This window comes from Corvus kubaryi, unplaced genomic scaffold (genome assembly GCF_017639235.1).
Source record: "Corvus kubaryi isolate FWS band 111438036 unplaced genomic scaffold, C.kubaryi_AGA036_p1.0 37385, whole genome shotgun sequence".
Taxonomy (NCBI): domain Eukaryota; kingdom Metazoa; phylum Chordata; class Aves; order Passeriformes; family Corvidae; genus Corvus; species Corvus kubaryi.
Genome location: NW_024581127.1, coordinates 14,214,517 through 14,358,695, shown reverse-complemented (window position 1 = coordinate 14,358,695; position 144,179 = coordinate 14,214,517). Strand labels below are relative to the sequence as shown.

The following is a 144,179-nucleotide window of genomic DNA, read 5'->3' as shown; positions in this document are numbered from 1 at the left end:
AGTGATGCCACCTTTGGACAACTAACAATGCAAGGAAATTTCAGTTCTACTGGGAAGAATCCAGCTGGGATCAAATTACTGAGAGATACACAAAACAAAGCTTAAAGTAATATTGAGCATCTTAATTTCCTCTAAAGTTGAAAATTCTGTTAAGTCATTTTATCGGATGACTGCAGGTTTCCTTCTACTCCTTTCTCAAAGCAAATTATGCTCAGCCTATTTTGGCTTTGACAAAGCTGGCTCTGTTTTGATTTTGCTCACCCACACAGGGTCTGTGTCCAAGAGTGTGTTTCTATCTTCTCGTCTTATTTTTCAGTAATGCTACATTCCCTTAATACAACTAAAGTAGCACTAGGGAGCTTTCTTGGGCATTGGAATTGACTCTTCTAGGCTGTTAAATCATTAGAACTGTTCCTGATACTCTTGTCTGAGGACAATTCACATTTTCTCAAGCAGTTCTCAGGCATGATATGGGAAGCAGCATGAGCCAGGGATCCATCCTATGTGGATGGAACTGGTCTGTGAGCTCAGGGTGTTCCCCAGCACAGAAGCAGGCCACGTTGTACCACTGGTCTCAGTGCCACAGAGCAGTCTAAGGTACCAGCTAAGCTCAGAGGCCAGCTGGCCTGCATCCACGGTGTTAAACTCACCTTTCTGCTCAGAGTGGCTGTATGCAAGAGGCCTCCTGGGAATAATCCCTGTAGGGATTATTGTCTGTACCTTCTGAACGACGCATGGAGATTGCTAGTCACTGTGGGCCAGAGACAGCTCCAGCCATTTAACAGCAACAGTAAGGGTGGAGTTCCAATGCCCAAGAATGTTCCCAGCACTGTTTCATTTCCTCAAACATTTCCATCTGCGGATATTCAAACTGAACACATTCAAAGGACACAAGTTTTAGATGATGATTTTTCAAAAGTTTTTGCAAGCTGGTTCTCTTGAAAAAACTGCTTGTTTAAAAATGACTTAGCTATTTTCTGGTTTTGTCCTACATCTTTATGACTCCTTAATACTTTCTTTTTTTTTTAATCTAGATATTACTTATTTGGTTATGTAGGTCCTTATCCTAATAGATGAGAATGGATAAATGTTAAAGAAGGTTAGCTCAATTTGGTAAACACTACAGCAAAGTTTAGACATTGAAAGAGTAATTTACAACAAGTAAATATTAGCTCCATGAAAAAGATGTTTGTTATAGAGTATAACAATTCAAGCAAAAAGGAAGGATTAAATCAGTTAAGAAAAAATGAGATCATAGAAAAATTATTGCCTGAGCAGGCTTTAATGGCAATTTTCATGTTTTGTGTTTCTTAGCTCACTCCCCAGTAATGCATACACAAAAATTACATGTTCTGTGACAGTGCCAGCAGCAACACCAGGTTTATTTTTAGATTTTATCTTTGAGTAACAGAACAAGTCTTCACTCAACATTAAATAAAAGGGGGAGAAAACTATTCTCCCAGTTATCATATTTTACTTCTTCCTAAATGTACCTTTTTTCTTTGACATTTTATTATTTCATTTTCCATCAAGCCCTCAATATTACTTGCCCGTCTTCTTTTTACAGCTTCTTGGCTTATAAATCTCTGCATAACTCCTACAAAATTTGTTAAAAGACGTATGAACTTGCTGAGTGTCAAATATTTTTTTCTTAAGGTCCAGAATTCTGGTTTTTCCTAGCTAAATATCCAGCCAGAAAGACTTTGTTTGACAGGTTCTCAGATAACTCCGAAGGATTTCTTAGGTCATCAAGAAGGTTTAATCTTCTTGCCACACAATTATGCAAGTGAAGAATAGCTAAATTTCCAATTCATTCATAAACATACCAAGTACAAAATGCTTTGGAAAACACATTTTGTGGTTATGATTGTTGCAAAGAATAAATGAAGAAGAGCCGTAATTCCAAGAACTTCTTGTCTCTAGTGAGACATTTTGAGCAAGTTAGCTTCCACTCCTTTTGGGTTTTTTCTCATTTTAAGTCAAAGATGGACAAAGTATGGTATGGTACATTTCAGACATAATATAGTTCCTGAAGGAAATGTTAGAAACTGCTCAATACCCCTTTCCTATCACACATACATGCTGCACGTGGTTCTGCAGGTGACGCCACCTCTTCCCAGCTCTGGGACAGGCCCTGGATCCAAGGCTTGCCCTGTACTCTCTGGCCCCATCCTTGCTCTGAATCTTTCCCCAAACACACAGGCCTATGGCCCTAACCCAAACATTCATTATGAGTTTGGCAGCTCACCCACCTTTCCTTACAAATTTCTTCATCTGGGAACAATCACTAAATGGAACACAGCCTCCAGACATTTCTTTATTGCCTCTGACAAAATCTTTTCTGAACTTCAAAAATTGCTGGGAGAACTGTACAGCAGGAGGCTCTTGTCCAGAGATTTACATTTCCTTCTACATGCAAATACTTCATTATTAGTCACTGCAGGGGGGTATATTACTTTGTTCTCATTTCACGTCACTATTCCTACTCCTTCCCTGTCATGCTTTTCCAAATAACAAGGTCATTATTAACACTGAATCTCTCTAAATCCAGAGTCCCAGAACTGACTCCTAGTATTTCTTCATTTCTTTACCAATACTGGTGCTGTCTCTGGTATGAAGCCAAAGCATGGTGTAGGGATAGCCTCAAGTTTCTTAGCTCTTTCTGGTTATTTCAGCTGTTCTGAGATAGAAACTTGCATTTCCTGACAGCAGTCAAACCTGCTTTCATGGTCAGGAGGACCAGGGAGCAGGTTGTTTTCCTTGCAGGCAGTGGAACACCTGGACAGAGGGATAAAGTATCCTGATATCCTCAGGCACATGGCAACATGAACATCTACCCACCACTTCCTGACAGAAACAAATGTTATGTGCTCTCGGCTAAGGATAGCTTACACCCATAAGAGATGAGGAATTAATTTTCTGAGCCATGATGGGGAAACTTGTGGTACACACACTAATCCTACTTCGCATCCTGTTCCCACAGGCAGCCTGGAAGCACTTACTCTAATTGTGACTGTCTTTTCCTGCACTCACCTGCAAAACATCAAATCACAACCAACATGAAAAAGGTGATTGTATGGGAGAAGGTGATCTTTTTATTTTTCTCCTTGAAGATCTGAGACTCCTATCTTGCCTAAGCTACTTGGGGTGCCGTTGGAAGGACACAGAAATTATTAGAGAAGGAACAGATACAGAAAGTAAACAATTGTTAGTAGCAGCAGAGAAAATTTAGGGGGAAAATGTGACTTTAGTGAGTTTGTGGTGTCTTGCTTTCACAACATTAGCTTAACATTTTAAAAACTCCTATCCATACTTTTTTTTAAAGTTGCCCATGTCTTTGTTTACAGGGAAAGCTGTTAGCAACCTCAACATTACTCATTGATCAGCTGACCTGAAACCACCTATTTCTATCTATTGGTAACGGTCTAAGTATTAGATTCTTTTCCAGAACAAATTCAGAAACAGCATGCTGGGATTGTGCTATATACCATTCCCCATGTCTCCCAAAACATGTGGGACATCATGTCCACTGGCGAACTAGTAGTTCTACCACTTCAGCAGTACTTAAATAAGATGGTGTCTTCAAGGTTCCAGAGCAATTTAAGGTGTGTTTTCTTCATCCACAATAATGTCTGATTACCTATTCATGCCTATAAAATGAGATGTTCCTTAAGTCATGCAAATGCTGTTTCCAAGATTTTCAAGTTAATTTTGCACATACATGCTTTTTAAATTAAGCTAAAGTGCTCAAAGTGAAGTCAAAACCAGCACACTGCTGAACATCAGGGTTCTTTCTTTTGGCCTGATTTTTCTTCAAGACATAATACACAGAGGAGGCTTTGAGCTCCTTGAGAATATACACATAACAACAGTTTTTTTACTCACAGTAATTTTCCTCACTGAATTATTGTCAAGACAAACTCTTTTTCAAACAGAAATGGCATTTCACAGTAATTCGTGGGGGTTGTAACAAACAAATTCAGAAATACAAAGATCACTTGATGTTTAGTTCATGACTCAGTTTTTTCTGTAACAGCAGATTTCTTTCATCCTGTGGAAAAATTACAAATTACCTTTAAAAAAAAGGGAAAAGAAGAAAAAAAGGGAGAGGGCAAATTAAAAGAATAAGAAAACAAAACAAAGAAAGAAGGAAGGAAGGAGGAAGGAGGAAAGAGGAAAAGACTTTGTTAGAGGGAATACACATTAAAGAAATACAAAACAATTCCTTGTGATGCTGGAAATTGAATTATATTCCATATAACTTAAATTACAGAAGTACCCTGTAGGTGGCTTAAAAGTGAATGTGATTTTGACACATGAAAATTAATAATGAATACTAAATACAAGAGTTGGCAAGCACAATGTTGTTCTGTGGTTAAAAACTGCTAGCACAAACCAAAATGCAAACTTTCTGATTTCCATGATAATTGCCTGCAGATGAGCATACTCAGATTAGGACATAAATCCCTGAGGTCTGTCATGGTCACAGCTAGTCCTCATGGCTCATTAGCTGGGGCTGTTTAAGGGATAACAGCTGCTGCAGGGAACAACTGGCTGGGCAGGGATATGACTGCTGATTAGATCCCTCTTTCTCAGACTCCAGGACCTCTGTTAGGGGCTGGGGAGGTACAGCCTCAGCACAAACCAAGCCACAGAGAGAGGGTGTTCTACTGTTCTACCTCAGAATCTGAAAAAGCGGCTCCTATGGAGGAGGGGCCAACAGCTCAGAGATTAAGATGAAAGTTGAAGTTTTGAGAGTCAGCATAAAGTTCATGGGTGACCTCTCAACTATTGAAACAAGCACTACTGGGAAGCAAAACACACCATTACTAATATTGCTTGAGGCACAAAGATTGCAGTATGTATCTACACACTTCAGAAGGAAGAAACAGGTGATTTTGCAGACTGTAAAATGCTTTGCTTGCTTTCTTTCAAAACATAATATGTTTCTATTTATATGGCAACTTCACGTTTTGAATAGAGAGTTGATAGGTAAATAAATGGATAGGTATTTGATTACCCCGTACCCTTACAAAAGTTTGGCTAGGATTGTGCTTATATTTTAACTAATTATGTGGTAATTGAAAAGATGTAATTTGCAACTACTTCCTACCTTCATCTGCTGCACAGAAGAGCTTTCATCTCCCCTAGTACTATACCAGTACAGTATGTCTAATACATAATATAGTTACTGTGACACAATTCTGATTTCAATTGCAGTTCAGTTACAATGATTCTACTTTCCGACAGGATTATGTCTGAGGACATAAAACTTGGCAGGGTTGCATTTATGTGAAGAAATAATACACATGCACATACATTGAGGCTGTGACTGAGTTTCTTACAGCAGAAAGCATCCCACATTGGCTTAACAGTCCACATCAGAAAAATTTAGAGATCTCTGGCCAGCTCTTACTGTATAAATATACAACGAATTAAACAAAACTAAACAGGAATCTTATCTGCGCTCCACAGAAGCATCATGGGTTGGGCTCACTTTTGTCACATACTTTCCCCTCTGATTTGCTGCTAAAATAACTCAGAATGTTTAACCTGATAATGTCTTAAGCCCTAAAGTTAACTCAAGTTTAAGAACTGGGTTGGATATAAGAATCTTTCAATTAATTTTAAGTGGCTGTAGCAAGTGATTCATAAATTTAGTGAGTGCTCCATGTAGTTCCTATTACTTCCCTTCATATTATTAGTGGAATCACACATATACAACCAAGAGACAAATAATTGTTTATTTTGTTGTAAAATGTAATTTAACACCGACAGGGGTATTCGTGTTTTGCAGCAGCTTCCACTGAACAGGAGCCAAGTACATTTCCTTCTTGGCCTCCTTTCCCCTCTGTTTTAATTTTGTGCAGTATCAGTTAATTTTTTGTAGTTTCTACTGGTATCATGTATTAGCTAAAGGAATGCCCCCTAAACTAGCTTTTCTCCTTACATAGTTATTTTCAAAATCATGTAGCTGCATGTTTTATATTCCTAAGGAACAGAAGGAATGCTATTGCTTTGAATAGTATTCTACAGCCTTCACTGTATTCACTACAGCTTTCATGCATTCACTTCATATCTTTCCAAAGAAGTATGCCCATGTGAAATGAAATACATGCCCAGTTTACAAGAACAGAGGTCATCAAGAAAAAAAGCAAACACAAAAACTTGTGGGTTTTTTTTAATAATGTAGGAATTTTGATTTGCTTTGTTTTATAATAAATGATTAAGATGCAGTAGGGCCTAAGTCCAAAATCCGCTTCAATAAAAACCCCACAACTTCAAACACCAAAAAAGCACCATATCTTGCAAGGACTGGTCACATGTTGCTTCTAGATATGGAACCTGAAGGGTGCTGTGGTACCCTGACTGCCCTTGCAAACATGGTATGGAAACCACCACTCTGGACAACTGACCCAGCTCTTCATCAGTCTGTTTAGGTACAGAAGTCCACTTCATTATATCTGAAGGGAATCAGCTAATCTAAGAGAAATAATTTTATCTTTATAACCATGTAGCAAGTATATTACTGCTTTTCCTTAGAAGAAAACAAAATACTATTTTCCTTTCACAAATCAGGATAAGGCAAATTTGATCCAAATTCTGGATCAAAGTACTGATGAGGGGAAAAAGAAGGCAAAATTTAGTTCATATGTCACATAAGGGGAGAGGCAACTGTTGTCTGCTACAGAAAAGAAAAACTGACCATCCTATTTCTTTCTGTTGTTTCACAAGATCTTGCACAACTATGGAAACAAGCCTTTAAAACATAAATACACCTGCATGAAAACAGTATCTTCTAGCAATATAATACAAATTCTTTTATTACTTGAAATACATGCATATCTAATATGCTGCAAGAAAGATTTAAAAAAATGTTAAAAGTTAATTAATTTGGCACAACTGACAAGTTTTTAATACTTGGAAGTCTGACTCAGTGTTTAATAAAAGAAAAACCTGCAAAGCAGTTTGGCTTTCAAGGGCCACATAGTGAGAGTTCCAAAAACTCTATTTTCAATAGATCCTTGAACAAAATATTTCAGCTCTTTAAGAGAAGTTATTAGCTATAGCAATAATGGTTCAAACAGCAATAAGCAATGCAAAGACCTGCCAAATTAAAACAGCGTACATTGAGATTCAGTTGAAAAATTGAGGAATAAGAAAAACATGTCTTTTCAGACATAGCTCATTCCTTCAGAAGACTTTGTTAAAATGTATAGGCAATTAGACCTAACAAGACTTTTAAGAAATCTATAAAGTATTAGTGCATGGCTGATGAAAAATTAAATCCTCCTAAACCTGGATCTCAAAGTACCTTTCTCTCTATATGGACAATCCCATAGAATTTTTCATCCATTTCATTTTACTTATTTAACTTGTCAGTTTCCTAGAGCAATGACTTTTACTTCTGTACATGGACACTACTGGTATTTTACCAGTAAAGAGTTATCACAGCAGTACAGTTTTGTTTTAAAAATGGTGAAATTAAGAAAAAAGGAATAAAATTATTTTCATACTACTATACTTACATAGCATAAATCTTCATTTCAGTCCTGAAAAGACTTCCATCCAAAAAAAACCCAACCCCCAACCTTAACTTTTATTACTTTTCCAGGTACCTGTTGGTTCTTCACAGCTATTTTGCTCCCTTTTGTCTGCCAAGCAAGTCTTTACACAACAGCAGCAATTATCATCACCACCACTACTTATAATACACATACTATATAGAATGTGACAACTTCTAATCCCTGTGAAATTGCTGGAATTCCCGAGGGATTTTATTAAGTCTATTGACTTGATGTCACTGAGATCATGTTTTGGCCCTGTTCTTTCTCATGCCATTTAAGGAACACTCAGCTTTCCAGCACAGTGGCATTTTACATTCTGTTCTTCACAGAGAGGGATGTTTTTACCATGCCGCTGTTTCTATCCATTGCTGAACCTGAAGCAAGTGGCCTAATTTCTTGAAACAGAATGCAAGGCCCAAGAGTCTGACTCCAAACTGCCACGTACTTTTACGGGCTGGATCACAGAATGTTCCAAGTTTTTTGCATCATTTAATGTCTTGAAAAGGTTCCTTTAGCCAGAACTGTTTGCATCCTGCACATGCCAAATTGAGTAGGGATCCAGAGGTTTCCAAATACAGGGACCAGAAATATCTTGGCTTTTGAAAGAAGAAATAAATAACTTAATCTACAAATTTTGATTTATACTGAGTGCTAATACCTTTCATATATTTTCCACTATTTAAATTTGAAAAAGAGGCTATAAAAGGAATTTTAAAAAATCACAGGTAAAATGGCAACTGAGAAATGTGACACTTTCAGTTTCTCCACATAACACCTTGCCTTTGCACTCATTTTCTAGAGGGACAGGCAGTTTCTTTCTTAAAATAATAAGCTCACTTAGGGTATTTGCTAGGAACCCTAAAATTTTTGGGAAGAGTTGCTATAAATCACATTTCAGAATTCAGGATTTTAGAAAGTTTGAGATTCATAAGTAAGGTGTGAATGTGGGCATTTCTCTTTGTTGTTCTATATCTGTGGTTTTTTTGTGAATTACATCTCCAGAGCTGTGGTTTTCGGCCTTCAGTGGCAGAACTCCAAGTGTTTCAAGACCGCATCTATTAGTTTTGGGGAAGATGAATAAGAAATGGAAATCTGTTGTCTTTTGTTTTAAATTTGTCCTATTGGAACTGAAAACTGGTGTTTTTCAGTTAACACATGTGAATGATACTTTATGGAATTTTACATTATTTAAAGGATTACATTTTGTTTAGAGAAATGTTTCACTGATAAAACTTGGTGCTCTCCTCTCTGTCACCCATTCTCCCATATTATTTCCTTCTTCTTCTTTCTTTCCAATATATCTTCTGCAGGACATTTCACATTCCTCATGTTCACTTAGGTTAGATGATCTTTATGGAGTCCACTTACCATCTCCCAGTGGCTGGAGAAAGGTATCTGATGAAATCTACAACTGATGTCAATCATTAATCCCTAGTGACAGGCTGTGTCCAAACCCCATCCACACTGTGTTTTCATAACCTGGCTATTACTTTAAACAATTAGCAAAAGACAGTTATTCTAAGTCAGAAACTGTTAGGAGATGAAAAAGTTGACTTCTAGGTGATGCATAGGTGATGACCCACAAGAGAGAGATGAACCTTATGTTTTAAAATATGACAGCCCACAAGATGAAACTTATACACCCTGTCCTAAGATTTTTGGCAAAAGAGAAAAAAATTAGCTCATTATAAAAAACCTACTCATTATAAAATAAGCTACTCATTATAAATAAATCTGAAAAAATGAAAGGATTAGCATCAAGTACTGTAATGAGAAGCCTCATTTCAATAGCCACAGATTTCCAGTCAATCATCTTTATGCACATTACATACATATCGACAGCTAAAACTTTCTGGCATGGTAAAAGGCACATTTGACAGAACCTCCATGGACCAGCAGGTATTTTCTCTAAACACTGAAAATGAAGTTGTTTCCTTTTTTCAGGCCAACAGTCCTGTAGCAAATATTTATTTCATACCACTTACATAAAGTAAATCTGGTACCCCAAAAGTAAACACCTTCTTTTAACAGCTGCTACCTGGTCAACAAACTTTATCACATACCTGCTGGCAAATAAAAATCTCCTTTTTATTATAAACGAATTCAGCCAAGGTTTGGCCAGCTTCTTATGCCTTTTATCATTTGTATTTGAGACAGCTTTTGGTAGTGGTGTTTGGGGTATTTTGTGTGTAACTCACCCAGTAGAGACTGTGTGTTAACATCCCTTTTTCGGGTGAAATGTCTTCCAGGGAGATCTTTTGCCATGACAGTGGAAAGCAGAGCATGTGCAAATAGCAGAAAGAAACATGCAACCATTTTCTTCATCTTCAAGAAACAGAAGGACACACAAGGATGTAAAACTGCAATACAAGAGAGAAGGAGATAAGTTCTCTGATTACATAAAAGGATGAACTCCAACCACATCAGCCACCCAGAGGCATTGCTTCCCTTCCACCACAAACATATAGACACACTGGCACGGAATAATGCGTATAACTTCAAGAAATAAGGTCTACATAATAATGTAGCAATTGGCAGTCCCTGTATAGAATCTGTAAGTATTGTTAGTTGAAGTCCATAGTTAACACTGACAACAATTCATAATAATCAAGTATTTTTAAAGCAAGAAAAGGAACTTTGTTTCACTCAGCCTGTCTGCATTAAAAGGTTTGAGGAGGACACAAATTTTTTTTGTTATTCCACTCAGTAGTTCTTTGCTTTTTTTTTCAGAAGTTTAATGGTTCCTGTAGTCTGAGGGATTTTTGCTTCAGAAAATCTTGGAGAATTAAAATAGAAAGAAGAAAATGTATTTCAGAAACAGCAACTCTAAATGTGAGCTGGTGAAAACTCATGCTTCCTTTTCAGAAGACAGTCCATAGTTGCTAACATGAAGATAACAGTGAAAGATTAATCTTTTTTTACAGGAATAGACTCCTGAGGACTGGCAAGGAGTCTGCCACAGGTTCTGGAGAAATTTTATCACACAGAAGAACAAACTGACAGGCAAAATTCTTACATTAAGAGATGATTCCTGACCAGGAACTGGTTAATGCATCATGAAAAGCCATGGCTGACTCTGAGTCTGCCACAAAACAGAAAACAAAGATTGACATGCTAGAGACTCATTTTCTGGCTGTGTTCCCCATTGGTGGCTTCCTCAGATGGAGACTCCTTCTAACCTCCCCCAAAACTTTATTGTTGTGGTTGAGAGCATCCCACAGGAGCTAGATTCAGTCTTGGAGTGGGTGATACGATGAAACTTAGGAAAGAGCTCCCCTAGGTGTGGAAGAGATGGATAAAACTTCCCACTTTCACAAGAAAGAACTGTTCTGAGTGGAACTTCTGGAGCAGTGCAAATTTTAACAGTAATTCTTGTGAAGTAACTAAGACATTGAAAACAATTTTAACAGGGCCCTAAACCTGATAAGCAGATATGTAACAGAAGGCAACTAAATGCTTCAGTTCTGAACGATAATTTATTTTCTTTCCCACCATGAGGTGTTCACTTGCAGAAAGGAAAATTCTGAATAAATATTTTCTCTCTAATAAAGATATGTTGTTCATTATTTTTCAGTCTGTCCCATACAAGCATTATACATAATGTATTTTTCTGACTATCAATCTATTTTCCCTTTTGTGTATCCTAGTCAGCAACCCCAAATGCAAACAGAATGTTCTGGTGCATATGCCAAAGTGAGTCTTTGCTCTCAAAATGCCCAGCCTTACTTCAATGTTCAGTATTATCCAGTAATGGGCAATACATGATTTAAGGACATTCAAACTTGGAAAGAGATGGAAATAGCTGGTGTTTATTAAACTGGCCACAAAACAAATTAAATTTCTGGGCATCTGGATGGTATTATTGCTAGAGTTTTTCTAGTCAGAAACAGATGAATGCTGGAAACAGCACACACCACTGGAAATGGGACTAAGTTTCGCTGGAGGCAACAGGCAGCAGTTGTTACAGTGGAGATTACCAAGCCCAGGTTGTCTCTTCACTCCTCAAAACATCAACACACACAGGGCTGTGCTGGGGGGTCTCCTCTCGCTCAGGCCTGTTCCTTCAGCACACAAGGCAAACAGACTTCAAGGATACATGCCAATTCTAGCACCAATGTTTTAGAAAAACAGTAGCCATGCTCTCAGGGCTAAGGAGAGTAGAGAAATATCCTCCTTGAAAGGCTGTTACAGGAACTAGGCATGAACAGAATGCTCAAGAGGGCTTCCTGGCTCTCACCTACTTATCAGAGGCCTAACTCATCCCTCCTTTCTATCCACCCTAAACAGCTGTGAAGATGTCACTAAACTCTAAGTAAAACCATTTTAGCAGTGCCTGATGGTGTTAAAGGAGAACCAAGGACAGTGCAGCAGAGCCTTCACAACACATTGCTAAATGACCCAGTAACAGCATGATGCCAAAGAAAATGGTGATAAAGCAGTGTCTTCAGGACAGTCCCACCCCAAACTAAACCCTCCCACATTCTGACACTTAAAATATTTTATACCTTTGTAGGAATTTTTGATATTTGGTCAGAGTTTCAAATCACTACACTCACAGCCGTCCATAAGCAACTCCAGAATTAAGAAAAAAAAAGTGTTTATTTGTTGTGATTGGAAGTCTTTGAATTCTGTTAGGAAAACATTTACATAGCATGCAAATATTATATGATTAACTAACCATATAAACTGAAATGTCTCCATAAACATTCATTAGCTGTCATTGAATTCTGAAATACATTAAAGCAGTACATTTTCAATTGAGTGCAATTTTTACCAGCCCCTTTGAAAAGTAAGGTTGGGGTACTAAAGAAACAGAACCACTGAATAACATATTGTTCAATAGTATTTATGTATGATTCAGAAACCTTAGTCCTCAGATCTCAATATCTCTACTAGTCTGATAATCAGAAAATAAATCTACTTAGAGATCCACCAAAAAGAATCCAACTCTTGCTAAAGAAAAATCTACTATGAACATACTCCCACCCACACAAAATACTGTTTTAAATTAAAGTGATACTTAACAGAGAAGAGCTTTAGTTGCCTCATCTTAAAAAAACGATACATATAATCTAAAATAAAAATATAAGTGAAATTACAACCATTTTCAGTGAGGAGAAAAAAACAAAAAAAACCCCAAACCCAAATTCCCAAAGCCAAAGGCTGTGTATGTGATAATGTATATGGATCCAAGCCTGCTGTCACTTTCATCCACACTGAAAGCTTCTGTGCTGCTTTCCTGAGGTGATGACATCCCAGATTTGTGTGCTTTGCTCTAGTTCCAGGTACATATTTGTGTCCACTGTCCATTTTTACATGACCAATCTGTATTGTGGTTGCATGGCTGCTCCACATACAGTCCTCCCATTGTTCTCTGTTTATCTTCTGGGTCTTCTGCAAGTTCTCCTGTCTTCACTCTAGAAGCTAGATGGTGTTTACTGCACCACATTTGGAATTTAACACCTCCTCTTCCCACCAGGCTAAGCCCTTCTGCCACAGACCTCTGTATCTTCCCACTGTTGGTTAACCCTTGCTCTACCAGCTGAGAACACATTCCCAAAGTACCAAACTTACAAAGTCTTATTTTTGTGGCTACCTGGAGATTACGTTTGGGCACTTTGATTCCAGCTGTCAGCACTCCCCTGGGCAGACCCAAGACCAAGTCCCTGCAACACAAACATCCTGAACAGCTCAAAAGAAAAAAACAGCAAGAGGAGGTGTGGCAACCCATGGGGCTCTACCAGGCTGAGCACCAGATTCACCAGCTTCCACTGCTCCACTCCTCTACCCATGGTGAGAGGAACAAGAGTAGGGCTTTCACAGCAGCCTTGGAGCACTCAGTGCAGCACAGTGCTGTGCTGTACATGTGAAGGAGTTGCTAACAGAGAAGAGACAACTGCTGCTCACAGAGGTACAATCTGATGAGGGCTGCTTGCTGTATCTGCAGCTGTCTAGAAGAAGTTTGGCATAAAAGGAGATTCCCCTAGAAGATGGCAAGTAAACAGACAGGCTCTCTGTTCTTTTAAGACTTCCCTCGCTCCCTAACTGGCTGCTAGTCAAGACCTGAATATTGCCACGGTGGGTTCTCATCAATTTTACCTGTGCTTGCTTAGCCATATACCAATCCATAAGAGTAATTTTTCTGATGCATTGTTATGGATTTTCATGAACTACAGTGTAGGAATACTGAAATATAAAATTGAGATTTCATCTTTAAAATACCTATTTCCTTTGCTGGACAGAAGTGAAACAATACAAGCCTGTTTCTATGCTTTCAAATATCTTCCCATGGAAGTCTCCTCATAAGGTATTGATGGCTATTTTGGACAGAGACACTACTGAATATTCAGTGTCAATGGTGATAAATCAGTGACCTTCTCCTGCATGGTGCAGGTTATTAATATTTGTCCTCTTCACTCTGATAACTCTTAAATAATAACAAGGGAAAAGAGATGCTCTGTGGCTTATGCTGAAGTCAGTGTCCTTTCATCTTTTACTCCTCTCCAGGAAAACTTCTTTTACAGAGAATCAGGAAACTCCTCCACTGGCCTGGAAGACCACCTTTTTTTCATTCAAGTACCTTAAAAATGTACCTGTCTTTGCTGAGCAGATCATGCTGAAAAAGAAATTAGAAAACTAGGGTAGTAATATGTTCCAGCTCATGCCTTCTGTTCCTCTGTATGGTCTCCCTCCTTGTCTTGCAGTATAAGTTTCCTTCCAAGGCTAGATCAGAAACATAAACTCCACAAATCCCTACCTCTCCACCTTCTCCAGCTACCACCAAAACTGGCACAATGCACAGAAGGGGAAATTCTCAGTAGTTACATGGAACATCAACACCTGCAAATCCCCTCTCTTAAACACTACATAATTTCTCATCACAGATGGGAGGGAAAGAGAAAACAAAAAAGCACCAGAGGCAGCAGTTACCACTAAAGAGGTTGCCTTCAGCTTTTCTTGTTTTGTAGTTAAAAGAGACAACCATTTACTTTCATTAAGCTGCCAGCAGACCTAACCTCAGCATTTTTAAGTTATAAAGAACATAAGTGCATAGAAGAGAACCATTCTGAAGTTCTTTCAGCATTCCTTATTATCCATCCATTTCTAAGATAACAGGAAACTGTGATCAAATCAAAAGCTTTTACTGAAGGTAAATGAACTGCAAGCAATCTATGTAAGTCAATAAAATCAGAGTCTGTGTCCCCAAATCAGCAAGCACAGTGAGTTACTTTGAAAAAGAAATGAGGTCTTATTGCATGAAAGCCACAAAATACCTCCTTCTCAACCCACCATCTCAGAAATTTAAAAAAAAAAATGGACTGCAGATACTGTAAAGCCCTTTTAACTATCAGTTACAATATGTTCCGAAGTACTTCACTATCCACAAGCCAACGCATGCATTACTAGTTCACTACTCATTAAAATCACTCTGTGTGGCATGGGCATCAGGACATAGAGTATTAGCAATTTCCTCTGTCTTTCTGGACCAGTTGCTGACACAGGCATTTTCCAGTTCTAAAAAACAACTACAGTGGCCCACAGAGTCCAACATCATAAAACATCTGTCCCTAGCCATGCAGGTGTTGTATGAGGGCAGGTAGCCACGACTGGAAGGGTGATATTTAGCATACCAGCAAGAAGCACCATCTTGCCTTCATCATTACAAAGGAGCACTCTACTGTCATCCTGTTCCACCAAGTGATGGACTGGATTTTCTGTGACTCCTTGCTGCATGAGGAGGGCTTCTCTAGACTTAGCAGCACAGGACAGGACCTTTTCTAAATCATGACTGTCAACTGCATTTCACCAATAGGGTTAAATCACCAAGAGGAAATGAGGTTGCAGGTGCTGTAAGTTTGTAAATTCCTCACATGCTGCTCAACCCTGATGGCAGGCACTAGGTGCACATGAACCTACCCACAATTGCACCATGTCCTGCAAAGCAGCAGAGCAGTACTCATTTGTTACTACATTCTTTAGCTCCTTTTAAGAGGCTAACTTTGACCATTCGTGCTGTCAGTAGTATGAGATAAATCAGGGAAACTCATTATCTGAAAGTCAATTAGTAATTCTGGTGTATTCTGAGACAGCCAGCCCAATTACAAACAGCTTTCACAGTAGCGCAGCAAGCCACCACAGTAACAAAAGTAACTGTTGACCTGGCAACATCAGTCTTCTATCAGTCTGAAATAATGAGCATCCAGACAGGGCAAGTAACCTGAATCTGCAATGGATTTAGGACCAGAAGTTGTGTACTCCAGCGCAAGAAGACTGGGACAAATTATTTGCATGGGTCCATGAAGCTTCATGGCTAGCAGCTGTTGTTTCATGTCTGCAGAAGGGCATGTGATAGCAACATGTCTGTTCCAGATGTGTCTGCATAGTGGTGGGGACAGGGTGACAACCAGAGACTCACAAAGTCTTTCACCTTTGTCTCCTATGCTTCCATACAGTCCTCCTCATCCAGCACATATCCCTACCCCGGCAACTAAAAGGATATTCCAATGCTTTCTGTACTGAGAGATTCCCCTCCCTTGGTTAAGAATTAGGCTGTGGCTGAATCTCCACCAGTACCTATTTATTCCAGCTGCTGCTACAAAATCCCACAATGGAGTTGTAACTTGGACTAATAAAATCAAATGTGACAGTAGAGTAAATTAACTTAGATTTTGAAACAGTACAGGGAAGACCCAAAATGCATTACAGAGCAGTTCCTAGAAGGGGAGGTGAACGACTTTTGGTAGTCAGCCAAATATTCCCACAAACCCAACACTGTACATGATACCCATGTGCAGAGCACAGCTGAAGGTGCTACGGGATACAGGAGGGCAACCATATTCTGAAAGCTGTCCAAAGAGTGCTGAGGATGGGGAAAGGAGTTGTCCTTTCCCTATCCAAGCACAGAGGACAGATAAGCACACACATGAATTGATGAGTACAGACACCAAAACATATCAGAAAGAGCAGAGATCAGTATTCAATTTTATTGTCAGGTGTAAATACCATGGTAGGACTTCTACACAACAGACTGTTATCTAAAGGGCTTAGAGTAAATGTACTACATATATAATTTAATTTTTTACAGTTCTAATGAAATGAAGAAGACTAAGGGATCTGTTACTTAATTTAAGTCGTCCATCTAAATGACATACAGACTTCCTGGTATCACTGCTGAAAAATGAATAACTATTAAATCACATAATCATAGAATGATTTAGGTGAGAAAGGACCCCTGCAAGCCATCAGGTCCAACCCCTGCTCAGAGATGAAGCTGACAACCATTTCAGTAACTTCAGAAACTCACCACATAAAAGTTAATAGTGGTGCTATAGAACAGTACACCCATAATATGGTTTATTCGGCATAGTTTCCAGTGGTCAGACAGCAAGCTCTAGCAGTGGGAATTCTTATTTTATGACAGCACCAATCTCCATGCTATGATTTTCTTCAGTTGCCACTTGGACAATAGACCTTTTCATTATCTTGTTCTTTTGAGGAAGACTCATTTGCACTTTCTGGTACTGAATCTCATCTAGACATCAGAGTTTCCACAATGTTTCCAGAAGACTAGCTTGGGAAAACTGAGAAAATTCACTTTTAGCATGCAGAGCAGGTATTTAAATGAAAGCATATATTATATGACATATGATATACATGTAGGCTGCTTAGTTTTGTCTCTGAAACAGTCACAAACCATAAAAGACTCTTAACTGCAAACAGAAAGGTTTGAGAAAAAACAGGATACAACAGTTCTGAAACTTACTTGCAAAGTCACACTGACCCCATTACCAGCACCACTGTAAACCAATAATTTGGGGATTAAACCCACTCCATGCCAAATACTCTATGCTCATAATGAAAGCACTAACAATGAGTACACTGTATAAAAAGAGCTTGTTAATGATACCCATATTATAATTAAATGGTACTTACTGTTTTACCCTCCTATCGAGATGGTTTATAAGTCACGAGAGAGTATTTAGATCTGATTAGCCTTTCCCTAGTTTGCCTGGACTGACTAAAACATCTTTTTCCATCACAGCTGGGTCCCCGAGTCCCAGCTCATAAGCAGTAGAATGTGCATTCCCCTGTTCATGAGAAATCCCAGTGAAGTCAATGGAGAGACTCACATAGAGTAATTAGGTGTGAATACTGAGTGCAGGATTAAGGATCTTAAGTGCAGCTTTGTGTAACTGAGTGCTGCATTTTCTGAAGATATAAAATAAATCTAATTTGATGAATATCACAGTGATATGCAGCACATGAGGAAAAGTATAGAAAATCTCATGCTTAAAGCTGAGCATCTACAGGAGAAGTGTAATACTCCAAAATTATTTTGTAGATTCTGTAGGATTTAATGGAAAAGCCATATGTGTATTTTATTAAGCTCTTGATTTAAGGAGAATTTTTGACGGGATACAGTTCAATAATTTCTTCTGAAGCAGTCAGCCGTCTGACAGAACTACAGATACAACATATAACCCAACATGCCACCTTTTCAGACCTCAGTCAGGATCATTCACCCTTTGAATGATGGTCCCACAAGCAAACCCAAGCATTTAGGAAGTATTACATAAATCAGCAGGTTACATTCTTCTCTCTCAGTCAACAATATTCTACAGCTTAGCAGTGATAGAGGCCAGTTTGACACAGAAAGAACTGTCTTCTGAAATAGGAATATGTAGTCATTAAAGATACCATGATAATTTTTGTCAGACTAATGAGCACCATTTCAGTTGGGTTTCCAGGGCAAACACATTCAGAAAACCGTCCCTCACTCCTTCCACCTCCAGCAAACGCAGGGCTCTCAGGAAGCTCGGGTAGCCCCTACCCATCAGGTCAGAGGTGATCCCTGCAGCGCAAAGCTACCTGGGGCTGTAGCTCTTCTACTCTGGCACGGGGAGAAGCCGCCGCCCGCCCTGCTGCAAGCTGCTAAAGACACCTGCAGGCTAGTCTCGAACACGTTTCTAAGCAAAGTTTGGTTCCGATTCTACACTGATCTTACAATACAGTGGGGGGTTTTCCTTACACTGCTAAATGAGTTACTGCGGCATGCACGGGGAAGAGGGTACATGAAGAGTTTGCTCAGACCCACCCAATCCAGAGGAAAGGGAAACCCTTCTCCTGCGGGCTGCACCACGAGCGGCAAACCGCTCCAGCGGGACCCAGCAAGCGAATACCCAACCGAGCCCCAGACGCCGCGGCGGCCCCTCGTCTCGGCCTCCCGCTCCCCGCCGGGCCCCGCCGCCCGCGCTGCAGCCCCCGCCGCCCGCGGGGCCTTCCCGGCCGCCCCCCACCCGAAGAAGCCCCCCGGGGCAGGGCCATCCCTCCGCCGAGCCGGGGCCCTGGGGCGGGGGTGGCCGCCGGCAGTGCCGTGACTCGGGGTGGCAGCGATGCCGAGCCCCGCCGGGCGGCGCGGGACGCGGCGGGGTGCGCTGTCCCCGGGCGGGGCGCCGCGGACCCGCCTGGCGGGCGGAAGAGGCGAGACGAGGCGGGGCAGGGCAGGCGGCAGAGCCGGGCTTACCTGAGGGGCTGGCGGGACCGTTCCGCTCGGCGCGAGCGGCGGCGGCGGCCGAGAGCGAGCGCGAGCCTCCTCCCCTCGGCGCGGCCCCGGACGGCGCTCCCCCGCCCGCCCCCTGGGAGCAGCCACCTCCCGCCAGCCCCGTCCCCGGCGGCAGGGGCCCGGCTCAACCATACCGAGGGGAGGGAAAGCGGGGAGTCCCGCTAGGGAGACACGGGCTGCCCTGCCCAGACCTCCAGAGCCAGCGCGGCCCCGGGAGGCCGCGGGAGGACCCGTGGAGGGCCGGGTTCCTCTCTCCTCAGCCGCTTCTGCCGTCAGGGACGCGGTCCTGGTCCTTCCCTCCTGCACACCGAAGGGGTACGACCTGTCGTCCCGCTCCTTCCCGCCCGCCACGTGTGAGGGACGCGGTCCCGCTGTTGTCCCGCTCCCTCCCGCTTGACCCGTCTATGAGACGGGGGTTGTTCTCCGGCTCCTTCCCGCCTGCCGTGAGGAAAGAGAGGGAATCGACGGCTCTCGCAGGACACGGGCCATCGGTCCCAGGCTCCCACCCGCTCCTTCCCGCCAGCCCCGTCAGGGACAGGGGCTGCCGGCCCCTCTGGGCTCCCGCCGCGGTGGCCCCGGCCCGGCCCCGCCGCCCCCCGCACCTCGGCCCCGCTGCCGGTTCCTCCCTGTCAGAGCTGTCCCTGCGCTGTGGCGGGCGGCGAGGAGAGCTCCCGCAGCCCCACGAGCAGCGCCTGCTCCGGCCGAGGGGGCTCTCCCGGAGGGGGCCGTGAGGTGTCTGCGAGAGAAAAGCGGTGCGGTTTCGGTCTGGCGGCTCAGCGCATCCTTCCCGGCCAGAGCCGTGCTGCCCGGGTAGGGCCCGCGCAGCCTTCCAGGGAAGTCGACCAAGGGAAACGTCGGGGAATGGAAATCCCATTCCCCGAGCGCAGGACCCGCGGGCCAAGGCAAACAGCCCCTGGTGATTCATGCGGTGTCTGCCACCGCGGCGAGCCGGTGGGAGTCTCCGTCGGGGAAAACGCTGAGGGAAGCGTGAAATAAGTTGGCCAAGTATCAGGGACCGTCGTTTCTTAGCTGACACAACAGCGGCGCAGTTAGTAATCCAGGTGGAAAAACTAAGTGTGGGGTTTATATCAACACTTACGGTATCATGTATGAAGAAGAAAAAGTAAAATTCCTGCTTTGTTCCCAAGCAATTGTGATTTCTGTTTCCTGGGAGAAAAACAACAGTGAAAGCCATTTAAATGGCAGAAGTGAGCCGGTCTCACTGTCACTGTCCAACAGGAAAGACATAAATCGCCAAGCCATGCTAATTGCAGTACATCAGGTGCCAGAGGAGTCTGACAGAGGAGACTCATACCCCTCAGGGTTGCTGGGATAGTGAGTAACTCTGGCAATCAGCAGAGCTACTTTATGCAAGTTTTGTAAGACACAGTTAATTGTCTGGGATGTGAGTGTACAAAATTTAATCTCTAAAAAGACGCGTATAGATAACAAGGAAATCTCAGACTGAAAGGGGTTGGATTCACCTTATCTTTAATTCTGAGCACTGGCTCCTGAACCTTTCTTGTAGCCAGAGAAAAGGGGAAAAATAAAAATGCAACTGAGCACTGATAGACGTTATAGCAAACCCAGCAGAGCCAAGTGCAGAACAATTCACCTATTCTGTTTCATGCTGGTAATGTAGCATAGGATGAGGCCCCAGTCACAGTCCTAATTAATGCTCTGCCATCTTGAAATACAGAAACCGTACTTTCGTTTCACTGTACTGTGACTTCAGGCCTCAGCTGAGTTGCCAGAGGAAGACAAAAGTCAGGAGGAGAAAATGTTGTAGTGCCAAGATCATGTGAGTGCCCAGAGTAACTGTGGTGGCTTTAGCTCCAGTTTATGCATAAGAGATCCCAACACTAGCACTCTTCCCAGAGGCCACACCGCCTGCTGCTGTTGGCAGGTTGAACACATGGAAGGTATCCCTGCGGGATACTGGAGGAAAGGGTATGATGCAGCGAGTCAGCACAAAGCATCTCTTTGTTTCATAAGGTGGGGGATTTTTATTTGACTTTATTTGACTTTGGTATTTATTTAATACCACACCAGAAGTACCGTGTAATCCCCACATTACAAAGTCTCAGTCTCTTTGCTGTTTGTTATTTCTCAAATGACGAGTTTCTGTCCTCCACTCCCATCGTGTGATTTCTTTTTAATTTGGGAGAGACATTGTTCAGTCTGTCAACATTGGAGACAATGGGTTGGAAGTTGTAAGAAAAAGCTGGAGGCTTCTATCAAGCCATGCTTCAATTTGCAAAGAATCAAAAATGTGGCCAAAAAAAAAAAAAATCAGGCAATTATTAAGCTTCTTGAAGATTGTTAACTAGATACCTGAGGCTTTGAGTCCTTTCATTCCTTCCCTGTCTTCTTAGTGCTTGGAAGGATTGTTCTCAGTCTGGAAGAAACTCCCAGTGATGCTTTTCAGTTATCACAGGCAACCACATAATGTAAAAACCACATTTCAAAAAGTAGGTTTCATATTATAAACAGGTGCTTTAAGTAAAACAGCAGTGAATTTATTTTCCTCCTGCAGTTAAAGGACTGTTTCAGACCTTCCTGGTAGTTAGACACTTCTTAATTTCCAGTCTAAATGTATTCATGGCCATTTTGTATTTGTTTCCTAGTATCAGCATTGTCTTTTAACCTAAACAACTCATTTTATTGTCCAAGGCTTGCCTAGCTAGGGCATTTAGTGACAGCAATCATTTTCTTTTTCACCTTTCACTCCTGTTTCGCTCAGCAAGTTCTTGCTCTGTATGTGGCTCCTGAGAGAGTGTGTGGCAGAACTAAACATGATACGCCACACAAGCCCTATCCACATAATTTCTATTTACTGAAAATATTTCTTATGTGGTCAAGGATTTCATTATCATTTTCAGTGGCCACAGTGCCACTGATGGCTGATGGTTACTTTTGTGTTCAGTTTATATATGCACCTGCACCTGTTTGCCAGTGGATAAATCCTCTCTAATACATATCTTGAGGGTTTCTTCCAACCCGGACAATTCAGTAATTCTGTGATTTTATACTATGGTATTTAATCTCTCTTTTAGTTCTTTAATTTTTTAGTTTCTAACTAGCATTCCTAGTTGTACTTATTGTAGATAACAAAGTAGATAATTGATTTTTCTATCTTCTGAAGCGAAAAGTTTGTTTATCTTACTGTGAGTGAAACTTTTCCTTTGTGTTGGGTTCAGTGTCAGTATTAGAAGCATCCTTTCACCACCTAACCAGGTTTAACTTAGCTACAAACCATACCAAGAATACTACAGATCTTCTTTGCTTCTACTGCAGTTTTGCTTTTATGCCTTTTTCTGTGAAATATCATCTTACATTTGGATGGATTTTCCAGATATTATGGGGCAGGGAGGGTTGAGGAGTTTTTTTTTTTTTCCCGACATTACTAGGTACATATTAAATTAAGGTGTTCTATACCTACAATATCATATCTATTACTTTCTAGTAGTATTTTCAAGAAGCCTTTCATCTTTTGCCCTTTTATTACAACTTCTTTTTCAAAGTTTTCTTCCTCTTCAGTCTTTTAAGACACAGTGATTGGTGCAGAGCCAAAATATTAGCAAATGCCACCACCACCACCAGTGATTGTACTAAAATAATCATGTTTTGGAGAGTTCCTAAGTTAAAGTTTTTTGGCTTCAGGTAAAACAGAAGATTCATCATATGAGGCTATAACTTAGACATGCTGAACACCATCCTTGGGGATTTTTTTTGGTCACTTCCTACCTAAATTTTTCCATAATACTGTCATTCAGTACATTACTCACAAAACTGATAATAGAACACAGGACTGCTTAAGGAAACAGATTTTGTCAAAATATCCTTTTTTTGTTTCTTTTTAACAGGCTATGAAATGGATCTATATGGGATTGAGTGTAAACATGATACACTTGGACATTTCCTAGGCACTCACATAACACAATATTTTGACCAGGGAACTATAATGCTTCAGCAACAGCTTTGCACATATGAAATAGATTCCAAAACAGATGATAAATCTCAGCTGTATGTGAGCAAAGGATACTCAGTAAGTGAGTGTGTTTCAAGAGAAACTGCAAGGATAGATTTTTGACTCCATAGTGCTTTAAATTCTTTATACACAACATTAAAGAAAGCATATTCTATTTTGGCTACAACTTAAAGGTCTGAATAATTCAAGCAGAATGTTTAAAAAACCTTGCAGTGGGATAGCAAAGAACTGAAAGAACCATTAGAGAACTGGTAAATATGCCATCAAGTGAAAAACTCTGGAAATGCAATGCCTTTAATAACCCAGATTTAGGAGGTGACTTAAGGACACCATATAAGTAAGTATACAAGGGACAAAACTTCAATGAAAGATGTCTTCAATGCAGCCAACAGAAATGTAATAGCACTTAATGATAGAAACTTGCAGATAGAAAAATCAGACTAGAAACAGGCTGGTTTATCTACATCTCCATCCTTCATATTTGATAACATTTTGTAAGGGATTTTTTTTCTCCTTTGTAATTTTCTGAGTAATAAAGGACTGCTGTTGTAAAGCAATTAATACATTAATGCAGAAATTAACCAGTTTGGGGTACTTCTTTATCTTCTTGTATATTGAATGCTCAAAAAAGGTCTTGTCTTTTTAATTCAAAAACTGATGCCTAGACAGCATGTCCAGTGGTTGCTCAACCTTCAACTTGCTCAGTTTCACTGCTCCCTTGGTGCCTGCAGTTCTGTGTTGCGGACCACGTTTTCTCCAACCTGTGGAGCTTGGCATTCACCTCCTGCCTTGGCCCCAGGGGGATCTGGTATGGAGAAAGACCCCAGTTTGCACAAGGCTGAGCAGGCTGGTGCCCAGCTCATGCACAAGCTCCCTGCAGCTGTTTGGCTGCCTGAGTTCCCCTGTGTGCTCTTATGTCACACCCAACACAAACCAGCAGAAATCTACTCCTCACAAAGCACAGAAGTGGCTCCTAGTGTCCTCTGCAGGACAGTCTGAGGTGCAGGTGTGGCTTGACTGCTGCTAACTGCTGTTTGCACAGAGGGTTGGAGCATCTGTCCTGGAAGTGTGCCTGAGAGTGAGCACAGGGTGAGCAGCACAAGGTCTCAAGGAGAGCTGGACAGACCTGCCAACCCTCCTTGGCTCCCGAGGTCCTCTGCACAGCCCTGGCAGCAAGAACCAGACTCCTTGTTTTCTGGATGTTATAACGGGATTGGCAACGAATGGAATAACATTTACATTTCCTTATGAACTTCATGAAGCACCAAGTTACTGCGGTGATTGCCACAAACCTAGGTGTTGCAGGGCCAAACTTTCAGGAGTCAAACATTTTTTAAGGTTATGGTTTTTTTGAGAAACCACCAAAACCTCTGAACATATATTTAATTTGAAGACCATGAGTAATCTCTCTTAAATCTAAATTCAGTGCAGGGTTTGGTGCCTCCTGTTAGCTCTTCAAGATGGTTCATGAGTCAGGCTTAATTGGGGCTCAGCGTAACAGCTATGCCATAGCCAAAAGAAAAGATGGTTCCAGTACACAACATTTATTCAACACCAAGGTTTTTGTATATATACATTTATATGTACATATATATTCTGTATAATAATGCATATAATGTATATAATGTATATTAATAAATTATCATAATAGCCTTTTAACAGAACATATTTCATCTGGGACATCCAGAGCCAGGCAACTTTAATTAATTATAATTTTTGTATTAACTTTTTCTTTTAAATACGTACTTATGAGTTTAAGTACCACACTCTTGTTGATGTGTGCTACAAGACAGTCTCTTTCCTCATCACTAAAGAGGAAATCAGAGTAAATCTCAAGCCAGGAGCCACCGCAATGACAGGTCAGGCAGATATTTCTGCTGCAAACGTTGACACAAAAGCCCCCACGGATCTGACTGGCCTGGCTACCCTTTGGTTGCTGGGCATCTGAAACACCAAATTCTAAATGTTGATGTAATTTTCTTTTTTTAGTCTTTAATCTATATAGTTCTGTACGAATACCATTAGGTCAAGAGCAGTACTGCCTAAATTCTGCCAAAGTTGTAGTTCAGATGATATTTGGGTGCTTATTTGAGCACAACAGAGACATTACATAAGATTCATGAATAACCTTGTTATTTCATTTAAGATCCAGATACGTGAAAATCCAAAGACGTTACTACGTTTAGGATATTTTTCATTGTGCAAGGACTGATTTAGAGTTAGCAATTTGCATGCTTTCTGAAACATGTTGTAAGATCTAAGCTGAGCTTCTTGTGTGTGTGATGTCAATTTTGTCCCAGAACTGAGTAAAACGTTGTCTTGGATTTTGAAGGAAAGGAGAGTTGAATTTAACATTGTCTTGGATTTTGAAGAAGAGTTGAATTTAAGCATGGCATGGCTTAAATTACCAAGGGAAATGCTGGAAATGCAATTTTACTGATCACATGCTCAAAGTTACAGCAGAAGTAAAGCCTGCGAATATACTTGGCAGAGTAGCAATCCCAGGACAATTTTTCAGCTAGCTAAAGTAGGTGAATGCTGTCTGCAGATGAATTCAGTATGTATGTATGTATTTTATTGACAGTATATAACTTCATTGAGTCCTGCCTCTGATGATATCATATATCGACTTTTTTTTCACAGTAAACATTATCCAGTCTGGATGGTAATCATAAGCTTGCCACACAGTTCTGAGGAAAATTAAGAAAAGATGTAACCTATGTGTAAGGCAAATGCTTACTTTTCAGTTACCATCTGCAAGAGTTCTGATTTTCTTCTTCCAAAACATTTTGAAGAGTCAAATGATGTTTCCAAGAGAATTTCAGTAAGAAGAACTTTATTAATTGCAGTATCTGGGCCTCAACAATCAAAATTTTGCCTTCTGTCCATTTCTCTGAGCCACTGTGGCTGACCTCAGCTGCTATCCATGGCAACCAGAAAGATGGAAGTCTGCAGTGGTACAGAGATAGCAAAGCAAAAGAGGCCTGAGCTTGTATGTCCAGCCAAGCACACCAGGGAGATACTTGCCTTTTTCTTTTGTCTTAAGAATGTGAAATTATTCTTAGAATTAGGTACAAAGCCAGTCAGGAGAAGATTCTAATCCTCAAACATCTGGAAATGAAACACAGCAAGATGACCACTGAAGTGTGGGAGAGAAGTGCAAGCTCTTTACATATTCATACTTCTTCAAATCCTTTGATCTGTTTCAGTTCCCCTGGTTTTATATGTATGTAATGAAGATCACAAACCTTGAACAGTGAACAGAACCATGCAATTCAAGTATCATTGGTCTATCAATAACACTCAGGATAGTCCTTTTTACCACAAGTGAGAAATAAACACTTTTCATTACAAGTGTTTGAGTCTTTACTGAATTTGTTTTTAACCAGCAGCATGTTCCTGGAATTATGGAAAATGTCAGCTGAATGCAAAAGATTCAAGTAAGAAAACAGTATGGGTTTTCAAAATATCTGTCTCTTAATTTCTTTTTAGAGGTGGTATAGTGTTCCGTGTACAAATTAGAATCATGTAAGCATCAAGCAGGTGGCTATCTATAGGAACAGATGCTCAAAACAGCAAAGAAAAAAGTGAAGTGCACATCTAAAGTAGAATTTGTGGATGTAGCAAAAGGATGATTTTTTTCTGGAGGGATGATGAAATAGAGAAAATTATTTACTTACTTCTTCAGGAAAACAGATTACATTTAGCCTTGAATCCTATATCCTATATTCTGATTTTTAAGTGATAAAAACGGAAAATCATAAGGTAATTGACAAACTGTGCCAGTACTGGTTTGTCAGAGCGTTACTGACCAACTGTGACATACCTGCTTTAAATGACAGTAGTTTGAACCACAGTAGATATCAAAACGAAACAAAACAAAACAAAACAAAAAAGTCTTGTCATTATTTAGGAAGAATAGTAGAGAAAGAAAAGATGGATGAAGTTTTACTTTCAAGATATTGTAGGAATTAAAAAAACCCCACTGTAACTAGTAGGAACTTGTGTTCTTTTTTTAAGATACCAAACACGTGCTCATGTGGGGCTTCAGAATTCAATGGAGACAGTTTCATTTCAGTAAGCACTGGACCCAGGAAAGGGTGTCTCTTCTAATTATACAATTAAGACTGGCGCTTCCATTGATAGACTCAAATTTGCATCTGCATTGCAAACTGCTTGATTAATTGCAGTACAGTGTGATTATAAACCCTATGACCTAGCATTACACATACATTTTACATTTCCAGTCATAAGTCTGTCAGATACAAACATTTTAAGTGATTTAGAAATTATGGTTTGATTTCTCTGTAGACTAATAAAGACACTTAATAGTACAACAACGTTATAATCTAGTTTATATAGCATTTTAAACCTTGCATGTCAATAAATAAGAAGCTGAATTTCTCCACTGGCAAAAGCCATGGACTTTTATTGCACTAACAATGATTTTAATTTATTTATTTCAAACTACTTTTTACTAAGATCTCAATTTTTCTTGTTTGCAACAGAAACTAAAACAAATTTTATCTAGGTACTTGGTTCTGTTTGTTTATCCAATGCTGAAGACTTTGCTGTCTCCAAATATTTTATTGCAGTCAACACAGACAAAGGCAGGATAATAAGTGAGAGCTGCAGCAACTACAGACAAGGGAGATGTGAACCTTAAAACACATTCACATCAAGGGCAGGAGACAGTTTCCATCCCAGCAGAGGTATACCAAATTGAAAAGCAATAAATAGCTTAGACCATCATGATTTTTACAAATGCCATCTCAGCTTCTATTCTGATCTAAATAATACTAAAGACTTCAGAACAAAATTTGAAGGGAAAAAAAAAAGAAAAAAAAATTACAGATATTTCAGAACATCAACTGGTGATAAATACAGAATTAGTTTTTCAACATTAGGTTATGCTCATCCAACCGGTTTTTCTTTTTTTAGACAAAGGAAATGTAATAGTTCTAATCAGTCTGCATTTCAGAAAAGCATTGCCACAGAGGGAATTTATAACTGAAAAATGAACTAGCAGAAGGAATGTGAGCTAAGTATGGACCTAGCTCATGGCGAGAAAAGACACTGTATGTTGGGTGCATGTAGATATTACAAATATGATCAGGGATCACATCTTGAAACTTTCCCAGCTTGTGACTCTATCCGTTCTCAGAACCCCTGAGACAAAGCTGTATTTCCTCAAACATCCACCTCCCTCCTTTTCTTAGACACCCCATTTTGTAGCTCATCCTCAAGCTGGTCATGTAAAATGGACTGGTCCCAGCTAAACTGGGACTGTGCTGCTGGTGCAGGCTTTTTCACAAGAGCCACAGATAAGGCAGCTCACATTTCAATTTTGCTGCTCTACACCTGCACAGTAGCAATTATGGAACCATGTATGTTCTGCTGCTTGGTGCTAATAGGAGTGCAACAGCTGACAGAGGAGTTCTTCTGAGGGTCCCTTTTTTACCACAGGCTACTTTTCTAGACCCCTGGCTGTTTACAGTGGCTGTTGAGTGTAATGATACACTACCTTTATTTGAACCTTATTTGTCCAAATTACAATGTAAGGACTTTTTATCCAGGCTGAAAAACTGAATTGCAGACAAGAAAAAGTAACCAAAAGGTAATGATGTATTATGTTGTACTTGGGGCTTTTTTTTTGCTGACAATTCACATGATAAAAAACCACAAAGAAAATAGACATTTGAAACAGAAACCAGTCAGTTCCAGATGAATATATGGCCACAGACACCTTGACTAAATATCTATGTATTTAAAAGGAAAACATTTGCAATAAAAAATAAGAAAAGTTCAATTTCTTTTAAGAAAAAACCCTGTGAAACTAGTAGATCAAATAGTCTGGTTTTTTAAGAGCATTTTGAACATTTTTAGCTGCTTTTTTTAATGAGAAGCAAAGCAACAGGATCACAGAATAGCAGGAAATTTAAGCTGTTCTGTCCAACTGATAAAGCTAATTTCATCCTCTGCTCTAATGCAATGAAAGAAAAAAACTCATCCCATTTTTCTAATGACTTGATCGGCAGAAGACTTTATAAATTCTCAAAAGATAAAATATTTTTAACTAATTGCCAGCTCTTGCCTTTGTTCCTTTATTTTCATTGCCCTTGCTGCTCCAGGTGAGTGCATCTGATACTGCCAAGAATGACCACATTCATATAAATAGTATCAATCTCCCAGAGTGTCCCACTAATTTATTTTTTTATCTGTTGATCTTAAATTGGTGTACTGGTGATACACAAAATAAAACCATGTAAGTAGTTGCATATCCAGACACCTTTTCTCCGTAAGGGACAGGATGCCTGTTTTGTGCTTGCCTCTGGCACAGAATGAAGGATGAAGTATCTGCCATCTATAAAGTAGAACATATCTCATCTTAGGATGGTATCTGTATTTTGAAGAACACTTTGCCCATCCTGGCATTGAATGGGATCAGAAGATTTGATGCTAAAAGTTTACCCAGGTTGGACCTGTAATTTCATGCTTGCCTCTGCTGTCATAGGAGGGTCCCGAAATGGGGAGCTTTGGAGGGGGAAACAGATTCAATATTACATGAAAAAAGGGGACTCTTAACAAAAAACTCAACCCTTCAAAAACCACAAGTATTTGCGTACTTAGGGCAAGTTTATATGAAACAGAAGCCTGTTAGAGTTATTAGCAGGATGCACACAGGTATTGTAATGGAGCCCGGGTTCAGGGCTAAAGAGCTGTATGTGGCTCATCCCTGCTATTGCTGGTCGTGTTGACCTCCAAGAGCAAACAGAAGTCCTCTGAAATGCCTGCAGACTCTGCAGTGCTGCAGCTCCCTCCCTCAGAGCAGCTTCACAGCTTTTTTGTCTCTGCTGGCTAGCAAAGCTTCTCATGTAAGCCAAGTAGCCAGCCCTGCTGCAGGCCTGATTCATCTCCTTGCTGCTTATTCAGCTTTCCAAGTGACCCTGTGTCCTCCACTCAGACTAATTAGTTAAGTCCAGCTCTGGCGACACACAAAACATTTCATTACTTCCTAAAAACTCTCCTGTCTGAAATGTTTAAATAATCTGTGTCCTGGTTTCAGCTAGGATAGAGTTAATTTCTCTGAAGAAAAAGAAAGCAATTTACTGCATTAAATTTCATTAAGGTTCTTCACTAAAATAAACTACTGTTGTAGCTCATTGTCTAGGGTATAGCTGTAGAACTGCCTTTTTGCTTTGAAATAACTTTGTATCTGCTGGCTGGATGACAATGAGGCTTTCACTCCCATTGCCAGAGTATCCTCTTCTGCTGGAGGTAGACACAGGCTGCAAGCAGAAGGTCACAGATCTGTATTCCACACCCTGCTGAGCTATTCAGCTGAAAAACTGGCCACATTGCAGAACCATTCTGGGTCAAACCCATGGGTGTGGAGACATCTTTTACAAATACCAGAGTCCTTCTCTGAAAGAACACTAATCCTGATTAATCCAAGCCTCCCTTTAGACAGATATAGCTGCTGTTTTGGATTTCTCAGAGCTGGGAACTGAGATCGGGTTGAAACATCTCCATAGTGAGTTTTGCAAGAAATGCTTTTTTGTGGTATCTGACTGCAGTTTCTACAGCTAAGAGACTAGTAAATGGGAAGGATACAACCTGGCTGCAGAAGAGCAGCATCTAAGGAGAGCAGCCTCTATGGAAAGAACATCTAAGAAGTCTCTAAGAATATAACTTAGCTCCAGAGGAGCAGTTTGGAGTCCTCTGTCTGACTAGATAGTTTGGCAGGCATTTACCCAATACTCCTTCATGCATTAGAACAAGTAAGACGAAGGTATATCCACTTGAGTGATAGAGTTCTGGAACAGAGCTTGTCTAACAGCTAAGATAACAGGATACATGACCAATTATATTTCCTCCTCATCATAGCAGAGGAGAAAGAAGGGCACATAAGCCAGGCAATACTGCAGCAGTGAACCTTGTCTCTGTGCGGTTTGAAAGATGTACATGAATATTGCCCTCCCATGTTCTGTTCCTGTTCCTGCTCCTCTTTCCATTCTGCCCTTAGCAGTAGCCAACTCTTCCATTTTGCACATTCCAAGCACCCGTGTGCACAGACTTGTTATTAGCAAAAAATTTTTAAACTGTTCATGGTATCCCTAGCCAACAGGATAGTAATGAGGAATGCCTTAATTTGAAAGCACAGAATTTGGAATTTGTTTGGAACTTGTTGACTAGTTATCATTTCCTCTGCTTCCTTGCCAAGATTTTATCTGGCTTTAAATCGATTTGATGTGGCCTTTGCTAACATATCAAGACTGGATTGTTTTTACAAACCAGAGGTTTTCCCAAAGTACAGATAGGATAACACCTAAACTGATGGTTGTTAGTAATTGTTTTAGAAAACTTCATGTACTTACAAGCACAAGTGCCACACTGTTGGGTCACCACTACAAATTCCTCACTGCTTTCTCCAGTACGATGCATGGGTGAGTGTACAATGAAGGAAAGCTGCATGGTTCAATCAGGAATAAAAGCATCAGGCACATATGCAAGAAGCTGGATTTGTGCCTTAGCATGTGAAGGATTCGTGAAGCCTGCAATGCCTTGTAACAGAAATTTTTAAAAAAACCAAAAGAGATTTCAGCAAAAGATCTACTTATATTTCTGGTACTATTGAAATTTAGATTCCTGTTTGCTGGTTTTGGCCTTATACTTACGATGTTTCATGCCAACATTTCCTGAAAGTATTTTCTTTCCACTCCTAAGTTACTAAAAATTATTAATAAAAAGCTGCTATATTAGAGTTTCAGATACAAAACCAGGAGAGCATTTGAGTAAGCAGATGCTCCTAATATCTGTGAGAAAGGGAAAAAAATGCAAAGAACATTGGAAAAAACTGTTAGGAGTAAGCAGTTCCCAAAACACAGAAACTTAAGAAGCCAGCTTTTTAATGGGCTTTCTGTGTCACAAATGACTATTAAAAACAAGTTATAGAATAGCTGTGGTGTAAATTCCCCAGGATTATACATGGAAATGGAGAACGAATTCAACATCTGAGGACAAAACTCCTTCAGCTGGAGTTCACGTCTCTTCATGTAACCCACAGAATCTCATTTTTGTTTGCAAGCAGTGGAACTCATCTCTCATAGGGATCCTCCAATACATCACCAGAACTGAACTTATATTACATTATCTGTTACCTCCTACCCAGCTATTTACTCTGCGTGCAAGAATGTCATGGTTTTGATACCGCAACCTTCCTGCCCTCTTTAACTCCAATGGGACCAAATCCAAGAGGAGTTCTGGCAGGACACACTGTACTCACATTTATGCACGCATGGGGTGTGTGAAGAAGTCTTCATTCTTTAGTAAGACAAGCTAAAGTCTAAAGAAATTTCATGTGAATTAGCCCATTATCCCTACTATGGTGTGGAGAAAAAGTAGCCCTAGCTTTCAGTGTAGCTCAGTTTAGCCCTGTTCTGTATTACACACTTCATCAGACCTGAAAAAATGCTTGCAATTTTGGACAATGAACTAAAACCTTGAAATATCTTTTGGTCTTATTTTGCAATAAATTATAGAATTTACTGTCCTCTTCTCTATTTATACAGTATGGTGGGAAAGCTGGTGAATTGACTGATGAGTGGACTAAATAACTCTCTTTTAGTCCTCTACAGAGAAAATTCTACCGTGACAGACTGATTGGACAGGAATTCGTATATGTTTGTGCTTGAAGACCATAAAAGATTATTTCCATAGTCTTGAGGAAACACCCTTTTATTGTAGAGAAGTTTGTATACACAGATGCAATGTATTTACAACCAGCTTTTCTCAAACAGATGACTGTTTAAAATCCTTCACAAATCTGTCAAGAATGAAAGAAAATGAAGCTCAGAAGCTCAGCCAGCCAACACAACCCCCAAATTCAGATTATTTCCCAAAGATATCTGTAATGAGAGTAGATGGTGTTATTCAGAAGGAGAAAACAGGACTGTGACAAAGATCACTGGATGGATTTCAGGATTGGTTCATTCAAATGCATTGCTTAGTTTGATCTCAGAGTAGATAAACTGTGAAGTAAAATTCCAACAAGCAGATGGGGACCTGCCTTTTGCCAGGGGTGTGAAAGAGACAGGCAGAAAGAGCCTGTCCTTTCCTTCCCTGGCCTCTGCAAGAACAGCTCACAGCTGCAATCTCTCCGAAAAGAATTTGTTGGTCCTGTGTTCCCCTGTAAAGCTCTTTTCCAGAAAAAGGCAGGAAAAGTTCCACATTTCTTCAGTCTACAGAACGGAGACAATGCACTAAGGGTGAGAACAGCTAAGGAATCCTCCTTAGGAAGGGTGTGGACTCACGTGCCAGCCCAGCCACAGGACAGATAGCACCTTGGTGTCTTCTGGTGCCCCTCCAAACTGTGACCCAGCTCTGCACTGCCCTTTACTTGGGGTGCTGTGCAATGGCACCAGTTTAGCTTCAGTCTGTTCAGTCACCTCAAATGCAAAGGAGACAACACAGGGGGAAACAGTGAGAGGTAGAGACGCACATTATATTCCCTTTTCATGTTCCTTTTCAATTAAAAGCAGAAACTTCATCAAAACAAAAAGTCACATGTGCAGGCACTTCTCTGGAGAAGCAATAAATACCTCACACAAGCATTCATGGATGGATGAGTCCCATAAGAAAGATTCTCAGTACAACCAGTTCAGTCATAAAAGGAATCTAACCCCCCAAACACCGATGTATATGAGAAACAGGCAAAACATATCTGCTGGTGCTCAAGGAAGTTACATGCTTAAGTTCCCCACAGGTTGGAAACATGTATCTTAGAATCTGCATAATTTAGTCTACACTCAGCAGAACATTGCGGTATTTACAGGCACATTCCAATGGGAAAACATTTGCATGTTGAGCATGCAAGACACAGCTCTGTCACCTAGTCATGAGACTTTAAAAGCAGGGATTTTGTGACCTCAAATACTATTTGTGAAGTTATTGGGGAGGAAAAAGGTGTGTAGGCAGGAAATGAAAGTTATCAGAATTTGCTAACTTTTTTTGAGCATTAGAATGGCTTCAGGCTGGGACAAAGTGATTCTGTGTAGACCACAGGTTCTGGCTTGTTACACATGGAGTGCTTTGTCTGTTCTCATTTCCCATATTTATCCTTCCCAATTCAATATGTTTCCCATTAGCCCGGTTGATGAGAACAGTGCATAAGACTAATTCTTCTTGCAATCATCATCATTCATAGCATAGTAACTTCAAAAATTCTTGCAGAACAGGAATGAATTGGAATGTGACTTTTTTGGACTTGGTCTGTATTCTGAATGTGGGCATCTGAGAAACATATTTGTAATGCTTTGGAAGTTTTACAAATAAAAAAAATAAAGTTACACTCTGAACCTGATTGAGAATGCTAAGTTCTACGTTCTCTAGCACTGCAGGTCAGACATGGTGGAAAAAGCTATTCAGTGACTACTGTAACCCTAGCGCTACCCCAAATTATTCTGAAACACTACTGTAGTTGCGGCAAATTATTAAAACTACCTACAGAATATTAATCATACAATTTAGGTTTCAATATGTCAGCAAAACAGCAAAGTGTAACCCACAGAGGTTATATCCTGGAAATGAAATTATCAAACTATTGCTTCAATGTCTGTAGAGTAAAGCTATCCTTCCCAGGGACACAGCACTCTCACTTATGCTGACACATAAGGTGGTGGTGGATCTTTAGCAGCTCCATTCACAGGATCATCATATGGTGGTAACAGAACCTGCAGGAAAGAAAAAAAAAGTGTGTATTTTTCAAAAAGAAGTCAGAGATAAAATTTACAGAAAAGAAAAACCCTAAGGCCTTGTCCAAAATCAAACAAACCAACCCCAAACCAACAACAAAAAACCCCAAACCAACAAAAAAACCCCTCAAACAAACCCCAAAACCAAAAAACAGTAAATTATTAAGCAGGAGCAGAATAGCTAGGAAAATAAATAATATTAGCTTGAAATTCCTCCTTTTCAATTTGTACACTGTTTTCATTATGAAAGAAAACATGATTTCTCTTCATTTCTTATTAACCCCAGTGACAACCTGATTTCAGCCGTTCACTGCTGGTACCTGAATTTGTTCAGTTTGGCAGTGATAGTGGCTGCTTCTTCTGCAGTTCTCCTCTGTCAAGAGCACTAAACCTTGTCTCCTGGAGGAGTGCTCAAACTGCCAGAGTGAGAAAAGTCCCAAAATTCTCTCCTTCTGAGCCCTCCCTGGAATAGCCAATAATTATTTTGGAGTGGGGAAAAAGAAAGTAAATGGAGAACAAATTACCCAATGCCTAAATAAATCTCCAGTTTTATGCTTCTAGAGTACTCAGCCATGAGAAGGAAGATCTATACCCTCAGAGGCATTTCAGTGAATACTTCAACATCTGATAGCAATTAGGAAATTAGGACAGGTTTAATCATGTATCATCATCCCCATTCACTAGAGTACAGGCAGCTTTCTAGGACATGGGAGATGCAAGTTCAGGCCACACAGGGCAGAGGAGAGATTTGAACCAAGATTCCTACTTGTTTAGGCAAGCATGCTAGCCATCATGCAATTTTTAATGGCATCAGCGCTGACATTAGTTAGCTTGCATGTGAAAAGGCGAAGGAGGAGCTGGTCTGTGAACCCCAGCAGTGAGTGAGGATAAAATAGATGTCTGAATGAAGAATGAGTGTACATTTCCTAAAATATCTCAATAATGTGTAAGAATATCACTGAAGTGCACTGTCTGAGATACTTTATGCAGCTGATGATAAATTATTTGTAATGGAATTTCCAGATTTCTCAGCATTGCTCTGTGGTCATTAAAGAGCTGATTGTTTAAATGTACATAGGGAAAATCCTGATGTCAATAAAGCCAGTGGGAATTTTGCTGTGAAAGGATTTCACCAGTTCTTAAAGAAGTTGATAACCTGCCTTCTGCAAAGAAACATCCATAATCATCCCTTTTGGACCTCAACCACAACATACAAAATCAGTAGGAATTGTTTTATAGATTTAAATAGACTTTGGATCAGACTTTTGTGGGATAGTTCCAAGTGTGATTCACATTATACTCATGTGAGTTTACAAACATGCATTGATGACCATGTGTTCAAGTACATCTGTGCACATTTGTTAAGATTACAGAATGGCTACCTTGGCATCTTCAGCTCTTAATAAAAAAAGTTTCATTACTTAGAAAAGGAAATAGTCAGAGCCATTGCTCTTCATTAATACCATATGTTTGAGCTTGTAAATGCGGTATTTTATGCACTACACAATCTAAAAACCCTTGTATTTGAAAAGCATTTCATAAATTATTAAATTTATTGCACCTTAAAGGATGCAAGCATCTTATGACTACTATTCTAGTGAAATTAGGACAACATATAGAACTTCAAATAAATATTATGATAAAAATCATAAATATATTTTGCAATGTAACCTCAGTAAATCACAATGCTAAAGCATGTTAACTGTGCAAAGCACTACAGATGAAATCCCCTCCCTAGCACTGCTCACTAGTTTAATAACAGGATTTCTAGTAAAATCCTCATGTTACTAAAAAAAAGCACTAGTTTCTCAAATATACTGAAACATATTCATTAGTTTATTATGATGCAATATGATTAGTAATTAAATCTGATCTACAGATGACTGAAAATGAATCAAGTTCCCTTTGTGAAGATTTAGATGTCTTACTGCACTTTTGTAATGCTATGCCCCAACCTGTGGTCCATTTCTTTCAGGTTCAGAGTCTGTTTCATCAGGTGTGATAAGAAGTGACAGCAGATGCAATCCAAAGAGCTGTCCATCTTCCAGCTAATAAAGATAAGCTGATGAATACTGGACAATACCTCTTCCTGTGTTCTGATCCTCTTTTAGATCCATGTGTCCTAAGACTAATGTGTTTACATCAATATTACTATTTCAGCATTGAGGTTGCTGTCATGTCCAGTAGGTCTCCTGGCCTGGAGAATTACTGACATGAGTGAACTTCTCCATTCCCTTCACTCCTGTATGAAACAAAATCTGTCGGGTAGGAGAAAAGCCTCCTGGTGAGGCTTTTACATCTTGGGAGGTAGGCACTCTTCTTCGTTCTGCAGACCCAAACCTCACATATGGGTCAATGGCCTCAAGGGCCCTCAGAAGACACTTTCTCACTTACCAACAGTTCAACAAGAAGTGAGAGGAGACAGAAATGCCTGTAGAAGTCCAGACAGCAAGGAGATAATACACTGCTATGCCTCAAACACTGAGGACCATTCAAGTGGGCAAGTTGGAACAGAACGTTCCTGGAAAGGTAGAGCTGTACAAAGGTAGGGCAGTCCCTTTCTGGGGGCAATTTTCCTGTTCTGTGGTGACCACACAACATACAGCACAAGTGCAGAAGCAGGGTCAAACAGCAGCCATATCCCTAGAGAGGACTATGAACCACCAAGGACTCCAAACACCCTCCAACTCTTTTTGGGAACTCTCCATTGGAAAACTATTTGTGCTCCATAGTGTTGCATCAGACTCAAAGAATCCCCTCCCTGGAAAGGATCTGGGTGCTCCTCTGCTAACTTGAAGATACATAACCTGATGAACTTTTTGTTTCGTGGGCCCCCACCCTCAATGAAGCAAAAGAGTGACCATTATTTTGACCACAGACATCAAAATTACAACCACCAAATCTTGTCACTGGATCCACGGGCAGTTATGTCTTTCCTCTCCGCTATCTACTCTTAACCTTTCCCTCTCTCTCTCTTTCTTTCTTTTCTTTATATATTTTCTTTGTGATATTTTTATAGAAAAGAACCAAAAAGGCCACATGCCTCCTTTCTGCTGCAATTAAATTGTTTTAAAATAAGTCTGTGTTATATTTACACTGGTCATTCAGTAATATTTCACTCTAATTCACCCCAAGGGGTTTATTAACAGGAGCCTCAGTTACCCCACCTCAGTGGCAGGTCATAACAATACCTCCAGGAGCCATTTTGGAGAAGTCACTGGCTAAATCCTAAGACATATGGATTTCTATAGGAATATTCGAAGTATGTGGGATATGAACTGGGGAGGCTGTTGAAAAGGTTCGGAAGTTTCACAAGAAAATATTTACACTAGAAGGCTAAAGCATATTTGCCAAATGTTTTTGAAGTTTAGTGTCACCTTATTACTGGCAATGGTTTTGTTTGAACAGTTCTATCAGTGAAGACTTTACAGGCTTACACACCCCACATTTTTTTGTTTCAATATTTAGATATCCTGATCTTTCATTCCCTAACATGAACAAAATAGTCATAAAAATAATCAGTGTAGAAGGAGCAGAATTCAAAATTACTACCTTCGCCCAGCAGTGTTTGAGTTAAATGAAGAAAATATGGAGAGAGTATTAGACAAAGGTTATGGTAAATAAATGTAATGGACAACAAATGGAAGAAAACACTCAGCTTGTTGAATACATGGCACCAGCTGGGACGCCAAGTGTCTCACATCATTCATACAGTAAAACCCCTTCAAATTAATTTAACTTTTACTTTCCATCAATGTGGTTTTGTTACTGTTACCTAATCATGCATCAATTTTAAGTCTAAATAATCATCCTTCAGCTTCCATGACAGTTTGAATAACTCTTCAGCCACCTCTAATTACAAATCCTCCAACTCTGCCTCTGTAAAAGATTATTTTTTACAAAAAACAGAGTTTCAGGCCCTTACTTTCCCTTAATATTTTTTTCAGCTTTCCTCAATTCAATCTATTTTGGCAAAAGGGAGAAATATCATAAAACCTGAATTATCTCAGCTTTTAACTGCTTACTTTTAAAATGACCAATATTTTACATGAAAAGATAATTTCATTAAAATTTTAATCATTGAATTTATACCAAAGTAGCTGAGATGAAAATCTGGGTAAGAGTAGTTTTCTGGAGTAATTTCTTGTGTTAAATTTCAGCATGGCTAATGGAAGCAGCTAAGTGCCTTGAACATAAGCCAGCATAGATATTCAGGCACTACATTATGCTCTCCAGAGACATAAAATGGAAGCCAGTCACCAAGCCAAAGGGTGAGTTCAGAAACTGGAAAAATAGAAACTCACTATTCAGTCTTATCTATGAATCTACTTAGAATGGATATAGTCTAAATTAATTCACAAAGTACAAAAAATATATGCATATTTTAGGTACATGGTACCCCAAGGCAGAACATCCACTCAGACAACCGACACATTTACTTCCCAGGCATTCCATTTTTGCATTTCCTTGTTTCTTTGTTGTGAGTTGAGAAAAATGTATGTTAGTTGGCTGAATGCTGTGGGATTAATGTTTGCGGAGTGTTTGCGATTGTCACTCACAAATTACTACAAAAATTATGAAGGACCCCCATTTTTTGGAACTCAGTGATCCCTATGTAAAGACATTCTGGCTTTTTATCAGTAGACCAGCAAGCGAGTTTGGAAATCAGTTAGTTGCAAAGTTCAGTCCTATAGGATGCCTAGAATCTAAAGGACAGAAGCTCCTAACTTCTTTCACAAGCCCTATAACTGCATTAATTGTTTTTAAGAACCATGTACCATTTTAACACCATCCTTTAAGATGCAGCCAGAGGTAACATTACTCACTGTACAGTGTAAAGGCATCACACAGAGACTCTCAGATCAGAGCTCTAGGGGGTCTCAAACCAAGAGGGTTCAAACCCACAGCTCCAATCTGCCATATAAGATTTTCAGTTAGGTTTGAAGGGCCATTTTTTACTGTCGGAAGGAAGGAAGGAAGGAAGGAAGGAAGGAAGGAAGGAAGGAAGGAAGGAAGGAAGGAAATAGAAGAAACTGCGGCTATGTAGCCCATGCTCAAGTGGGACAGGGAATGCTGAGTGCTGGGCTTTGCCCCCAATAGCATTTAAGCATTTTGTGATAAGCAGTTTTGTATAATATGCAGAAGTAATCCATAAATGACCCATAAGAAATCCTGTTCCTGACTTAGCTGGTGTCATCTGAGTGGTTTGGTTAATTGTACTACATAAGCATCTCTCTATTATAAAGCACATGATACAGGATGACCTTCTCTGAAAGAAATAATTACCAAACAAGTTTGCCAATGGCTATAACATATTCAGTTAATATAAGCATATGTCATTTCATATTTTTTACATCCTGGTTAATCTGGTTTTGGAGAATAAGTTTTTTAAGGCATTGCTTAGAAATATATCTAAGAAGAAACACAGGTAAATACTTGTATATTCAAACAGTTTGTAGTTAATCTTGTCCCAACAGTGTTTTGTTTCTTTGTTTGCCTGTTTTGGGGTGCATATTGCATAATTTCAATAATCACTCCATATCTTTGCAGCTGATTCCACATTTACTTGAACTTCCAGGAGAAAATTTTCTTTCTTCAGCACATGTACAAGTTTTCTCATATTGCTGGAGTGATTCCTGTTTGAACTCAAGCTCTTAGATCTCCCCTTTCTGAAGGAGAAAATGTGTTTGGTTCCATATAAGTAAACTAAAATATTTTATCAATTGATTATTTCTGCATTCTCACCCAAACCTCACTGAACTCAACAGAAATCTTTATGTGTCTCCAGAGAGCTTTGGATTGCTTTTTCCAACAGCCATTTGTATTCTCCACTGGATGGAATGGTACACAACAGCTTTGAGTTTGAACAGCATTCTGTTTGGCTGATGTATGAAACATTTGTGAGTTCTCATGACAAAAAACCTTGTTGATGTCTTGTTAGAAAAAACCACTGTAATATACTTTTACCCAACACCTTCTAGAACTTAAATTACAAAAAGAGCTATAGATTAAAGATATTTATGATAAGTACTGATGGTTATAGTGAACATTCAGGATGTTTTCTCAAACTTTAGCTTTTCAGTAAAAACACTGTCACTTCATGCTGAAGGAGTTCAGGTTGCATCACACAGGAGACAGGGACAGGTGACAATAAATAGTTGTGTGGAATTAGGGTCATTACTACTGCAATTTAATCCCGGTCCCATTGCTATCATTTGGAGCTCTGACAAATTGTTTGACTTTGCCTTAGAAGGATCTCACATTTGTAAAACAGGCATATTATTTGAAACTTCTTAAAAGATGTTGGAAGCATCAAGACAGAGTCAAAACTCTCTTGATGATGATGCCTTTTCCTGGTCTTAAAATCAAGAGGCATACATGGTTAGAAGGGGAAAAGGGATTTTACCTTGGTATTTATTTTAAGGACTCTTAGGTGCACATGTCCAGGTCATATGCATTGAGATGCACCCCGCAAAAAATGCCCCCCCCAAAAGATCTGGTATAACATTATAGGTTTTACTAATTAGCATATCTATCAAAGATTCCCCAATGAGAGGCTCAAGTGAGCCCCTCCTCCCCAAGGAACCTTCCCCTGGATGGTTCTATCTTAGTTTACAGAACGTGTTCTGGACAGAACCTTGGGGTCTGGGGCACACTGATCCCTAGCTACGAAGCTTCTAAAATGTTTCGTCTCTTAGCTTGACTAACAAGTCCAAGAATGTAGGGAAAAGCACTAAGAATATAGAAGTTGTAAAAAGGTATAACAAGGGTATAAAAGAAAAGGCAAAAAATCTTCATGGCATCAATGACACTTGCATATGACTGTATGAGATGTGCTAAATTGTGGAAATATTTACAAACTAAATATGTATTTGCAGAAATTTCAGCCTGTGCCTGCAAATGCTTATCCCAAGCTCTTCACCACAGCTCTGTATGTACTGCACATCATTCTTCCGCAGAAGTGACCTTGACATTTTACATACCCAAAGCCTTAGGGAAGGCCAATGTGAATAAGTGGGGAGGAAAAGAAGAGAGGGCAAAAGGAGCCTTTTCTTCCACACAGGTCAAATACAAAGTGTCAGTGGGCTCAGGCCATATTCTGTGTTTCTTAAAAAGAGCAGGGAGAGTAGCCACAAGATGAATAGTGTTAGACAGATGGGAAGCATATGCCAGAGCCAGTGCTGAATACAGTGCTGAAATACAGTCACCGCATGGTGATGCATCAGGTTCAGAGACAACTGAACTGAAAGAGGTTTTAAGCAGCACGTGCCTAATTGCACCAGTCCTCTACTCTGGGTTCATTTCATCTCAGTGATTCCAGCCATGAACAACTGACTTGCACCAATCTGACACCATTGTGTGGTTTGGAGAGGCTTTAATGGTATGCAATCACATTCACTAATTTCATGTTTACTTGCCTGCTGTCCTGTCATTCACCCAGCCAAGAGGAGCGGAATTTCCTCCCACAGCTGTGGTGCTTTGAGGAGCCATTAACTGCAACCTAAAGCATGTTCAGCTGCAGTGAAGCGGCAGCCAGCCTACAAACAGCTCTAGAGGGAAGGCTGCCACTGAGACCACCTGTCCCATTCAAGATAGTCCCAAACGTACTGTTGGGATCTTGACTACACAGATGTTATGAAGATCACCTGGGGAAAACAGAAGATGTCTGTGTGCATACACAGCTACAGCCAGCTAATTGCTTCACTCTGTAGGCTGAAAAGGCTTAGAATAATTCTCTCTTTGGAAGGTTTTCTTGTCAAGTTTGACAATGTGGTTTTCTTCTGAGCAGTCCAAGATTACAAAGGAAAACATAAAATTAATGTATATTTTTTGCTTAAAAGTTTCTGAAATCCAGATCTTCTCAATTCAAGCTCTGTTTTGGAGGCTCAAGCCACAAAGTGGTAGCTATTTCCTTTAGTACTTTGTGTGACAATGAGCTCTGGACTAGATGTAAATATCACTGATTATATAATCAATTTTGTATTTTATTTGAAAGGAAATAAGCCTACCAATGTAGCACTTGTTTTATTTCCTATACAAAATTTACTGGAAGCTAATAAATATACTGATTTTATTGAGGCTGGCCTTCAAAAGTTTTTAATGTTTCTCTGTGTAGGGAGAAAAGAAGTATCATTTATCAAGTGTCTGAAGAAATGTGTTTTTTCTATAATGAGTTCCCAAGAGTTCACAGAATCATAGAATATCCTGAGTTGGAAGGGACCCACAAGGGTCACTGAAGCCCAACTCCAGGCTCTGCACAGTACAGCCCCAAGAGTCACACCATGTGCTTTAGAGCATTGTCCAAACACTTCTTGAACTTTGTCAGTCTTGGTGCTGTGACCATTTCCCTGGGGAGCCTGTTCCAGTGCCCAATCACCCTCTGGGTGAAAAACCTTTTTCTGATATCCAATCTCAAATTCCCCTGATACAACTTCAGGCCATTCCCAGTGGTCAGCAGAGAGAAGAGATCAATGTCTGCCACTACACTTCCCCTTGTGAGCAATCTGTAGACTACTATGAGGTTTCCCCTCAGTCTTCTCTCCTCCAGGCTGAACAGACCAAGTGACCTCAGCCACTTCTCACACAGCTTCCCCTCCAGACCCTTCACCATGCTTGTGGCCCTCCTTTGGACACTCTCTAATAGCTTTATATCTTTCTTACATTGTGGTGCCCAAAACCGCACGCAGCACTCACCAGTGGGAGAAACAAGAAGTATTAAAACTAAATCCACTGAGAATTCAGTTTTCTATTTAATCCCTTAACAAGAATTCACATTTTACATGGACTGTATGAAAAGGCTGACAGCCTTCAGGAGAAGAGGGAGCTTTTTTCCAGTAGTGAAGAAAGAGGAATAATAATAATTCTGTGGTGAGATGCAGTCAGATGTTGCATACAAGACAAGCACCAGAGACAGAAGTAGGGATTAGCTTTCATAATGCTGCAGTTAAGCACTTGCATGTAGGAACAGCTCTCCTGGATAAGTTAAAAGGTCCATCCAGATCACAGTAATTAGTGATGGATGATAAAGAAACAGAAGTGCAAGACATAACAATGAAAGAAATTAAGAAAGGGCAGTGCAAGCATGCATAGTTAAAATTTGCCCAGAATATTCTCTGAAGTGTTACAAATTTGAATGTCAAGGACTTGTTGGGCTACTGGTCATTACAGGAATTTTTTCTTCCACTGATTTTTCTAGCCTGTATTTCAATCCATATTGATGTCTAACACTGCAATGTCCCCTGGCAAGCAGTCCCACAGCTCATCTAGGTGTTCCATGAAGAAATACCTTTGGTTTGCTATGAAACCTGCCAGGAGCTATTTCACTGAGTGTCCCCTAGCTCTTTTGATAATCCAGGGACCACCTCCTCTGCCACTCATGACTTTAAAGACCTCTTTTAAAGATTCTCTCTTGTTCTGCCCTCTTTCATCTCACTAAGGATCCTCACTCCCCTGCAGTGCAGTCCCCACTTACCTTCTTCATACTAAGAAACCCACTTGACAGTTTTGGGTCCAGGCTGAAGGGAGAGCTCCAAGACCAGGTATGTGAAAGGTGCTGGGGAGGTAGCTGACCTACATTCATACTCAGGAAAGTGGCAGGCACTTTCACCCACCTGACCTGGGTCAGATGATCTTCCAGATGAGATTGACTGCCCTTTAGAAGCAATTCTTATAAGTAAATGCTTATAAATATGTGCTTCAAAGGTGCTTGTTTACAATGTAAATGGATGCTCTTGTCAAATAAGTCCAGTCAAAGCAAATGTCTCTGAGGAAGTAACAGAGCAATGTCTAAAACAAAATGTTCCTATATTTTTCTTCCTCCTCGTCCCCAGATAAAAATAGCCCTGGGTATAGGGCCAAACCCAAAGCTTCATATCTGAGCCAAATCTTATTTAATATCAAATGAGAGATGTTTGACTTTGCTGTATACACAGATGCTGTTCTGGTTTCATTTGGATGCTTTTGCTTGAAAAATCTGTCCGGAGTGTGCTGGTTAATTACTATTTAAAGATTTCATTGTATGTTGTCTGTCAAATAAATCCCAAGAAATCTTCCTCTCAACATGGACAGGAAGTATTTTCATGTTTATGTGTATGCATTTCCTTTAGAAACCACACTAGAACGATTACAGATGGAGTAACTGGAAGCAGAATAGCTCAGAGATAATTTATAACCCTATTCAGCAGAGAAGTAGGGCTCAGTGATGCAAAATCATCTGTGCAAAGTTAGAGCTGGTATGGCTTGTTTTTCTTTGGTAAAACTGTTTGTTTATTCCAAGCCACTAGCTCTCCAAGACACTATTTAGGAAACTTTACATGAGTTTATGAAATTCTGTAATGAAGCAGCAGTGTTTTCAGCACTCCAGATAGATGAATAAATGTATATATTTCTAGGATACAACAACATTTAGGGACAGATTGTGATTACCCTTGCCTGGGAAGAAAATTGAATTCAGGAAGCTATTGTCTTTTTTCATCATGTGCAACCTCATAAAAGTAATCCAGACTAATGGTGTAATTACTCTCTCCATTCAGAGGCATGGAGCAAAAGCCCTCTTCAGGTCACAGATGTCTTTCCTACATCTTGGTCAACCTCATAGTGCTTCATCTCTAGTTGTACATCATGATTTTGTACAGGCAGAACAGTTATTTTTTCAATTTTTCCTTATTTTTTTTTCAAAATGAGCATTTTCTGGATGAGCACATGCTTTCTCAAGGTGTATTCATCTACAATTCATCAGTACTGAAGACATTGAAGCATACTTTCACTCTGTGTAACAAATGGTTGGTGTGTTGTCTTGAGTGCAGAAAACTGTGGGAGAGCACTACTCTTTCAATGGACTTTTTAATTACCAAACTACATCTCTTTCTAATCTTATCTTTTACAATTACATCGTGTATTCCACTCAAGAGTTAACAAGACAGAAACCTGGATATAGCTCACAGGACAGCCAAATTGTTTAACAAGACTGGTTATCTGCCAAGAGTGTGGTTATCACAGCCGTGCTTACATTACAGATGGTGCTGGAAAGGCTTCTGTGTATATAAAAAAATCTATTACTGTCAGTAAATCACAACTGTAAAGCACCTGTCAGCCAGAAACTCCCACAAACTTTTGCAGATCTTCTAAATTTAGTAGATGAATACCCACTCAGCCTTGTTCTTTCTGAAGTTGAGTGTCTGTCCCAGACTTAATTTAAAACAGACCTCACTTTCCTCACTGCTCATAAGACAGAGGACCAAACCCACAAGTGCTGTGCAGTTTGGAACAGACCGCAGCGGACAGTCCTGTGTCCATAGAGAGTCCTGAGGGATGCTTGGGAAGCGCGCAATTGCTCTAAGGGAGCCACTAAAGTGAAATGAAATGAGACTGAAAGTCCATAAGTTAACTGAAACCACTAATAACCACAGAAAGACAGACCTCTTGACCACTGCCAAACATGAGCAGCTGGGTGCTCCTCCCTGGTAGGGAGCTGAGCGTGGCCTCCAGGCGATCTCAGAGAGAACACAGCCACCCGCTGAGCCACCAGCTGTCACTGCTCCCACCCACCCAGCTGATGGTTCTTCAGCATCTGCATGGTTTGCAGGGTTGGGAAAGCTTTGTCAGAGAGGCTTGGGGTGGGAGGGACTGGGATGTGTGAGGAGTTCCTCCTCTGCTTGGAAAAGGCCAGGGTTGTGCTGTGCTGTGCAAGGGGATGTGATGAGGTGACACCAGATGAGGTAGTGCTGGAGCTGCAGCAGGACCACCCCTGGGGGAGCGGCTCTGCAGCAGGGCAGGGCTCCTGTGCAGGCCAACTCTATGGCTATAAAGCCTGAGTACATGGCTCTTTACTGCTGGGACTCTGCCTCTCACACCCTGCTGCAATTCCCTGTTTGAGCAACACCTGCCCAAGTGGATTCTCACCTCCCCCGTCCGTTGTTGCACAGCGTAACTGTGACTTGAGCCTGACCTGGAAAATTCACACACAGCTCAGCTTAACACCCATATATCCTTGGCAACATGGATTTAAGTTGTCATTGACTTTTGCTGCACTGATACTTATCCTTGGAATTATACTGAAGACTTTGACTTGTGTTTTGAAGGCCAAAAAGCAGCAGCTGTCAGATGGTAGTGAATCAATCCCATTAGGATAAAAATGACTAAAGAAAGAAACTGCAAATTTATAAACACTGTTTTTTTCCTACATTGCAACACACCCAATTAGTGAATCCAAAAAGATTTGGAAGATTTAAATTACAAATCCCCATTTAATGTCTACTTTTTAATCTAATTATGAACATTGAGAACAGATTTGTTAATTTTATTGTAAATCTCTCACAAATTGTCACGTATTAAAAAAAATCCAGTATGTTAACTGCAAATAAATATAGATTTACAATCTACTGAGGAAAATAGATAAACATGTATATTTTGATCTTGTAATTTAGCTCACAGGTAAATTTAACGACTGTCATGACAAATGAAAATGCTTTGGAAATCTTATTTTTAAACTTAAGAGGGTATTTGCCCCAAATTGACACTGTTAATAGCCTGTTCCAAACAGTACAGCTGGCTTCTGACAGCAGCTACCTAATACTAGGTGAGACCCATAATAAGAAGTGTGATTAGCCAATAGCACTAAGCAATAGAGTAAACAGGCAGCATGAAGTAATTCAGACCACAGAGGATGCTGGATTCTAATTTAAAAAATCTTCCATAAACAGGGAAAAAGTGGAAGAAAGAGCTGAGTATAGATGATAAGATGTAAAGTTAAAAAAACTCCAGGAAATAAGAAGGAACAATCTCTTCACTAAGATTAAAGGCCAACTGACAAGGCATGGGACTTCACTGCAAGTAGAATATGAAATGCTGGAGCATCTGAATAGCTGTTTGTTGGCAGATGCAAACCATCATGATACTTTTCTGCAACTCAGAATCAAACAAAAGAGGAAGAACTGCACATGTGGCACATGCATACTACCAAGATGTGAATGGGGGCATCCATGTGGATCTGGAGCCCTTTGAAGATTCTCTCAGTAAAGAAATTACTTGTATTGTTATGCTTACACTGTGCAATTCTGAAGAAAAACAGCTCCAGCATTTAAACCACAGTTCTAGGTCTCATGTAGACTATTGCATGTGGTTACTAATGAGCCATCCCCTTTACTTACTGCTCTGAGTAGTTCTACTTATAATCTTTATTTCTTGCCCCTGATTGTTCTTCCTCTTCTCTGTGTCCTGTTTCACCTGCTTTTCCTCTTGCAGGTTTTATCAGACAGTTTCCAATAAGGAAGGTCAGGGGTCCTCTGCCTGGACTCTGTTAGGAGGCCCTGAAAGGACTCAGAGAGTGAGTCACAGCAGGGATATTCATTTGTGATGTCAGCTCATTTTAAAGTATTTCCCTGGTTACTATTCACTGCAAAAAGATGTTTGTGATCTAGTGGCTCAGTAACAATGTTATACACACAAACTGCCACACAAGACCAGCTACCTGGTGGACATTGACAAGTTTGTAGGATTTTTATGGAAAATATCTTTAAAGCAGAATTTTTCTCTAAGCTGTCTTCTACTCTGACATGTACCATCCTGAATCAGGCTTGCCAGTTGGAAACCACAGGTTCCAAAGCACGTATCAGAAATAAGAGCTCTTGTCTATGGTTTATCTGTCTCTGGGATCCATCTCATGCTTCAGCCTGTTTAACTGGCATGAGTTTAAGGGTCCTTCCTTCTGCCCATAGCCAAATTAATCACCAAATTAATAACACAATAATACAAAGAATGGCTCTTCCAACTTTACCAAATAATATTCTTCCTCTGCTCAGAGAAATCATCCAGCAGAAAAAAAAGATCTAACTCTGCACTTCTCAAATAGGTCCCCTATTGCTTTGGGAAAGGGAAAGCAAACAAAAGTGTTGACCAATTAATTACAGGTTACTTATTTGAAGTCGTGTCCACAGAGGGAAGATATCAGCATTTAAAAAAAAAAAGTAACTTATTAACCATTGTGGATAAGCGTATGTAAGATAAAGTCTATTGAAGCCATTTTATAAAGCACATAAAGATCTAAATCCCACTTTGAAGAGAGATTTACGGCTTTACATTTTATCCCCACTGGCAGCATGACCAGAGATGAAACTTCCATTGATTGGCTTCAGTGAGAGTAAAAATAGACTGAAATCCCCTGGCTGTCCAAGAGCATAATAGAGCTGCTACTGCTCCAGAGAAGAAATGTCTAACTTTGGGTTATCTTTTGCACCTGTACACTGACAATTTTTCCAAATTGGATGAAATTTCCATGGTACTGCTGTGACAGTTTAAATTTGTGTGGAAAATTAACTTTCATCCATGGTGTGTTTGAGAAGCTGGCAGCAAAAAACAATCCCAGATTGGGAAACTGAAAAAAACAAACCTCAGGTTACTATGGATTGGGAAAGTGGAAAAAGCAATCCTCAGATTGTTGCAGGGGAGCCACCTTACTGCCATGCTAAAACCTCCTATAGACACGTCCAGAAACTGAGGGGAAAGAAGTATTGGAAAAACACTCAGAGAAGGGAGATCCATATTCCCTAGAGACTCTGCTGTGAATGTACATAGCTGGATTCTCAGGTCCTCGGGAGCATAAGAGTGTCGCATCCTCCCCCCTCCTGGGGTCCAGGCCATTCCCCTGCCCAGCATCAGCTGGTCCCCCCCACATCTTAACAGAGTCTGTTGATGGAGCCAAGCCAGGCACATTCACATGGTGTCAAACTTTGATCAAAGGTCACAGAAGGAGGATCTCTCACCTAAAGGGCAGCAGGAATATCCCATTCATAGCCTGCAGTGGGAGGAGGCATGTTTGTTCCAGATGGCACACGTGCAAAAAGGATGGCTTAAACCACTTACACTGAGTGACAAAAATCAGATTATCTGGTAGCTGATAACAGGTTAGTTACAGATCAGATCTATGAGCATTATTTATAAGAACCAGTTTGACCAGGGGAACTAACTGGAAATTTCTGTGCTGGGAGCAACAGAGCAAATGGGTAGCATGAAGCAATTCACACTACAGGGAATGCTGGATTTTAAGACAAAATCCTTCTATAAACAAGAAAGCTTGTTTCAACTCTGGGGACCTCATCATAAGTACGACATGGACCTGTTGGAGCCAGTCCAGAGGAGGACCACAAAAATGGAGAAAAGAAGGCTCCATCCAGGGAGACCTTATAGCACCTTCCAGTATCTAAAGGGGGTCTACAAGAAAGCTGGAGTGGGACTTTTCACAAGAGCATGTAGTGATAGGACATGGGGGAATGGCTTTAAACGGAGAGTAGGTGTAAATTAGATATTAGGAAGAAATTCTTTACTGTGAGGGTGGTGAAACACTGGAAGAGGTTGCCCAGAGAAGCTGTGGATGGCCCATTCCTGGAAATGTTCAAAGATGAGGCTTTGCACAGCCTGGTCTAGTGGAAGGTATCCCTGCCTGTGGCAGGGGGGTTGGAACTAAATGATCTTGAAGGTCCCTTCCAACCCAAACCATTCTGTGATTCTATGATTCCATAATATTTAGAAGTTTTACTCTAAACTATAGTAATTACACCCACTCTCATATTTAAGCTTAGATTTTTACTTCCATTTGTACAGATTCTTTTAGCTAATGCTGATGACAAGTATATATCAAAAACCATCCCTGAAGACGAGAACATACTCTGCAGGTATGACCTGCAGCTCTGTTGGAATTCAGGTAGCAGGTTTGATTCTAAAAATGACACATTTATTTCAAAGAAGAGGGCAGAGACTGACTCATCTTTTTTAAGACATTTGTAGCTTATGATTTAAAGGCATATAGGTATGAAGAAGCCCTGCTGAAAGAAGTTTACCAGCATTCATAAAAATGAAAACCCATAATTTTAATACAAAGGTACACTTGAATGTTGGGAGAATACTATACAATTCAACTGACTGTAGTGACCTATCACAGCATTTCAAAATTTTGTAAGGTTTTCTCAAGAGTTCTAAACTCTCACAGGTCCTCGGTATTTAACTTTCAAAGCCCTATTCTTCCATGCTTCATTTTGAAACCATTTTTAACCAGCAGTGTTGAGACTACTTTTTTTATAGTCAGGTGGAGAGGGGGTTTTGTTTCTGTTTCACAATGTAGACATACAAAAAACATAATCTTCTTAAGTCTGTGATTTCAGGGGGTGAAGGAAGGGAAGAACTATCTTCTCACTGACAGTGGAGAATGATGAGGATTTAACCCCACATACTTCTGAAGCTCAGCAAAGTGCAGAAGAAAGAAAGAGGCTGCTTAGGAGCACATCAGCTCCTCCATCACATCACTGAGTGCACTGTGCTGGTGGGTGCTCATGCAGCTTGTCAGCAGGGAAGGATGTGAAAGAAATGGATATGGACTATGTCACCTAAGGCTGAAGGCGCTCATCCTGACTAGAGAGGAGTAGTCAGACATGGGTTTGAATGAAGCTTGCCTCCACCTCAAATAAATAATGCAAAACCCAGTCTGGTAATGATTCTCCTCTTGCCTTTCTGTCTGGGCCTGAGAAAACCTTCCCCAGCAGCATTGCTCCTGAGCCCTTCTGTATTCACAAACAGGAATCTTTGAGTGAATTTTTTTGGTTAGCTGATAAATTCCCAAACAGCTCTCTCATTTAATGTCATCTTATTGAACTCCCTTAGAAAGATGCATCATACCTGACAAGACCAAATTCTCACCTTATTAAAATCAAAGAAGTATAAATACTGGGGAAGGAAGAAGAGTGCAGTGGTCAGAGCCCAAGCTAGGAATGCACAACCTTTCTCAAAACCTGCTTCTGCTTTAGATGTCTTGTAAGATCAAGATAAGCAAAGTTAAATTAAAGGCTCAGTCTACCAATGTCATCTGTGAATGGGATAAAAGGGCTTCCTTTTCTCACAGAAACATTTGGTAATTACTAAAGTACTGAGAAGAGATTTTGTAGCCAGGCATCTCTAAAAAAATAGTCTTTTGTTTATGAAGGCAGCAGTGAGGCAGGTGGTTTTAATGTAACTTTTAAAAAGTAAGTTTAGTTTCCCAGATAATCCAGCTGACACCCTCCGACTACAGAGACTGCGAGCTCTGTGGGTTGTAGAGTTAACAATGTTTGAAGCTGAGTTACAACTACCTGCAGGTTGAACAAAAGAGCTATCAAAATTATTTCACATAAAACTCCTGGTTATACTCAAAATAGATTCCAGTAAAGAAAATAGTAATACTTCTTAGCTTTCAATAAATCCATGCTTTTATACCTAAATGTCCTGGTTGCCAGCTGTGATCATGGTCTGTAAAACTTCTAATGTTTGTCTCAAAGCTTCAGGTATAGAAGACAAATAACTATGCAAGAGTTACATCTTTCATGTAAAAGTAGTCATGGTTTTCTAAGCCCTTGCAGCACGGGAATCATTCATTCCAAGGGATTACAGTTGACAGTCTAATACCTCAGTTCGTGGAGACCACCCACAATTAGGAAAACCTGAGGAAGGCAATACCGGGATTTTACCCAGAAGATCCAAAGGACCAAGTTCATGCTGCTCTCCTTCTGTTATGTAAATAGTGTAAAGACCCTTGTTACATAAGCCAGTGGGTTGCCCCAGGGGCTGATCTGGCACAGTGCCCTCAGTGTGTAGCTTGGACGGAACTGAGCGGCTCCATGGCAATACCACTGCAAACAGAACTGGCTCTTTTCCAGAAACCCTTTCTTTCTGTATTCCTTCAGTGCTGTTGGGGTTTTAGGAGCTCTCCTGTTTTGTCGTTTTTTTTTTTTTTTTTTTTTTTTTTTTTTTTTTTTTTTTTTTTTTTGTTCTTTTTTTTTTTTTTTCTGTTAAAGGAATTTTCCCCATACGTGTTGCTAGGGGGACAAATGGCTGGGTACTTAAGAAAAACAAAAGTGGTGCCTATGGGGGTGGGGTGCATCTGGCTCCTCTTTTGTTTCACCTGGGTGTGCAGGCAATCGGTCTCCAGCGTTTGGACAGAGAGGGAGGCTGCTTTCTTTGTCTGCTTTTTCCCTTCTGCTGGAAAAGCCCTGGGATCCCAAAGCCCGCCTTCCCCGCCGCGCCGGGAGCCGGGCTGTGGCCGCCCTGCCCCGCGGCTCCTTCGAGCCTTCCCTACGCTGTAGCCCTGCTCACCCTGCCCGCCCAGACCTCCGGGGGGTTCCCCGTTTGGATGCATCTCATCTGCCACCAGGAATTTGTGCTCGTCCCTGCTGTTCCAGCCTGTCGTTCCAGCCTGCTGTTCCCGAGGGTCCGGCTGGACACCGGGATCGGCTGCCCCGGGGTTTGTGAAGCCTTTGTCCCATCCCTTCCCGGGATCCCAGAGCACCAGTGCCGCGTGCTCCCCGAGCTCGCTCCGGAGCGCCCCCTGCAGCCGCGGGGGAACCATCGCACCTGCCCTGCTCACTGGGAGCCGCCAGCGCCCCTGCCGGCTGCGAGCGGAACTGCACCCGAGGGGAAAGGGCCTGACAGCCGAGAAGGCTGGCACTGGGTTTGTGATTGTTCGCTGTTGCTGCCATAGTTATTGCTGTTTGTTTGACTGGTTATACACATATAGATAGATAATAGTAAAGAACTGTTATTCCTATTTCCCATATCTTTCCCTGAAAGCCCCTTGATTTCAAAATTATAATAACTCGGAGGGAAGGGGGGTCGCATCTGCCATTCCAAGGGGAGCTCCTGCCTTCCTTAGCAGTCTTTCAAACCAGGACAAGTGCCTTTTGCAAAAAGCAAGACATCATGCTTAGCAATCATGTCCTGCACATGTGCATGTAAGCACTAAACTACTATAAAGTGAACTTACGCCTTCCATTCTTTGAGGTTAAAATTTGCTTATTAATTGCTTTCATGTTGATCTTTGTTTCATTTGGTCTCCTTACCATACAAACCCAATCATGCACTGGGAAACAAATCACTGAACTTTTGCTGCCTTTTAGCTCCTCTCTGTGAGTTTGTAAAGCACTACACCCCATGTTCAGGGTCCTAAATCACAGTTTCTATAGATAAATCCAAATTTCATAGCAGGTGTAGACCATGGCATCCTTGAGTCCTAATCAGTCCCTCCACTGTCCACATCATCACACAGCTGGAGCTCAGAACTGGGGGTCATTCCTGGGGCCACGACATCAACTGTTGTTTATGATTAACACATAATCTTTAACAGATTATATGCCTAAAATCAGCATTTTAGCAATAGATGTTATTTGCAACCATTGCACGCCAGTCCCTTGAGTTTCAAGTCCAAACACCACCAGATGAGGGCTGTCAGAGGAATTAAGGTGGTTAACTAAAGAGTCAGAAATATAAAATCAAGCCTTTAAATGCATAATATTACACAAATGTTTGCCATCTAACATCCTTACCGCGGTGTCGTTGGTGGTAATGTACACCAACACGTCCGAGTTGTTTCTGCCATTAATGTACCGGTAACAGTTCCACACACAGCTTATCAAGTAACCCTGCAAAGAAAAGTGATTTATTATTCTGTGCAGAAAATAAACCATGGACTTTTTCTGTTAGAGCATTTCCATTCCATATATAAATATGAATATCAGCATGACAGAAGCACAGGACAGTCACTTCCCTGGTTGCAGTGACTATGAGAATGTCTCGGGGTTCTGTGAGTAATCCAACACTGTTCCTCATACTGACAGATTTGGAGTTCTTTAGAATTGAGAAGAGAAGGTTCTGGGGAGACCTTACTGTGGCTTTCAATATATAAAGGGGGCATATTAAATCAGTGTATTCCATATGACTGGAATGGTCTTGCTCTTCTTGCTTGACTAGAGAAAATTGCCAAAGTAAAAGTTTTTATTGACATCTGAAGTTATTTCTGACCTTTTAAATATTGTTTAAAATACTTTTTTTTTCCCCAGTGTAAAAACCTTGCAATAAACCTACTGCAAGTTTATAAAGTTCACTGATTTTGTTCTTGGAGCTTGGGTAGTGCCACCTGTTAACTAGTTGTCTCCACTTTTTTAACTGGTTGGGCAAAATGCTCACAAGCCACCATCTCCTTCACAAGCAGGAGAGATTCCAGTTTGGGCAGCAAAGATGAGCAAAGTGACTGGAAGGAAGATAAGAGGCAGGAAGATGTGGAGGAGCTGCAGTCAGATCCGCAGGATGTTGGTAACAGCTGGCAGGACTAAAGCAGCTCTCTCTGGAGCTTTCTGCTTCCCATTGTTGGAGGTTAGGGTTTTTCCTTTTGTTTTCTTTCAAACCAAGACACCCATGTAATCACACATGACAGTGATGAGGAGAACTTTGTGTTTTGATAGTGCCCAACTTATATTTTTACTTAGTAGGTCTGCACAGCAATTCTTCCCCAAACCTAACACATGCAGATTAAACTGCCAGCACTGAATTTGCATGCGTGTCTCACTGAGTGAGTCATACTTTTGTGACTCACTTGCACTGATGGCCTTCCAAAAGCCTCTTATCCCTTTCAGCTGCCTTGTGCTTCCTCTGTCTCCAGAGCCGACAGACATGAGCTGTGTTTTTCAGGATTCCACGTGACTCACTGATGGCTCACTTCCAGATCATGAAGTTTTTTTTCCACCAGGGCTGACCTGGCTAAAATCGGGTAAATTTGCCTCCTCTTTTTTCACAGCACCTTACAGACCCCTGGATTGACTTGGAGGTGTTGCAGACTTTGACAATACTTTTGGCCATCAAATGGAGAAAGCAAAAGGCTTCTGGAGTGAGCTAAGTCCCAAGGGAAGATTAGACAGGCTCTACAGACCAAGCTGTGGGCTGTACAAACCTGCCCCAGGCTACTGAAACAAGTAAAGGCACATACGTGGAGAACTGCATCTTTTCCAGAATTAAGTAAAATGTCATCGTTAATTTTAAGTGGTAATAAGTAGTTCTGCAGCTTTCACTGCTCAGATACTACGGCCTGCAAAAGGCATAAGAGCCAATGAAGAACAGAGAATGAATATAGTACACTTCTGTGGGGACACAGCCTGTCTTTATAAGAAACCTTTTATATTAAGCCTACCTATTTTCAAAACTATTTCTATACTCCTCCTGTCAAAATCCAAAGTGAGGGAAGCCCTGCTTTGGATAATATAATCCTATCTGGGAGAAGCTAGCAGGAGATTTATTTTTGAATGCTCCCATTCCATGTAGTAAATAAAACACACTTAACCCCACAATGAGCCCCTACCAGCTCTCCCATCTCTGAACCCTAGCTCTAATCAGCCCTGCTTCTGCATGCATGGGCTGTTTCTCAGTGGGTGAGGTCTGTTCCTTGAATTAAGGAGGTCATCTACCAGCACACACCAAGGAATTGGCCCTGAGACACTGACCCACATAGGGTCAGTGGCAGCAACTCGGAGCACATCCTTGTCCAAGTGCTTTGGACATGTGCTGCTGGCCTGCAAATCATGAGTCACAGAAACTTGTTTTCCTCAACCTGTAACTTTATTTAAGCTTGTTCCCTGTAATTATTTTCTACCAATACTGCTGCACCATTAAATGGGGTTCCTGATTCAGTTACCAGTTTTCTTTCCTGAAAGACTTGGCTGAGGTTTCAAACACTGCCTTAAAATGCGTGGCTGGACACACAGTATATAAATATATTGATTTTTATCTCAGGAGACTAATGTTCACACTTGAAATTGGCCCTGCATAAAAGGCCTGAACTCCCTCAGCCTAATCCACCCTTACTGGATCTCCTGCATACCACAGCACAGACTGGTGACAGACACCTTTTGGGGGAGGCAGCCCCAAGCAACCACCACGAGAATGGACAGGTGTGTAAGAAGGCTGAATGTAGAAACAGGCACTGTGCCCACTTCTAACCAGTTTTCACTCTTCCCCTTTGGATGGTGGGAAATTACTTGAGACCCTAAGGATCTGAAACCCACAAAACCTTGTCACCTTGCCTCTTGCTGTTGCAGCTGCAGAGACAGTTGTTAAGCTGCATAACAACAGTAATGAACTGCAGACCTATGCTCATCAGGCGTGCCTGACCAGATGACTGACCAGCATCTTTGTGGAAATTAAGACGTTCTTGTATTGAGCTGCTTCTTGTAACACAGCAAGGGAAAGTCTGTACTGATCTGGGTCACAGAAGCCCTCTGCGTGATCCCTCGCTGGCAGCAAGTGCAGGGTGAGCACCACAGACCCAACAGAGCCCCCTCGGGTTAGTAGCTGCCTGCCCTGAATCCCATTTGACTCCTCAGCTGCTTGGAATTTTCTATTTACAGAGCTGGGATGGGCTTCAGTAACTGGTGAAAATGACATAAAGATTTCTACACTAACTGAAATTTATATGAAGATTTCAGAGGCATGATAATAGCAGACCAGTTGACCACATATATTTCCCATGTTGGTGTTACAGAAACAATGGGTTGCTGTGCTGATAAAATCTGCAATTAAATCCTTCTTCTCAGCACACTAGAATGTGAACCTTGTGAGTATAAAAAGGCTGTACAAGAACAACTGCTTAGAACTGAAAGAAATGTTGTGACTGGAAAGAATTAATAATATCAAACCAAACCACTGGTCTGCAGCACTTTATATGGCACCCTACAGTGGCCAGGACATCACCTGTTGGCTCACAGTCACACACACTGAGGTATGCAATTTAAAACAATTGACCCCTGCTTTAGAGATGCTTCTCTCCTAAGTATCTTGTCATCATCAGTGCTGGGACTTGTCCTAGGCTTTTGTGGAACAGGTGGCAACCTCACGGCTACGTGTTGGCCATTCCTGGGAGTGGGGATCAGAGCTTGGCTGTTGGGGCTGTGTTCATGGTCCCAACTGCTGCTCCATCAGCCCTGCAGGAAGGTAGCAGACACGGGGGGATGTGTTGCAGGTCAGGGCTCCCCCTGCCAGGAAGCATCCCCTTGGGCTGAGATACCAAATCCCTCAGGGCGAGCACGTAACTTCATTCCACATTACCCTTTCCCATCTGCTGAGGACACCAGGATGTGCAGAGCGGTCTCATCTCCAGGCTCAACACCTTGTACGTGCAGCTTACAGGCATATTATGGAGAACAGTGCTAATACTCAGTTTGCTGAAGACCAGCCTGTCTCACTGAACCTTTTGGCTGCCCCACTGGCAGCTACCTCTTCCTACCTACTTTTCAGAAAGAGAAAGGCCAGGGAAGAGCTGCAGAGTGCTTGGGACAGCCTGGGGAAAACATTTAATCTGGTTGTGTTTGTGCTCATCTGAGCTCATTTGGGCCTGCCCATGATGGGGAGGGTGAAGCCTCAACTACTCTGACTCAGCAGCTGGGGTTGGCTGGAGAAAACCAAGGCCCTCTTCTCCAAACCAGCTGCAGAGCACACGATTCAAAAGCCACTGTGTTGGCTACATGCCATGTGAATTCCTGTGTACATGTATACAAACACATTTATGCTGCTGGATGCCCTTCCTCAGACAGATAGGAAACATCTATGTTTCATGGTATGCAACTCCAGTTCAGTTTCTAGACAAGAACAGTGAATGGAATAATACATTTTGGTCTACTCTGAAAAGCATTTGGTGTGAAACCACCTGAAATTCCCATTAGGTGCTTCAGATCCAAGTAAATCATAAGGACTAAAAAGACAAGCGTTTGTGTGTGGTTAGCTGGCTCGCTTTCTTATCACCCTCTCTTGTCTCCCTTCCCTTTTCACAAACCCATGACTGCAAAACACAAACCCAACATCTAATACTGCATAATGTTGCTTTCTTCTCAGTAGTGCTTTCCTATCCATGTAGCTTCACCCAAAAAAAAAGAGTCATAATACCAAATATTTCTGAGGAATTAGGTGATTCTGTTTTGTATTTCCCACCAGTTGAATGCAGCTTTTCCTACTGTAGCTTTTCCTAGGTCACAATGTTTTGGTTCCTCTCCGTGTTTCTAGTTAAACTCCAGAGAGAGAGGAAGCTCAGGCGTATTTTTTTACACACAGTACCTTCCCAGTTTCAGTACATAAATGTGGTACCATCTGTTAAGTCTATCAGAGATAAAATGTGATGCATCTATGTGTGTTCAGCTTTCAGTTGATGGAGCAGATTCTGTAAATCTGCACAACAGCTCTTCTGGAAACATAAGAAATTCAAATGAAAATGCTAACTGGAATTTAGCATGTGTTTCTGTGTGAGTCATATTTTTTGTGACTCATTTATATGATAATATATTGCTAGAATGAGCATTATATGAGCCACATATACTCTTGGAAAAAACACAAGTTACCATTTTAAAACAAAATGACTCTTTCGCACTATTAATTTCTTAGGTTTCTTGCCTCTGTAGTAAGCATTTCTGCCATTCCAATTATAGTTGCCTTTTTTTTTTAATAAGCTTGAAACTTCCTTGACATACTTACTCAAGGAAACACCAGACCCACATGGGGTAAAAATGAGCTGTTGCTTGCATCAGAAAAAATTTTTTAGAACACATTCCTTGTGGAACCTGAAAAATCTATGTATTTATTAAATTCACACATATTTCTTAGAAGTGCAAATAAAATCAACTGTACGGTTGTGAACATATAAGGCCAGAAGGCTAAATTGTATTGCCAAATCACAGAAGAAAAGTGAACACTGCTTCCAACAGCACCTTAATACATCCTATCTGTTGGGTTTCTTTCCCCAGTTTTGAAGTAGCTTCAATAACCTAATCTACCTCTTTTGCCACAGTAACATTCCCTGTATATGCTGTCAAATGTGTTGCCTGGAAGGAACATCTCTGGTGTCACTGTGACTCTTTGGGACTTCTCTAACCTAATGCAAAATTGCTCTGCAGAGAGAGCAAGACTAATCTGAAATAAAGTCCCACACAAGAAATACAAAACCAGCAGCCCTGCGCTGTGAGAAACTTGCAGAAGGGTGCAAGAAGAGGGCAAACATAACAGCATACTTTACAAGAGGTCCAATGCTCAGGGCACTAGTTGGAGCCACAGGTTGTTGTTTTTCCTACACTGATTTGTCTGATCTTATTCTGAGCTCTTTTTGAACTTCTGAGCCACAGCAGGTGAGGGCTGGACTCACTGGACAATCAACCTGGTTGTGGTGGTTTCACATGAGTCCTTTATGGCTGCTCTGGGTGACGCTACATCTCCTCTTTGCCTGCTACATGTCCCCTTTGCCCAGTACCTGCCACCTCCAGCCCTCTCACCCACTAGGTTTTCATAACAGCAAATAAATTCTCGTTCCCTGTGTCTTTCTGTTGCCTGGTCTGACAGTTCTTTATGTTGTTCCTCCCAGGAGAGATTGCTTGGATTTACTTACCTGCTCTACAAAATTCTTTCTGAGACAGGGCACCAGAAGGGAAGCTATGCTTCCAGAGACAGTGGGCATCAAAACTGACTAAGAAATGATACAATTTATATTTTTGGCTTTTCTATTGCTTTCTTAACATTCTTAGCATTTGATTTACTTGTTTGACCAGAAATGAGCTAAGCTAATATTTTCACAGGTCTATCTGTTACAGCTACAAGACTCCTTTTACAAGTGGTCACGCTTCCTTCAGAGTCCACTACAGTGTTTGTGAAACAAGAGCATGTTTCCTCTGTGCCCACTACTTAGCATTTTTCACCACTGAGTTTTTCTGCCATTCCATGAGATTCTCCTGCAAGGACTTCTTGGCTAACTGCTTTCCCTATTTTGAATAACACTGAAAAAAAATATTGTTAGATTTCCTTCCCCTTCCCAGATCTCTTATGACTGCACCAAAATGCATGGGTTGCAGTGTTGGAAAGACTGATAATCTATCTTTATTCCCTATTCCCTATCCACAGTCTGTGAGATTCCCTTTTCTTGTCTCCCTACACATCTTAAGGTGCTTTTTAAAGCTTTTGATGAGAGATACTGCCAAACATGTTCTGAAAAAACAAGGAGTCTGTATCAACAGGCTCTCCCTTGTCCACTAGATGATCCTCTGCTTCAAAGGATCCATAAGTCATGAGGTCCTCCTACGAGCACCACACTTCCCCATTGTGGCCTATATGTTCTTGTGTTTGTCTATGAGATTTTTCACATCTTTTTCATGATGTCTATAACCCTGTTTCATATAGGTATCAGGCTGCTGGGGGTGTAGATACCCAGACCTCTTCTAAAGACAGACCTCCCAGCAAGGGACATTCCACCCATGATCAGAAGAAGACTTTATACACAATAATGCACTTACCTTAAAAGCCAAAATGATACTTATGAAAAGGAGGATAATCACAACCAGACACGTAGGGTTCACAGACATAATCTCTTCCTTGTAGGGAAAATTGTTGGGCTGCATAAGCAAAAATAAGCAACACACTGTGAGTCAATTGCACAAGTCATTGAAGAGCCATTCAACTAGTGCATTCAATAATTAACAGCTTACAAATCCTTCTGTGATCTACAAAATCGGGAGCTCTCCCCACCAGCAACCAGTTTCAGTAAGTGTGGCTACAACAGGCATTGTGAAGACTCAGATGCCAAAGGCTCCCTGGAGGGCTGAGGGATTTGCTTTCTGCCTTGGATGTTGTGTGGGCTCTCTTTTCTTCGGTGCACACTGGGTTTGTATCTGACACAAACTAGGAGAAGTCTGAGGACCTTGCAGCAGGAAATCTTCCATCATGGGAAATGGCAAGCAAATCTTATACTTACTGAGTAACCATTACACTGGCACTGGTTGCCAAAGAGCAGTAGCAGCTCTTTCCAGAAAGTCAAAGCAGGAAAAACTGGACAGCATAATCCTTTCACCTAAGTATTTTATGACATTTTAAAATACACTGAGTCTATTCTGCTCCATCTTATTTAGGCTAAATTTGGACTACTTCTCTGAGAGCCGTGTCACGATTTCAAGTTGAAATGTGCCCCAGGCCCTTCTGTTACTGCATACATGAAATAGAGGTGACAAAATGAATCTTCCTGCTCAGCACAGGTTCTAGTGATTTACAGTTGTGAAACACTTTAGGATCAGTGACCGAAAAACAGCCTCTAAAAATGTTACTGTATTTTTTAGTGCTTAAAAACTCCACGCCCTTTAAAATGAATGTTCCAACTAGTTCTAAAATATTGCAAGACACAAGTTCCTGTTTCAGTTAGAATAAACCATTGTTCATAGACAGAGCTGCTCTCCACAAAAGATAGCTCCACTGCAACAGTAGCTCATTATATCTGAATGCAAGAGTTCCTTCCACACAACTCCCTTTTCCCTTACAGGTCTAATTACTTAACCAGGCCAGCTCTGCATCCTTGTCAGGACAATTAACTAGACCATGCTATAACTGTATTCTTGGCAATGATGGTGTAAATCCAGAGTAACCCCTTAATAACCCTTATTCCAGCACTCAGCCCAGTGCATCAGGAAATTATCTTTTTTTGGACAGCTGCTACTGAGAATAGCTCTTTCTTTAGCGCTTCCATGAACTGTTCAGAGTGGTTAACATCAACAGCAGCTGTAACCATTTGCAGATAAATGTTACATAAGCACATTTTCCGCTTCTTGACAGCAATGTTTCTGTTCCTCTACTGAATTCCATGGCTGAAGTTTTTATCATGTTATCTTCTTTATCGAGGTACAGTTTTTGTAGGGAACTAGCTTGCTATAATTCAGTAAGTTACTACTTTTTTTTTTTTCCCCACAAAAGGTTATTCTACATATAGTGGATGCAGTCACCCAGAGACCAAGAAAGCAAGACTATATGCCAAGAAACAATGCACTAAAAATTAAACAAAAACCTTATATGCATAAAATTTAAGTATTAATGCCCCAACCTGCCCTCCTGCGTGCAGGAGGGAGACTCTAAGTTAGAAAGTTAGAAAGTCTGGTCAGTCAAGGACAGTTACAGTAAAAACTGTACCCAAATGATTTTTTCAGTACTGATCTACCATTAAAAATATAGTCAAAATAGTTTGTGAATGTAATAAAAAATTCCTATTAAGACTTTGGTTCTGCTACACACTGGTTTTTGGGACCCAGTCACTGGTCAAAGACTGGATGCTATGTTCTTGGCCATAACCTAATGGCCTGTTTCTAGACATCAGCTCAAATGGGATTTGCATGGGGGCAAGAGGAGGGCAGGAAAATGACCAAGAAAGTTCCCACTACCTTTAAAAGCAGGAACATCTGGAGCCATGAACCCTGGTCAAGTGTGGTGCAGGATGTGCTGCTCAGCAGTGCCTGGCCTTCCCTTAAGTCAGCACCAGTGTTTCAGCACATAATTCAGCAAAGCCAGGAGAGCGCATGAGGAACAAATACTGTGGTTTGTCCTCTTCAGGCTCAGCTTTCTGAGTCTCTGTCCTGAAGAGATGAGAGGTGTAAGCAGCCCCAGTGAGGCAGTGGGTGCTGCACCCATGCCGTGCAGATGCCAGAGCTGCCTGTGAGATTTTGGTGCAGGGTGTGAAAACTGAAGTCAGTCCCTTCCAGAGCTTCCAGGCTTTCTGTATGGGAGACAAAGCCTTCAGGGTAATGGATAGCCCAGGAGCATTGGATCAGCATGGAAGAAATCCCTTTGTCTTTTTTTGCTAACTGGGCTGGGCCAGCCTAAGAGAAGTCTGATATTAAGTCACAACTACAAACCCCTTTAGTGCTGTAGGAAAACCAATTTACAAAACCTGCAGCTTTTGGCAAAGAAGCAGGAAAGATTGTAGGAAGCATCTCAACTGGCTCCAGTCTCACCTGGTACATGGAACTGGTGCCATCAGGCAACGCTTGGGGTCCCATCCCATGGCTGCAACTGTTCCCAAAATCTCATTAATTCCTGCAGAAAGCAGGTACCAAGAGTGGTTTAGATGAACCAAACCATTGGCCTTCACTGACTATGGTGATGAGCTTAAACACTGATATGGATGCATGAGGTGGGACAAGAAATTCTGCTCCTGTGCTGGGAGTTTGCTCTCCTGTGGGAAGACCAGTAGCTGAAATCGTGCTGCTGGGAAGGTTCCAGGCACCAGGCTCGGTGCTGCAACTTCTGGAAAAAGATCAGTGTCAAATGTTGTGCAAGGTTTGATGAAGCTGAGACTGAAATACATCTGGGTGGGAAAAATCAAGCCTATCGCTGGAAATACAGGAGTGATTTTGCAGCAGAACATGATGAAATTTTCTATACAAACAAAAGGTAGTTGTAATGGTGTTGCACTGCCATGCTAAAGTCATAATTAAAGTGTCATTTATAACCTTGTCACAGACAGGGAGAGGGCTGTGTGCATAATAATATACCTGACACACTTCTAATTTTAAAAAATTACTGCTTATTCATATCAAAGCCCTATTAAACACTTAAAAAGACTCTAAAACATGCATGGAAAGTACATTTCTACTGCACTGGTATTGTACAAATGCACAAGAAGAATAAAATGACAAAGCTTAAGCCGTTTCTCATTCCCTCAGCCTGCTTGCATAACCTTTCATAACTTCCTTCCCCTTGGACCACAAAAAATCCCCTTTAAAATATGGTGCAGATTGTCATTCCAAATTACAATCCTCCAAGTATCAAAATCTTACAAAATTGAAAGAAAACAGCAATGTGTCTGTAGAATTTGCAAAGCTCTGCTATGAAGTTAGTGGTACTTCTTTGGAATTACAAAATGGCATTAAAAATGTCAGAAAGGATATTTTGGTTTTAAGCTTTAGTTTATAGGAAAAATTTCTTTAGGTTAATCTCTTTTATGTTCTCTAGGCATTTCTCCATGGATTTAAAAACATGACTGATGCCACCTGAACTGTCAGGCAGCAGCATTGCAGGCAGTCCCACAGTTAAGCTACTTAATATACTTCGGAATTTTGTTTAGATGAACTGTCATAGTCTTGTACTTTGATTAAAAAAAAATTTGCATAACTAAGTTGCAGACCATCCTGTTCTGCACCTCTGCTTCAATCCATTTCATATATGAGAAGATTAAGTGTTTAATTTGACAGCTTTAAAATGCCCATATATCAAAGATTTAGTGGGGTTAAAAGAAAGAAATGTGCTTTAGGTTAAACTACTTTAGACCTCTGCTTAGACCAAGAACTAAAATGATTTTTATTTTACACATGTTGGATTTGCTGTATGCAAAAGTTTTTGCTTTTTAAATGACAATGACAATGACCAAGACATCCAGTGTAACTCTTAGAAACTTTGATCACATGATCACCATCAAAGTTACCAAATGCAAAATTTGTAACATTTACTTATTTTACATGACCCTTCATGTTAAGATGCTCTTGCCATCTATGGCAATTAAGTAGCACACCAGTGTGCAGTTGGGTATCTAAAGGCAACAGAAAGTTTCCAAAGACACTGTGCCTAGGAAAGAAGCAGCCAGTATAGACTGATGTTACCAAACACCTTGTGGACATAATTGCAACATTTTCAGCTATGGCCCTGCCCAGCTTATTGATATGTACTCACCATCTTGCTAAAAATACATGGAGAATTTCACAGTAGCTGTAACTCATCACTGACAGACAGACTGAAATCTGGCAGATGTGCACCAAAGTAACTATATAATGATCCCAGATACTACTGAAGGGAAGTAGAAATGGTTAAAGACACAGGATTTTCATCACCTTGGAGCAAACAGAAAGTTCTTCTGAGACTGCTAAATGTATCCCGTTACCTAATGCACAGTTTCTTCCAGATTCAATTCAGTAATGAATTTGAAGAACAATTGGTATTTTTCATTTACCTTATGGAATTGTGCCCCTTAAAATATCATTCCCCAAATGCAAAGCAGTTTTAGAGGAACAGAAACTGTAAGGATGCCAGGAAGAAGCACAATCCTGGTTTCCTGCCTACCCTGGCAGACCACTGCAAAGGGATTGAGAGCAAGACAACTCCAAGGCTTATTTGCAAACGATCAGGAGGGATCACACCCAAATGGCACTGCATTTATGATGTAATTGCTTGCATTTAGTTTCATCTTGTCCCATGTCTGAGTATCTGATAACAGTGGATGTACCCTTCACATCTCCCCTTTGCTTTTTCCCGCTCAGACAGAGTGTATTTACTCTGAACCAAATATAACAACCTTATGCCAACTGATGTAGCCCTTCCAGGTAAAGGTACATGGGGTTCCAGTTGAACCATTTGTACTTGGGACCACGGCTAAGACACAGGAGGCATAATCAGCTTCAAAGCAGATGCAGAACAGCTTCAAAACTTTGTTAAACAGGTGGCATTAACTGTTCAAAATTCATCACAGCTCTTGGTAGTTTTTCCCCATCACTAATCTCCAATACGAATGACAAAATACACACTAATCCTTGTTTTTAAATGAATTTAACTTGGACTAGCTTCCAGCTGCTCATTAGCATTATGCCTCACATCTAATTTAAACAGCCTGCTAATACCTCATTATTTTGCATGTGAAACCTCTGATGGCACTACCTCTTGGTCCTCTTTCTCATAAATGAAGCAGGAAAAGCTGATTGTCTCTCATCATACTACAATATATCCAGCTTTTATATTTTTTTGAGGAAATTTTCTGCATATTCTCTGACTTTTAAGCATCATTTTTTACAACCAGACTCCATAAATAAATGGAGAAAACCCACATTACCAACAGAGAAGGGAAGTCTCCTCTCTATTACTATTAATTGCTCTTTTTTCTGTCCACAAATCCCAAGAGCAATTTTTGCAAACAGCAAAACAACCCAGGGACTCTACTTTTGGCTTTTAAATCCCTAGGCTGCTTACAGGGTCACTGCATCCCAGGCACAGTTGTCAAACTGTATGCTCATCTATATTGTTCAGGCTTTTACATTTCTTTGCATTTATCTCTGCAGCACACATTAGTGGTTGAACTCAAGTTCTCAGGCAGTCTAGCTCAGTGTCAGCCACGGGTTTTATTAGAAGTGAATTTGCTGGGAAAAGTCACAGGTACTGCCACTGGGAAATGGCGAGATGTGCTCACTCAGGGCAGTGCAGGGTAGGGTCTTCCACAGAATGACACAGAAGAGCCAGATTATACTCCTGTTCACAACCTCCCACCAAAGGACTCGATCCCTCTAGAAAATGAGCCTGGAGAAGCTCTCCCAAGGCTGACATTAGCTTTTGTGAAGTGCCTCTTGGATTCCAACATTATTAATGGAAGTTAGGAGGAGCATGACATCTACTGCTGATTCCTGAAGACCTTCCTCTACCCAAAATAGAAACTCACTGGCAGATGGTCGGCTTGACCACGACCCTTTGCAGTCTGCCAGCTAACCTCTCCTAGCCCATGTGATACATCCTGTATTGATCTAGTGCTTTATCGTTGCTCTGAGCATCATGCTGTGAAGTCAAACATCTCAAGAAAGTCCATTATGCCCCTGCCCATCATTATTGATGAAGTCAGTAATCTTGTCAGTGAAGGAAAATGAGTTTGCCTGCAGGACTGATTTTCCATGAAACTGTGCTGGCAGTCATTAATCACTTTTCTCTGGTCTAATCCTTTATCAATGGACGGCCCTCTCAGCCCCAGCCCTTCTGTTATTATTCTGCTTGGTAGCAATGTCAGGCTAATCAGCCTATAATTATCCTGGAAATCCCCCTTGCCCTTTTGAGCACTGACAGTTTAGCGCTCCTGAAGTCCTGGGGCATTTCATTACCAGTCCAGAATACGATTTACAACAGCAAGACAAGGATGTGTGCAACCAAAGATTCTAACACTCCAGAGCAGCAGCACAGACCACAGATCCTTTCCAAGGCCTGCTCCTTCTATTTCTGCTACAGAAGGGCCTATTATTATTTTATCTGCAAGGAAATACAGGGATGTTTTAGCACACATTTCGAGAGGAACAGCTGCTCTTTGCCCTTCTAGTGAGTCAGCTCCAAATGCAGCACCAGATTTTCAGCAGAAGAGCAGAAGCTTTTAAGTGCACGTTTCCCAGCCTGCTCTTGTCCCTGTCTTGTTCTTGCACAGTGACCAAGACTGACAAAATCCTGGTGACAACTCATGCTCTGGGAAGTGGGGGGAGCTCCTGCAGCCACATAGATGCTTGTGCTGCCAGAACAGCAGGGCTGGCACCGATGCAGCAGCAAGGGTCTGTAGGCAAAGGACAGGCAGGAGGGCTCCAGCAGCAGCAGTGCCAGCTTTAGCACTCACTGAACCATGGCTGTAATTTGCTCTTTTCCACTCGTATCTCTGAGAACCTTTTAATTTATTACTCTACTTCTCTTCCAGCACACCATCAGCTGTGAATGCAGGTGGGTGCTAAATAAGATGAAGGATAACAGCCTCCTGATGCATCCCAGCTCTCACTGGCATGATACATTGCCTCTTACTGCAAATTTGTGCAGCTACTTATCTGCCTGCTGTTTCTCATTACCTGTTATTTATACCAGCCAGCTTTCCATCCACACAACAAAGTTCACAGCCAAGCTAATCTGTATTCAGGTTCTCAAGGCAGATTTTCAGAGACATTTGCAGCACTGGCTTCTCCAGAGCTCTGTGACTCCACGTGAACCCTGCTGGACATGGGACATGGTCCTGTGATGAGACAGAGGCTGGTGGGCTCTTGTCTTTGCTGTAGGGGGTTGTGATCATATCGTGTATACTTAGGCAACACTGGCCATAGATGTCTGGCCAAAGCAGAACAAGAAGGGAGCCTCTAAATGTCCCTAGGACAGAATCCAAAATATTTTCTAGCAAAACCAAACCTACAATCAATCAAACTCCTGCCTAATGAAACATGTTATAGCTACCAAATAAATTAAAAGGAGCAACAAAATATCCTTGAAATAGCACCAAAAATAAGCCACTGATATGAACACAATAACTCTTACTGTAAAAGCAATTATTTATCATCTATGTCTTGCAATATGAGTCTCACTCCAAATGAATGGTGCTGAGAGCTTTCATGTCATTGCAAAACTTCAGAGCTTTTCACAAATATTGTAGTAAGTTAGTAATGTAGCCTTGCAAGGATGTTGAATTCAGACTGGCAAGGACTGAGAGAACTTCTCAAGGACTGCATGAGAAGAATACCACTAGCTAAAAATACAGGACAAAAACTGCACCTTAGAGAGGTTTTTTCCCCCAAAATCCCCAAAGGCTTGTGAACATCAAGTGATTTACCAGTTGACGGAGGTAGTCCTGAATTGTGCTGGGATAGACGAGTACACTGATGGCAACCAACGTGTTGAGAGCAAAGTCAAAGATCTGGTAACAGAAGAAAGGGATGATCCAAGCCGCATGTTGCTAAAAATGAAATAAATTAGAAAACCATCAGCCATAAGTTAAAATAGAGGCATATATGTCTTTCTACAGGAATCTAAGGAATATTTGACATTATGCAGTAATAAATCAGCTAAAAGAAATATGACATTCAGCCAAAGGGTTGGCCAAGGCAGTTTGGCCACTGAACTGCAGAAATATGTCCAGTGCAACTCCCACAACTCGTTACATTAGGACATTTAGAAACCACACGATACTTGTCCTTTCTAATTAACAGGATTAATGTTGGGACAAACCACAGGCTTGGGAGGTGAATGGGAAAAAATTCCCTTAATTTTGATAGGTACAAGATTCAGTTCTCTGAATTCACCATTTGCCCAGAGCTTACTCATATTTGAAACTGCAGACAATCAACACAATGGGGCAGTCCCGCTGCCTGCAGCAGGGGCCCTGGGGTACCACTGATCTAAGCAATCAGTTCTGTTGCCTCTTCAATTTCTTTTTTTTCCCTCTCTCAGTTTCAGCTAAACAAGTAAAGAAGCAATTGTCAGAAAACAGTTTCCTTAATTTTGTTTCTATGGAATTGTGTAGTTCACTTTATTCCTGTCTTCACTGAATAAAATGAATTACCTTATATGCGCCATACGTAGCCATTGCACAGATCAGAATCATAAGGAGAGAAATTGCGGTGGCAATGCACATATCTGGAAAAGACACATCAATGATTGCAGATAAATTCAGAGCTTGGTTCAGTTATTTTGCCATCTCCCTTGTGCAGAGCATCTCAAAGGGCAGGGTGGGAGCTGGGTGGAGATTGGGTCAGGTGCATTGTTCAGCCATTGCTGAAGGAAATCTCTGGCTTTTGTGGGGAGCCTCCTAAATACAAGAAGCAAAGACAGTGCTTCTGTCTGTGCAAGCCTGCAGCATTACACTGTGTTTACACTTACACTAACACTGTGCAAACCACTACAGCCTCCATAAGGCTGTGGAGATGAATGGTCTAATTTTTCTAAGGATTTTCAAAACTCAGAAGCAGCTTTGACAAAACTTTACTTTTACAAGATCTTACTGGTGATGCTGACATCTGTAGTCAGAATGTGTCTGCTTTTCTGCACTACAGATTGTTTCTTCACCAACAGCTGCTGCATACCATTGCTCATATATCTCTATATTGGAAAAAGAGCAAAACTGGCAGATAAAGGCATCTGTCTTGGGGTGACTTCCTGATGTGTATCCCCTATCGCTGCTCTATGCCCAGAAATTAATTACCACAGAAATAACTTCTTGAAAATTTTCATTTCAACCAAGAATACTACAGAGATATATTTATTAATGAAAATGTGTAAGTGTCAGGAAAGGTAAAGCTGTAAAGGAAGAAAAATATTTTTAAGGTTTTGACTGGAGTAATTACAGGACTCCTATCCTTTTCTTCTACTGCTGATCAGCTTTCAATTAACTTTTCATTAGATTTAAGAAGTTCTTAAGCCATGAACAGTTGGAAGGAGATCCTGAGGGAAAAAATTACATAAGTTTGGTCTTTCCATATGCACCTCCCTAGATATCATTACAGACCACTGTCAGGAGATCAGAAGTGAATTTCTGAACCTGACCTTACAGTGAGTTTGGAAGTGCAATGGAACATAGCGCCTATTTTTCTGATGTTAAGTCAGTGCACAAAGAGGATAGAGGATGTGAGGTAAGCAGGACATGGCTTCAGAGATGCCACCTCTGTTGGTATTGGTGAGGTACCTGCTGTTCACATTGCTGTCACCAGGTGTGTTTAAACTCCCTGCCTTGATAAGGCACGTGGAGGACCCAAGATGCACAAACACATGACAGTGTTCAGGATGTTCATTACCGTGACTTTGGAAGCATTCAAAGTGTAAAGATGACTTCATTTGATCACAGAGTTGCCACAACTTCTAACTCCAGCACATGATAAGGAGCATCCCACAGCATGGGACAGGCCCTCAACTCCCTGGATGCATCACAGTCAGGTTCTGCGTAGGTGCCCTGGAGCCTTCACCCAAGTCTCTGACAGATCCTGATCTGGTAGCTGTGAACAGGTCTCACCTGCCACCACCAGGAAGCAGTGCAGGCTCACCCAGGTCATGGCTGAAGAGGAAGAACAGGCACTGAGTCTTGTCTGTCATTATTTCCAGCCTATCAGTGTGATCATCCATGCAGAAGACAAAAGACCCAGTCCCTGATCCTCCTGTGCCTGAGGGAACCCAAACCTTGCCCTAGATGGCACTAGTCCAGATTTCTGCTGGCCCTTGATGCAGAGAAGAACCTGAGACTTGTGAAGCTGGTGGAAAAATGAGCAAGAGGAGACTGTTGCTGGCAGGTGAGGACATCTCCAGAGGTGCTTATGTTCTCTGGCTCCTTGGGCACTGTACCTACCCAGTACCCAGACCTTCAGCCTAGTCTCTCCTTTTCCAGAACACTGCCTGTGCCCTGGGTTTCAGGACTCTTGTTCTCTCTCTTTTGTCCCCAAACTTTGTCGTTCTGAGTGTGTAAGGACTCAAATGCCACAGAAGAAGTCCTATGGCAGGCTACTTCCTAATTGAATGGATTAAATTTGAAGGATAAAGCAATGTGTCCTCGCACTGGAAGGAGCACATTCAAACCACTGTAGTCTCTAGTCTGATGAGGCCCTGGAGCACAGATGTCCTTTCTCACAGTACAAATGCTCGAATCTTTGTCTTATTGTCAAAATAAGCAGGTCTCACCCAGGAGAGGGGCCTGCACTCAGCAGTGGGTTTAGCTGCACCCTGGTGCTCACTGCTTCCTTCACAGTGGCATCCTGCAACTCAGCTCATGGGTGCTACAAAACGCCATCAGGAGGCAGCTGGGCTCCCTGCTTATCATTCAGGAGGGGATGACATCTCAGTGCATCCCAAACTGCTCTGCAAAGGCACCTCCTTCTCCTCTTAGAATGAGCAGAGAATCCAGACAACCAGTGCAGGTGTTTGAGCTGCATTACCTTGACCAGTTTCTAGGGTTTTAGGAGCTGTAAAGGCTGTGTTGTGCCTGTTGGAAGTGATCTGAATTCTGCCCTCAAGAGAAAGAAGCATCCACAATATATACCTCTACTAATAAAAGGTACTGCAGCCGCTTCAGACACTTCTGGTTGTGTGGCCATTTACTCTGGCTGCCTACATACATCCTGTGAAATCAAAATTATTTTTAATAGACCAGGTACAACTGAGGTAATGAAAGAAAAGGAGAAAAGTGAAAATGGCTGCTGTAGCCACTAACCTCAACTGAATCTCTTGTAAAAGAGACTCTTGGATCAATATTTTTATTCTGACCATCAGTTTGGAGGCACCACTTATGCATTTATTCTTGATCTCAGCCACATACTTCCTGCATCCAGGGGAAAGCTGCTGTCATTGACATTTGCAGCAGATGCAGCAGTCACAGGTTCCACTTTGCTGGTGACTGCAGCAGTACTGGTTCAGAGCCAGAGCCCAGCAAATTGTGATGAACTTGACATTGAAGCTCTGGTCTGACACACTCATGTTCCCTGTCTCCAGTGTCTCCCTAGCTGTGCTCCACCATGCCAAGTCCTAGTTGGCTCAAGCTAGTTCTTTCTCATTTAAGGCTTCATTGGGTTTTTTGAGCTCTGTCAGCTTCAATTAATCAGAATGAAACTAGAAATGCAGCCCATTAAATGCGAAACTGACAGGGGTGTGTGATTTTTTTTTTCCAGCCATGCTGTGCTTTCTGTGGCATTCATGGCTAGAAGGGCTGTATTTGGACCACTGAAAGGGTTATCCAGCCTATTGCCCTAGATGGCTTTTTGAGTTTTCTCCTTGGATTTAAAGAAACCAGTTGAGTTTTTAATTCTTATACCTTGCAGTGACATCCTACTTTCCTGCCTCTTTAGAGAGCAGAAGCTGCTGGGGCTGGGCAGAGCTCCTGGCATGGGGTGCTTGTGTGCACAGCAAGCTGCAGTTGGAGCTCCCTCGAATCCACCTCAAAAGTATTTACTTGCTTTCCCCTCCCCTCCTGCAGAGGCAGCTGATGGTGGGTCCTGCAGGAACAGGGAGGGGCAGCCAGCAAGGCCAGTCCCTGAGCCAGGACTTGTGTGGAGTGATGAAGACCTTATATCCTCATCACCTGCCCCAGCCCTGGAGTTAATCGCTGGCTCACAGCTTTGACAGCAGGGGCCAGAAAGCTGCTGATCAGCAGCCTGCAGTCCTCAGGCAATTTCTCCCACTCTCCCAGCCTTATTTATCCAACAGCTCCTGACTGCCAGCTAAGGATTACTGCCTTGCTGTCTCCTCCAGGCCGCTTGCGCAAGCTCGATGCCCCTGCTGCCGTGCAGCCTCCTGGGTCACAATCTGCACAGCAGCAGCATTTTCTCCCTGGGGAAAGAGGCCAATGAGAAGCAAAGAGTATCCTGCACCTTCGACCCCAGCACATTTACTCCAGAGTATAAAACTAGACTGAAAGATGCCACCCTGAATATCCTTGGCTGGGCAGGGATCTAGTTTTCTGCCCCTCCCTATATTTGGGACTCATACTACATGGGTGGCGTTGATGGAGTGGAATGCACCTACTCCCCCACTTCCATTTATCCCCTAGAAGAAGTCCAAGCCTGCTGTCTGTAAATTTCTTTATTAAAAATTTTCTATTTGAATTAGTATTTTTAAGTCCTGGGCGCATGTCATATAGAGCAGAGAGATCATCACATTATTCTCCCCTGCCTTGAGATCTCTGCTTGTCCTGTCTGCCCATCCCAGGGAAGGGACACAAGCAGATTTTGACCTATGTTGCTGACATCAGCGTCAAAGTTCCCCTCAGTTTCTGTAGGGCACACAGTGGATTTCATTCCTCGTTGTCGTGTGGCCTGTGAAGTATCACACACATCTCTGACACTGTGACAGCAGTAAATAAAACCAAGCAACACCCACTGCTTGTTTGGGCTGTTGACATGTCAGGATGATGGTCTGTGTGTCTGAAGAAGCTGAGCAGAAGGCTCAGGCAAAACCCTCTAGGAAGTCAAAATGAATTACAGGGCTTTTCCATCTCCTGCTCTGAGATTATTAGTCTTTTAACAGCAGCAGTAGTACATTGAGCAGCTCACACATTTCTAATTTTCCCTAGTCCAGCTTCTAAACTCCCTCAGGAAATAATAAAAAGAAAGATGAGACTAAATGGGCTCAGATGAATATCCAGCCCAGGAGGAAGCCCAGCATTTTACCCAGCTCCCAGATGTACATCTTGGAGAGCCACACAAACCACACACACTGGTGTCTTCCAGTACCTCCATCTGCCACATGGCTAAGTCTTGGCAGACTTTCTTCCCCCTTGTTTCCTTTCCTAGAATAGAAGGGAAAATAAACAGCCTAGAACTTTTTCTAAGTGTTCAGGTTAATTTTTTCACTGCCTAATCAAACAGGCATTTTGGAGCCTCTGGTAATGCCCTTGGAACCACAATAAATCCCGGAATTAGAACCAATGTTGCACTGGTATTTTCAAGCAGTTTGCATTAGACTGGCTGTGACTCTGCAGGTGGCAGGAATTCTTCCCACTGCTGGAACAGAAAATTGATAATCCTCCATAAACCAGGCACAGCTAGAAATAAATCTGAATACAAATACTGGGGGAATCCTGGTTTCTTGGAAGTCAAGGGAAACCTGTCATTAACTTCATTTCAGTACTGTGACTCAGCTGATAAGTTTATTTCCAGATGATGTTTTCAGATCTTTTATGAGGGATCCTCTTAGAGGAGAGAGAGAAAGGGAGTGAAAAATTTTACAAGTAAAGGCTGTGTCTGCCTTTTTTTGTTGTTTGCTACTGATAGGACCATAAACAGTAATGAGAATAATGGCTATTAGTGTTTACATCATTATTATTTGTCAACAGAAGTACATAAAGATAACAACATTGGGACCTTCTTCAGCATAAAAAATTAGGTATCTTCCTGTATTTCATATACATGGTTTCAGTGCATGCAGCTAACCTGAAAAACATTTCTTAAAAAAAGACAAATAAAAGTAGAAAAAGATAAGAGTATGTGGAAGTTTGTCTGATGCTTTATCTCCTAATAAAACATTTCATTGCATTTGAACAAATATAGTCATACTTAAAGAAAATAAGAGAGAAATTATCTCCTGCAAGTTATTTTCAGTAACTATAAAAGTCAGTAGCTTGATTCAACTGCCTTTACTCAGTAAGGCACCAAACCAGAGGGAGTCAAAGAATAAAAGGAGACATTAATTCAAGTGTTCATTCGTAATTTAACTGCCTGTGAAATGTTCCCTTTACCAAATGGAAATGAGGTCGCTTGGCCCATAAGCCATCCTTTCATAGTCTTGCAGGGTTCACTTCAGAAGCCTTGATAAAAATATACAGAAAACACAATTTTCAAGTGTAGATGGAAATCCCCAACGTACTTGATCTGACAGCTATTGCATTACAAAACAGAATTACAATTTTAAAGCCTTGGGCACTGGCAGGCCTCTGATGTCAGCTATATAAAACCACACTGACAGACAGTCATTACCAAGGTTAATCTCTGAGAATTAGGACAAGGCAGTCAGTTTTAATATGTCAGAATCAGCTAGGAGCCCATCTGTATCTACTATGGTCCTTACTTTCTTAAATCCAGTTATATAAAAAGATTTTTAGTTGGAAGTTGTAGGTGGTTTTTCAATGAAGACACAATAAAGTAGCTATCACTCCTTATCATTAATTCAATGTAGACCCTGCAGGGATATTTGCATTAAAGAACTTGTGGAAATAAGCATCCCTTAAATGATACCCAGCAGTTCTGACACAACAAAGGGCAATTATTTTTCTCATGTGTGGGGCTATTGCTTCTATGGATATTTTTATTGACTTCAGTAGGAATGAGGAAAGGACTTAGAGCTTTAGCTGGGGATGGGGGAGATTCTGAGCAGAAAGACACCAGTGTGATTAGCAATAGACCTTGTTTCAGAGTATTATGAGAGAAGTTGAATGTAGCCATCTTGCGAGCAGATATGAAAATAAACAGACATTTTCATCAAAATCACATTGAGGGAAAACTTTACTACATATGAATTAAACAGTTAATTCAACAAACATCACCAAATAATTTGAAAAAGTTATTGAACAAGGAAACATTTGCAAAGGACGGGAGGTTTTGTAGGAGACATAAATGACCTATCTTACCCTTCCCTGAAATTGAAGATTTTCTACGATGCCTTTCAGTAAGAGAAGGAACGGCTCTGTGACTATACAGCTGATATTTATACTTGCATTGGTTTGTGCAAGTCATGCCACATGCACATGGGGGTGCATAAATACATCCAACATGAATGAACGCACTCAGCTGTATAAACAGCAGTGTGGGTTCCTGTGCATGTGCATGCATGCTCTGGGACATGGTGCTGGGAGGTGCAGAGGCTCCATATCTCCCTCTGTCCTGCAAAATTCCCCTGGGGCTTTCAGCACCATGCTCAGTGATACATCTCCCTGTCAAGGGCTGGCTCTGCTCCTGCCAAGCCAGGACACAGCAGAGCAGATGGATTGATTACTAATAGGTAGGTGGCAGATAAGGTTACTACTAGGACACGTGTTTGAACTGTGCCATGACACCCTTCACAATAAAAATGCATCTGTAAGAAACAAAGGTGAAGCAATAGTTAAAAGGATGGTAATTATTGAAATGATAGGATAGTTACATAAATGCTGGAGCAATGAGTGCTAGTAATTAGGGAGTTTATACTTACTGGCATCATCCATAAATTCAAAATCACCCCCTAATTCAGCACTAGTCAGATGGTACTGGTCAGGATCAGTCAGGGCACTCAGCAGAATCAGCAAGACCACTGAATTTATAATCTACAGAGAGGAAAAAGGGAAAAGGATCAGTGAAAGCAATCCATGAAAAACCTCTGGGCAGCACATACCCACCATGTTTCACACCATCTATGACAGACACTGTTTACCAACTGCACAACTGCAGTATTTAACTAACACTGCAATTAATTTCTCTAAGTTGGTGTAAATAGGACTTAACTTCTTCCCTAAGCGGCAGCATGAAAATAAACATAATGTAGATTACCTCTTTTCATTCTGACTCTATTCCACACCAGGAAAGTTACTGCTGCTCTTTCAGACTATAAAACATGTTAAAACATCCACCAGTCATTTTGAGATTATTACATATGGGTGCTATAATCAAGAACTATCACCATGGCAGAACCAGAACTGGGGACAGGCCCTGTAAAATTGCTAGATGATCACAGAGGAACTCAATTGCTGGAAAAGGCTGTTTTAAGAGGCCATGAGTGAGGAGCTGGTTCAGGTGAGCTGCTAAATGAGGAGGCCTGGGGGGATGGGAGGAGGTGGCAATGTGAACCCAGTGTCTGATCCTCACATTCCTGTGTCATATGGCACAGAGGGACATTCACAGCCACCAAGGCCTTGGCTATGAAATGCAGTAAGTGATTACATGCCAAGAATATAGTATTGAATGATTCAGGAGAAGCGGATTGCCAAGTATCAGCAATGAGCGGATCAGAGAGGTAGCCAAGAGCTGTATTTTAAAACAAATCTGAACAAAATGCTCATATCACTTTGAAGTGAAGAGAGCTAATTGCAGAAAAGAAGATTGCTCAGCATGAAACAATGCAGCCAGGCCAAAAGCTTATTCTACAGAACTAGGAAGATAACTGGTGAACAAGAAAATGCAAAGAAGAAAGCTGAAAACAGTATGCTTGAAAAGATGGATTTTTATTGCTTTGGTTATCACTTCAAAGTCATTCTACTCAGATCACAGGTTACTAACAGAAACAAGAAGGTGTAGAAACACAAGTTATTTCAAGACATAACAGGCTAGAGAATTTCTCAGGTAAGATAAATGCTTTTTGATAGGCAAATTCCATTAAGTTTAGCTGATACCAGATCTGTTAGCAATCTTTGAAAACTGTTGAAAATAGATTGAGTTCACAAGACAAGGAAAGAGCAAGCACAGTTTATGCATTTTCAAAGCAGGAAGGTCATGTAATCAATTTCTGGCTAGACTGTAATATTTAAGAACAAAATAAGAACAGAAAATCAAGCAGTCTTCCCATTAGCACTTCAAATTTGTATGGCTACAAGTAACAATCACCATGGGCTTGTCAAGGACAAACTGTAAGTAATTTATCTCATTTTCCTTCTCTGACAGACTAAGAGGCCTTATGGACAGGGCAGAAGCAGTATATACCATCTCTGCATCTTAGCACACCTTTTGACATTATGAGATTCTCATAAATGAGCGAGGAAAAGCTGGTTTGGTTGAAAGTGCAGGAAGGCGAATGCACTGCCAGCTGGATAGCTGGACTGAAAGAACAGCTGTCATGGATTTAAGGATTCACAGCCAGCACAGAAGATATATTGATTAGGGTTTTCCAGGACCATTGAGAGACTTGTTATTTCAAGTCACTTGTGACTTCTACCTTTCTCTAATTTGCAGACAATACCAAATTGTAAGCACTTTGGGAGATAAAAGTACTTTGACCAGCTAGAGCAGAATTTAGACAACAGAACACAATTCAGTACCAAAAAGCATAGAGAATTACATTTGTGAAGAACTTCAGAAGAACATGAAGCAAAATAACTGAGTAGGTGACAACTGCTCAGAAAAGAGTCTGATATTGAATTAACTGAACGTGACTCCATGGAATCCCATAAGCTCATCTTTGTGGCTACATGGTGGTGGGCAGTACTGCAGAAACCTGGGTATTAGATGCATGAACCATCCTCCCACTTGCCTTCCATGGGCCCCTGCAAAAAGGATTCAAAGTCCTTCTAAAATGTACAAGGAAAAACCCTGGGGAGGATCCTGAATCAGAACAGAGGGTAGTCAGACAGCTGGGATGTAGGACAGATAGGGAAATAACGGGGGTTGCTTAGCAAGGAAGAGGTAGGGGGATGTGCTCTCAGTCTTTAATGAGCAGAAAGGCGGGGGAAAAGAACACAGCAACAGAACTTCCTCCAGATCCACGGGGTAAACAGATCTGAATTACAGCAAAAGAAACACTAGGTTAGACAGCATGCTGAATCATAAGAAGCAAATAGAGATTGTCTGGAGGGGGTTAGAGATCTTCATTACTGCATTTTTACATAGAGCAGCTAAACAGATTTGTGTTGGGAATGCTGTAGCATGGTCTTGTCTTGGCTTTCTCTTGTCTTTGAAGACATCAGATGACTGTCAAAATTCAAAGTTACATTCCATAAATCCTGCTGGGTTTTAAGATTATGCATCTGTTTCTTGTTTTATACTCCTTTGTAGGAAGCTAGAAAACATAAGCCAGTACTAAATATGTTACCTAAAAAGAGTACTCAAAATAACCAAGCAATCAGAAACCATAAACACATAGAGTGTTACTATTTTAAAGACTTTTTTTTTGTACAGATATAGCCAGGAAAATTCATAAAATACTGACCTATGCACTCTACTTTCTCCTTCTGGATATGTCCTGATTCAGATTATGTGATTGTCAGCATTGCCTTAAATTCTCATATAAGACATAAACTGTGTTTGCCTCATCTGAAGTCTGCTGCAGTCAGTAAGAATCTCCCTAATACTCTTTAGTGCATCACTTTTCTGTTCTATCAGTTGTTTCTCTTGAGATCCTCACAATCATCTCAGCACTTTCCAGCTGTGCTTTCAGCAGTGCAAGTGAAATACACCATGTGTTTGTTTGCTCCCTCTTTCTCTCAGAAATGTGTGCACAGTTGGGTGTACTGTGTTCATTCAGGTTTTCCTTTTGTTTTGAAAGTGATGTGACTGTTGAATTTTGAAAAATGCTTTAATGCACAAATTCAGTGTGTCTAAAACCTTAACTGATGCAATGTTTTCCAAGGACACGTGATCAAGGACAAGAGCATAAAAAATTATTCCCTGTTGGTATGCGCAGTTGGTATGAGAATTGAAATCTCCATTCTAGGAAAAGCAAAGGAGATTTCTGTGCTCTCTTGATAGGGCCAAAATTTCCTTCAAGATGTTTTACATTACTTCAGCAACAAATAGTGTAACAACCAATTAGCAATGCTTAGAAAGCATTTTAATTATGCAAAGTTTCAGTGAGGAGCTGAGCCCTATACCTTCCCAATGAGACACATTGCCCTCCTTTTACAGATGGAGAAACTGAAACATGTCCATGGCCATCCAGCATGGCCATCCAGCAGGATGCTCTCCCTGGAATGGGGCAAAATAACTTGAACAGTGTCCTATTTGCAAAAAGGGGAATTTGCGCTGCCTTTGGTATGGAATAATGCTGAAGCCAAGTCTGACTCAATCCTGAAGTTAAGCATTCTGATAGTGAGATGGAAATGTGGTAGACCTGGTAAAATACCTGGACAAAGGAACAAACACGTGACACTGCTGATAATTTATCTAAAGCTGCTGAGCTGACACAGCTGGCCTGGAGACATAGTGGCAGTCAGTCAATCACCCAGACCCAGATTTGAACAGCAGGGCTTTCTACCATACCCCTTCATGGAGTGCATGTGTAGAGATTTCTCCCTTGAGTGAGAATGCCCTTCAAGGTTACTTCTCAAGGCTGACTGAAAGAAACTGGCCCATTGTCTTTGATACGGGTGAGTAACACTAATCAGGTAATAATTAAGTATCATTAATAATTTTTTTTGCTAGCTTTAATACAATTGCTTCAATGTTGCTTCACAGTGCACTATAATAGTTATTATAGCTCCTATACTGCATAGTAAAAAATTCTGATTAAGATAGTTTTGTCTAATCATTACAATAAAAAAAATCATATCTATTTATTTAAATATATCTGGTTTGCTGTCCTTTATCCTGTGGGACAAAGTTGTGTAAAGGTTCAGTTATATAATCCTTTAGACATAAACTGTTGACAAAGTCTGGGGTTAAGACTCAATCCAGCTACACCCAGACACTTCTACGAGGAGTTTAAAAAACAAGGGGATCCTTTCTGCATCCTGTGACTCAACAGGAGGGCTTCTTTAATAAACTTTATCTGAGGCTCCCACTCTGCCTGTGACAAGTTTTCAATAAGAATAAAATGCAAGACTTTGCACTATCAAGTCAGAACTGTGGCCAATGGGTCCTACAGCTGATTGCAGCCACAGTGCTACACAGGGTTCAGAAGAGGAGCTCCACGGACACTAACAGGCCTTACCTGACCTGCACAGCCCTACCCTGGGCCTCTCCATACCCCTGCCCATGGCCCAGGACCCCATCCAGGTCAGCCTGGGGTCATCAGTCTCTGTCCCAGTGGTACAACACAATGCCAGTCGCCAGCCATGCCTCCTGGGTGGACCCTGTAAATGCATGTTGCAGCTTGTCTCCAGCTGTGTCCCTGGTCCCAGCCCTCTTTGCTTCTGGTTGGCCCCCCTGCTTTACCACCTGCCCTGTTGGGGCTGCTGGTGAACCCCATGATTAGCCCCAGTTCTGCTCCTGGCTCAGTCCCTGCAGGATGGTGTTCAGAGTGCCCTAACACCAGACTGGACAACAGGAAGTCCTAAACATTCTCAACTGTCCTCTTATTCTGATATGGAAATAAAATAATTATTTTATAAATATCCCGAAATCTTACTTCTCTGGCAGCCAGATGGAGTACATCCACTTTTTAATCAGTGAAGGGGAGGAAAATAACTGCTTTACAGAGACCACAGAATGTATGAAGCCAAGGGGAAAGAGGAAATATTATGGAAGAGACATCCAGATATTGGAGCAGTAACTGGATTTCCTGCTGTGGGCTTACAAAACATAATTTCAGATTTGAGTAGAAGATACTTTAAACAGCAACAACTGTGTGAGGGAAGGTGCATGCAGGCATGAGCAAGAGAGGCAGCAGGTGATGAGACTGGGATGGGCACCACCAGCCACTGGTGCTGCTTCCACCTGCATTGTGACAAAGAACCAGCAGCTTATGCACAATATGGGGGCTGTTCAGATAGAGAGAATGTCCAGTGTTTAGGACGCAAGGACACAACCTCATGTCTTCCACAGGCAGCATCCAGCAATTACAAACTATATAATGCAATAAAATTTCAGACTTCTACCATCAATGAGTCGCCTTTTTCCCATGTCATTTGCTCCAGAGGTCAGCAGTGAATTGTGGTGACTCAAGTGGGATAAAATGCAGGGGAGAGGAGTCAGAAAACACTGCAGCAACAGGTGATCAGAAAAAAAGAATATCTCTATAATTTCAGACCTTTTGTAGAAGTGCAGCTGCATGGTATCTATCCCAGCTTATCTAAAATAAAATTAGTTCCAGTAGCTCCTAAGAGCATGCCATTAACAGCGATCTACTGATTATCCCTAACTCAAGCAGAGAGAGAAATGCTTTTGCAAGCAACTTACATAAATGTCTGTAAACACTGAAAGAATTGCCAGGAGTTACAATGGCTTAATTTTTCCATCTTTCTCCATCTTACGGTCAAGAGTCAAAATAAAATATCTTTGATAAAGGAGTTTAGAAGAGGGACTATTAAGCTCACTTTAAATCATTACACTGCATTAAAAATAAAGTGATGTTTCTGTTGAAGTCTACAGGGCCCCCTCTAGAAATATTCTACTACAGTTCTCCCAAGACTTTCTAATGCAGTGAGGAGAGATACCTCTATTAACAGGAAAAAGGAAGAATCCTCCCCAGCTTTATTTCTATAGAGGGTTCAATTTATAACTGACTCCACGCATGCAGCAGTCTGAGCGTTATGTGTGGTGAAAGACGTTCGTACAGTTTTAATTCTGTGACTGTTTTCAGCCTCACTGAACTCAAGAGATAGGCACTTAAGCACACTGCTTAAATCTCAGCACTGGGGGAGAACTAACTCTCTGCCTGTGCCCTTTTTTACAGCTCCAGAGAGCTGGCTTCTTGACACTGTGAAGCCCAGTAATACATAGGAACTGGCACATGAAGTTCTAGCAGATTTTTTATTTCCCAAAAAACTGGCATGGTTTAGTCTGTTGTCCTCTACAGAGATACTATTGAAGCAAATCGCCAAGGACAATAATTTTACTAGTAAGAAACCCTAAAGTAAATCTTCGTAAAACCCTCTCCTCTGTTTGTCTCCAAAAAACTCAAGGCAATTTTATGAGTCTAGATACCTGTTCCCTACAGAAACAACAGAAACAAAACACCAGTCTTAAATGACTTTTGCTCCTTGAAATTAAACAGAAGAGTATTTTCTAGCATTTGGATATTTGAAGTCAGTATCACTATCAGAAAAAATAAGAATGTATGGAAAATGTCTATTTAAGTATGTCAATGTCTTTAATTCTCCCCATCTACCTTTGCCTTCTCACTAGGCATGTTCTTTGCATTTTTTCTTCATTTTTTCTTCAGGCATAGAAGATATTAAGAAAAGCAGAACATTTTGTTCATCAAAAGGACAAAAGAACTCTACAAAGGAAAAAAAAAAATCAGGTTCAGGATTTAACTCAATAGCTCAGAGTAGATTTGCACTATCTGGGGTTGGGGTGCCTTTCCCAAACATCCCTGTTAGTGCAGATAATGAATTAAGGTTTATTGCCCCATATAGGAAGATTTTTCTATCTGTTCTCTGTCTCCCCCTGTTAGGCAAAGTGTTGTGTTTGTTGTGTTCATTGAGGGCTTCTTCTGGATTCTGACTAAAGAATAAACAAGGAAGAAGTTTTAAAAATGAAGGTTTTAAGCTGAGTGCTGTGAAGAGCAGGCAAACAGCACCTGAAAAAAAAACAAGAAACAAGATGTTCCCTCTGTGCACCCAAGCTTCTTGTCAAGTCTCATGGCAATGATTCAATCAATTTCCCTCTGAGGGCACCACAGTCACTAGCTTGAACTCCAGGAATGAAGGAGCAGGAGAACCCTGGCTTTTTCTGCTGTGTAAGCCTTCTGCCTCATGCTAATGAAAAGGTTTCAGCTTTACAGTGCTCAGGGACAAGCTGCAGATGTGTCAGTGATGCACAAGTTAGCAAACCCAGACACACTCAATTATCTTTTCATCCAATGAAACAAAACAGCCTGAAGGGAAATGGAAAGAGGGACACTTGAACTTGGGTTAAAAGGGAGTCCTTCACTCCTTTGACCAGTGAAACTCATTATCAGGCATTATTACTGAAGCCAAAACGTTGAAGGAATTCAGAAAAGGATGAGCTATTTATTAAGGAAATGCAAGTGTTTAGTCATATCACAAAAGATCTTAAAAACAAAATACAAGCCTTCCTGCTTCAGGTGATTGCCCAACCTTAAAATTATAGGAGAATAAAAGAAAATGTTGTCCCTGCACAAGTTGTTCTTTCTCCCTGTGTGGTTTCTCAAAGCATGGTTCTGGCTGCTGTCTGAAATACTGCACTGGAATAGAGAGAGCATTAGTCAGGTCAAAAAGTAGCAATTAGGTTTTCATATTCTTTAATTTTGAGAAGACAGGGAGAAGACAGTCTGCAATTCCTGTCATTATTTTTCCATATTACTTGTGAGAAGTCAAGGAATCATCCAGTCAGGCTCAGAGTAGCATACTACGAAGTCCATATTATAGAGAGCATATAATATACATCTATATATATAGAAAGCTGCATAAAATATTTCAATCAGACTTTATACACAATTTCAGCTTTGATTGCTATGACACTAAACACTGAACTTTAATGACTATGCTGATTAAATTGATATAGGAAGTCCAGAATAATTTACCAGCACTCTTCTATACAAATGACTCAACTACTGCCTACTGCCAGCCTTTTAACAGGCTTAAAACCCAAACCACAAGAGGTCTGTTATTAATGAAATATGGTAATGATTAAATTTATTTTAAAAAAATAGATGGACAGATTGTGCAATATGCACATGAGAAGTTTCTGCCTCCCTAGAGAAGAGTTTAATTTGTTATATACTTGTGAGAGACTGAAATTTTATATGGTTCATGGCTTAACCATAGTTATGAAGGACTTTTTGCCCATTATGGCCAAACTGTATAAAGAAGCTGCAACCACCAAAGCCCACCCCTCCCTAAAGATGCCTCCCGAGGGGAACTTAACACTGTGAGTTAAGCTAAGGGAATGTGAGATAAGATAAAGGTAACACTATTGTTCAATCACCTCAGGCCTGGGGAGAAGGAAACAAGGCTTAGGAAAAAGAATGCATCCACAAGAAAGCCAGACCCAGCAGCTGTCCTGAAAATCAGCTCTGGCTGGGTTTGGGGTGGGGGAGGCCATAGCCCACAGAGTCATCTGCTGAGGGCAGGATTGCACAGACTACCCCCCCAACCAACTCAGGAGGAGGAGAGTTTTGGATGGCATAACCTGAGGTCAGAGACAGTGAACACCCATCCTCCCTTACACAAACCGGCCCAGCTGCGAAACCCCCAACCCCACAGGCCACACCCACCGGAGGTTCATGTGAGAAGCAGCTGAGGGGGTGCCATAATCCATCAAAGACCCCCAAGGCCCCTCCAGACTCATTCCTGAGGCCTTGCACCAGAGCACTGCACGTGATTCAAAGTGACGCAAATGCTCCAAAGTCTGTTGCAAGAGACTCTGTCAAACTTGTTCCCCGCAGGGAAGGTACCTGGGCATTCCCACCTGGCCTGAGCGCATATTTTGTGGGACTCTCACCACCAAGAAGACCAGAAGAACAGGATCAATCGGACACCGTCAGGATCCATGAGTGATGATATTTTCTACTTAATCTGTCTGTCACTCTCTTCTCCCCCGTCCCCTTTTCTATTTCTTTCTATCTCTTTTTACCTCCCATTTGCTGTTACATAAAATCCATACTATTGACTTTGGCATATGGTCTCGTTTGCACCTTAACTTGGGCAGAGGCATCTCATTCATAATTTTAATAACTGGATTGTAACATTATTTAATCTTAGTCCTGTCCTGGTTTAAAGAAATAAGTTATTTGTGTACAAATTTATCAGTGGAGTCTTTGTTACTTTTCCATTGTATTTAAAGAAAATTTAACCTGTATCTAAGGAAAGTCTTGAAAATGATTGCTGAGGTCTTCTGCCCAGCAAGACCTCTAGGGAAATATTAATGGGGAAATATAATCACATATACCCATGTTCAAATTGTATCATTGCCAGATCAACTGACAATTTCTCCTAAAGGTCATCTTGGTTCAGGATGCAGTGGAGAACTAGCAAAGAAATGGTATGCAATAAAAACTTATTAGAAAAAGGGTTGTTCAGCTGGTCAGTTGGGATTTGTTTGGTCTCTGCATTTGTCCTTGACAAAAATCCATGTTTGAGCCTTGCAGGTGACTGTGAAACGCTGAGGGCAGACCTGCTAAAATGTGACTGGGATATGCATTGTGGCAGCTCGCACAGATCTGGACTTGTGACAGAGGATGGGCCAGGCAACACGGCTGTAGCTGATTACCTCGGCTGGACTGCCCAGGTATCCACTGGCCCTGGCCAGCACAGTGTGTCTTACCCACAGCAGCCTACAACAGCGCTGTCTGTGCTCAGAGTCCCCTCCAGCCTCTTTGGACATGTGCCACTGCACTGGTGAGAGGACTGTGCTCCAGTTTTGAGAGCAAGCCACATGTGACCACTTCAGTAAAAAAACAGCCAAAAAACCAACACCAAAACACACCAAACCATTGATCCATTACTCTTATGTAGCCCCCACAAGCAATATCCACAGAAGCCATACAAGTGAGTGCACCCTTGAAGCACTCTGCAACCCAAGGCCGGGATTTAGTTATGCAAGGAAGTGGAAGGATGGTACAATACAGATAATTACCGAAATAGTAAAGAACACAATCACATGTATCCTGTCTGTCTGGCCACAGCTGTTTTACTGTTAGGAAATGCATCTCTCCAAGGTGAAAATCTCCCACAAACCTGTGGTTCTGCCAAAAGTATTTGTCCTGTCTGTTTTAAGTAGCTTAATATATCTCTGAATGGAACAAGACCTTGCTCAGCACACACCAGCAACAAAATGAAAAATAGTCACAGCACTCTCAAAACCCCTTTCAAGGCTGAGTACCAGGATGACACTAGTTTGAGCTGACTGCAGACACCTGAAAAAGAGCTGACCCACAGGAGGTCCAGGAACAGTGTGCTAGGCTCAAGTCCGTATTAATTCTTCAGTGATGCCTCCCTGGCAGATTCATTTCACATCGACCAGGAACACTCTCTCACACCTTCAGACACAAGTGTGCATTTTTGCTTCTTATTCTGCTGTTTGGAGATTTCGGGCTTTAAACCTCCAGCCCTGCTGAAGAACAGCACAGAAATTACCCTGCACGTTTTCAAGCCTCAGCCACTTTAAGCTTTCAGAGTTTTACAGTCAAAGCATAAGCCTCACAATAAAACAAGAGAAAAAGAAAGCAATCAAGGAAATTAATTCCTGGCTATTTTGCAACATCCGTTCCATATGTCCAAGAATATATAAGACTAATTGCATTTTCACTGACGTCAGTCTAATCAACGATCAGTTTAGGAAGCTTAATGTGTTCTCCTCTGGCTCACTAGGAGATACATATTAACCTTCAACAGAACTTCCAAACACATTTTACTTGATTAATATAATACCTCCTCTCCTTTCTATAAATATATTCATGATTTTTTGTATAAAAACCCAAATGTAATTATAGCATACTGAACTCTTAATGGGATTCTTTCCTTCAACAATAATTTATATAAACTTTGCTCCTCTTACAACCAACCATCTGTTTTCTCACTGGAGGGAATTTATTATCCAACTGAATGCCTTAATAAGAAAAAAAAGGTATTTTACAAAGGTTTGCAATTTCTGAGTTGATAATTGTATTGATTAGATGAGACAACTGTGCCATTATTGAGACAACTGATGCAGATTATCAGCTGCATTGCAAAGATTACACACTCTGTGAAATATCCTACTGTGGTATTTGGGGATATAAGAAAAACTGCCTGTTAGGGGATTAGAGCTTAAAGACATTTTCATAAATCCTTGTGTTGTGTTACAGACTAATAAACAGTTCAGTAAGTGCAAGGGCTGCCCAAAAGACACTTACAAGAAATTTTATCCCTCCAGTGACTTACAAGGTTTTTGCAAGAAAAAACATTTTTAATAAATGTTTTAATGTCATACTGATGTATGACAGAGTCTGAGACAGACTAATAAAATGATGCTTCTACTTCTCTCTGCAGCACAGGAAACACACAAATCTGGCTATTTTCACCTAGAAGAGAAATCACAGGTAACTTGGGATACGAACCCATCCTTTGCTCAGATAAACTTTCTGGCCTGTTCAGGGATGGATTCTGTCACACAGAGGTGAGTGATTAGGCTCTTTGCAAGCTATCTTATTGATTGTGCAATTTAAATTCCTCCCATACGTTCCTTTATTTTGTAATTCAACTGAAGAGGGCCTGAAGTATGCATTGGAGAAAGGAGCTAAGATAAGATCCGGCACTGCAGAAACCAACCCAGGCTTGTGCATAGCAGGGAAGAATTCCTTAAGGAGTCTCCTGATGCCATTCTTTAAGCTATTAACTGTTAATGTTATTTAACAATGTATCTCTACAGGAGTTATAATCAGAATGTGGTTATTGAGAAGGTCGTTCACATAAGATCATTTTTTTCATGATAATAATAATTATTGGTCTTTATTCTTTGCTATGACACACCTAGAATGCATACATGTGCTTTCAGTTTGTTAAGAAAATGCCATACAGGCCCCGAGCAGATATTTGTGTGCAGAATCAGTCATTTTTTCCCCCTGGTCTTGAAGATAATGAAATGGATGTGATCCAGTCCAAAAGCACATACCCTGAACCTCCTCTGACTCCAGTCTCAGTTGGATATTCAACATGTACATCAATCATCAGGGAAGCTTTTGAAAGTTAGATTCATATTTTTCTTTATTCACAATGAATTCTGAGTTTTCTCTCCACTCTCCTCAACAAGCAAGCATGTGCACAGGAAGAGTCTAATGAGTTACTGGGGAATGTTACCACTTTTTTTCCACAATCTTGTCTTTCATCTTATGAAGGGAAGTACAGACAACAGGAAAACTAATGATCATTTTATAGACATAGCACTTGGGACATAAATATTTAATCAATTCAGCCATTTCTATTAGAAGAATTGGGAATCTCAAGTAATTTCACATTATGACACCTTCACTTGCTAGTGGAGAAATTTCTCGTGCTGCTGACACTACATCTCCTACCAAGGGGTGGGAATTATTTGGATGTCACTGGCACCACCCAGCTCTTTTCCCTGAATATACAGCCCAGGTCTGGGCCACGGAGGGGCAACCACCTGGGGAATCCACAGCAGGCCCCATTCTGCCAGACTTCTTTCCCCAGTGCCACCAGTACTGGACTGTCACTGGAGGTGGTAAAGCTCCTGCTGCCCGCAGGATAATCTGACCCAACCCCCAGCCATATCACACTGGCACAACACAAGAAGCAACATCCCTGGATGATACGAAGGAACTGGGCCTTCAGTGAGCTGGCTACTATGACCCTTCATGCAGACATGACGTTGAAAATCCTTTATTTTTAGCCCACTTCATTCCATATAAAAACAAAGCAAGCTAATTTTCTAAGTAAAACACAAGGCCTCATATTTGTATTCACTAAAATTCCCACAACCTGGCACTGAGATAACACATCAGGCTTTATAATCATGCAATTATGCCCTTTTCACAACTTCAGTCCTTTTTTCAGTTTTCAGAATCTCCTGATTCTCACAGGTTTGAAAATAATTAAGAACTTCTTCTTAGAATTTATTTTCCCTAAAAGGGCCTCTACACCCTCTTCAAGGGACCCTCACTTACAACAGTTTGCTGATGTGAGTAGTCTCAGCCAGTGTAAAGGTTGCAGGAGTGCAGACGGAGCAGCTTGGAAGGATCCAGTGTAGGGATATTTTGTTTACATGAGCAGTCACTGCTGATCTCTACCCCCTGCCAAGTAAGCCAAGATTACTGAAATCTCCTAGCTGGTATTTAAGCACATTGCCACACATGCTGTTTTGCATGAGGCTTGAAAAAGACCAGGACATAAATATGGCCTAGTCACAAAATACGTATCTTCATTCTCCTTTTGACATCAGATCCAGTGCACTCTACTGATCTTGTCAGGGTGTTCAACCTTAAATCAGTGAGACCACAGCATGCTGTGCTCTTCTTTTGCTTACAATGTAAGTCTACTACCAGTACATTTTTTCATCATTAGGATTCAATCTTTTTATTTAAAAATTACTGGGACAGAGACAGATATTAGACATGCTTTCGACAGTATATTCAGAAAAATCCAGAACTGGAATGTCACAACTAGCAATTCATGCTGAGCTTTCCACAAATAGCAGCTCAAACATTTAAGCTACCCTAGCTAAAAACTTCGGCTTGCTCTATTTATGTTCTTACCACACATCCTTCACAGAGAGCCACACAACTCGATAACTTGTGGTTATAAAAGGTTCTCAGCCTTCCATTAGTTTTTATTTTTAGCCCCTCAGTGTGAGGGCCTCAGGGAGTGCAGAGGGAGGGCAGCAGCTCCCCAGGCGTGGCAATGGCTCCTGGGGTTCCCAGGGGACTGTGAGACCAGGGGAGGAGCGGCCTGAGCCCAGGGCACTGCTGCACTGAGGCAGGTAGCAGGAGGCACTGGGCACACAGAGCTCAAAAACAAAGGCTCTTTCTTTGTTTATTTGTTTGAACTGATACCTTAAAATTTCATCTTCTCCTCACCAAAGTCCATCAGAAATAATCAGAATTCCTGTTATCCTAGATGGTGTCAGTGGATCCTCAGGGTGTGCAGAAACCCCACCGCCACTGCCAGGAGAGTGGAAAATCCTTCCATGACACTGTCAGCTTATCTGATGCTGTTCCTTCTTTGTGTTTCAGACAAGGAAAGTGGAGTCCATTTCCTCAGGAAGAAGACACACTGTGTTTATAAATGCTGTCACTGACAGGGGTGTTGTTATTCTGACTCACCAGCACTGACTGGGTCACCCAGAAACAGAAATGCCAGCTTTGCCCTGGACTCCAGCACCCACTGGAGATCAGAACTGAAGTTGGCTCATTTCAGCACTGCCACTGCCCTGAACAGCACAGTGACAAAACTAAGCTGTTGGAAGTGACTTTCTAATTTCACGTGTTTTGGGGTTTTTTTTGTTTTTTTTTTTTTAATACAACACTTGTAAGACTTTTGTGCCCCAAAATGTTTCTGCATTACTATTGTGACCTCTGATTTCATGTTATAATACAGAGAAGTGTAAAGTCCATCTCAGACAGATAAAACCCCAAAAATTAATAACCAGCCAAACCAAACTGGTCCTCAGCTTTGAAATAAGTATTAACCCCCAGGCAGCCATATTACTGCCATTTTAATCCTCAGCATAATGTTTCTATTTAACACTGCAGCACCCCCTTGTTAAGCTTTTCTCCCCAAGGCAACACACCAGTTCCTGAAGCGTGGGCTATTCTGCAACCTAATTAGATATTCTGTTTAGGAAATTTCCCCTGGCTACTCCAACCTATACAAGTTACTTTTTTCACTGAAGTACCTCAGTGCTCAGTGACAGTATGTACAGTGCATTATGTATGCTACCCTGCAATATCACGCAGTGGTGTGTTGTACTATTCTAGATGTAGTACCAATGGCTCTACCAGGAAGAAACTACTGAAACACAAGAACTATAGAAACATTAGTATTCTGAGATCCATTATGTTCTAAAATAGAGCAAAGTTAAATATTTATTTACCAGCTATTGATACGTTATGAGACCATTGCAAGTGTCTGTGGCTGCTCTGCCTGTGTTGGAAAAGCACACTGTTCCTGCCCCTTACTTTTGTGGGAAAGCGTCCTCAACAGCAGCACTGATGACTCCATGTAAACCCAGCTTCCCACTCTCTCCACTATTTGTAGGACCCCAAACACCCAGTCAAAACATTAAAACTGAAGATCCCCCCAGCTTATTGCTGGGTGGGTGGAATGTTGAGACACAGCACTGATGCTGTGCCAGCACTGCTCAGCAGTAGCCAAAACACTGGTGTGTTATCAACACCTTTTCAGCTCCCAGTGCACATCATGGCACTGTGAGGGTTGCTATGGGAAGATGAATTCCATCTCAGACACTATTTTTCCACATTTACTCAGACATTAAATTTTGTCTCCTGAAATTATACTAACTCAAAACTGGTTCAACATGTGAAAATGTTGTGTTAAAAGTCTGCTGAAACTTTTAAGCTACTGTTTTTAGCTTCTTTAGCTGCATCTACTACTGAAGCATTGTATTCATGGTCACAGAACTAATAAAACTTACACTTCACAGGCAGTGAGAAATGAAAAAGCAACAAGGAAACTATTCATTCTCTAGGCTGATGGATTTCCTCAAGTACTTTCCTCTAAAGAATAATGGCAAAGAGTATACAGAATACATGTTGGTCTGGCAAAAAATCAGAGGGGGCTTTTGTTTGAACTTCGAGGTAATGCTCATAGGTCACATGTGGTTTGGAGTACTGCAATCACCCAAAATGCATGCAGAAAAAAAAATGCCACTAGGACAACATCTTTTTTTATGTAAACCCTCAATAGGACATTGTAATCAAACCATAACTGTTCTTCCGAGCCAAAAAAAATCTATTTGTATATGACTTTGTCAACCACACCTTCCAACCAGGGCCATTCATTCAAGGAGCTACTCCTTCCTTACTTATTGTTTCCTAACATAATAAGTGATCAAAAAGGTTTAGCATTTATTATCTACATGCATCTAAGTATCTATTCTTACTGATTAAATTTAAAATTCAAATACTTGCAATGGAGAAGAAAGCACAGAAAGAAATGTGTATCGTATCAGTTTGAAGTAATTTAGAAATCCACCATGAAAAAGTTATGAAAGCAAAAGAAGCAAGAGGTGTAAATCAGGAAATACCTGCTCATAGGAAAGGAAATTTCAAAACAGATTTTGCAGTAAAATACTATGTGAAATTGGCCCACTGGTATTTAAATGTTAATAACAGATTAGATAACAGTCTAAAAAGCTATCAGGCTTTTCTTTGTATCCAAGCCCAGGTGATGCACTTCCCTCTTCTTCGAATAACTTTAGGTCTGCTGAACCAGCTAAAATATCTGTATCCCTGTATCTGTGGAGCCAATGTGAAAAGGCTTCATTCAGCTGAAGGCAGAAAGAAATAATAAGCACCCTAGAAGAAATGTTCAAAAGCTTTCAGGTCATATTACAACTTACCAAAACTTCACTGCAGCCAGGCAAAGAGAGGCATCTTTTTCAATACCGTCAGTATTGTAGATACTACAGGCAGTGGATGTTGCCATTAACCATATTTTATTAAACCAGGACCAAGAAATGGTTCAACTAATGCACAATTTTCTCAGTGGTGAAATATGTATTTTACAGGACATAGAACATTTTATATGACTTCTAGGATATAAATGTCAAGCTAGCTTTTTTATTACACTGGCTGAATTTATTTAATGAGTTGTCCTATAGTGGAGGCCAGCCCTGCATTTTTCACTTGCTTCTGCAGGGAATTTCAGTAGTTAGCAAATGAGCCCGGGTCTAATCTGCTTCCGTCTGCAATCATTTGAAAAATGATGCTTGGTAAACAGCTCTGAACAGCCTTGCCATCAAACGGAGACTGATTCCTCACACCAACAGGAGGCTGAGAAGGCTGAGAAGTGCATCTACGTTACGTACAGCAAAAAAAGATTTCTTTTTATTCTGCAAACCCCGCGACTATGGCTGGCCCAGCTCTGGGAAAACTGCTTTTCCTACATTGCAAGCGATGGAGAAGCAATTGTCTGAGAGGAACGGAGGGCTTAATGTGGCTCCTCCTCACCGAGTCTTTCCCCAGGCCAAATAACTGGGTGCCAAGCAGCCTTTGGTTACTGATGGTAACCCTGGAGCCTCCAGGGTCAATTCCTCACTCACGTCCTGTAATCCTGGAAGAGGAAAGATGTCTTTCTAGTACCTGCGAACAGACGCATGGAAGGTTTCAGCTCCCTACCACGCCGCCCAAAACACTACTGCCGAACGATTACCTGCCACACAGGGGACAGCAGCGACAAGAACACCCGACTGCTTCATGAAGCAGCGACCAGAGATGATAAAACATGACTTTCTGCGCGGTATGGCCAGGGGCCGGGCAGCCTTGCTGGAACTAATGCACCGGCGGGGCCCGTGTGCTGCAGCCAGCCCCGGCCTGAGACGCACCGCCCCGAAGTTTGGGGGGAAATCCTCACTCCAGGGGTCTTCACGAATCACATTTTCAATCCCCAAACAGCTTTTTGGTTGAGACCCTGCCGAGCCTGCCCGCGCACTGTACGCCCAGCCCCGCTGCCCTGCCCCCTGAACACGCACATGCTCCATGCCCCAGTTTCGGCAGAGCCGAGGCAGCAGCCTGTGCCTGTGCCCGCCGGGATGCGCGGCGGGAAGCGTGGCGCTGCCCGCGCATTACGCTGCTGTAACAACGCGGCTCCCTCCGAAACCCGCCTGGGCAGCCCGAGCTGCTGCCATCGGCATCCCCATCCACGGAGCAGCCCCTCACAGACTGCCCCTGCAGCCGGAGCCGAGCGCCCGCAGCGAGGGACATGCTTACCAGGTACCAGACGCCGAGGATGATGGTGCCGGTGCGGACATGGCAGCAGAGGCAGCAGCTGTTAGAGTAGAAGCGCGCCCAGGGCGAGCTCAGCATCTCCGCGGCTCCTCGGGGCTCCGGCTCCGCGCCTCTGTCCGCGCCGCTCCGCGGGGCGGGGCCGGGCTGGGGCCGGGCCGAGCTCTCGGTCCCGCCCGCCGGGAGGGACGGCCCGAGCCCGGGGGGCGGAGGGAGCTCAGCGGGCCTTGCGGACACCTGCGTCCGTAGCAGCAGCGCGGAGCAGCCGCGCCTAAGCACGGGAGGGGTTCGGGATGCGAAGTCCAGAGAATTCAGCGGGCTGGCAGCCTGGCCACGGCCGTGCCCGGCCAGGGCCGAGCTCCGAGGACGCTCCCCGCCGCGCTGGCTGCTCTTGGAATGAGCCCGGTGAGGGCGAACTGGCTCGGCGCTTCCTTGGCAAAGCTTGTAGTTCGTCTCGCAGTTCTTGAGTGGCAGAAATAAACTCTATTTCTCTATAAGGAAAGATATTATCGGAGGAGGTAATGGAATGCTTTGAATTTACCCCAAGTTCTGAAGCTGTGAACATTTGTTTTCTTTCACAGTGCCCTCCTAATCCGCTCCCAAAGTTGCTGCTGTTGGGGTGGCTGGAATTTCCTCGTGTAACTGATATAAAAGGTAACATTAAGATCACTGCCGCTACCTGTAGTTAGTGCCCTGATGGTGGGAGGACACACAGCATTAGGAGGAAGGACCCCGTCCTGCATATTCAAGCACTGATGCAGATTTGAGCTAAACTTCCTACCAAGCAGCTGACTTTTCATGTTTTATTATTTGAGGCTTGCACTGTCCTCTAGATGAAATAATGAAGAAAATCCTGTCAGGATGTCTGTATGTCTACCCTGACCCTAAGCATAATTTATTTACTGCCATCCATCTTGGCTTGCTACCAAATTCCACAATTTATCATCAAAATATAACATTGAAAAGTACTCCAATGCTTCCCTATATGGTTGCTTTGGGGCTCTTCATTATTTCATACATACATCTGCACAGAACAGGAACTTCAAGATAAAAGCTCACTTGGCACAGAGGACCATTGCTAACTATGCTTTATCCCTACTTGTAAAGCCACTATAGTAAATTAAATTAAAAATACTTTAAGTAGGAACTTTACATAACCTCTGTTGTTAGTTTGTCCTTATGAAACTTTCAGGGGGTTGGCAGGGATTTTGTGTATAAAAAGAAAAGCCACTTGGCACTGAATTTATAATTTTGACTGGATTCTATGCACAAGCCAAGTATTTTCAAGATTCATATTCAAATATGAAAGTAAAATTCTTGTAAAATGAAACATCAGTATAGACAAAACAAATATTCAGCTGGCCAAAGGAAAATCACAACCCGTGAGGTCTGGACTATCTCGACGTAGCCCTGAGAGACCTTGTCCCTTTAGTACCAGAGAGTAGGAAATTTAGCGATGAAACCTTTGCATAGGCATACCTTGTGGAAGGTAAGAGCATTTGCTTCATGAGATCTGTTGACCAAGGACTTGACCTTTTCAAAGCAAAGGTGGCAATAAATTAAGGGGGATTCCACAAACAAGGGCACACATATGCAAACCTGGTGGAAAAGAGACAAGGGAGACAATGATAAAACCCAAAGTCTCAGGTTACTGATTGATGGGCCATTGAAGAGCTTTCGACAGGGTCATTTGGAGTTTGTAACTGATAAGAAGGGGCAAACAAGAAGAACGGGAGGGTTTGGGATATTTGAAGGGGAGTCTACAAAACTTTGGAAGGAATAATTAGAGGAAGGGGATTGTGAATGTGAAAAGCGAGGTTCACTCTCCTGTGAGAATTTAAAGGGTTAAATATAAAGACAATAAGAGACACATAAAATAAAGCAAAGGGATAACGGCCGGGTGCCTTGGCGCTCTGCCAAGAACACACCTGATGCTCGAGGATAGTCCTTTTTATGCCATTTTTACTGTCTGTTCTTATGCATATTCAAACTTTTCCAGGAGCTGTTCTGCATGGCCATTCCTTGGTTCCGCCTTTTTAGAGAATGCGTATTCTTCTGCCTTGCGGTTTTATTTCTTTTGATTCTTGGGGTTGGGCTCGCTAGGTAAGAGTCGATGGTAGGGTGGATCTCTTAATTCCCCAGACAGTCAGGGCTGATTGCACCTTTGGCCTCTTTGCCCCCCGGGCGGAGCGGTGATAGCGGCTCTGGGGCCCCCTGGCCCCCCCATTCTCCGGGCAGAGCAGCCTTTGGGCCCCTTTGTTCCCTGGACAAAGTGTTGATCAGCAGCTTCTCGGGCCTCATCCTCTGTTCGCTTGGAGGTTATCTTACTTGCTCACACTTGCTAACATTCTTGCTAAAAAGAGGGAAAACTACATCCACACAGCAAAAAGCATTTCTAACATTATATAATATCTACCTTTATACTTGCGAGAAGCCAGTATTATAATATATGTTTGTAACATGAAGGAGCAAAGGGGAGGGAATAATTAGAGGCGGGGGATCAGGAAGGAGCACAGGGAGGATCAGACAGAAAGGTGTATAAAAGAGGTCAGTCCTGTGCAGAGTCTGGCCAAACACTGCCTGCTCACTATCTCTCTATGTAGTTTCCACTCTCCACACTGGGCAGGGGGGGCTGTAAGGAGCAAGTGCCAGCTGCTGGGGGGATCAGTGAGTGATCAGAGGGTGGGTGGGTGTTATTCACTTGCAAGCATCAAGCTGGACCAGCTGGTCTGTCTGTACTTGGGTCTTCTGTGAGTCCTTCATGTAGGACACACAAATAAAAGCAGCACCTTGTCTGTGGCCATCTGTGCAGCTGTCCCTGCTGGGGTCCTGTGCCTGCAAACGGGAAAGCAGCAGCTGCATCCCTCAGCCTGGGATGGGCACAACAAGCTGGGCTTTAGCAGCTGGGCAGGAGGAACTCCAGGTTCTGGAACTGTGAGAGGCAGTTGCTGCTTACGATATTCTCCAGCACAGCCCTTGTCTCTGTAAGGAGAAATTAACTGCATGTCTGCTTTTGCTTATAGTTTCCCATCAATGGCTTTAACCTCCATATTCTCAGAAGAAAAAGGAAGAAAGAATGAGCAGGAAACACTAATCACTTCAGAGCAGCTTCCTGTATAATTATCAATTTGCATTCAAAAGGCCTGATGGAAAGATCAGGAAACGTCAGGCTTCATGTCACGCTCCTGATTTATAACTAGCTGTATTTGGTTTGGTTTGCTTGGCAAGATTTTGGTAGTGGGGAGGCTTCAGAGCCTGAGAATTGCCACAGATACCGACCCTCCTCAACCACAGCCTCTGTAAGTAAAACTTCCATGTCTCGCACTTTGCCTTACAAAACAAGAAATGACAAGCACTTGTTACAGAGGTGCCTGTGAATCCAGAATACCTGATCTTACACCCTGACGGTGGAAGATCATTTAAGATGCAACAGGGGCAACTTCTGAACTGGATGACACCTGAGTTTTTCAAGGTTCCCAGAGGTATAAAACAGATACTCAAGATTGTCATCTTTATTCATCAAAATTTGAACAAGACTGGTATCACTGTCTTGCTCAGCAAGCGAGACAAACTCAAGAGAATCAACAGCTTCCTTACAAGCACTTGTTTTTGCTGTGCTGAAAAAGTAGATAATCTTTCCAGTGGGATCCATATCGTAGGAAGTTTTTCCAAGAGAGCATTCAATGCTGAAATTAAACACTGCGCGGGGTCAAGGGCTGACGCACCCTTGCTCAGCCGCTGGTCAGCGTGAAGGCTGTGGGATGTATCCAGAAAAGAAATGCAGGCTCATGGCTCCTGCCTGCCTCTCCTTACCACAGTGGAGCTGTAAATCACTAAATCCAGTTCATACAGCCACTCATTCCCCACAGCACACCCTGAGAGCTCTGCTAGCCAGCTGGGAAGGGACACAGCCCAACTTTGCTGCATTGCCAACTGTTCTCTGTGCTGCAAGCTGTTAAACAAAACCCAGTATAGTCTGTGCCCTGCTTCTGCTCCTGTATTCCCCATGTCTCCCCCCGATCTTCTCACTGCAGGGACAACTTCTACCTCCTGTCCAGCGATGCTCTGGTCCATTCAGCATTTTCTTGTGCTTTCTAGTGCTCACTAAAATTGGTTACTGGTACTTCCCAACCCTTTGAATTCCTGTCTGAACAAGATTGCTGGAAGAGGACAGTTGGCTTCCAAACTGTCTGTGATTCCCACCTTCTGTCTGTACTCACAGCCCACAGAAGTGGCGCCGCTTAGTTCAACGGGCTTTGAATAATTCAATTACATTGTTGCCCAGCATTGCCTACAGCACATGAACAAAAGGGCAGCTCAAGGGAATCACATCTTCTGCTTGCAGGATTAGCCACGTGCTCCAGAGTGAACAAAGGCATTGTTAATTGTTTTGTATTTGGCTAAGTTAAGACAAGATAAGAAAATGGTTAAACATTGTCGAGAAACCAAGGTCTGGGAATTGTCCTCAGGCACAGGAAGATGACAACTTTGGGAAAATGACTTTCACTGTAGTAAAGAACCATTTTAAGAGTCGTTTTGTTCAGCTTGCTCCAGAATCTATGTTTCAGGATGGCTGTAAATGATTCAAGTATTCAGAGCTATAGAAATATGTAATGCAATGAAGTTTAAAAACCACCTGAGCTTTCTAAAAGAAGAAAGCCTCCAATAAAAGTCAGACACTACCCCTCTACCACAAATATGGCCAACATGCAATCAAATAGGACTGCTGCTGTGATTCAAATTGGATTCAAGTGGTCATTCATTCCCCTGGTTTGTGTAAAAAGGATCAGAATGAGAACAGTATTTTTTCTCCAGCATGTTACAACCCAGAACACAGAGCCTGTAAAGAAAGCCATTGCAATGACACAGCTTGATGTGCAACTGCTTGCAGAGCTAGTCAAATTCTTGTGTTTCAGCACCAGTCAATGGACAACAAATGGTTGGTTGGTTTGTGTTTTGGTTTTTTTATTTCTTCTTTCTTTTAAAAGTTCTATTTAAATATTTAGAAATTGTTGAGAGAAATGCCTGGAACTTTTTAGCTCACTGCTGGGATGTTTTGTCATGATTTGTCTTATAGAATATAGTGATTATAATATCTTAGAAAATTGATATACTTACATATTTTCATTCCCAATAGTAAAGTGTATTTGTTACTCTAGCTTCTTTGGGCCACAGCTTCATAATTCTACTTTAAAGTTGCTGGTTTTAAGAAACACGTCATTAAAATATTTTGATATGTTGCCCTGCCAAGAGCTCAAATGTCCTCCGAGGAAAAGCTTGCTTTACTGCATCCTTCTTTTTCCCCTTTTCTGACTTGAAAGCCTCTCAGTTTTACTCTGAAGATAATAGGACTCACAAGAAGGCTAGTGAATTCTAGCGTACACTGAGATTCCGATTATTTTTTCTTCCAACCTTATCATTCATTCCAGCCTCACAGATAAATTTTAACATTTTGGTTGAGAAGAAATCACCAGTAACATTTGCAAGAAACCTCAAAAATAGGCTGGGAAAATAGATTGGCAATTTGGTAACATGTTCTTGAAGATTTTCCTCAGATACAATTTACTTTCCATGGGCTGCAGTCTCCTCAGAGGTGTATCTGTTCCAACATGGAGTTCCTGCTTCCAAAAGTACGTGGCTCTTTTGTGTCCACTCCCATTCTCCTCTCCCTTGCCCGTGCTGTTCTTTCTTAAGCACTTTTGCACAGGGCTGCCAGAGGCTCACGTTTTGCCTTGCAGGAGATGTTTACACTGGAGTTACAGCCTGGTTCTGCCAGTACCTTAACAACAAAGAACTTTCTCCTTTTGCCTTGGGAAGTCTGTAAATTTCTGTAATAGCTTTAGTTCTCCTGGCTTTTCCCCTGCTGGCTCAGCATGCCTGAAAATACTGAGAAGTGGAGACATCACCACTAATTGCAACTGTTATCAATGACATTGGTAGGTGCAGGGGTCCTGTATCCAACTGAAACTCATCATCTCTTCCTCCACCAGGCTAATGAGCCCTTTAGCACCTCATATCCTAGTAATTTCTACTCCACATAAACTCTTCTCCAAGTCTTTTTGATAAATTAATTTTCTGCTCCTCAGACACTGCTTTCAGTCCTTTAAGTATGTTTATTGCTTCTCTCACGGTGTGGGGATCTAGACAGTTTTGTACAAGCCTTTAAAACTGCAGGCATCAGATATAACAGTATTCATTTAATCAATGGATGCAGTATTGGGATTGTATTCCCACTCCTCTTCGCTCCTCAGATTAAAACATCCCCAGATTTACACTTGGCCTTTTACTACACCGACCCAGTGGAAGGTCATGCTTGGAGTTTTGTTGGTCTTTTGGCCTGAATCCTTATCCTGGACACCGTATTAAACTGACTGGGACATTTTATCCATAATCTGTAGCCAATTATAGAACATAAAGTACACCACACAAGGATGAGACAGGGCTGTTGGATAAATTGGTTGTTGTGTTGCCAGCAGTCTCACTGCTTGCCAGATTGCTTGAGCAAAGGAAATCTCAGTGACAGTTTTTAATACTGTGTTGAGTTTGCAGTCAGAGAGGTCACAGGTCTTTGATTGATAGGAGAGGCAAACCTTCTAAGAAAAGCTAATATACATCAAATAGCATTTACTTCCTTTTAGTTCCATTAGTTAGATTAGTTAATGTTTAATTTATGGATTCATTTGAGTATGGCTCAACACTGGGAATGTTGCCAGATTTAATTCCCTTCTTCATTATGCGATTATGGGTTTTCCCGTCTCTTTTAAAAAAATCACTTTCTTTTCTTTTAATATAAAAGAATGTAGATATTCTCCCCCCTCCCCCGATTTGATCATCAAGCATGTTTTGTTTACATACTTGTTTGGATTTTTGTTGGTTATATCTAGTAGAAGTCATGATCATTTTGTCTTCTATCAACAATCTCAGTGTAGTGATAAATTGTGTTTTGTTTTATTTTTTTGAGAACCAATACTGATTTTAAGTGCAGTCAAGAGGAATTAAGACAACACATCTTCCATAACTGTAATTTATTACTGCCTGTAACTTACACAGCAAACACTTCCCAGTTTCAGATTTTCAGATGCCAGTCAGGTTTCAAGCAGTAACTCACCACTTTACCTGGGGACCTGCCTAGACTTTCCCCCAGGTGCACTTTCTTCTTTAGTGTATTAAGCCAAACGTGCCAATATCTGGAGCTTCGAGCCACCACCAACTTTAAAGCAGCGAAAAGCATCAGCCTCATTACTTTGAATATCTGTGGAGTTATCCCTCTTTTCCTGCTCTCTTCCAAGTCTGCTGGACTCTTGAGCGAACTCCAGGACATGCTATCCAGTTCTCCACAGTGTTCACTGCAGACAGAGGTTTGCCTCTGGAACATTATGGAAACTTCCAGTCTCACATGTATTGTTTTCTATGCTAAAAAAACACTTAACTTTCTCACAGTGTCACATCCTCTGCTTGTTTACCCATCCACAGCTTATTATGGAGTCACCAATGGAGATCAATTGCTTTCCAGCCAAGCCTGCAGAGCATGCCATAGGAGCTGGTGGCTTTCTACTGTGAAAATATCAGCTGGGTTTGTCCCCTTCAGCTGTCTGTCCTCAATCCCCTTGATGATTGATTTGCTGAGCTTATGACAGCAATTCAAACACAGCCAATATGTGCCTTTTTCTGCAGAGGCAGACTGCAAGTACTGTACATGCAGTGTAACCTTTCATATACGCTCTAAGTAATTACAGGTCTGTGGTATGTCCTTCATGAAGTGGAGAGATACAGCACTGATGGTATTACTACTTCAAGAGCAAGGGAAACACTTTTGTACAGTGCTGATGGTGCAGAAAGTTTAATTGTATTAAGTTTATTCCAATTTATGAACCTATTGTATGTATTAGGAAATGCAGCTAGGAAATCTAGATTTAAAGCTACATAAGATGGAGCCACCAGTACCATGTGTATGTGTGTGGAGGATGAGACTGCAGCTAATACTGTATATTTTATATTGTTTCTTCTAAAGAAAAAAAAGATCAAGGCTGCCAATATTCCCCTAATTATAAGAACCAAAAATACTCTTGGCTTCTCTTCATTACATTGTCCAAAATGTCCTCCTAAGATATCTAATGCCAGAGGTAACACTGATTGTTTAAGTCATATCTCTAATATTAATTTTTTGTATGGTAAATCACATAATAAATACCAATATAATTCTACTGTAATAGCATTACTTGCCAGCTGATCTCCAAGTGCAGTATAAATATTACTTCAAAAGCATGTCTCACAGTCACACTGCTTTCTGCTGTGTTCCAATATAGGTTATCAATGTATATTACTATACTGTGACTGTAAAGCATTTTATAGGCATGCTCATCGGGACATGTTTGATTATAGCCTTAGGCAACTTTGGGAAATCCTGACTGAGCCAGCATTGCAGAGATGTCCCAAATCACAGTGGTATTCAGTAATCGATTAGTAAAGGCACAGAGAAAGTGTAATTGCAGTCAAGACACAATTGTAACTCATCATCTCCACTGTAACTCATTTGGTGTCAAACACCTGTGTATAAACCTTTGGAATACCAGAGGTTTAGTATTAGCATTCAGAAACCCCATCTCTGCAGACCAAAATGATACACATTTGTCACTTTGGAGAGAACTTTCTTTTAATTTTTAATGGAAAAATCACTGATCACCAACACTACATTCTCCAAACCCAAACATGGTTTGAAAATGCAAATCTGCACATTCTTCCTGTTCCCTTTTGATGTTTAATATATATGAGCCTTTAAACCACTTAACTGCTACATAGCACAGCTTCGTATTTGTAAGACAGCACCCCTCACAGAGAGTTTTACCACGCTGATGCTGATGGAGACATCCTTAAAGCCCTGACAGAACACCCTGCTGATAGCTCACTTCATTTGGAGCAGGGCTGAGCTGCTGATTTCCCATAAGAAAAAAAAAAGAACTAAAATTCGCAATTAGGATTTATTTCTTCAGTTAAACTTCAGTTAAAATATCTTCTTTGAGGTGGACTGCTCAAGAAATATTTGCAATGGTTAAGTCTAAAGTGTTTAGAGCCTCAAACTGTATCATGTGAAACACTCTGTGAAAGATAACGTGTGGTGCTCTCAGGAGATGTAACATTATATTAAGCGTTCACATAAGAAAATGTGTTCCAGCACAATGTTCTCTGGTGGCACAAATTCCAGTGGCATACTAGTGCAAAGCCAACATTTTTAGATGGAATTATTAATGTAAAGTGAAGCACTTGCAATCCTGGTTTCCCATATTGATCTTGCGCTGCACAACTGATGTTCTGCCTCAAAGTGAAACAGGCAAAAAGTTATTTTCTGATGTGACACACACGGCTTCTGACTAAGTTTGACCATAGTCTGGCATTCACATGATGTGACTGCAGAAATCCAAAACACATGGCAACCTTTGGGTATGTAAAACCCTCTCAACTACCTGTGTCAGAATTTGGAGCCCTTCAATTATGCATCTCTACAAAGTATTTTTTTTATTCAAGGCAATACAAGTTAAAGTGTTTTCATCATTACAAAAACAGTCACTAAATTTGCTGTTCTGCATGCCTGCTAAGGGCTCACAGAAACAGACATGCTCCTGAAACCTCATAAAGAAGTTCCACAGTTAACAGCAGGCTGCATGAGCTGGATGACTTTGAACTGCATGTCTGTAGTACACGAATATAAAATAGCACAGTATTGATTTGCCAGCTCAATTCTATCAAGTGCTGAGCCCACTCCAGAAAAGCACTTAAATAGTTTTTACTACTAGTACTACTGTTCAGAAGTGTTCAATACCCAGGTCAAGTCCAAGTAATATTATTTTTGTTTATTAAAAAGACAGGTTCTCCTTTCAAAAAAAAAAAAAAAAAAAAAAAATTAACTAATCACATTAGTTCAGAGCAGATTGCTGTTTGAACCTCCATCCCTGGAAAATGCAGAAAAGAATTCCAGCAAAAAAGGAGAAAATATTTAAAATATCCACTATGATTAAGATTTTAAAGTGTTTTAAAAACAATCAGCCAGGCATGATGGTGACAGATGGTATCTATGAAGGTGGGCCCTCACCTGTTAAAGACAACTGTGCAAGCCTCATACTTAATTTAACACCAATATTAACCCTACTCTACGCAGGCCACAGACTTGACTTAGAGCAGAAATACCAGAGAGCCAGCTGGAGTGAGAATAGCTCTCAAGTACCGCCACAGCCCTCACCTGATTTAAGAGCCGCCTTTGTGCCTGCTGGAGGCCAGGCAGAGGGGCAGGGCAGGCACGGATGACGGTGAGCTGGCACTGCTGCTGCTGGGTGTTGGCCACTGCTCTGCGAGAGTCACCGTGCAATCTCAGATTCGGTTCTTCCTGAAGTGGCTACTCAGACCATGCAGACAAGAGTTCATGGAGAGAGAGTTTAACCTGAAAGAGTTTTAAAGCGATTGAAAGACTCTTAAATTTGCAGCCAAGCTTAAAAGCCAGTGTAACTAAGGCACAAAACTGGAACAACATACTTCAAAAGTCAAATGAAAGATGATGCTGGCACAACAGGGTTACTTGTAACAGATGACTTGAAACAGGCACCTGAGGCAGCTGCCCTGTCCTAAACTTCCCCTGACAAAACTCAGTTGGGCCAAGACTACAGCCTTTTTTATTACTGAATTTATAGGTTTTATTCTACCTCACATTATCACTGATGGATTACAGTCTTCTTTAATTCAGAAACCACATGGTGGTGCTTATGAAAAGGATACTGTTTAACATTGCAGTAACCTAAAGCAGTAGATTCTTTGAAGAACACATGGGCCTGTCAAAGCCTCAAACTTCTGGAGAAAATCACCTTGATAGCTGTAGAATTTGGTTGACAGAAATACAATTCTTGAGATGCATTTTATGTATATCACAGGAAAAAAACCAAACCACTTATGGAAAGACAGGTAGCAAGCAGTCACGTAGAATTTTATAGTAGTCAGTTTTCTGTTCGTGATTCTACTGCACTCAATACAGTAGTGTAACTGGCCAGCCTTATGGCATTTGGTCGTGCCATTGCTTTTTTTCTTAAGGTACAGTACAAGAAACATCTGATCCAACCTTTCTTGGCAAAAGCACAGTTGAGATAAGACAGCCCAGCAATGTGTTCAGCCAAATGTCAAAAATCTCTAGTGTTGGGGAAATCCACAACTTCCCTGGGGAGGTTATTCCAATGGCTGATTGTTCTCGTTGTGAAAAATTTTCCTCATGTGTCCAATTGGAACCTCCTCAGGAATAACTTGTACCCATTATCCCTTGCCTCTTCCGTGTGACTTCTTGTAAAAAGGGAGTCTCCATCTTCACTTTAAATAGTGGAGCATGGTGATGAGGTCTCCCCTAAGTCTTCTTTTCTCAAGGCTGAACAAACCCAGTTCTCTCAGCCTTTGCCCCTGGGACAGACTTCCCAGTCTGTGGCTCTTCTCCGGACCTTCTCCAGCCTGTCCACATCTTTTCTGCACTGCAGGGACCAAAACTGAACACAGTATTCCAGCGTGGCCTGATGAGCACTGAGCAGAGTGGGATAATGACTTCTTGATCTCTGCTGGTGATGCCCCTGTGGATGCAGCCCAACATCCCGTTGGCTTTCTGTGCCAGCACAGCACTGTTTGCTCCTATTGATCTGATTGTCCACCTGGATCCCCAGATCCCTTCCGCAGAGATGCTCCCCAGCTGGGTAGATCCCAGCCCGTGCTGCACACCTGGGTTATGTTTTCCCTTATGGGTGCAAGACCTTACGCTTGCCCTTGCTGGGCTTCATCAGATTCTTGCTAGCCACTCTCCAGCCTACCCAAATCTTCCTGCAGGATGGCTCTCTCTTCCACAGTGTCCACTTTCCTACTCAGTTCGGTATCATTGGGAAACTTCATCAAGTGGTACACTTGATCCCGTCTTCCCGATCGCTTACGAAGATATTAAACAGCGCTGGGCCCAGCATCGATCCCTGGGGGACCCCACCCGTGCCACGCTGACCATTTGAAAAGGAGCCATTGACCAGCACCCTCCGGGTGCCGCCTCTCAGCCAGGTCCCACCACTACACAGAGCACTCATCCACACCACAGCCCATCTGTTTCTCCAGGAGGAGGCTGTGGGAAACCATACTGAAAGCCTTGGAGAAATCCAGGCAGGCAATGTCCACTGCCCACCCCACATCGACCGAGCAGGTTACTTTGTCACAGAGGGTGGTCCGGGTTGTCAAGCTCAAATTGTCCTTAGTCAATCTGTGTTGGCTTTTCCCAATCCCATGTGTCATCTGACTTGTGATAGCTTCCAGAAGGATTTGTTCCATAGTTTTCTCAGGGACTGAAGCAAGACCGATGGGGCTGAAATTCCCTGGATCCTCCTTTAAGCCCTTCTTGTGGATGGGGGTACATTATCCTTTTTCAGTCTTTTGACATTCCATGAAGTCCACAAATTTCCAAAGATTATGGAGAGCAGCCTTGCAACATCAGCTCCTGTAATAACTGACCCCCCACTCTTCCTTCACTGACACTGCTGGCTCTGTGTTTGCAGCAGCCTGGGTTTTTGGTCCCAAGGCCAGGGGCCCAGCACTGCTGGTGCAGACAGAGGTGAAGGAAGTGTTGAGAACCTCTGCCTTTTCAGCATTGCCAGTGACTAATTCTCCTGTCCTGTTTATCAACAGGACAGTATTTGCCTTCTGTTTCTGCTTGTTTCTGCACCTAAAGAACCCGATCTTGTATTTTTTGACACAATTTGAGCTTTTTCTTTTCTAACTGCATTTTTGCACACCCTGGCAATGTCCACATAGTTCTCAGTGAGTATTTATCCACATTTCCATCTCTGGAATGCTTTGCTTTTGAGCAGACTCAGAAGCTTGCAGTTAAGCCAAGGGGGCTCTTGCTCCTCCTACATCCCTTATCTCTAAAGAGGAGGAACTGATTTTGTGCTTTCAGAAGAGCATTCTTGAAAAAGTCCCAGCACGCCTTAGGTTCTTTACCCTCCATGGAAGCTTTCCCTGGAATCTGTCCCTTCTCAAAAAAACACTGCAGTAATTTCAGCCATGGCTGCAGGTATTTTACACATTTACTAGCTGCCTCGGTGAACAGGTGAAAACGTGAGGTTACCGATCTTTCACAGTGCCTTGGAGACTTCTGAAAGCAGAAGCAGAGCTTGCACATGTCCTTAGATACATGTGCAGCCCCTCAGCAGCAGAGGGACAGCAGTCGATACAGCTCCTACTCGGCACTGGTCTCCTGGGTGCCATGCCTCTTCAAAAGACATATTAAAGCCTGGCTGCCTGAGAGTGAGTCCAAGTTACAGAATCACAACAGAGACGAATTCTCTCCCATCCCAAGCTTTGTTTGCAGACATAGCTAAAGGCATGACTTTATTTGTTAGCTACATAGGTAAGGTTGGCCAAGGAAATGGAAGTTATGAACTGCATTAAAATACTGAGCCAAGTTAAGGGATCACTTAATGCTACAAATAAGGCAAAAAATGTGTTTGGTTTTAGCTGCAGATGTTCCTAAGCATGTTTTTTTCAAGAGTATTGTATGAAATCCTGAAACCATGAGCTTCATGTTAAGAGTTTTAAACGCACTTTTCAGAATACACCAACATTAAGGACAACACAGTCTCAGTTAAGAAGCCAGTCTTCAGCGAACCAGAAACCTTCAGCTTGGTACAAACAGCCAGAAATCCAAAAGAGCAGAAGTTCAACAGTTCCCTCAACTGAAGGGACCCACTACAGAGGTCAGTTTTAGTAATTCAGTAATTCCCACCCCCCACCCATGAAAAAACAGAAATCATCCCACCTTGCTCCCAACGTCCATCCAAACTAACAGCAGCTCTGTTAGTCCTGCAGCGAGCAAAATCCATTGTGTTGCCACATTACCTTCAAGTTAAGAACTATCAGTCACACAGCCCCTCCTGGTGCTTACACCCCCCCCCCGCCAATTCATTTTGCTGATGCTCTTTGCTCTTAAATGAAGCAATTCACCCAGAATTTTAACAGTAAAATATTTTTAGCAGAATATTTTAAGAAGCAATTAAATTTTCAGGATTTTTTCCCTTCCAGCTACAGCAGAACAATGAAGAAATCTTTCAGTACTGGCCTGAAAAAACAGAACTGCTCATTTTTAATCAGTGGTCACACTGAACACTGAGAAGACTCACAGGTACAGGTGTCTGTGAGAGACCTGCAATTTTTAACAGCTGAAATCTTGACTGGCAACCTAGTTTAGTTAAAGGCACAACTGTGATTAATAACAGACGAAAACCTGCTTAAACCATGTACTCTGATGTGTGCACTTTTCAAAAGCCTCATTCACAGGAAAATCCCATGGCTAGGAACTATTAATAGGGCAGTTTCAAATGAGATACAATTCAGTTACAACACAACAGTACTAGCAATATTTCTATAAATTTTGAAATGCTTTTAATATGTACATTCTTTCTTAGTAAATATTAAAGGTAGTGCTCTTCACTTGCACTTTTTTCTTTAGACTTTTAAAAGGGCATCAGAAATACAGTTTTCACCCCCCTCCAAACCAATGCACAGTTACCTTTGTAACAAGCACACATGAATTCTGTACACCTTTCCCTCCCCACAAAAGAAATAAAAATATGCCATGACTATCCAATTACACATCATCACAAGTTTAAATTACACATACAAATAATTCCAGAGTATTTAGAAAAAAACAACATATTGGATTTATGAAACCATTCCATGCATTCAACAACAACAGAAAAAAAAACCAAAGAAAAAAGAAAAAAAATGATTTAAGTTTCTTTAAATGGTGTTTTTTGCTCTATCCAAGTACCAAAGCCTGGATTCAGTGTATCATTAAGACTAACCACTGCTTGAATCATAGAAACATGACAGTACATAGATAACCAAGTTTCTATTTATAGACAATATGATATAGTTACTACCTCTTTAATGAATGTCAAATAAAGCAAGTTTTGCTTTCTAAGACATTGAAACTGCACATGAAGAAAACAGTAAGAGGTGCTGCTAAATAGGTAACAACATTTTGAAAGGAAGGCTATGTATTTAATATGACCCTGCTTCCCAGTAGCAGTTAGTTAGCAGGGTTCCTATGTTTTAGCTAGTTTGTTTCTTTTTCCAGAATGACAAGCTATTTGACTAACCCAGAAATATCACCAATTTCATTTTTAAGAGAAAAAAAAAAGAATTTATGCAGTGAAAGTCCTTGGGGGCAGTCTCTTTCATTACATAAAATCTTTGTATTTTCTATGAAGAGGCTCTTAGCGTAACACACAGGTTGAAAACAGATTTCGGACACACATTAAAAACCTGAATTCAAAGGTTATTTTTCAACCTTTACTATGAAGACAAGTAAAATTATAATATTATTTACATGCAAAGGACTCTGCATGATTTCATAATATCCTATTTTCCATGTTTACCTCCAGATACTCATTGAAAAGCTGCAGTTCAGTTCTAAATTTATTTTACATGAATCATGACAAATATCACTCTGAAACATTACTCCCTCCCAGTAAATAAATCAATACTGTCAATATGCTCAATTTATTTTAACAAATCAATTTAGAGTGTCACATTCCTGATATACAGGAGTTAATACCTGTGCAAGTTAGTATCCATTTATTAGGAAAGCTCTCCATTAGCAGGTGCATTTTCAGTACAATTAAACCCAGCTTGCTGCATTATCTGCTCTTGCTTTGCAATAGTGTCCAACTGCAGTTGAGTACAGTAAGAGCATGATTGTTGATGAGTACCACGGGTTATAGCTGTTAACAATTCTGTTTGTGCCACAAAACCGGAAGTCAATCATTTGAAAAGAATCCTGACTCTTTAACTGAACTTACCAGGTGATGTTAATTACCATCCTTATCAAACCAATTTTCATAAAGGCTATTTACAGTGTACATGGCTGAGCATGTACCTTACAGACACAAACACATCTCCAGTTCAATACCACGTCATTACAGTGCCTGAAAATGACAACACATCTTCAATGCCATTTCAATTAACAGTTTCAAGTGGGAAATGGTCTTTATTTTACAACTGCTTTACTTGCATAATTTTTTTTTTTTAATATAAAAACACTAACTCCTGTCCAGAAGTCTAGACACATTCGACATACTACAGGTTAAGGCAGTAAAAAAATGTGTTCCTGATAACTGTTTTTGACAATGTCAATTAAAGCTGTCTGAAGCTACTCCAGTTCTCCAACATATCTCTGAAATCCAAATAATTTATGAGTGAAAAAATCACTTTGCTTTGTTCAGAGTTTTAGTAATACAGACAACAGAATTGGGTATGGCAAGTTAACAAGTGTTAGGGGAAGGAAATGTTTAATTTTAGTTCATTCCATGAGTTTAGAAGTTGAAAGAATACAGGTTTTAGATAGGATTCTGAATCAACCAAGAACCGTAGGGAATGAAGAAGCAAACCAATTTTATGCACATTACTGCATTCTTAAAAATATACTGTTATCTTCAATAATTCAAGTAAGGTAATAGACATTATAAAAAATAACTTCATGAACCATACTCAAGTCTCAAATCACATTCTCAAACTTTTAACCCAAAGCAGTTTTATTGTGTTAACTTCATATAATAAACCGTGAAGGTCTGACTGTACAAATGGTTAATGATTTGCACTTGTGATTCCTGCAATAGCTAGCAGATTTGCTAACCAATTTACTGTAAAGATATGGCAGATTATGTATTTAATCAAAGCACTTTGATTTAGGCATGAAACAAATTCAAATGGTTGACATTCTGTGCTTCTAATGCATCACTCATAAGAGAGGCAAGAAACACCCACTATTGTACAGACGATTATTTTTACAGAAAACCCTTCCTTGAAATTAATCTTTTATCTGCAGCTGTAGATGAGAGTATAATCTGTTGTAAACAGGGCACTGTGTTGTAAAACCAGTTTTTTTTAAATTAAGATCTCTCTCCAAAAGTTGGAAAAACAGACTCTTCAGAATGTCTTTCAAATGTAGCATGTTCAGTTTGCTATATCATAAAGTTACTTTCATTTGATTCCTTTTTAAAGATGTTTGTGTTCACAGCAGTTCTGTTTTTAAAAATTGTTTGAAATTTATATAAAATTCTGTACATGTTCACAAATTATTGCATAAACAGCATAATCTTCATGACAATATTCAGCAACACATGTCCATCTCAGGAAATTCACGTTTCCCTTCTTGCTTTTTTCTTCTTTTTAACTTGTTTGGGGGATTCCCAGCTTTCTTCAGACTTTGCTAAAAACCAAAAATAATTATAGTGTTAGGACTGAGAACATTTACACAGAATTTACTTTAAAAATCCTGGATAATACACGCTGTATTATTACGAAGTGATTCAGAATAATCAAGGAGAAGTTCTATTCACCTGCTTCTCCCAAATAATTTAATTTGAAATGCCTCTAAAACCAACACTTGCCAATTTCATCCTACTTTTTCACCCCACAAACACAAAGAGTGATACACATCAAAGGTCATTCATTTTGCAAATGTTACTATTTATTCTAGAGTCATTGTTATTTTCTGGCCTACTAGAAAAAATGTACACATACACAATTGACATTAAATGCTCACTTTTACCAGATTACAGTTATTAACCACTACATACGTGACATGTCGGAAGAATATTTTTAAAAGTAATGAACTATGTAAAGATGTGGTTACATGGAATCCATAATCCAATACAGAAGCACTATGTTCTTAATAAAACAGACTGCCTTAAAACAGGCTGGCTGCCCGAAGTGATAGAACACGCAAAGTATTGTATATACTGAACCTAAGAGATGTTCTTTCAATTGCTGAGGCATGAATCAATCACAAAAGATTTCATATTTTAGAACCAGAGCAAAAAGTCGTAAGTTGATGCATTGCCTTGAAAGATTCCATTGTTTCATGTATTCAAAACCAAGAAGCCAATTAATGCAGCTGAATGAGACTTTATAAAGTCATCATGTTTCTTCTGCAGTCATTAAAAACTCATTTAGTACTTCAACACTTAGCCAGCAGCTTATTACAGATTGTCAGTATTTATTAATTTTGTTAAAGAATCTGAACTAAAACAACTTTTTTTTTTTTCAAGCAATGTCTTTCATATCCTGACTTCCCTTCTAAATTTCCTGTTTTACTGTGTGAGTACTTTTGCAAGTACTCAAATGCTTGTGAGTACAAACACTTTTGTCAAGTGCAACAGAGGGTACATTTGATGTTTTTGGGCACAGCATATTTTCAAAAAACAATATACCTGCAGCAGTTAAGCCTGATCTATGTGCTGGCAGAATACAAAAAGGAGTCCATCACCCAATACCTTTCTACTCCTAAATAAGCAACTGTTTTCCTCTACGATTACATGGAAGCATATGGAAAAAGATGCTAATGAGCTAAATTGAGAAATCAAAAGACTTCAGTGGGCTGAAAATAGAATTTTTTGTATTTTTTCCCAAGCTTTTGGTAGTTAAATATTCTGTCAACTGCAATGTCAGTAACCATCTGTTCTCCACTGAAGACTTGCAAGCAGCCCTTTGAAACAATGTTGGCAGAACTCCTTAGTCACAGCATGGAACTCCAGTCCCAATGGTGATGAGTACATTCAAATGTCTGTTAAGGACTGGACAAGCCCAACAGACATTTTCAGTGATCCAAGCATATGAAGCCAATTTTTCCTCACAATGAAAATAAATATATCAAGGTGCTTTTAACTTTAAGGAAGTTAAAAATATGGCAAGATGTATAAGTAAGAGAAGTATCTGATATAGCACTTCAAACTCAAACCCCAGGGCAAAGCATTCTGACTATGCTCTATGGGGAAAAAGTACATCCTGAATTCACAGAAATAAAACTGTACTGAGAGATACTTACTCTGTGGAGGAGGCACACTGTTTTGCTTAATATTGGGACTAGAAACATCTGTCTCTTGCAGCATCTGTGGCACTTGGGAAGCAATCTTGTCAGAATTGCTTTCTGATACAATTACAGATGGCTCAGTGGAAACAGCAAGCGAAGGAGCCTCCTCAGACTATTTGAGAAACAAAAAAAAAAAAGTTTCCAAAAGTTTTGTTAAGTAATACAAAAGTAAAAACTCTTATATGGTGTTATTTTGGCAATATACTTAGCAGCTGCTGAGAAGACGGCATTGAAAAATTGAACCAATATTAAAATCCTTAAAAATTTTAAACTGAGCCTGTAATACTATGACTGCCATCTAGTGCCAAAATTTTTAATTGCATACAAGCAAAGATAAATGACACAAATTAATTCTTAAAATACAGCACATGCAAAGAAACGGCTCTATAAATCACCAAGACCCTAAAAAGATTCTAGAGTATTCAACAGAGATGTAAAACAGTGACACATATGCATTTGGTTGCAAGGCAAGCAGGCAAGTTACACAGGACCAAACAGATAACTCAAAATCCAAACAAATCAAACAAAAAGCATCTCCAGTCATTCCTAGAAACTGCTCAAAACACTCTGCTTATAGTAGAACAACAAATAATGGCGAGAGCAGTCAGCAAGTATTTCAGTGGAAATTACTGCAGAAATAACTGCCAAGTAAAAAGGTACTTGCAGTATTTTTCAATTATCTAGTCAATTTTGAAGGTTCCCACAATAGAGATGCTGGTGAGTAGCACTTACTGTAATTAAAATTACAGCAAAACAGAAAACAAACCATTTTGACATTCCAATAGGGAAGTTAGAACATAAAAACCTTAAGATCCCGCAGCAAGTCACCAAATGACAAAAGGCTTCAAAAATGAATGCATTAGAACACAGTGTCTCAGCCAAGCAATAAACCCCAAACTTAAAGATGTTATTAAGAAATCATAGCTGCAGTTGTGTCACAACAGCCAAGAACCTGGAACTATGAAAACCAGATAGTGAAGTCTACATCCCTGGATACAGATGTACAACAGTCACCAGTTTGTACTGCTTCCATCACTATAATGTAAGCATCTCAAAAATTCAGTCAGAACATTCAAGAGAGCAAAAAGATACAAATTTCTTCTTTAATCATATCATACTAAGAAAGAAATTAAACAGCTTTAATTGAAAAAACCCAACACATGAATTTAAAGGACAGCAGTTCTCTAACCTTTCATGAATAGTTTGCTGTGCCCTTACACATCAACTGAAACAAGTTTAGTATCTATAATTGCAGTTATTTCTCTCAATCTACTGAAAAATCAGTAATCTCAAATATTTTTTTATACATCAACCATGCTGATAAAATGAACTCCCATCTTACAGGAATTCCAAGCTTAGCTGATTCCAGTGTTGTCTAATAGTTAGCAATCATCAGCTACATAGGTAAGTGAAACTGGCAAACTGAAACGTGATTTCTAAAATAAAAGGAGGACATAACGCTTCTAGTGCAAGGTAATCAATTCAGGTTAACTATTGGTATCATAGTTTTGTTAGGACAGTCACACTTCACCAGCAGGTAAAGCAACTCAATTAAGATTTTAACAGGTCAGCTGTCTCAGGTTCACTAAGAAACATGTTGCAGCTTGCACGTTACAGCATGCACTATTACTGCAAATGTAACGATACAAATAGATACAGCACTATCTGGACATTTTTCCAAATACTTCTGTCTAAATTTTGGATACAGGAAAGCGGGTAGTGATGTCAAACACTAAAAATTGGGTACTACGCTTTGCTAGGATATTCTCTGCTAACAAATTCATTCAGAAAGGAGGCCTGGAACAATGAATACAGCCTATTTCATAATATAAAGTTATATACATAATTCCATGATTCAGTAATGAAGTAGTGACTTGTCAAACTGTTACTTTTCTTTCCAAGTATCTCTCTTCATTTAAAACTCGTGCCTGCTGATAACATGCAGAAGGTTTCAATGCAGGCCAATGTGTAGCAGACATCATCACCAGATAATGTGACGTGAAACACAAGGTTAGAGCTGTTTCTGATATTTATGAGGATATACTGATAATAACTTGTTTGTACTCAGTTTATTTTTCCCTATACTTCATTCTCATGTTTTGGAGCATTTGCTTAAGACTAGATTACCTGTCTTGGAAACTCAAGTCATCCATTTCACACATCAGTCACAGACTGTTTCTAAAACTTTTTACAACAGCCAAGTCAAACAATATTGGAAGGCATCTTTGCATGCGTGAAATTACAATGAAGCCAAATCTGTTGTCAAGGAGATTTGATAAAGACTGACAGACCATCTGCACTGCCAGATACAACAATTCACAAGTTGTCCTTTATCAACTCCAATTCCAGAGAATGTTAAGTAATAGTTTTGTTTGCCCTTTGCCCCCACACCAAGTTTAAAACAGAATATGTCTTGTTTCACCAAGAAACAAGTGTGTTACCACTTACACAGCTATACACAGACATGTATACAAACAGACTGAATTTAAGATTCAAGAGTAACAGAAACCCTCAAGCCCCTCAAAAATGGTGCAGTGTAGGTCTACATAAGATGCTGATGCCATCAAATCACCTAGGAAGTTGAGTATGACTATAAACAGTAAAGCACTGAGCAAATTCTACTGAAACTGAGCTTGTATTTTGGCAGTGCTGGCAACTTGTGAGGGAAAAAAAAAATTTAACTGCAAATATTTTTCAAATCAATTTACATTTCCGAACAGCAAAAGCTATAGTCTTCTAGGACGCACCATTACACCTTTTTCTAGAAGTCAAAAAACCCCCACCTTGATGTCACAATCCAAGTTTTCTGTCTACACATATTCAACTAAAGCCTCTAAAATAAAACAACGTATTTGCTTTTAAGTTTTTTAAGAAAACCTCACACTGCCAGGAATAAAGCCACTTGCATACACAGGCAGATGTCTTTTCAAATACAGCTTCAAAAAAACCACCACAAAAACCACCAATACACTAGTCAGATAGAATGGGCAGCTGTTGCCAACTTTGATTAAAGGCTGAACTGATCTAAACTAATCAGTTATAGGCAAAACCTGTAGTAAAGCTCTACTTTGATGTAGGGCATTTAAAGCAAGTCTTAAGTATGTCTGAATGAGCTTTTCAAGACATTCCCAACACACTTCTGTACTTTTTATTTGGCAACCTGCAGCCTCTTGTGAAAGATTTCATTCTAATGCTTTCATTTGACTCTTAATACCTCAGTATTTTTATGAAACTAATGCTCAGCAATTAAAAATTAAAACTCAGTATTCTGACATATACTCTCTGGTACCAAATTGCTGTGTCACTAGTATTGTTCACTCTTCACGGAAATAAAAAACAAAAATCAAAGCCACTAGAAATACTAAATATTCTACACCTTCCTAGAATGTGATGCACTGTAGGGTAGCAGTACCTAAGAAAGCTGCTATTTGGAGAAAGACTGAAAGAGAATTTGTAGAATATGTTTCAACTGTGAGCTGAAGCAAACAGTTTGTGAATTGGTTCAAATAAAACCTTTTCTTATTCAGTCATTAAGCTCAGTACAGCTATCAAAAATCAATTTCAGACTGCATTTAACTCAGAATATATTTAGTAGCACTTCACTCTGTTGCAACATAACAGCAGAATATGCTACCAGTCTTGTGCTCAAACCTGTTAGTTCTTAGGTTTCTACATTTCGAAGTTTTAAACCATTGCTTGAATATTCAAACAAGAAAGTAACTTGCCAGTAAAGAAACTGGCTACCGATTTGGAAGATAGTGCTTTTCAGAGTAGACATACTTTTTAAAACTTGAAACTGACGTCTACCTAAAATTCAACTGCTCAATTACCTTTATATTCATAAACATACAGCCTGAAAGAGTATTCTTACCGTAACATTATCTACACAAATTAATGTTTCAAACTACTTGAGCACTTCTAAATCAAATTGTAACATAAATCAAATTTGGCATCCCTACCTTAGCTGGTTCACTAGTACTTATGGTCTTCAAAGAAAAAGCTCTTTCCTGCTGTGGTTGAACTTTTGAGGTATCCGCCTGAAATTCCTCTCCAGCTTCTCTATCCAGTTCTTCAGCATCCTACAAAAAGGGGAGTGGGGAAAAAAAAGAAGAGTCTCTGTCAAGTTCTGACTCTTCTGCCCTGTGAATGAATTTTCTTGCCATAATCAGCTTCCATAACTAAGAAAATCTATCATAAAGAACAACTGAAGTAGTGGGCTCATACCAGCATATGCTAACACTCACAGTTTATAGAACAACATAACAAAAAAATACCCACAGAACCCAATAAAGCCCAGAAAGCAGGACTTTTCATGCAATTTACTAACAAAAATCCCAATCTCAGAATGAACTGCACTTCACACTCCTGTTAAATTATAAGAATATGAATTTAAACTGAATTAACTCTAAACACTTTGCAAAAGTATCACAATGACACTTGACTGCTCTCGATTCTGCGCTTTGTTACAAGTTTTAAAATGCAAGCTCTGTATATTAACCTGTATAGTTTTCTATCACTATTATGCTTTAATATTTTTGCAACCCAGTTTTGTCTGCCATAATGCTTGTAAAACAAACCTCAGTAGAGAAACTGAAAATATATCCAAAGTATCCAAGAGTCTCAACCTTTACTCCTTAGACCATATAATAGTGGAAACTTTTAATTTTAAATGTAAAGTTGGAGTAGTTACACTTGTTTGTGGCACTAGAAGAATCCTGTGGTAGTGAAGAGGTCCCTGAGTTTAAACTGGAAACAATGTTCCTTCACTTATTACCACTGGAATCTTATGAAAATGTAGTCACAGCCCAAGTCTGTTGATTCTTGACAGGAAGGAACACATACTGGCTTACTCCAAGCTCCTCAGTTAGTTTCTATTGCCTTGACAAATACTGAAGTCAACAAATGAGAGTGAACGTTTAAGTATAATCAATGAGAAAGATGAAGATGTTTAAATGAACATGTTCCATTTTCAGAGGATAAATATACAAATTTTAAATGAGTTTGAAATAGCACTGGTAAGTTAAATGACTAAACTGTTATAACAAGGGTAACTTCTGTGATGTATTAGCAGTTCAGTCAGCTCCTAGGAAGCAAAATTCCCAATTTTACATAAAAATTTAATACAGATAAAGTCTTATGTGTAAACTGATGACTTCACAGACTGATGGACTGAAAGAAAAAGTAACAAAATTGGAACGGTTGGAGACCAATGACTAGAATAAACAAATCTGATTACATTAATATAGGAAGTAGGACTCTACTTGACATACATAATTTAAAAGACAGCTCACAAGCAATGGAAAAAGAAATTCAGAATGCCCTCACTGACCTTAAAATTCATGTAGGACACTCACAAACACCTGTTAACCACAACCTATTAACCTTAACTTACACTTAGAGTCACAGCAGAGAGCAGAATGGATTTCAATTACAAAAAAGCTGCAGCCCTAGTGTTCCCAGATTGAATTTGCCTCTAAAGAAACAAGAGAAATCAGCAGAAGCTCCACCTCCAAACAGACAATTTGAAAATAAAATTTCATCTAACAGGAATTCAATGTTTTAGAATTCTTAATAAACTGAAAATGTGATAACCATAAAAGCAAATCCAAAGCAAGTATGACTGAAGTTTTTGCTTTCCCTCCCCAATTCATCTAGTCAGATTCCACTGAACATTGGTTATTTTGTAAAGAATGTAAACTATGAATGGCTGTCACTATAAGCACAAGCAGGATGCATTCTAATCATCAGCTATTAAAAGCTTTCTCCCATTAGGAAAGTACTTGTTTTCATCTATTCAAACATGATTCAATTGCCATGTGAAGTGCAATCTGCTGTTGCTATTTTTACAAATCTTTTTCAATGTAATTCTTCAAAAGCTATTCAAGTAGCACAGAAAACTCCAACCATCCTCAGTTTGAAAATATTCTTTCCCTCATTGAAATCTGACTCACAGAGTAGCCCCATCAACTGAGTTTGAAGGATTAGGATTTACCATTTCACATAAATCAAATTAAAACAGTACTTCAGAAAACTATTATATTCTCACACAATTGTACTTGAAGACAGCTTAAGAGAAAACTTCAATTTCTTTCATTTTCCTAACTAGCTATATTCACCAAGACAGCTGTCTTTCAAAGGGCATGAGGAGAAGGATTCCCATGCAGAGCAGAGATCCTCCTGGAAGCATCCCTACAGTACAGAATCCTGATTTGATAGAAAATAAATAATTCAGGATAAATACTTTCCATGTATTTCATGCTGTTCATAATAAATCCAGCAAAACCACAAGTTATCCCATGTTCGACTTGTGAATACAACAAATTAAGGAAATACCAGTAAAATAAGAATTTAACTCTTGAGAAACAAGAGTAGACAATCCAAATCTGTAAAGAAATTAATTTCCCAAAAATAATTTTTGTTCAAGATGCTAATATTCAAAGATAAGGCAATTTTATGAATTCCTTGCAAGTGCCTTTTAAACCATCCAGATTTTACCTGTGCAGGAGAGTTAGCTTCTTCACCCTGCTTCTTCTTTTTCTTCTTCTTTTTCTTGGATTTGCCACCTGTAGAACTCTGAAGAATTTGCTCTGCTTTTTCTCTTTCATTATCTGAAATCTTCATACAGGAACAGAAGGTATTTAGCATTTAAAATGACAATGAAACATACCTTCTATAGACTAAACAAATTAATAGCTATAAGAAATTGCATATACAAGTGTAAATGAACACAGTCTTATCTGTTCAGTTCATTTTAGAAAGACCACATTCTTTACATGCTATCTGGTAATACAAGTAGAGGAGATGGGAATGGAAGAGGCAACAGAGCACCAGGCACTAGTGGAATGGAAATGCTGTTTTTCATACTGAGAATTAAATACTGTCAAGAAGTATTTATAAAAACAGATCTAAATCCTCTAAGTCTATACTGACAAGGTGATTCTTGTAATTATGGCAAGACAGAAAGGTTTAACATGGAGCTAAGTGACTTCTCTCTTCTCAGTAACATTCAGCGTTTTCTTTCTCTGTGTACAGAGCAAACAATTGTGCTACTCTTATCAGTGTAACAGCGATGAGAGATTACCTTTATCATTACCCTTTAAGTTACTTTAACAAATGGCAGTGGTAAGGACAAAGTCTTGCAGCTAAGGACAAAATACCACCTTTTACCTTCTGAGTATCAGATCTCTCTTCACGCTGAGGAACAGAAGCAATTTTTTCTTCATCTACCCAGTTTCCCCACTCTTCTGCTGGTGCATTCCAATCAGAGCTTGGATCAGCTGAAGAAAGTCCATCTACAAAGATTAAAAGGTTTTTTCAGGAATATTGCCTTACTCTACAGGTGCTCTTTTCCAATTTAAAAATGTAAAAAACCCCCTATGCATAACCCACTTCTTGATCTCAAGATATAAATACTAATTTCCTGTACTTCTGGGAAAAAAAAAGATGAAGAAAGACTTCATCAATAAGTGGAGGACTTTGTAAAGTAATGAGTACGACAGTGATTTTACGGAGCCTAATCACGGCAGCAGCTAGCTAGATGCAATTGCTTCAAAATATTTTTCTAAACTGTGTGAAGAGATACAAATTTAAGAGTTGCTCTCCATCTTAAACTGTTCTCTAGATTTTCTTCCTAGTTTGTGAAAAAATTAGGATGAACTGTAACACAGATCAATCTTACCTTAGTAAGATTCCATTACAAGTGATATATCTTAAACTGTAAATCTTACTGACTCAAGAGTCATCCTGTAACACTGGCATTTTTAATTTTTTTAATAATCTTTTTTTCTTAAGTCCATACTGTATTTTACTATTGTTCATTTATGATGGAATGACAGGCTTAAAGAGTCAGATAAAAATTAAAAATATCTGAAAGGAATAACTAAGCCTAAGACTTTCTTAGTAGAAAGTTACAACAAGCTGATTTTAAAAGAGAACACGTTGTAAAAGACTGCATTTTCATTTCACATTTATATTAACATCACAAATATTTCTCCCGCCCGCCCCCCATCCCCAGTCTATACCAAATTGAAGAGCCAAACTTGGTCTGCCAACTATGGCGAGATTCAATTTAAACAACTGAAAATAAAGTCAAAATAAAAAGCAGTAACAAACCCAATTAAATTTACTGGCAAACATTATGAAGACAAAAATACACTAAGATCTTAAGATTAGTTGGAATATTTAGAACAATTAGAAACTTTCCTAATAAAAATATTATCTTAATTACACCTATTCCAGATGCTAAAATTTAGTGATTTGAAAAAAACAAAAAAAATTACTCAACACTTTTCAGTTTATTTACTGCCTTCTCATTAGTTGCTTAAGAAAAAAAAAATCTATTCTTAGTAATAATAAAATTTAGTAGTATTTGTACATCCACTTAATTTCCTTGTCCTGATCCTGAAAAAGCAGTAAGGTGTATCTGTGTATCTCACTGGATAAACTTGCATTTGCCCACTTCTGTTAGTGTACCATAGTTGACAACTATGATGAAATTCTATTAACAGATGCCACAGCCGTAAACATTCTATGCTCAGTTATGTGAATCAATTATGCTTTGGATAAAATGTAAAACCAATGACTTTCAAATGGTTAACTGAAATGTGCTTCCCTTATCCTTAAACAGAAAAAACACAAAAGGTAAGTTTCAAAATTATCTGGTATCAGAGCAGTCATGCCAACAGTGGTGAAGTCAAGGCCTACATCAATCTCTTCCACTTTTGCAGTCATTTAACTGCAAGAAGTGGTTCTTAGAGAGAAGGTAGCATGCATGGCTGCTTTTGTCAACTTCTGGAACAATTTTTCAGGTCAATGCCCTAATGAGATGCACTACACATTTTTATAAACAGGGAGGAGAAAGTGGGGAGTAAACACCAACTTTACTGTAACTCCCTAGCAATTTCAGTTATTTCTATCCTGTACATGCTTCCTAGATATGTAAGAACTTCCTACAATTCCTCATTTGCTAAATGAGAAAAGTTAGATTAAATACAAGAGTCTGATGTCATCTTAACTTTTCAGTAAGGTACAAACATGTAGAAACAAACTCTGACTCAAATTCAATTTACTAAATACATATTTTGCTGACTTGCAGTAGATTTTTCTCATCACTTGCAGCAAGACGGTTTTATTACAAAGATTTTTCCAGCAAAAGCCAGAATTACCTTAAAATGCATGAGCTTTCTCACTTCTGAGTTTGAATATCCAAATATTTTTCCTAAAATTTAACCATTTTCTATCAGAATTTGTCAAAATACTTCTAATTCCTTTGAACTGTCCGTTAGTTTTACAGAAGTCAAACATTCCAGGTTTTTTCTCAGATACCCACCACTGCCTAATACAAGTAGCTAGTATAAATAACTACACTTCAATAGTAATTAACAACATTTTGTTAATGAACATTTTAGAGGAACATACTTAACCCAGACCATTCATCATCAACAGGGGGTTGAGCATGACTTAAATCCCACTGAAAATCAGAAGTACCAGCCTGAGAAACCGATTCACTGTTGGATCCTGAAAGGGAATAAATAAAATTGTACTTGTAAGTTGGCAAGCTTCCTGAAGTTGTCTTGGGGAAACAAATCCAATCAAAGTAGGAAAGGAAGACAAGAGGCTCAAAGAAAAACGTCAGATTCTAAGGACTGCAGAGGACAGGAAAACTAGTAGGCTCTTGTGCATGAGGTATATTCAGAAAACAAGGAAGCTGAAGAAGAAAGACAAAATAAAGTCATGAGAAGAACATAAAAAGAGATAAAGGTGAGTAAAAGCAGTCTCCTCAAACTGAAAAACACATTTTATGGGTAATAAAATTGTTACTCTGTATCAATAAGATCTCTTACAGGGAGAAGTTTAAAAGAAAAGATCACTTGAAAGAAACCTCTTTAATTACATTGCAGATCAAACAATTAAATTATACATTACTAAGAATCCAATTCTCATTTAAAGCGAAAGTTTTCAAGAACATAAAAGCAGCAGGATGAACAACAGTAAGGCCGATACCATCATGATAGCAGAAGGTGGTACACATCTAACATAATTGTTTTCAGAAAAATATACAACAAACAAAACCATTTCATAAAAAAGTAAACCAAACAAAAGCTTAATTGTAAGCATGAAATAAATTAATATTTTACTATATGATGAGACTTCTGAAATTCAGTTTGAATAGTTCTGGGTCTCTATTTTACATACACCTCTGCAAAAGATACCTCAGACGACAGAAACATGGACATGTTCTGATTTCTTTTGCAGTCACTTTGCATTACAACGTTGTTGGCTAAGGTGCATCAAAGACAACAATACACTTCACTTTTTCATATTTCTCTTGAAGTTGAAATGGTGGCATTACAGCTGAATCTTAGCTCAGTCTGCCATTCTACTTTATTTAATAAACTTTCCTAAGTTTTAGTTTAGAGACTGAACTTGGATTCAGGTGGCTGCTTGGGATTTTTGTTTTTTTTAATTAAAATTCTCTGTCCAATTAAGATGCTAGACACTAAGCCTGAGTTCAACAGTTAAAAGCCTGTAAACTGCAATACAAGCAAATACAGCCTAAGTGCATAAGCACTTGGTCAGCTACTTCAGAAAAGAAAACTGACATGCCAAGCTCATGGCGTAAGCAAGCAAGAGCAGAAAACCTGACATATGACCCTTTTAATGAATAATAAATCATTGTAGGACTTATGTTAGTTGTTTAACACACAGGATTAATATGAAGCCAGGTTTGTACTCTAGCAATTTCACCCTTCAAAAAAGAAAACCCCAGAGCTCAGCATTTCCATTTGTCATACAGAAAAAAGACTCAAGACTTCAAATCCTGCCTACGGAACATATTTTCGAAGTAGTGATTCAGTTCCTTGATAGGGAAAAACTCAATCATCAAAAAACAAACCTCCCAGAAGACTGGGATAAATACGCTTTCCTAGAAAGAAATCTTCAGATCTCTAACTTGAAACATTGCAATGCTGAACAATCTCTTATGCCCATTGTTTAGACTTAACACACAAACAGGAAAGCTAAATAAGAAATCACTGAATCATAGAATGATTTGGGTTAGAACACACCTTAAAGATCATCTCATTCCAACCCCCTCTACTTCCAAACCTTCTTACTAATATTCTGTGAATGCTCTAGTTTTTGATTATCAACTTAAAACAGTTACTTTACTGCATAATTTCAGTGTAACAAATAGCTTTTTAAGTGTCTTCCACCTCTTTACAGCACTATTTTCAAAGAAAAGTGAGAAAATGCATATTAGTAGCACTTTGCAAACTCTACTCCACCTGGTGGAATAGAAGAGAGTGGAAAAAACCTTTGGAAAGGCACACATACCAGAAACTCCAGGAGTTAATCCAAATGAGGAGAAAGAAGTAGAATTCTGTTCAGAGGTATTAATCCTTGCATCCACATTCCAAGCAGCTGTGGGGGAAGGGGAGGGAAAAAAATAAAAAGAACTTCACACACTGCTGGCAGTGTTGAAAATTTAGCTATTTAATTATGAATCAGATCAAAAAAACAGTGGCTACTCCAGCCATGATGACATTTCACACAACTGAGGGCATTAATCAGTGCTGACAGAGATGTGACTTTATGAATACATAGCCTGAAACAATTTTCAAGCTTTCCAAGATCATCTTCCCTTTACAGCCTTTTCTATATATAAACTTCTCACAAAAGAAAAGTGAATTGTTTTTTGAGCCCCGTACTATTATATCTCCCATTACTGCAGTCATTAAGTTTTGACAAGTACACGTAGATGGAACACATCTTGGAGTAAATTATATATATAGGTTAAAGAACGGAATTCAAAAATTCAGAACAAATTTTGGCAAATAGGAGATACTGCTTAAAAATGAAGACATACTTGACTGTTCAATGTAGGGCAGAAAATACGCAGAAATAGCCAGTAAAAACTACTAGCAGCTTTTATTTAGAATTACATTTACTTAATTGGGGGAGAAGGGGCTAAAAACTGGACAGGTATTCCAGATGTTGTCCAAAAAGCAGATAGTCACTAACCCACAATTTACTGACTCCTGTGTTAATGCACCCCAGCATACTATTGGTGTCCTTTGCAGCTAGGATCTACGGCTGGCTCATGTCCAACTGGGTGCCCACTAAGACTCCTTACTCACAAAGCTGCAATCCAGGCAGTCAATATCCAGGTAGGGTTGCTTCCAACCCAGATTCAGCACTTGACATTTGTCCTCACTGAACTTCCTCGGGTTCCTGTTGGCCCATTACTCCCATCAGGTTTAGGTCCTTCTGGATGGGATCCCTGACCTAGACTGTTTCAACTGATTCCTGCCTCCACATTTAAGTTTGCTGTAATCTGGAAATGGGATGTGAATGACATGGTTGCTTCCTCCAGGTCACTTACAAAGATGATAAATAGGACAGTTCTAAGTACAGCCCTGTGATATCCCCTTGTTACCAGCCTCCAGGGAGAGTAGGACTTACTAACCATTACCTTTGGCCTGACCAGTTTTTCAACTGTTCTAGTTTGGATACAACAACACTGTGAGAGACAGTGTTGAAAGCATCAGTCAAGTCATCATGAAAGACTTTCACTGCTCTCCTTCACCCCCAAAATTAGTAATTTTATGAGAAGCAAAGCAGCCTGGTCAGACATGATGTATCCTCAGTAAAAAAACCAAAAAAAAAGCTGGTCACAGTCACTAAGAACTGCCTTATTAGAATATATAGCAGAACACATCTAGCCAGAACATGAAAAAAGCCCTTTGCTTCTACTTGGCAACAGTAAAGCTTCCAAGGGTATATCAGATCCAGCCTCAGGAACTCCATTTCAAGATATGCCAGAGAAATAAAACAAGGTCTAGATTTGTGCAGATTATGGCTGGGGTAGGGTTGTGTTTTGGATTTATGCTGAAAGCAGGGTGGATAATACAGGGATATTTTTGGTTTTGCTGAGTAGTGCTCCCATAGAGTCAAGGCCTTTTCCGCTTCTTGTATCCATGGCAGCAAAGCAGCTGGGGCTTGTCTTCCCAACAAAAAGTTGGAAAGAGACACAGACTGGACAGCTGACCCCATCTGGCCAAAGGAATATTCCCTACCATGTGGCATCATACTCAGTATATAAAGTGGGTGAAGAAGGAGGAAGGGAAGGACATTTGGAGTTACGGTGTTTTGTTTTCACAAGTCACCATTACACGTGATGGAGCCCTACTCCCCTGGAGACGGCTGAGCACCTGCTTGCCCATGGGAAGTAGAGAATTATTTCCTTGCTTTGCTTGCAGGCATGGCTTTTGCTTTCCCTATTAAACTGTCCTTATGTCAACCCATGAGTTTTCCAGCTTTTATCCTTCTGATTGCCTCCCCCATCCTGCTGGTGGGAGAGTGAGCCAGTGGCTGCAAGGGGCTTGGCTGCTGGCTGGGGTTAAGACACGACAAGACTAAAGTAACACTGCTGACTACAAAGGAACACTGCCTTCCACAAGAGATGAGGATTACTTAGACTGAACAGTGGGAAGGGCCATGTTACAGCATTTAATAGTAAGTTGATGATTGTTGTCCAGAAAGAAATCATGAAATCTCTTCTCCATTATCACTGTGGGCAGCACAAGTGACAGAGGCAGAAAATTGTGCTGGATTCTAAAAAACAGTTTCTAATGAGAAAAACAGTGTAACACTAAATGTCACAAATGTTGAACAATCTTTATGCCTGGGGCCTAAAAAATGCCTGCCAAAACCGAACACAGTTGATTTGATCATGTTTGACCAACAGAACAGACTTACAACCTGGGGTTTATGACATTATTTAAAAGAAGTTACACTTTAAAATGGCTTAGTAATCATCTTCAGAACTTTATGAGAGTGATATACAACATTGCATTCCTTCACAGAAATGATTTTATGTTAGACAAACTCAAAACCCCCAGTTTTAACTGTACAGAGACATAGATGCTAAGCCATCAGAACTTACAGTAAACAGAAATTCAGTTAACATTTCACTAGACCACATCAAGATTTTTTAAAATATATAAATCTAAAAATATTTCAGAGATCCACTACTAGAAAATACATTTATGTAAAAATGCGTATGTGAAGCAAGTTCTTGAAAATAGCTTACCAATGGGAGTGAACAAAGAACGCTCTTTCCAGGGCCTGCCCACCAGGGTTACACCCCAGTCCTTTCCACTCCCATTAGCATCTCCAGCATCTTGGCCCCAAGCCAATGTCTCAGTCTTCCTCTTCCCAGCTGCAGCTGAAGGAACAGATGTCCATTTCTCCTCCCCTACACCAATCTGTGAGGAGATTTTTACAGACTTCTCATTCCAGCTTCCTCCATTTACTGTATGGCTTTCACTCAATCCCGGAGAAACTTAAATAAAACAACAATGAAAGGATTATTTAAAAGAAGAACTGGATGAAGAATTAAAATATCACTTACATGCACATTCACTTAAAAAACCACCGAATGAACAGCAGCTTTGCTACACCACTGTGATATAGACAGGGCTGCTGCTCTGTCTCAGCTGATTTTCCAGTTCAGATGATATGCACCATCTGCCTACTAACTTGAAGAGTGAGGAAAAACCAGCACCAACTGCACTCTCCTTCCTCATCCTTTTCTTTATAGGGCTGATGTATTGGTGAACCAGTGCCTCTAGAATAAAAAAAGGATGCGGAAAGTGCTTTCAACACTGTCAGCTAATTTCTCTCACAGAGTTTGGTGATGACTTGTGGAAAAGCCCATGAACTAAATGGAGAATATTTTGTTTTATAACTGCATACAGCAGTTCTCCAAGCAGGATGTAGACAAAATTACCAAGTATTAGAAAATACCTCCCAAACGCTACACAGGATTTACAAAGAGCATAGCTATCACATTGACCATAGAGTCCCTCGCAGTAAGAGATAAAAATCATAGTAACGCTCAATTTGTAAGTAACATATTTTATGTTACACTAAGGTAAAAGACCACAACACTGCAAGAGTCTCTGTTACATGTTACCCTGATGAGAAATTACTAGCCACCGCAAGTTTAATGTATACTTTGAGAAGTCAGAAGTACAGCAGATCATAATAGAAGTTTTTAAAATTTATGTCCCTATAAAATATAGGGGCTAGTGCACCCAGCCTCACTTCCTATATATCACAAACCTTTCCCAAAGTGCTTTGTATATCAAATCCCCTTTCTCTTTTTATATATGCAGTGGAAAAACCAGAAAACCTGCTCTTTTACAAGCAGTTAAGAAATATTTGCATATTACAGGTGTAACACTTAAACAGTAAGCCAAACCCTCATGCACAAGTCAGTATCATATGCCAACAAAAACTACAGATCAAACATTTTATTTTTCAAATGAACTTGTAACTCAGACAGCATGAACATGCCCAATTCGAGCCAGCCTCACTGACACAGAATTAGTTAGGTGAGATATGCCTAGATTTTCTCAGACAAATCAATTCCAAACACAGACATCTGTAAGGTCACCACTGCTGTACAAAGAGCACTGCTCTTTCTCTACAGCACTAGCATTGCTCTTATCAGTTAACTTCCTCCTAGCATAATATGAAGTCTTAGGGAAAGGCAACAAAAGAACACTGAAGAGACAGAAACCAAACTGCAGCTGGCAGAAAAACCTTTCTGCAACTTTGCAAAAAGGCAGCTGAGGTTCTAAAGCAGGAGCTTGATTATTCTCTGTTTATTATACTACTCTCCTGTCAAAAACTTTAACTTCTAAAAGACCAGCAAGTTTTCACTGAATCACAGAAAACTTAAGATTGAAAAGGATCTCTCAAAGTCACCTAGTCCCACCTTCTGTTCAATGCACAGCAAACTTCAAAATTATACTACATTATTGAAGTTCTGGAAACCATAAAGGCTGACTGCCCAGAGATGCTTTGAACTATCTCCTGAAGGGCTTTTTTCCTCATGACCAGTCAGAATTTCTCCTTACTGAAACTTTATTATCTCTTCCTGTCCTCCCATTAGGCTTCTCTCAAGAATACAGCTCCCTTCTTCTGCGCCATGGTACAGGAAGTTTGCACGTGAAGTAACACTCTCAAAAACAGGCAGAAAGGGATTCACTTTCTGGATCGGCATGCTTTTAATAACTTATTTGTTGACTTGCTTATTTACACTAGCTACTTTTCATTAAAGCAACACAGCTAATGTTGGCTGTATGTAAGAAACAACCATCTTGATTTCATTCTGTCAAGCTAATTCACTTCAAGCATTATTATAGCAGTATCTGTTATTAGAAAACTGCTAAGATTCACTAGTCAAATATTTTAAGTTATGTGTATGACATATGTCAAATATATTCTTTTACAAACATGCATTTATATTTAAGAACTTTCAAAGCAAATGTATCTATGGATGTCAAAGGAGTATGTAAAGAACTGAGTAACTTGTGTATATAACCTGAAACAAATGTAAACAATAATCAGGACTTGTGAGCTCTTTGCAGTTATCTACACCATGGTTTTCTTTGAGCAAATAATTCATTAACACAAATAAGTGAGTAAGTTTGAAAAGCTAGCATAAAGAATTTTTCAGCAGAGCTTAAAAATAAATGTTACTGTTCTGTATATAAAAATTTTTATAATAGATAATCTGTCTGAAAATTCTAGATACTGAATTGTATTTCCACATGTAACCGAGACTGTTTTCAACTTCTTAAGAAACAACTGCAACATAGAAGTGTAACATTTGCCTAGCCAAAAGAGCCAGATGTATAGCAAAGTTTCATATCAGTAACTGCTCAAAATCCTGCACTGACAGTTGCTGCTTTCACTTCTGTAAAATACTTCTCTAGTCACTTACGATGCCCAGTAATGAAAACTTTTTACCTTGTGGAATTGATGACTCCCCCTTTGCAGGTTTAGAGCTGTTAATCTGTGCATTTAGAAGTGCATCACCTAATTAAGAAGAGAAACCAAAGCTAGATGAAGCCTTTTCAAACAGCAACACCCGTAAAAATCTTCTAACAATCCATTACTGATATTTTAAGAAAAGAATGTATTAGTACCTCACACAATCCAGAACACGTAAGAACAAAATTAAAATGCTCTATTTTTTATTATTTGTATTTATGTTGCAGACAGAATGAACTCAAAGTGACTTAAGACCCACATACCAAGTAACGGCACATTTCAAAGAACTTTAGCTACTCTCCCAGTGAATGAAGAGCAGAAATCTAAAACACAGGTTTGTCATTTACAAGGAAAGAGTGGCTCCAAGTGTTTCAGACCTGTAACTATTTCTAACTTCTGCCGTACCACGAAAACACTATACAGCTGAATTCTTTTTGGATTAGTTTTGCACAAGGTGATACATAAGATACAAAAAAAGTATGATACATAAAGGATTCTGACTAGAGAGGTTACAGTAAGTTATGGTTAGCAACAGTGTATAAAGACAGTTGGAACTACCATTTCTTGAAGTTCTGTGTAAATGGACAGGGGGTAAAAGGCAACAGGAAACGACTGATGTAGTCCTCCAGGCAAGAACTATGCACTCAGTCAAGGTGCAAACGAGTGTCAATAAAACAGGAGGGTGAGGCATAGAAATTTCATTAAACTGTTTCAAGGTACCAGACAGTTGTTAGGCTCAGTCTTTTTGTCACTTTGCCAGATCATCAAATTTCATTTAATAAAAGCACCTATTTCTCAGTTTTACCTGAATATGAATTCCTGTGTCTACACATGCTTTAAACCAGCCCATGCAATCTTTCTTTTCTATAACAGCAGCAGCCATATCTATTGAATCCTCAACTATAGTAATTGACTACTAAATCTCAGCCACGTGGGCCTTACCATTATGAACAGCTTTAGTACAGGATACTATTAAATCTACGTTGGAAAAAAAACGCCTACATGTTATGCAGTGAATGATATTTAAAGAGAACTTCAGGGGCATAACCTTCCCACAAGGAAGCACTCAAAAAGTTAAGGAGTTAGTGCTGCCTGCAGCAGTGCTGAGGATGCCTTTGAAGTTTCTGGAAACAAAGGGCGAGGTCACAGAGCACAAGTGAAGGAACAGGGACATGCCTACAAAGCAGTGCAGCAACTGACAGTGCACCAGTATGGATGGAGGCCAGTGTCTTAGCCACTAACTCCAAAACACTCTCTTTAGCTTCCCCAAAAATATGGCTAAAAAAAGGGGGGAGTTTTGCACTATGAGGAAGTACTTTTTCACAGCTTGAAATAATTTCCTCAAGAGTTTCACCTGCAAATATACCTATCATACATCCAAAACAGAGTCACTATTTAAGCATTTGAGTAAAGGTATCTTTATAGGACACATTCACAGACCTATCAAGCATCATACCTTTATTTTTTCTGAGACCAACCAGAAGTGATGGTGTAGGCATCAGTTGTTCAATGGATACAGTAACTATATTTTCTATACCCTGGAGATTTGCTTCTCCTGAGCCACCGTCATTGAGCACCTTGTCTCGCTTACGCTGCTGACGCTTTTCTCTGTTACTGATTTTTGTTTCCCAGGCTCCTAAAACATCACCCAAATGAAAACATAACTAAGTCAAAGAGGAAGGAAAGATTTTTAGCTTGTACCATATCAAACGAAGTCTGAGGGCAGTTTAACCAGTCAGCTTCAACATTAGTTTGAGAACACAAACAAATGGCCAAAGGTAAGTTTTTCTGTGATAATACTTGGCTTCACAGAGCAAAACATGAATAACATGAGCACCCTACTGTCCAAAACTTCTCAGTTTTTATAAGACTACTTTCAAAAATATCAGTTGAAGTTACTAAATACTGTTGTTTCAAAGATTAGATTCCCAGATACAATATGTGACTGTGGAGTTATGAGTTTATGTTTCTTTATGAACCAAACACAAGTAAATCTTAAACAGCATTTAAGCCAAAATGTTTGCATTTTGTGTATGTTTGTGTTCAGTACCTTCATCAACTTCCTTTCCATCTAGACGAGATGTATCCTGAACCGTTTTGGAATCTGCCTTTGATTTCTTTTTTTTCTTTGACTAGAATAAAAAGAAAACATTATCTTAATAATTACTTACTGATCACTTGGCATAGTGATTCAGAATTCCCTCCCCCTTGCCAAATACAGGAATAAATTTAAAACAGATTTTCCTGAACAACCCTCTGTGAAAGACTTATGCAGCACAGAAATGGCAGGTGGGGGGAACATTACTTATGCTACAGAGTACAAAGCTGGGTAGAAGCAGCTGCTGGCAGCATCACCGCCACAGAGGAGTAATGAGCTGTTTTAGCAGGCAGATACCACTCTGTCAAAATTTGGTTTGTGCAGAAGTATAAAGTTACCCATGGAGAAATAAATAATGCCAGCAACTCCTTTTAAAAAAAAGGTAAAAAAAATCCAGCTTGGAAATTACTTCAAAACGTAAGGTGCAATTAGTGCCCATACATCAAAAACTTTTTCCCCCCCCAAGGCTTCATCAGTTATGGCTTCTTGGATATAAGAGCTAAGCTAAACAAATAGGAACGCACATGACTACTGCAAATAGTTTTGGCGCAACAGGTAGCAATTATAGAGTGTTGAAAAGATAGTATTGAGAAAAAAACCCCAAGATATTGGGAGAAAATATATCACAGAAAGCCTTGGAGTTCAATTTTTTGATAAGCTAAAGTGATGGCAAATTGACTTGACTACCTTCTTAGAAAGAAAATACAGTACTGAAAAGCTTTTCAACCCAGTGAAGAAAGGTGTAAGAACTACCAGATAAACATGAATGAAAAACAACAAGACTTTTAAAAGAAATATGGTTATCCACTCAAATGTTATAAGGGGAACTATTCACTTATTCACTGTCTCTGAAATAGTCTAAAAATGCTGGATGTCTTTCTGAAATACATCTGCCACAGTCAGACTAGTAATTGCCAGTTGTATACCTGAGTTCTCACTATTTGGTTTTCTAGTCCTAAATGTCCAAGAAGCATCTAACAATCCCTCTAGAATTCAGAAGAGGTAACACCTAGATTATTACCACAGCTGCTGCAGATATTCTATGGGCCCCCACAATGGCATGCAGGTCACATGCCATAGAGTTACCACGCCCCAAAAGTAATCTGTAGTTTCAATACAGGTACTGAGAGCAGTATAGCTTGTTAGTGCAGCTGAGATGATAAAAAATTCACTGTTTATATACAATGCTGCATCACCACACCTATAACATTTAGGGAACTGATTTTGAACAGTTAACTCATGGTTTAATGCACTAGGGGACCCAAACTACAGATGCACCCAAACTGAATTCTCATTTGCTCAGCAGACTACCTTTACCCACACACCAGCTAACTAACTTCTGAAAAGTCTCCAAAAGAGACTTTCAAAATCAACCTTAGAAGAATTGATTCTAAAAATATGAACAAGTCAAATTATTTCCTAGGGCAACTTACAAGGGAAGAATTAAAAAGGAAAGTGAAAATTAGCATTAAAATGAGTTTAAATTGCCTCCTGAAGCTCAAACAGAGGAAAGATTAGCAAGTTTGTACCTTTGTCTCCCATTTGCAGCCAACCTGAGACTGGAACCTGAGATCTTAAAGCTTCCATCTACAAAGCCATGACTACCCAACTGCCCTCTGGCAATAAGAGAACACCTGAAATTACTTCAAAAGCCCAGACAACAATTCAAGATGACTAGTCTTCCAAATTGTAACTTCAGTTTCCTTACATAACTAGCTCCTGTGGAAGTACTGACATCAAAATTTACAGTTCTCATGAAACCATCAAAGTTTAACAGCCGAAGAAGAAGTTTGTGATTAACAAACACTGTTTTTAAAAAAATCAAGAACGCAAATCTTGAAAATGCGTTTACTTTCCTAAACTGTGTTACGCTGTTCTGAACAACCAGAACCATCATTTTTTTATCAAATTTACTCAACACCTGCTAAACTTTGTACTGTACCAGTCGCTATCTCAATAACAAACTGACTGTAACAGCAAGAGATGTTAAAGCCAGAGCAAGCCAGCCGGTCGTTTTGCAGAAGTCTATGCACTCAGAGTGTCACCTTCTGCAACACACAAAGATGCTAGTGTTGGCTCTGCCAGCATCCTAAGAGCACACGAGGAATACTGCAGGCCTGACAAAATTTTTGAAGTCTTTAACATGCATTGTATCCCATACAAGAACAAGAGAAAAATAAACCTTTCTTCCTGATCCCTAGTTGACTAATTATTTCTAGTATTCAAGACAAAGCAGTTAAGTGCTTACAAACAGAATGGAGTATGACATTTTAACTTCCCACAGTCTCATTCACAGAGTCACTTCTTAGGTAACAGTGCCTTACACTAAACACTAAAAAATCCCCTGTACTGTGGCAAGTCACTAATTGCAGAATCATAAACCCTATGAATGGCCACAGTCCAGACATTACTCAAAGCTTCCCCTCCCACAAAGCAGAAAAACATGCATGAAATTCGCAACCCTGAAGCAGCCAAGAAATACAGAAACACAGAGGATATGTGATTTTCACTGAAAGCATATGTTGAAGCACAAAAAAATAACCATGCCCTTCAGGCCATAGATTATGTGTATTCATATACGTATGCACATGCACATATGACTTTAATCACAGCCATAGTCTTATACCAACCATCCCAAAGATGGTACACAAAGACACATACACAGCACCCCTCATAACCTTAGCAGGTTTATAATGTCACAAATGTAACAGATGCCCTGAGAAGCCTTACCAAATAATTAGAAGCCTGTACAGTTACCTGTAGTTCAAACAAAGTTCTTAAGTATGCTTTTAACTGAAGGGTAACAATTTACTCCTGAGGCAATAATGTTTTGCCCAGGATCTCCCAAAGTGATATGAAAGCACAATCTGAATAATCATCCATATCCACTTAGTGGTACTCATTTCCTAGAGCTGCAGCTTCAACTTCACATTTTAAAACTCAGATCACTATGTTTGCAGTTTTAAGGTGAAGTTGAGTTTAGGATTTAAACACCTTACCTACTCGAAAACCTGCAAATAGAGTTATTCATTCAGGTTCAAGTTGTGTTATGTTCTTGGGAAAAACCCAGCAAAGTCAATCTGATATGCAAAACGTGGGGAAGAGAAAGAGGCACACAGCACGAAACTTCAAGGCAAACCTATTTCACGGAAAAGTCATTCAATTTGCCAATCACAAAAACATTTAAAACCCTACAGCAAATTAAAAGGACACAGTCTTTTAGTACTAACAGCAAAAGAAGCTATTAGAGGGTAGTCAAGTACATTTATTAAAGCTGGAATGAGCTAAAGAAATGACAATAATCATGGAATGGCTTGGGTTGGAAGGGACCTTAAAGATCATCTAGTTCCAACTCCCTGCCATGGGCAGGGACTAGACCAAGTTGTTCAAAGCCCCATCCAGCCTGGCCTTGAACACTTACTTCCAGGGATGGGGCATCCACAACCTCCCTGGGCAACCTGATCCATTGTCTCACCACCCTCACAGCCAAGTGTTTCTGAGTGTTTATACATAATAATTTATTTTTCCTCAGATAGAGTTACAACAAAAGCACTTTACTGAAGAAAATAAGTCAGAAAACAATGACAGGGGGAAAACTTCATGCATAATGTTAGCAAAAAAAATTATCAAAGGCCTATCAAGTATATCCATGTTGCCCATAAATGACAGCATATATGATAAGACAAGAAGATTAGTCCTCACAATTCAAAAAATAACACTGCTGTTAGTGTGGTTACGTTTTAGGTAACACTGCAGATCAATGTTTAAAAATATATTTTTAATGTAGCTGTTTAATTTGCATAACAAAAAGCTCACACCAGACCTCAAAGCTCACGTGTCATCAAAAATCAAGAACTCTAATTACAAATGGATACATCAGGCAAAAGAAATAAGCAGACACATGGTCTTAATCCTTTGATTAGTAGTCCGCCAATCGGTAGACCATTTACAAGGCACTTAACAATGCTATCATTATGCTGCATCGCCATAGAAGCCATCAAAGATGAAACACAAACTTTATTTCTGTAGGCTTAACACTATCACATGATGAACAGAGATATCAGTGTTTAGTGGGGGGCTGGGAGTGGAGTTTGCTTGACAAACATTCTGTGATAAGGCATGTCTCAGAAGTTAAGAAAATACTACTTTAGCTCTTCCCAACTCCAAATTAGATTAGTACCCTTCACAATAAGAAATACAACTCTTCATTCATATAAGTATTTGTGGTTTGAAATCCTGTTAGAGTTATTAGATATTGAAATGACATACATCAAACTTCAACACTTGCTTTGTATCCACAACTGACCTTTTCATTTTTCTTTTCTGTGTCCACAGGCTGCTTTATATTGTCTTTACGGACAGTCTGTATTACTTCATCTTCAGATACATCAAGGAAAGACCGTCCATTAGGCTGTAAACAACAAGCATAAATAATAAAAAAAAATCAGAGAAAGCAGATGAAGCAAAGCTCAAATTACACTACTACTGAAATGCAATTACTTGTTGACTAAAAAATGCTTGTAAGATTATTGAATAAAGCAGACCAAATTGAGGATTGGTGTTCAAAGTATCTACTGCAATTCTGTATTTACTAAAGACAGAAATTGAAAAGGAAAGAGAACAGGTTTTCTCATTTCATCTCACTTCTATTCAATCCGGCAATTTCATAACAAAAGGTAAATTTCTGAAATTTACCAGCTTTTAAAGTTACCTGTAGCTGTTCTGAAAGCTGATTCAGAACAGCTACAGTTGTATGTGCCATAAATTATCTAATTAAATTAACACAATTACCACTTTGTAGCAATTCAGTAACAGGACTAATTTTTAAAAGTAATTTCTTCATTGACCAAACATCTGCAATTTCTATCTATGTATATCCCTCCCAGCTCACTTCCTTCACAAGTTAAACTTCACAGTAGAACAGAAATTCAAAATCAAACATGAAGCATGACTAAGCACGACACCCCATTGTTCTTTTCAGACAGACTTGATTACAAGCGTTACATTAGTCTACCATTTCCCCCTCACACAATTAAGGAAAGAAAATTAGCATGTATTATTCAACACATAAAATTAAAACTCTGGACAATCATTAAATGAGTCTTTATCTTTGACAGCAAAGGCACACACCTCAGCCTATATATTCCCCCTACAAAAATGTAGTAATTTAAAAGTAATTTAGTTTTAACAAAAAGCTGTGACTGAAATTACTCTGCTTAACTGCAGAAAAGATGAAAATATGCATAAATTATACTGCTGTCAGCCATTAATTTCACTGAGTGAAAAACAATTAAGAACAGTAATTGATAAGAGTCCACACAAATGTCACTGGTTCACATGACCCGGGTAAATTAATGACTGAAAACTAAATAAGCATAAATAGCTACTTCATAGTTGCTTTAATTTCTGCAATTCTTTCCAAATAAAGTTCAAGCTCTATTACCTTTAGTTATTTTTTGTTATTAAAAACCCAAAAGCTATTTTTAACTCTACATCACACAAACCTAATTGCTTTCAAGTAAAACAAAAGCCATATCACAACTTAGTGTGGCCTGTTCCTTCAAACATTAGATCTGATCCTCAATTTAACTGTTACAGGCATTTAAGCCTTGCCACATTGTATTATGCTTACAAACCACCCTAGGCATGATTTCACCAGTGTATAACATAGCATTGCTTACTGTAGTTAGCAAGCATGTTAACTTCTTCAGAGTAACTATAAATAGAAATTGAAAGATCAGGTCACCTAAACCCTCTTCTCCTGCAACGACGAGTTTTAAACTGGACTTCTCATATCTAATATGCAGTACATTTCCCTCATTATTCTGAAAAAGAAGTATATTTTACAAATCTGTGTCTAGGAACTCTCCAAGAAAGTTCTTCTCAACAAAGTTTTGGTATATTCCACAGGTATACCAAAGAACTGATACTCAATCTTGAAAATAACTCATTGCCAAAACTCGGTTCTTGTGCCTATTTTCTCCAGTCTGTTTAGCAGTAGAGTTAGATAATATATTTAATGCATCTAGTATTGGATGTGTATCAGAAAGTTTACAGCAAACTAACTTTTTAAATACTGTACCTTGCTTTGCTTCTTTGCTATTATATAAATACCTTAAATTGAAAAGTACTTTCTTAATCCCTCCCAACTACTCAATAAACAGAAATTTTAATCTTTAATTAAAAAAACCTTCGGCGGTTTCTCTGAATTAGTAAACTAATTCATATCCATTAAGAACCCTCTGGAAAAATTCATCCACATGACTGTGCAAAATGCTGTCTGATCATCTGATCATGTAAACAACAACCTTAAGAAATATGTTTGAAAACTTGCACTTTGATACATTCAGGGGAGAAATGCATCCCTTAATTGTAATATCCTCCTTTTCAGTAGAAGCTTTCCACACTTATTTTCTGCCCACAGATGAATCACAGAATTTTAACCAAAATCCAAGTGACCATTTTTGGATATACCAAAGACAGCAACAGAAGCAGGAAAGAAAAAAGTCTTTCTACAGTATTCATAAATTTTTCATTTTAAAAAGACAACCACAGCCCAAAGTTTAAAACTTTATGGGTAATATATTAAACATCCATCGACAAAATTAATTAATTCAAAATTGTGCAATTTATTATTTGCCATCTTTTTCACCCTCATCTTAAAGCTTCCAGGCATGATGCGACAAGGCAGAAGTAGTGCTGTCAGTAACAGTACTGATTACTGAAAGCTTTTCTTGCCTGAGGACCTTAAAATTCCAATACTTAAATAAACCTTTTTCCACACACATTCATGAAGATAGTAAGATATACTAAACGTAGAAAAGGTTTTGCTTGGACTGTCAAAATGAAAAGTACTCTTTAAGTGTGGTAGTGCAAAGGGTAACTCAGTTTCACACTTCAGACAGTATTAATGAAATTGCTATCACCTCAATCTTACCATGCAGTACTAGCCAAAGTCCTCAGTTACACTTTATAAAGATACCTCTGCTTAGAATATCCTTGGCCAATGGAAGAACCTGTTTACCAATGTTTTCTGTAAGCTTTTCTTCAGAAAGAAATTAAGCAGTTTTCTCTATGAGGCCTGAAGAATCCTACAGCCCTACTTTTGCCACTGGACCATAACATATACACAAACCAACACGAGCATCAGCTGAAAGTATAAAGTCTTTACACAATCTAAGTGCAAATAAGCACTAAACTGCCATAGTCCCGAAAGTTCTTTCAAGGAGACCAAATATGAAACTTCCTCAAATGAATGCAAATACTTTTACTAGAGTATGTAGCATTTTTTCTCCAGGTGTATGACAAACAATAGGAAGTACATAGTCAAAGTGGTATTTTCCACATCTACAAATAGATGGTGTGAATGGCTTTCTAAGTGGTAGCAGAGCACAGAAGATGGCTACTCTCTAGTTTCTGTGGTGTTTGACAGATTGCACAGAAACCATGTAAGAACAGCTTCATCTTTTTCTGCTGAAGTAGGAGGGAGAGCCAGAAGGGGAAAGAATTAAATTTAAATATCAAGTTTTATGGACAGAAAAAAAAAATCTTAATGGGGCCAAAGAACTCTGTGACAGGAGAAAAAGAGCTCTGCCTCTTCCAGGAGTTAAAACAAAAAAAGAAAAAAGCAGCTTCAGGTTTACTGCACAGAATCTGATGTAAAGACACCATGACACCTTGCTCCAAGCAGCCTGAGAAAGCCAGAACAGGCTCTGTAAACTGTAATGTTAGTGAAAGCTAAACAGTTTCAGCTCAATTTTTTTCTCAGTCTGTTCACAGCAAGTAAATAAAATAGAATCTCATAGGTACTACTGTATTCAGTCAGCGCAGTGCTACTCAAAGAAACCTATTTCACTAAGAACAGGAGGTAAGTTGTACTCTACTTAAACAGGTACTGAATAAAGCCACATGCAAGAAAAAAAGCAGTTAATACTCTTCCTCAGAAAAGCTACAGTAAAGAACGTTTCTGATCCTGACTGATGAGTGTTACACATCACCTGCCATACAGTGAGCTCAGTAATTCTGTATTAAAGTAACCCTACGGCTTTTAATTAGACATCTGTAGTGTGTTCTTAATGCTACAGACCAGTTGCTCTAAGCTTTTCTGAAACACTCACAATGGAAATCTAGACCCTGGCACAGCAAGCCCTGTAGTAAATCTACTGGTAATAGGCTTACTCTTTTCCCCTCCCAGACCTCAGTATCAGCATCGCAGCACACAAAACCACAACATGAAAATGACCAGGCAGCAATCAGTAAGAATTTTTGTTGCATCTCTGAATTTCCAATGTTATTTTGAGAATTTTTCACATGAAAGTCAGAAAACACTGGGACATGCTAATACTGGTCTCTCTAAACTTATCTTGGAAAATGAGCACGAGGCAGGCCTACTAAACTTTGTCACTGGTATAAACTTATTTGCTCTACAGTTAATGATTCCATTTGTGCATTTCCTTTTGGAGAAAGGTAGGATTTTTTTTCATCTCACCATGGAAATAACGAATACAAAGTACTATAAAAATAACTTTCAAAATTGTAACAATACAGAATGACATCTTAAAAACTACTTTGCTCTTTTGATTACAAAAAGATTTGCTCTTACACTGCCTTAACTTTATTCTATGCCTATGTAAACCAAGCTCAATAGAGTACAATTATTTATATCCACTAAAAATGTCAGTTAGTTAAGTTTTATATAAAGTTACTAAAGTTAGCTTTTATGAAGCCCTACACTACAAAGCACTGTCACGTTAACACTGAATATCTACTTATTCACTCTATCATCTGTGGTGGCATTTTTAAATGTCTTAGGCAATGACTTGCAAGAGTTTATGCCTTGTTTTCATATTGGGGTTTAAACTAAACAAATCAAGCAAAATCTAAACAATTTGTAGGATTAGTTTTTGTTGTCAAGAAGGCATAACATATTTATTTAACACTGAACTATTTACTTCTCAAGATGGCAAAAAAAATTATATCTTTAGCATACCATCTCCAAAATGGAGAACCTAGCTACAATGGAAAGATTCTGAATCATGTTTCCTCTTCTTGGTGCTCAGCATTCAGTCTCTTGCATCTTCCAGAAACAACTTCAGCATTCAATGTTCAAAGACAGGCTGGTGGCATATGCAGACTTTTTTTTTTTTTCTGTTTAAGATGGTCTAGCCTTAAGTTCTCATAAAAAAACTTCCCAAACTCCTCAAATCTTAATACTGCCACAGACTCAAGTGAAGACACAAACCCATTGTCTCTCCTTTCTCTCATCATTAGGGAAACAATTCAGATTTTATAGAGAAAGATATAATATACGACACAGTTGTAATAGGCAGGGGACATCTGCTACACTTTCATTCCTATAATCCATTTGGACATAAATAGGATTACAAACATCCTAACAACATAAAAGCTACAGAAGCAATCCCTTCAAGCCCCAAAAACTGCGACAACTGTAACCTTTAAAAGGACAGTTGACAATTTCTGCATTCTACTAATTTTCTCATAAGTGGATGCCTACTGTCAAAGGTGGAAGGTTCCCACACCACATAGCGAAGATTTAAAAAAATTTAAATTACAGGAATGATCTTTTTTAAGGGGCTAAGACACAGACTTCCTTATTAAAGGAGATGATCCTCACTGTAACAACTAAATCAGACATATTCCTATTGAGACAAGCTCACAGCAACATTGACACTAGCATGTTCTACTGAAAATACAAAGCAAAAAGCTTACTCAAGTTTGAATCATCGCAACATTTATAAGGCTTAGAATGCTGCTTCCTATAGTTTTTACTTGCCTAGACTACAACTCCTGGCTTGAAATTCTAAGCTATGCTAAGGTCTCCACCGCTGGTTGCTAACCTTGCAAGCATTCAGTGAATAATAACAGTAATAGCAGCTTTCATATAATTTTTGTTTACAATAAAACGCTTCCAAAAAGCGAGCCGTTTCTTCATCACCCAGGACTATTAACATGTAATTTACTTGGGGCAGCGCTGCTCCTCCAGGTTTTCAAACCAATCAAATAACCCAGACGACACGAGACGGCTCCAGAGCAGTCAGGACCCCCCCTCTCCCCCCCCTCCCCCACCCCTTACTTCCACAGGCAAATATCGCACGGCGGCACGGGGGGAGCTGTATGGCACCCAAATCCTTCCCACCGGCGACAGGGCCTGGGGAGCGGCAGCCGCGCTCGGGGCCGCTCGCCAGACGCGACCCCCTCGCCTTCCCACTGGGACCCGGCCGGGTGTCCCGCTGCTGTCAATAAGCCTTTCACCCCCGCTGCCCTCCCGGTCCTCACACCCCTCTCACCCGCGCCGCTTTCTCCGGCAGCTTCTTCCTGTTTCGCTTCTTTTGCTCATCGCCTTTGAGGTTCAGCTGCCCGGGGCCTGGGCCCGCCGCCTTGCCATGGCCTCCACCGGCCGTCAGGCCCGCGCCGGCCGCCTCGTCAGCCTTCCTCACAGCCGCGCTCCGCGCCGGCTTCTTGCGGAGGCCGCCCCCGCAGGCCGCGGCCAGCAGCAGCCCCAGCAACACGAGCCCCAGCGCGGCCGGGACCGCCAGAGCGAGCCAGGTGGGCAGTGCCTGCGGGTCGAAGCCCAGTTCGAGGCCCAGTTCGGCAGGCAGCAGCCCCAGCCCGCCCGACAAGGCGTCCCGCACCCGGGCCGCCGCCTCCTCAGCCCACCGGGCCGCCGCCTCCTGCCAGCTCCCCGCAGCCATCGCGGTCCCCGGCCCCGTAGAGGCCCGAACCGGGCGGGGCGGCGAGGGCGCGCTCAGGCCGAGCGCATCGCGGTCTCGGGAGAGCCGCGCCGGCCCGCCCGAGCCGGAGGCACCGGGGGTGGGGGTAGGACAGGACGCGAGGGGAACCTCGGCGGGACGCGGCTGCCTCAGCCCCAGAGCCGCCCAGGTCTCCTCCTCTTCCTCCTCCCCGCCCTCCGCCTCGCGCGCGACGTCACCGCCCCGCCGCGCGCCCGCCGCAGCGCGCCAGCAGCGCCATCACCGCCATCATCGCCGCGCGCGGGGCGGGCGGGCGGCACTTCCCGCCTCCGCCGCCTCCTTCGCCGTGGCGCGCCCTGCCCTGCCCAGCCCAGCCCAGTCAAGGGCAGTGCCGGCAGAGAGGGCGGCGGTCTCGACGTGGCAGGCGGCGAACGGGGGAGGAGCGGCGGGGGCGGCCGAGGCCGAGGGGTTGGAAACAACCTCTGAGATCATCAAATCCAACCTATGACCGAACGCCACCCTGTCAACTAGACCTTGGCGCTAAGTGCCACATCCACTCTTTCCTTAAACACCTCCAGGGTGGGCAGCCCATTCCAATGTCTGACCACCCTTTCTGTGAAGAAATTCCTCCCGATGTCCAAGGTGAAGCTCCCCCAGCACAGCTTGAGGCGATGTCCTCTCGTCCTGTCACTGGTTTCCTAGGAGAAGAGGCCGCCCCCCCACCTGGCTACACCATCCTTTCAGGGAGTTGTAGAGAGCGATAAAATCACCCCTGACCCTCATTTTTCTCCAAGCTAAACACCCCCAGCTCCTTCAGCCGTTCCTCACAGGACTTGTGCTCCAGACCCTTCACCAGCTCCATTGCCCTCCTCTGGACGTGCTCCAGCATCTCAATGTCTTTCCTGTACTGAGGGGCCCAGAACTGGACACAGCACTCGAGGTGCAGCTTCACCAGTGCTAAGTACAGGGTGACAGTCACTTTCGTGGTCCTGTTGACCAAGCTATTTCTGATACAGGCCAGGATGCCATTGGCCTTCTTGTCCACCTGGGCAGACACTGGCTCATGTTCAGTTGCTGTCAGCCAGCACTACCAGATCCTTTTTCGCTGGGCAGCTTTCCAGACACTGTGCCCTAAGCCTGTGGGATTGTGTGG

The 144,179-nt window shown here is 40.5% G+C and overlaps 4 protein-coding genes and 1 long non-coding RNA gene across 7 annotated transcripts in view; 2 read left to right on the top strand and 3 right to left on the bottom strand.

Moving 5' to 3' along the window:
- Window positions 1-20,055, bottom strand: part of MATN2 (matrilin 2) — a 72,868-nt gene extending 52,813 nt beyond the window's left edge. For 2 of the 3 annotated variants that reach the window (XM_042035945.1, XM_042035947.1), the window contains exons 1-2: window positions 19,093-19,171; window positions 9,767-9,928 (exon numbers count right to left, since the gene is read on the bottom strand). In XM_042035945.1, coding sequence (XP_041891879.1) covers window positions 9,767-9,893 — 127 coding nt within the window. In that variant the 5' untranslated portion in view covers window positions 9,894-9,928; window positions 19,093-19,171. Of the gene's footprint in view, window positions 1-9,766; window positions 9,929-19,092; window positions 19,172-19,733 lie in introns of those variants that run through there. The other variant, XM_042035946.1, reaches the window with a different exon arrangement.
- LOC121668404 (proline-rich protein 2-like) lies at window positions 17,522-19,862 on the top strand. The gene is made up of 2 exons (XM_042036179.1): window positions 17,522-17,543; window positions 18,673-19,862. Exons 1-2 carry the CDS (start codon window positions 17,522-17,524, stop codon window positions 19,860-19,862), a joined length of 1,212 nt encoding a protein of 403 aa, XP_041892113.1.
- A 12,789-nt stretch (window positions 20,056-32,844) lies between the features above and the next one.
- LAPTM4B (lysosomal protein transmembrane 4 beta) lies at window positions 32,845-94,596 on the bottom strand. Its single transcript, XM_042035949.1, has 7 exons — window positions 94,432-94,596; window positions 76,645-76,756; window positions 69,548-69,621; window positions 68,819-68,941; window positions 60,981-61,079; window positions 54,216-54,311; window positions 32,845-34,854 (listed from the first exon to the last, which is right to left on the bottom strand). Exons 1-7 carry the CDS (start codon window positions 94,525-94,527, stop codon window positions 34,780-34,782), a joined length of 675 nt encoding a protein of 224 aa, XP_041891883.1. The 5' UTR covers window positions 94,528-94,596; the 3' UTR covers window positions 32,845-34,779.
- Window positions 94,597-94,871: 275 nt separating this feature from the next.
- On the top strand, window positions 94,872-109,332 carry LOC121668300. The gene is made up of 3 exons (XR_006017331.1): window positions 94,872-95,100; window positions 108,053-108,197; window positions 108,523-109,332. It is a non-coding gene; the product is annotated as an uncharacterized LOC121668300 (long non-coding RNA).
- Window positions 108,866-143,233, bottom strand: MTDH (metadherin). The gene is made up of 13 exons (XM_042035948.1): window positions 142,625-143,233; window positions 136,624-136,728; window positions 132,270-132,351; window positions 131,676-131,855; window positions 130,196-130,264; window positions 127,467-127,718; window positions 124,709-124,795; window positions 122,792-122,890; window positions 120,542-120,666; window positions 119,870-119,989; window positions 117,334-117,453; window positions 113,330-113,486; window positions 108,866-111,712 (listed from the first exon to the last, which is right to left on the bottom strand). Exons 1-13 carry the CDS (start codon window positions 143,027-143,029, stop codon window positions 111,642-111,644), a joined length of 1,872 nt encoding a protein of 623 aa, XP_041891882.1. The 5' UTR covers window positions 143,030-143,233; the 3' UTR covers window positions 108,866-111,641.
- Window positions 143,234-144,179: the final 946 nt, after the last annotated feature.

Bases quoted from the DNA above. Each gene is read 5' to 3' on its own strand.
- LOC121668404 (XM_042036179.1), top strand. From the start codon at position 17,522: ATGGTTTATAAGTCACGAGAGA. The intron at 17,544-18,672 runs GTATTTAGATCT...CACCCAATCCAG, and splicing joins GGTTTATAAGTCACGAGAGA to AGGAAAGGGAAACCCTTCTC.
- MTDH (XM_042035948.1), bottom strand. From the start codon at position 143,029: ATGGCTGCGGGGAGCTGGCAGGAGGCGGCGGCCCGGTGGGCTGAGGAG. The intron at 127,719-130,195 runs GTAAAAAGTTTT...GTTTTATTTAAG, and splicing joins GGAGTCATCAATTCCACAAG to TTTCTCCGGGATTGAGTGAA. The intron at 124,796-127,466 runs GTAAGCTATTTT...CTTCCCCCACAG, and splicing joins TTCTTTGTTCACTCCCATTG to CTGCTTGGAATGTGGATGCA.
- LAPTM4B (XM_042035949.1), bottom strand. From the start codon at position 94,527: ATGCTGAGCTCGCCCTGGGCGCGCTTCTACTCTAACAGCTGCTGCCTC. The intron at 69,622-76,644 runs GTAAGTATAAAC...TGTCTTTTCCAG, and splicing joins TGAATTTATGGATGATGCCA to ATATGTGCATTGCCACCGCA. The intron at 34,855-54,215 runs GTAAGGATGTTA...TCTTTCCTGCAG, and splicing joins TTACCACCAACGACACCGCG to GTTCTGTTACCACCATATGA.